A 144,179-nucleotide genomic window follows, 5' to 3' on the forward strand; every position below is an offset into this window, starting at 1 on the left:
ACGAATAGTTACACACGTGTACTTGTGTCGTTGTCAGTACCATGGACTTGTTCAGACTGAGCAACCGCATGAGACCACGTGGTTAGTATGATGTGCTTCGTAAGACTGAGTCAGCGTATTCAAAGTAAGGCTAAATTGCTCCATAACATGACTCCCGAATAATACTGTAAATACAACAGATTGACGAATCATACATAATGTTTAATGAACATGTTCGTCTACCACTTGCGGGTTATGACTACATGCTGTTAGTTAGTAACTGCCTGGGCAGTCTCTAATCATAACGAGATAATCGGCTCGTTCTCAACAAATGGTCAATTAAATAACGGATAATAAATGTTTAAACGAGTGGTGTCGAGATTGGAACCTTTGAATTAAGACAATACAATTGACCAGAAACTGGTTTAATGTGTTAACATGATAGTTTGTTCCAGACATTTACATGCTTAAGTTATGTATTTTATGTTGTGTGCATGGAATCGACTATTGTTTGTTTTATCCTTATTTGATTTAATACTTAATTCTAGTTCGATTTGGGTCGTTTTTTTAAATTGTTGCAAATTAGTTTCAACTATCTAGAACGATTTTTGTGATAACTACTTCTTGTAAATACCGAGCACAGTGTGTTCTATACATAGTTCATTTTGAGTAAAAACTATAAATAACAAGAACATAAACGTTTCAAGATGCATTTTCTTTCATATAAATGTCGTATTAAGATATCAATTAGAGCCAAAATAATGTATATATTAAATAATTGTGAACAAAGGCTATGACTTTGTAAATACTTGATATACGATTTGTATAAATATCATCACTTTTTGCCAACCAGTGGACGGAATTTAAACTGTGCAGGTGTGCGCGACGTCACGCGTCAACTCGTGTGAAGGATAAAGTCCGAAGAAAGAACACGTTTGTGTTATGTCGATTTGATTGTCCTCAATCAAGAACTAAGTACATTTGTATAAAACACACACACACATAATATATCAGTAGTGAAAGCTTGTACAAAAATATTACTTAAGTGTCCATCCGAGTTATTTACGCCTGCCTATGGGTTTGTGGCCAAATCAGTAAATAGTTTTCAATACTGCTTTTATAGCCAAAGAAAATACTCCGCGATTTCAAATGTACATAAACATGCAACTTTCATTGAGATGCATATTTCTTTGCTTAAGTTAACCAGATCGGGTAATGGGAAAGCCTGGAATAATTCAGTTTTGTCTACTCTCTTATTTTTATGCCAATACGATAATTAAACATATAAAATAGCGGAAATATGTATACAATAATTTATTTAATTGCACCGGGTATTAACATGCAAATTATCCCGAGTCACACTAGTCCCCAATTACATAAACCGCGTCCGTTATACCAGACGAAATATTGCATAATATAGGACAATCAGATTATTCCGGGTTAAGGTGGCTATAAACCGGTATAAGTATGTCACAACGTTATGTTCACGGAACATAAAATATTTTATCTGATTATCTATTTCTGAATTCGGTATGCTAATAACATATTTCACCAAAAGGATGGAACCCTCCCAACCCCATAGTTATGAAAGAGGAAAGGAACATAGTGCATATAGTCACTTGAAAAAACAATCAATTTCATAGTACGAATGCTTCATATTTTTTCGATTTCGTTATAAATAACAAGCTACTGGGGAATGTGAGCATTTTTTTTCCAAAAGGGTCGCATGTTGATTTCCTGGGAACCGTATCTCAAGCGAAACCATTCAATACTGGAACATAATCAAGCTTGAAACATAGGCTCTGGATATTAAACGAACGCATTTAATACATATGTAGATACAAAATAGATACATGTTTTTCAGCATATTTTTAAGAAAACAAATATTCATATCGTGTGTGCAAATGTTTGTTACTTAAATTGTAGCTGGTTCTAATGTGAAAATGATTTCTCAATTCGTATCATATAATACATGAATGGTAACTTAACTGCGTTACGACCATGATGATACAGCACTTAACACACCACCATTTGGAGTCAGTATGAGTCCGACGTAAAGAAGTCAGGGGAGGAATTAAATTGTGTAATAACTCGCATTATAATCACAGTATATTGAATTCAAGTGATGTGGGTTTCTTTATTTATTTAATATTGGTCTCAACCTTAAACATACAATTAATGCAATGTATACAACGATTAATATTGTTGATTCTACATTCACTGTCGGTTTAATCGAGCAGGATCAATTCAATTGTGAGTCGAAGTTGTGTTTGTAAAAACAACCAAAATTGTGTCAGACGGGGTGGCGAAGACAGGGTTTAAAAACCCATGATAAAATGAATATACTGAAATCAAAGTTATACATTTCTTCTGCAAATTGCCCCCGTTAAATAGGATCGATAATTTTGTGGATGTGCCTCTGGGTATAATATTGATATTATTTAAAGAAAATATATACTTTTGTTTTCCCGTCCAAAAGCACGTCTTAGCATTTAAAATAGAAATATAATGATTCGCTTGAAATGGGCGGAGTTACTTTATGTATTGTCAAATATGAAGTTCAAATACTCGCTGCATGATATGGACACTCATTGTTTATATGCTGAATAGGAATCAGAATAAATATCAATTGCCATAGTTACCTAGTAAGGATTGGTCGCAATATTGTTCTTTTCAAACGGTTTGCTTTTTGAACCGCAAAATGCAACATCTCATCGTCAATGAAGACATACATTAATATTTATTCAGACTACAAGGTTAGAGATTTTGCCTTAATTTAGCTTAATAAACTTCAGCAAACATGTTTTTAAGTACTGAATATACCTGCTTGACGCAAAAAATGTAACAAAACGACGTACGTTGTGGAAGCCAGAAAAAAGCCATAATATTCTACGTTAAAAATCAAATTTACATTTTATATATTAAGTAAGTACACGGATGTAAGCAGATATAAGAATGCACTGACCGGAAATTAGCACCTAGCTAAGTGATGTCTAATTTGTACGAAACCTTATTGAGCGCATGTGCAGAAAAACAGATTTTGGCATGTATCGTCCATCAACATTTTTGACAGAGTAAATAAAATCATTTAATTTCAAGATCCCAGTTCAATCTTTTGTATCACTTTGGTAACGTATAAGCATTTAAAAAAGAAGACACGAATTCACGCTCTGAAAAGAACCGTTAAATACCTTTTTAAGAATATCAGGAGTTTTATTAATTCAAAATAAGTCAGTTCGTCTATAAATAATAAGAACTTATATGTATAACTTCTATTATGCGCACATTTTATTACATAGATGTTGATTTTAAATAAGAATGGAAATGTACATGCTCCTTGCACTTCTTGGCACTTGTTCTTCACCCTGTCAACCAAATGGGACCGCTTAAGATAGTCCTAATCGCGACGAAAATCTTTATTAATGAACTGTTTATTTTATCTAAGTATTAAATTTCCCTAGTTTACACAATTCACTTTATTTTCTAACGGAATTCAGTCCAGACACCAGATACTGAGAAATGAATCTGAATAGAAACATATAAACGTGTCACCGTTAATTGAAGCGCACTGGTTTGTAGACTAAGTTGTGACTTACTTTATTGGCTATAAATGATGGAATACTTACAAAAGTAGTCCATCACATAAAACGTGGTATGTAGTTTACATAATACGACCGACATTAATTTTAAACTCGTAATATATACAACACATTTGAAACATGTGTTTTGGTTGATTTAAAAATTCCCATGTAAAAGTCAATAATTTAATTAAGAAAAGTGATCTGTAAAAAATATTATGCAAAAGTGAACAACTAGGATGCTATCAGCGCTTTGATTTGCCTCATTACAACGATGTCAGTTACTTCCTGTCAAATATTACATCGGTTTAATTAAATTTTACTCTTGCAGTCAGTTTGCTTCCATTTAATGAGAAATACGCTAAGACCGCAAATAGAACACCGTGTTTACTGTTTACACGACACGACCTATGAACGTAAGAGCGTCGCAATAATGGATACCTGTAGAGCATGTGCCACTATTGAATATTGGGGTGTGTTAAACTTTGTTTCTAAAGTCGTGGAACACCACCTGAAAAACAAAAATGATCATATTAAATAAATAATTCTTACTTTTTTAGCGTACACGTCACGTCATGATTACGTCTCCATTATGTTTTCATAACGTCGCTTTTAATTTTATAAGATTTGGTATTCGGTATTTTAAATGATAACCACTGCTCAGGGCGATGTCCAGCTCAAACAACAGAACGACCTCCGATCCTTGCAGTCTGCAACTCAACAATTGCAAACCAAATACCGTGAGTGGAAACGACAAGAAAACAGTATACCTAAGTCATTTCAAAATAGGAATATGTGCTGAGATTTACCACGGAATAGATTCCGGAAACCTAGATAGAATCATAGGCGCAATGATATTCTCAGGTATAATAATAACCAAAGTTCATATACAAACGAATATCATAAAAATAGATGTGAAAAGGGTAATAAAGTAAAGACATCTAGTTTCAATGGGTCCGGCTTTTTAATAGCATAAAAAAATCGACGGGTATCATGCAAACTGCCTGAAAGACACAGGGGCTACACATTCGTTGACGTTAACATAGACTGTAGTTTGAACCGAGATAAGTGTTCCGACCTTAAAGCTTTTGAAGCAACTTTATCGTGGCATCTTGCTCGTCGCTTAATTTCAAAGGTCAAACCACGGTAGACACACGCATACATGAAAAAACATTATCTGATAACGACGGTAGTGGCGGACATTGCTGAAGACATCGTATAAGGTCTGCTCTTTGCAAGCAGTATCAGTGTCATATTGACTTGGCGACACAACAAACACGTATTAATGGGAACATGTGTTCTGAAATAAGCAAAGTGGCTTTATGTGGCTCGGATAGAAACCTAACATCGTATGACTTCAATATAGAGCACATACAGGGTCGATTGCATGAAAATGCGGATGCTCTCAGCATGAGGAAATGTACACAATGTGGTGCAAATTGTTCTGATACGAGAGAGGTGAAACATGTAGTGAATATTAATGAACAGATGGAACCACAAAAAACTGAAATACCGGAAATAACATATTTTCTCCGATCAGAACGATGACGCAGATGTTTCCCGTCTGACACAGTAGATCATTAATAACCTACGATCTAATTATACTGACGTTGCATTATGAAGCCATTTTCTGAAAATACTACTTAACTTGGAGCGTCTCAAAGTCAGAGATGACTTTGAAATTGTGAATTGACAGATCATTATCCAATTGAAACAAAGGCAAGTAGTGTTGAAACACACGCATGATGTCAATACATCAATACATCTTGGTATTAAAAAAACCTTACCAAACATAATACAGCGGTATTACTGGCCTGGATTAAACAATGATGTTAAGATCTATTTGAACGTATGCAAGGTTTGTGATTAACGTGAGTTTTATACTAATATCATATTTTGTTTTGTTTTCAATCTTTTTTTATATTTCTGGTGTCAAACTTAAAAACCCGAAGCTCTAACGACCGACACGTTGCACATTGTAATCGAATAGTATCCTTAATCGTGGGTTAATGTGGTGATACTATCAGATTTTATAAAGTTATGTAACATATCGTTACTTTAAATAGTAACAAATTGACGTCACGATCGCGCCGTTATTGTGTATTAATATTTGATCCGGACCGATCTTTTATATCAGAAAATAATCGAATCGCGAATTCAACTGAGAAAAATGGCGAGCGGTGATTACAATGATTCCTGAAATTAAATAAAATCAATCGGATACTATAAATTAATTATCGTCGAATCACCGTCATTCGTTACTACCCTCTATTCGCGAATTTAATTGTGTGGCGAGATTGTTTCAACGCATGTCCGATTGTGGAAAAATATAAATGGACGTTTACTCAATGTGAACGCCTCAAGACTTTTGAACACTAATGCGTTTTAGATAGTAAAAAAATTGGTTTCAAATCGAGAATCATAAAAACTATACTTTCCTTTCACCGATTATAACCGTTATTGGAGTTTAATATTTTTTTGAAAATCAGATATCATGTTTTTTGTTGTCGTCCTAGTTTTCAGCAATACTTACACATATTGTACTTGTTTACAGCTTCGACAACGAACAAAGCCAAACACAGTTTTAGTGTGTGTCACCAGTCATTGTTTTTCAGTCGTTTCGAGGTAGTTAGCAATAGATGGCCTGAAATGAGAAAAATAAACCTAGGTCTTTAGAGTTGGCCAGAGCAAAAAGGAAGAAAGTTTCTGAGGTTATGGATTTCGTTCTCTTGAGAAATATTTAGTCAAGCCTTCAAAACACAACCTTCTTGATAAAGCCAATTTAGTGTTCAACGTTGATGAGAAAGGTTTAACTTTCAGCAAAAACCTCGTTGTATTATTTCCAGAGTGGACCTTGTCCATCTGTAATGACCTCAGGTAAAAGCCAAATTGTGACACTCATTTTTGTATTCGTACTGGGGCCATGCTTTACCATAATATTGTCTTTTCCCTGTAAAATGCCTTCTATCTGAGTTGTTGGTTGGTTCTTCATCTGATATCACTGCTGTGATGACATAAATGTTAAGTCTAAGGGATGATGTTTAGGGACATTTGGGGACTCCCTTTTAATAAATAGTACCTAGTGGACACCGCTCTCTTATATCAGTGGGTCAAATGTACTGAGCAAGATCTTACAACAGTGTGCGTTTCATTCTTCACACTTAAACAAGTCATATACTGAAGCCCATCGATTTGTCTTGGCATGTTCATTTCCAGCGTATGTATAAAATACTGCATGTCACAAAGTAATGCGCCAAATTGCTGCTGCAATAACAAGATCCACCATTTTTGGACTGGTCTGAAAGCTTTAATGGCATTACATTCTCCACACAGGGTTCAGACGAGCTGCAATTTACCACATAAACAGGGACACAATATCAACAGAGTATTTCATTTCTGCTGGACTATATTGGACAGTTACTCAGTTGCCATCATTGAAGGTGGGGTATGCACAATGTCTGAAAGATATGACATGTTGCAAAGAAAGATAGTTGCAAACCTACAAAGCAGAATCTTAAAGTAAGAAAACGAAAAGATGAAACATAAGTACAATTATTGCAACTAGGATATCACCTACTCAGTAATATATGACTTGCTATGAAATGAGCAATCAAAGTCTTATGAATCAAGTTAAAAAAGATAACAACTGCTCGAAAGAAAAGGTATGAAGTCGTATCTGAACTGGAGATCAGACCGTGTCAAATTATGACAACGGTAATTGATGCAGTCGTGTACACATCGAAACCTAGCGTAAAGAAGTGTATCATTATGTATGGACATGTATCACATCATTTCAAAGACTATAGCGTCACAGAACGGCTCCAGTTTATGAAGTGTGAAAAATCACTGAAAAAATACAATCAGAAATGTGTGGCAAATGTATGTGGATCGTAATAAAATTGGAACCTAGCAAACATAAGATGAGAAAAAAACACCACGTTCTGTTATGGCGTGTTGCTATCTCAGAAGTAAATGTCGACGGTAATTCAAGTCAAAGAAGATACTTCAGAAAGCACGCACGCGCCAAAGACTGCGGATATATGTGTTCTTTTAAATTCTATAAGAGTTGTAAAGCGAGTTTTATGTTACAAATGTGATTTTGACCTAAAGGAAAAGAGTGCAACGTCATAAAGATCATGTCCCCTCCTTAATGACATTTCAAGTAACTAATTATGGTTTCACTTTTCAGATGTAAACTGTGAAACTATTGAAATAAAACAACGACATCAGTAAATAAGTCGTCATACAAACTTTGAAAAATTACAAAAAAATGAAAAAATATATAGTTAGCGACAAAATGTGCTGTATCCGATTGCAACTGATTGAAAAAAGCTTATTATTGAAAAGAAAAATATTGAAAGAAGTAATTCGTTATTATATTAAATAAATAGAAAACTATTTATTTTATTATTTATTACCCTTACAGAAATGAAAATGTTGCCGCTATGTAGCAGCGATGTTGCGGCTACAAAGAAGCTACCATTTTTTGTAGCCACAACTACTAAGCAGAAAGTAGCCAATATTAGCCGCTAGCGGCTACCTTGTGGCAATCTTAAAGCTATTAGTGGCCGCTAGCGGCTCTTATAGGCACTAGCGGCTCATAGTAGCCGCTAGTGGCTCATAGAAGCCAGAAGATGGCCAGAACATATTCTTGTATGAAAAAAGGTGCAATTTTGAGCCAGATGGTAGCCACAACCAATACTTTAATATTAATCTTGAAAACACAACGGGCTTATAGTAGCCACTAGTGGCTCTTAGTAGCCAGAAGGTGGCCAGATCATTTTCTTCGTCAATAGAATGGCACTCGTGAGCCAAAAGGTAGCCACAATTGTAGAATTACATCTTATTTTGCATGATGTCATGACATCACTGATGATGTCATCAGACAAAAAAACAAAATGGCTGAAGAATCTGACAATCAAAAAGAAGTTACTGGGGAAGAGTTAAAGTCATTGTAAGTAAGCTGTGGTGATTAATTCGGTTTCAATTGGTGTATAATAATGAAAAAGCATTGTTTCGGAAAACCTGCATTATTGAAATATTAAATTTGATTTTTCATACCCAAAAAAGGACATCGGTTTCAAGTTTTAACACTGATATTTTTTCTTTGACATTTGATTTGGCTAAAAGCAAAGGTTTTGAATAAAAATCATGTTTTTATTCATGTGTTGAAGGCTTGTATCTATCCATATATATTCTTTCTAAGAGGGTTTCTGGTAAAAAAATAAATCATGTTGAAGTGTTTCAGAGTTGCCTCACTTTCCTCGACACATGTGTCCTTAATGGTCAAATGTTTTCCCTGTTTGTCCTTAATCATGAAAAAACTTTCAGACAGTTTTGTTATTGTAAAGTTTATTAAAAAAAAAGTCAAAACTAAATCCAATAGCATTTTACTTTAAATAATACTTAACTTTAGACTTAGGAGAGTTTTTTAGTAGAATATGCATTGGTTTGCAATTTATAATATGGTATTGTAGGTTCATATATGTTCTTGGCTGTCAAGGATTTCAATCATTTCACTCGGGAACAGCAGCCGATTTATTTTATAAATCATGCGGAGCTATCCCAGAACTAGTAGCGGCATCGTAGCCGCAACATGTAGAGGCAACATAGCCGCAATTAGTAGCGGCATCATAGTTGCAGAGCCAGACCTAGTAGCGGCAACATAGCCAGAACTAGTAGCCGCAACCTAGCCGCAACTAGTAGCCAGAAAGCACATTTGCATTCGAACAACCACCTTGCCGCAACGTAGCGGCAACTAGTAGCGGCAACTTAGCCGCAACATTGCCGCAACTTAGCCGCTACTAGTAGCCACAGGGCCTTAATTTTCGCAAGGGTAACCATCAAACATTTATTCTTTACATAATTTATTTTCTAAATTGTGTCATATTTGAAGGTTTGTTTAACCTACAACTTTCGACTGAATAATGCTTTAAAAATGATTTTGTTTTATATGAATTTAAATAGCTTGAAGAACCGTTATAATCTTTCAGCGGAGACACAAGCTCTACATGTTTCCAGTATATGCGTGACCTACTTGGGCCCAGTTATATAATTAATTAGATAAGATAAGGCGTTATCGACTTGCCCGTCACGATAGCATATATAATTGGATCTACTCGTCGAAAATTAATTAAAATTCGGGTTATGGGAGAATATTCCGAGCAGTTTTAATAGAGGCACATACAAACAGATAAACTAACGTACATGTAGACGTAAACATGTGGATTCTATTTAGTGCGATGCTTTTAGCACTTTCTGTTGCAGGTAAACAAAACGTGCATGTTGTCTTATTTTTTAAACACGACTACTAATTTTCCCGTCAAGTAAGATATCGTCGTTTGGTTCAGTTTAAGTGAATTAAAAGCACGTCATTGCTCTAGTTAAAATAATTGACGCGTTTCCTCAGACTCACGGATGTTGTTTACACAAAAATATGTCGTTTGATGCGCTTCTCTATTACCTGTGTACGTCCTAGTGCAAGGCGTCTGTCCGGCTGGATTTGAGTCTCTGGAACAGAGCTGCTACGTCATCCTGAAAGTAGTGGGAACATATGACGAGGCACAGGTAAAAGACAGATGCTTATTTTTATATTTAATATCAAAATGAAACAATTACGATTTACTACATCAATATAAGTGTCGGTTTAAACTGTAACGCAGTGAATAACTTTGCAGACGTATTGCGAGATGGTGGGCGCCTCACTTGCTGTGATCCGAAGCCGTGAAGAGGAGAATCTAATAGATAGCTACATCCACCGACACATGAGTGAGTTATGGTCCTTTGTATTGTGTGCTGGTTAGTTTGGAAAACGCGTTTGAGAACTTGTGTTTTCTGCTTACAATAATGCTATGTATTTTTGGCATGGTCGCATTGACATGTCAGCTTATTCACTGCAGGTCAAATACAGGAGGACCAAATCTGGATCGGCGGCACAGACCTCCTCCAAGAAGGGATGTTCCTAGCCCCTAGGAACCAAGAGGTGCTGACATACTTCAACTGGGCCACTGGTCAGCCCGACAACTACGGAAAGGGCGAACACTGTCTCGCCATTTTCCGGGATGACGCGCAGCTACGGTGGAACGACCAATTTTGTAATACGGATAAAGTCCCACTTTGCAAAAGGTAGATCACTTACGCACAGTAATTGTCTTCGACGATCGTCTTTGTTGAGTTTGTTTCTGCGATCGCTTGAAGGAAAACCTCACTCATAAGTCTCTTTGTCGATCCTCGTTTATAGCGACCCAGTCCATACGTGCCTTTACGTTCGGTAATTGATGTGTTATAAATCGATGCAATAACACGCATTGTCCTTGATGATTTGAACATAGGCTTCCCGCTTTTATTTGTAAAGCGTATCGAAGCGGAGCTTTGTAATGCAATGTCATATGCTGTCAAATGTTACTACTTTGTAACAAAAGCGCAATTAAAACTAAACGTTTCAATGTATAGAGAGCAGTAACTAAGTAACGCTACAGCTGCAATATCGCAGTGACAATCTAACCCAACCGTAAACGTGGTGCAATAACAAATTAAAACAGGTGTTGTGAGGGATAATAACATCACGTTGTCGAAGAGGTTGCGTAGTTACATTGTGGCAATGGCGTCTTTAATAATGCTTCCGTAGAGATGGTACAATCACAACGTAACGCTAAATAAGAGATATTGCAATAACAAAGTAACACTACAGTAGAGATAGGGCAGTAACAGCATAACGGTTCTGTAGAGATAGCACGGTAAGGCCGTTATTGTACCTTGGTAATATCGCAGTAACAAAGTAACACCAACGAAGAGATATCTCAGAAACAATGAAATGCAACCGTGGATGGACCGTAATTGCTACATAACGCCGCCGTAGCGCAAGCGCAGCAACTCCGTTACATAACGCTGAAAAAGCAGATACAACGTTACGCTACCCTACTGATAAACATTTAACAACGTTGCGCTGCCGTTTATAACGATGCCGTTGCAGATTATACAACATTACGATACAGACGCGCTAGCGCAGAAACAACGTAATGCGATCGTTTAATTATCGTAGTATCAAAGTTATGTATTGTATGAATAGCGCAGAAATTCAATTAAGCTTCCGAAGCGAAAGCGCAGTAATAAAACAAGAGCTGTCAGAAGACAGCGCGCTCGACTTTTCGAGTGCTTGACAGTATAATGGGGAAATTGTTCATATTCAATAAGGTCAAGGATATATAGTCCTATTCTAATTAATTGAAACATATTGATCGCTTATGTTTTAAAGAAGTGGTACATTATAGACGATTCTGAGTGCAGGTATATTTTCCACAATATATTGAACATTTGTAAAGACATAAAACAAACTACACTTCAACACCGTTATTTTGAACATCGATAATCCGAAGTCACCGTTATTTCGAAGTATTTTTCAGGTCCCGATTTTGGTTCTCCTTTGTTTAATGTAAAATTTCATTGTTAATCCGAACGTCGTTAAACCGAAGAAATCGTTAATTCGAAGTGATTCAGTTGGTCCCAACACTATAATTCGCACCTAATTATCAATCTTTAATCCGAAGTCAAAACTGCAAAATACGGTGCGTAATTTCACACCTTTGTCGTGGCGCGTCAAAAGCCGATCATTTCACCTTTGTCGTCTGCGCGAACGCCGTTGTTCAGAGATACATCGCGTATTAGTTAAAAAATGTTTCATTTCCGAAAATGTATTCATATGTATGTATGTCTGATAATTTGTGTTATTCTTTATATTTTATATGTTCTGTAATGAGACTAAAAAATAAAAACAAGAAAAAGAATCGTTTTATTCCCCCGTTTGTTACAAGTGGAAATCTATTTGCTATCTGACTAGTTTACGCTTTTAAGTAAGCGTGTAACAAAACCATGCGAATTCCACAACGTTTTATTTTTACAGAATCAAAGAAGTCTTCTGTCAAATGTTTATTTCGAATTATCGTTAATCCGAAGTTTTTTTAACGGTCCCGACGACTTCGAAATAACGGTGTTGAAGTGTAATAAGATTATATTTCAAGTTTGATAGCAATAACTTGGATGTGGTGGTTGGACGGTCTTTCAAAAATAAAATAATAAAAATAAATATTTGTGTGTTTTTTAACATGTTTGAAAATAAAATATTTTTGTGTTTGTGGGGGTGGAGAGGGGGAATAATATGTGTGTGTGGTCATTTATTAGATGATTTTTCAAAAATAAAAAGAAACCAAAAGGATTCTGGGTAGGGGCATTGCGGGATGGTTTGGGTGGAGTTCATTGTGGTATGTCAGGTAAGTGTTGTAAGTGTTGTAATACTGTTTTAGTGACACAATGCCCCCTACTGCGCCGCTTTGAACCCATATATTTGACCTTCGACCTTGAAGGATGACCCTGACCTTGACATTTAACCACTCAAAATGTGCAGCTCCATAATAACGCATGCATGCCAAATATCGAGTTGCTATCTTAAATATTGCAAAATTTGACCTTTGACCTTGAAAGATGACCTTGACCTTTCACCACTCGAAATGTGCAGCCCAATGAGATACGCATGCATGCCAAATATCAAGTTGCTTTCTTCAATATCGTAAAATTTGACCTTTGACCTTGAAGGATGACCTTGACCTTTCACCACTCAAAATGTGCAGCTCCATGAGATACGCATGCATGCCAAATATCGAGTTGCTATATTCAATATTACAAAATTTGACCTTTGACCTTGACCTTTGACCTTGAAGGATGACCTTTCACCTCTCCAAAAGTGCAGCTCCATGAGATACGCATGCATGCCAAATATCAAGTTGCTATCTTCAATATTGCAAAATTTGACCTTTTACCTTGACCTTTGACATTGAAGGATGATATTGCCCTAACTTTTCACCACTCAAAATGTGCAGCTGCATGAGATACACACGCATGCCAAATATCAAGTTGCTATCTTCAATTTTTCAAAATTTGACCTTTGACCTTTTCGTTTGACCTTGAAGGATAACATTGACCTTAACCTTTCACCACTCAAAATGTGCAGCTGCATGAGATACACATGCATGCCAAATATCAAGTTGCTATCTTCAATATTGCAAAATTAGACCTTTGACCTTAAAGGATGACCTTGACTTTTCACCACTCAAAATGTGCAGCTCCGTGGGATACGCATGTTTGCCAAATATCGAGTTGCTATTTGCAATGTTAAAATTTTCGGACGGACGGATAGACGCCATATATTTGACCTTTGACCTTGAAGGACGACCTTGACCTTGACGTTCTACCACTTAAAATGTGCAGCTCCATGAGATACACATACATGCCAAATATCAAGTTGCTATCTGCAATATTGCAAAAGATATGGCTAATTTTAAAGTTTTCGGACGAACGCACAGACCGACGGACAGTTCAACAGCTACTGGGGGCACAAAAAAAGGAAAAACACAATTTATATTTTTTTCGGGGGAGGGATTCTTGGGTGAGACCTGGGGGATGGTTTGGGCGGAGTCCATTGTGGTATGTCAGGTAAACATTGTTTTGTGAAAGTATGAAACAAATCTGATCATAAATAAAGAAGTTATGGCAATTTATGCAATTTTTTTATTTGACTTTGAGATTCACGGTCATTCAAAGGTCATGGTCAGATTCAACTTGCCAGGTTCAGTACCCTCATGATAGTAAGAAAAAAGTTTGAATGCAATAGTCTTGATACTTTAGAAGTAGAGTGCATCTTAACACAAATTTAACAAAATATTCAAAGTTACTTAGTAAAAAAGAACCATAATTCCGTCAAAATGCCACCCAGAGTTATGTAACTTGCCCTATACAGTCCCCTTATGATAGTTAGCGAGTGTTCCAAGTCTGAAAGCAATAGCTATGATACTTTAGGAGTAAAATGGACAAAAACACAAAACTTACCCAAATTTTCAATTTTAGAGTATAAAAGGGGCTATAATTCTGTAAAAATCCAGTCAGAGTTACATAACTTTACATGCATGATAGTTAGTAAGTGTTGCAAGTATAAAACCTATAGATTCGATACTTTAGGAATAAAGTGGACCTAAACACAAAACTTAACCAATTTTTCAATTTTCTAAGTATAAAAAGGGGCAAAACTTTACAAATAATGCTGACAGAGTTATGCAACTTGACATACACAAGTGTCTTGTTGCCATAAAGAAGTATTCCAAATTTGAGTTAATTATCTTTGATAGTGTTAACGTTATTTGACTTAATAAAAAACTTTAACCAACGGCGACGCCGACGGCGACGACGCCGGGCGAGTAGTATAGCTCTAATTTTTCTTCGAACAGTCGAGCTACAAACTTTAACAAACGGCCGGGGCGAGTAGTATAGCTCTCATTTTTCTTTGAAAAGTCGAGCTAAAAAAGGAAAAAAAAGATAGTGTTAAAGTTATTTGAGTAAATAAAAAAAACTTTCACCAACACCGACGCCGACGCCGGGGCGAGTAGTATAGCTCTCATTTTTCTTTGAAAAGTCGAGCTAATGATCCTACCTTAGCGCTAGCGTTTAAACCATGTTACGGTATCGTAGTGATAACGCAATGATACTTAAATGCTACGGAGGCGCTGGCACAATAGCAGGGTAACAGGGTAACAGTATCGTGGAAATAACGCATTTAGAATGCTTAAATACCGTGAAATAGAGAACCAACAACGTAACGCTTCCATAGCAATAGCACAGTAACCATATCACGCTATAGTACATTCAATAAAGCTTAAATTTAACGCTACCGTAGTGATAGCGCGGTAAAATACAACGATATTGTAGCTATAGCTCAGTTACTACGTAAATGTAAGCCACAAAGCAAAGAAAACAATCGAAGATAATCGTAAATAAACGTCGCATACAATAACATATATATTGCTCACATTATTTTAACTATAACAGGAGTCATCTACAATTAAGTAAACGAAACTCTCACGTTATTGACAACTTTGATCCGATGCAGTTACAACGATATTTAGTTTTATTTTCTGTTCCATTTATCTAAATTTATTTCAAACAATACTATTTTTGCCGATTCGGTAAACGTTTGTATCGAAAGCTAACCATTCAAAACAAAAATACTATTTACGAAATCGAATTACTGGTTGGAGCGATTTATTTTGTTCATATCGAAGTTTTCAATTATGCATGAGTCTAGCTTACACTGATGTGTTTCGTCACAGAGATGATGATCACACGAGCTACTTCATAAAATACCTAATGGATTAAGTGAAATACAAATTACGGAAAGCTGGTTCTATCATAAAATAAAGTGAATACATATTTTAAAATGATACGTAATATAAATTATAACGCACGGCAGAGCATGGACAACCGTCCTTAATCGGCCCAAGCCGCATTATTGTCCTCGGGGCGTTATGTTGGTAGCGGCCCGATACACTACTGTTACGATAGCACAGTGGCAACATAACACTGCCCTGACGATACCCTGGTAACATAACCGTGTAGATACCGTGTAGATAGCACAACAAACTTTACGCTACAACTAATTACGTAATACTACCGTAGTGTAGTAACCAAGTTGTAACATCGAAGCTCAGCGTAGTACACGTTGATGACCAGTTGTCGTTAGGACGCGAGTCACTTAAACATATAACAACAAAGCGTACTAAGCTAACATTACGGCATCATTTCATATTACATTACGTACTAATTTGTGCATGGAATTTTAAACGTTTTAAAACACAAATTGAATTTAATTGTGTTGATCGTTTCGTTGAATTGTCTTTTTGAAATACCTTATTTATTGTTTTGAGACAGAATTCCATCGTTGGCTTTGTCAGTGCTTCTTTCTAGTTCATTAACCGTTTTGTTTCATGGTCTAGCATTTGTCAGCCTTACCCATATTTGTACTTGTATAATAACAGGGAGCAGATGGGCCCTTCGATTATTGTTGGATAGACCTCGACTGCATTTTCATGTTGAGAAATAAATCAAAACATATAACCTTGTTTTGGTTATATATATGTCGGATCCAGATTTACATATGTAGAACATAACCGGTCCGAGGCCATGTTTTCCTATATTGCCACATAACGTAGAACCTGCGCTAAAGCTCATGTGTAGTAACCTAAATGACTCCAAGACGTAACCCGTTTCCTGAAATATAGAACATAGCATTTAAATACGTATTTAGTTGACGAGTAAATTAAACAAGGGACATTCTCCTTCCAAAAAATTAAAGGACTTGAACAATTAAACGAAAGCCTTTCAAACAGTATTCGGCATAATATTTAAACAACTCAGACAGACATAAAATAGCATTAAATGATGAGTATGAGTTGATAAAGATTAAGATGTTGATGACGAATACAACGACGATGCAGACGACGATCATGATGATGAAGATGAAATAACGGAGCCACCCTTACGTTGTAGGTCTGTATGTATTCTACATTATATGTCATGTTTCGAAATTAGCTGATTACAGACCGACGGACAGACAAACAGTTGTATTTAGACAATTACAACATAATCTTGTCTTCATGCTTAATTATACACATGATTTTTCTGTCACTTGAAAAGTTGCATAACATCATAAGAATATAACATACACTAGTAATTTAAGAATATGACTACAAAACTGACAAATGCAATTAAAGCAGGAGCATGTACGTTTTATCGATGCGTTAAGTACAGTTAGTAATCAATATTAATTAATATCGCATTTCGTATTTCAAATGCTTCTTTGATGTATTTACATACATACTAAATTAATGATTTTGTCACATGAAACTAACTAAGTATGGTGTTTATATACATATAGGTTAGTATGAAATATACGGGTAATATTTTTTATAAATCCGTGTAAAAGATGCATACATATGAAATAGTATTCGTCCTCTAAATCATTGTCATTACAACATAGACAATAACGCTCATTTCGTGGACATTGATAATACATCAAGGGATTTTGTCAAAACTTGGAGTACTAACACATACATAATTGTGAAAAAATGTATGAAGTAAATTCGAATCTATACATATTAAATCAATTACAATTAAACGTGCAATATCACTCTGATATATTAAGTCACGAAACATTTCAATAATTGAAAGCCACGTGAGAAAATATGTGCATTAATCTTAAAAATATAGGAAGCCAAAGTTTTGAAGATTCGCTATCAAATTAACTGAAGCAATCTTCGGCATTATCCGTTCTTTCTACTAGAGGAAAAATTCACCAACAAAGTCATTTGGTTTTGGTATAAAGGTCAAAACCTGGGTTAGACAACTACAATTTATAAGCAATATAAGGCAAGCGTACAGATAATGTTATCAGCAGAATATCTATGTGAATCTAGCACATGATCAAAATATGTTAAAGTCCATGACAGTAGTAATTAATGCCAAAATTAGATGGATAAAATATCAATGTATACGTTTAAACAGACAAAATGTACGTGCACTATCTATGCTTTTAAAGAAACCGTCACAAACCATAAGGCGTTTTTGAAAATGTGCTTCATAGTCGTAGTCATCATCACCATCGATGTTCTGATAATTGGACACCATTAAAATCAGCAGCAAAATCATCAAAATTCACCATCATCATATCAAATCCGATTCGCCATTCTCAACACTGTCATAATTAACACCAGCGTAATCAGCAGCATATTCACATAAACAGATTATTAATATTGAAATAATCGCTCAATACCCATTCGCTTTGACATAGGAATATCATGAATACTCATGTATGTTTATTGAATGCTTATTTTGAAACTTTTGATTAATACACTCATAATATGAATGTTTATATCGTGCACAATATATATTGATGATTGCGATAACATGAACATTTTATGATGTCAGTTCCAATTAAAACGAAGATACAATCTTGTGATGACGATAGCGATTAGTATACTGGCGGTGAGGTAGTATGGTGCTGTTGTTGATGATGAGGATTAAGGAACATGATGATGAGGGAGGCGTTCACGTTGTTGTTGCTGCTGTGTATGAAAATGGTGATGTTCTGCGGTTAATGACTGTGATGGTGATGAATATTAGTATTTATAAGGATAAAACGGGAGATGATGAATACGAATGCTAACGACGCACTCCAGTTATTTTATGATCACTAACAAAACACTTAAGGCAGGGTGTTCTTTGCCAAAGACTGGTTGATAACAATGTACGTTCCAAAGGTAGCGCCCTTTGGAGTTGAACCTAACATATAATTTGACAAAAAATCGTGGTTAAACAGGACGCATTTAAGTGTTTTTTTTAAATAATAACAATACTCATAAAATACACCCAAATTGTTTTGAAAGGTTTGTTGAAACAATTAATGTTAAATGGAATTAGATCAGCGTGTATTCAATACATAATTAACTAAATATTAATAAGTCTCATTTCGACTCGGCTTTATTCTTACTATTTATCGTTACATGTATCTTAAAGTGTACATAATATTTCTAACGAGGCTTCGCCCATAATCGTTCACGTGGCTGTTCAATGCTATGAAGAAATATAGAGGGGACCAATTTATTGAATTGCTTTAACCACTTTATATGTAATAATCGATTAAATCAAGTAAAGTTATTATATTATAATTGTCTACATATACCTCTTTATCGTTGTTACATCGCTAGGATGCTATGTTTGCTGAACAAGGAACATACGTGCTCTACATTAAGGTTTAAAGCACAATGATTTTTTTGTATTTGCACTTGACATTTAATTAAGAAAAGCTTTCTGAATGCAATGTTATGCAAAATCGTACAGCTGCTGTACCCTCAGCGCTTTGATTTACCCCGTTTTATTTTCTTTATACCGAATATTATTTTGATTGATTAATTTTTACTCCTCCAAACAGTACGCTTCCTTAGAAGGAGAACTAAGTCCTTGTGCACTGTCTTCAATGACAGATGTACTTTATAAAAGGTGACATGGGCATTTCATTATGTCTTGTTGAATCTTTGAAGACGTACTGATAACCGATTGATTTACATGATGTATTGCCAATGTGAATACATATAATGCTATTTGGTCTCAACAATTTTCATTGTGTTCGTCTAGGACAGTCGAGGCTTTCTACAGACTGTGATATGCTTTAAGAATGCTTTTGTGTTAAATAATTACAAAAACAACTTTCAAAACATGTGTGTTTTCGCCACACTGTTGGACGTTATAATTAGTTGAAAATGATTTTGTATTAAATACATGCAAGACGTTTAAACAATTGTTATAAACTGACCATTCAGTCGTGTAAAAAGCGAGCGCTACATGTATCCAGTTTTCTTGTGAAATATGTGGGTCACTACGATGTTTGTAATTAGATAAGTCAATTCGTAAACGACGTGGGTGACGTTCGCCTTAATCATCGACAATTTTCAATTACAATTCAGTAGCAACTGTTTCATAAACAAGGCGGTTGATTAACGTGAAAGTAAACATGTAGATTCTATGTTCTGCGACGCGTTTAGCACTTTCCGTTGCAGGTAAACAAAACGTGCCGTTATCTTGTGTTATTGTGTTTTTTTTACAACGCAGTTTCTTATTGTCCCAGTAAGTATGATGGCAACGTTTGGTTCAGTTTCATTGAAGTAGAAAAAACATCATCGCTCGAGAAAATATTATAATTTACGCATCCTCCAAATTTTAAGCAACTTCGTAACACATAAATATATCGTCTGGTGCGGACATGTAATGCCTATGTACGTCTTCAGTACGCGGAGACTGCCCGGCTGGATTTGAGTCCCTTGGGATGAGCTGCTTCGTGGTCCTGAACGTGAAGGGTTCTTATGCTGCAGGACAGGTAAGAGAACGAATATGACTTCGAAGAAACGAACAATGATATTAAATATCAAAACAAAATTCAACAGTATACTTCAGCAAAATATGTGTTTTATAAAACTGTAATACAGTAAATAACTTTGCAGAAGTATTGTGAGATGGTGGGCGCTTCCCTTGCTGTGATCCGGAGTCAAGACGAGGAGGCGCTCATAGATGGCTACCTCCGCCGAAACATAAGTGAATTATTGTCATGTATTGTATGTTGTTTATTGCTAAGTCTGATACAAAAGTTGTGAGAACTTGTGGTGTTTGTTTAAAATGAGTTGTTGTTCACGGTCGCATAAAAATGTCAGTTTATTCCCTGCAGGTCAAATCCAAGAGGACCAGATCTGGATCGGCGGCACGGACCTCCTCCAAGAAGGGACGTTTCTGGTCCCTGGAACCCAAGAGGTGCTGACCTACTTCAATTGGGCCCCGGGTCAGCCCGACAACTACGGAAGGGGCGAACACTGTCTCGACATTTTCCGGGATGACGCGCAGCTACGCTGGAACGACCAATTGTGTAATACGGATAGAGTCCCACTTTGCCAAAGGTATATTACTCACGCACAACAATTGTCTTGACGAGGCGGTTTCTTCGATCGCTTGTCGGAGTACCCTTAATTGTTTTCTCCTTTACAAAAACGCTTGAAGAGGCGGTTTATTCGATCGCCTGTCGGGGTACCCTTAATTGATTCTTGCTTTACAGCTACGAAGTTGTTACGCGCCTTAACCTACGGTTACTGTTGTTTTATACAACGATACAACACCAAGCATGTTTCTCGATAATGTAAATCTAAAACTTTATTCACAAAGATTGGAGTATCGATTCTACGTATTGCATTGTCATATGATGTCATATGCAAAAATTACCGAAAACGACAATTTTTACATAATGTTTTCAAAAATATATGACGTATTAACAGCGTTACGATACCGTGTCGTTATCGCAGAAACAATACAATCGTACCATCACGATATCGCTCTAATAACGTCACGATACAGTAACGTGCTAAGAAACAATATAACGACACCGTATCGATAGGCCAGTTTCAAAGCTACGCTACCGTAGGGCTAGCGCAGAAAAAAAAATCGCTTCGTATTGTTATAACATTATCAAAGAAATGCATGAAACTTTCGTAGCGTAAGCGCAGTAAAATATTATGCTACCTAAGCGACAGGGAATTAACCACGTTACGGTAACATAGTGATGACGCAGTAACAATGTGACGCTACTTTAGCGCTGGCTCAATAACAAGCTAACAATATTATTAGCAATTACAACGTAACGCTACCACAGAGATAGCGCACTTACTCTATCATGTTACTGTAAAGTCAGTTAAACTAAAATTTACGTAGCGATACCGCAGTAACAACATAACGCTACCGCAGCGAAAGCTCTGTAATAACGCAATGCTATCTTATAGACAATGTTATGCTACAACGTAAAGTTGCCAATAAATAGCGCAGTAAAAACGTAGCGGTACCGTACATATAGCTCAGTACCAACTTTAGGCTACCGCATAGATAACGCTGTAACTTCGTGCGGCTACTGTACAGAGAGCCGAATAGCAACGTTAGGATAGCGTACAGATGACGCGGTAACAACTTGAAGCTACGATAGTGATAGCACAGTATAAACATAATGCCACCGTAGCGATAGCGCAGTAACAACGCAACGTTACGTAGAAATACTAAAAAAAAGATTACGCTACCGTTTCTATTGCACAGAATAAACGTTACACTGAAGTCACGATGACTCTGCTACAACGTAACGCTTAAGTCGCCATGTAGTAGTCTCAGCGAAACGCTACAGTCGCGATGACAACGTAACAACATAACGTTACTGTAGCTATTGCATATTAAACAAGAAATATCTTTAAAGGGGAGGCGGAAAACTACAACGGGCGAGGCATGGTATGGTATTGCGCAAGGGGGGGGGGGTTAGAGGGTTAGGGTTAGGGTTTGGGTTAGTGTTAGGGGTCGGGTTAGGGTTTGGGTTAGCCTAAACCCAACCCTAACCCTAACCCGACCCTGAACCCTAACCCTTACCCTTACCCTTTTTTGGGGTTATCACCCCTGACCATGCCTCGCCCGTTGTAGTTTTCCGCCTCCCTCTTTAAAGCGATATACGGCGTTGATTTTGCTTGGCGTTGATGAAAGATGATCAGTAATAGCAATACGATCAAAGATAGCAAAGGCCCCATTGTTCGCAGTTCTAAGCTGCACCACACCCAAATAAATAACGAGGAGGAGCCCTAATGGCGTGGCGTATTTCACATTATTATATAGTATTGGTCATTTATCTATAAATGAATAAAAACATAAAAATCAACCTGCCATGCGCCAATCATCATGCCATATTTGAAATATTAGTACGCGCGTTATTTTAGCAGACCAGTTTAGCTGTTTCCCGTATATTGTTATTGATTCGATTATTATAGGATCGGGAACCATTTCGCTCATGCTAAATAACTTGGTCAATATGATACAATAATTCTGATAACATATCGGGATAGAGAACAACATCACTTACATGATATACAAAATTCTAGTGCACTTACTGTAATATGGCAGTAATTATTAAATATAAGAACTTTAAGTATAGACGCTCTGTCGCTTACACTCTACTAAAAAAAAGGCGCACACAGAAAAACTGTCGAGAGTTGAGTGTAAAACTGTTCCCGTTCGCCTTTTTATTAGAGATAAAATTGCTTCACGATGAACACGCAGTAAACATCGTTGCAAAACGCACTGATGTATCCCTTTTTATAAAAGCCCACTGAAAATTGGAATAGGGTTTACCTTTTACTTCACAAAATAGAAAGTCAATTGAATAAACCTATTAATGTAAATGGGATAGATGTTTTTGTAGAGTACACGCTTTCTATTTTGAACAGGTTTGGTATATTCTTTACAAATACGAACATTCCATGCATTCAAGCGGTCCACTTTTGGGGAATTGTAATCAAATTATATATTAGGCTTACACAAATCAGCTAAGATGAAAAGCTTCGCTTTGCAGCTACGCAGAAAATGAAACGCAACCTAAGAATAAGCGTAGTAACATCGTAATCCCATCGGTTGCAATGGCCCATTAAGTATTGTTGGCGATATTGTAGCGATTGCGCATTAACAACGTAATGCTACTGTAGAGATACGGCTGTAAATACGAAGCGCTTCCTTGGTGATAGCATACACTTACATATCGTTACTATAAATAGTAACACATTGACGTCGTGGGCAAATATGATCATATCGGGCCGATTTTTCATTTCTGAAAAGAATTGGATCGCGCGGCTTCAACAGAAAAGGGATTAGAAATTGAATTTGAGCCAACTGGGTTACATACAATCAATCCACAATTCCACGAAAGAATCGAACATAATGATTATTATGGGATTATTAAATTAGCGATTGCAACTGAAACTGTGCAGTAGATTAAATTAATAACAATTCTTGAGCTATAACAGGAGTCATAATAAAGTAACGACACACTTACCTCAATGTAAACTTTAATGCATATAACAATAACATTACAACGATATGCAATTCAATTTTCTGTTTTTATATTTCGTTAGCTACATTTATTTAAAACCCCACTATATATTCAAACCAAAAGCAAGAAATCACATAACTGACTGGAGCGAACTGTACTTCTGTATCGATGTTTCCCATTATGCCTGTCAAACATACAATTCACAATACTTTTAGATTCATTTTATGATTTGCTTAAATACTTCACTGATAAATAAACCACCACGTCCGAATTGTTTTCTCTTAAATCTATTTAGTCTAGCTTAAACTGGTGTGTTTCGTCACAGAAATGACGTCACACGATAACGTCATGAATTGCGTTATCAATTGAATGAAATAAAAAGGACGGAAAGCTGGTTCTGTGATCAATTTTAGTAAAAGAACAATATTCAATGATATGTAACAGCAGAGATTGGCTGGAGTCTGTAATCGGCCATAGCCGAATTATGGCCCTCGGGCCGTCATGTCGGAAACGGGCCGATTACGTCCGTCCGTCAAAACTTTGCCGTGTGTAATTGTCTAAGTAGACGAGTAACTTTCCCGTAGCGATAGCGAAGTATTAGCAAAACACTTCCTAGGCGATAGCGTAGTAACAACTTATAATACCGAATAGATAGCGCAGAAATAACGTTACGCTATAACTAAAAACATAACGCTATCGTAACGTGGTAACAATGTAATATGATCGAGGCTCTGCGTATTGCACGTTGATGAAAAGTTTTCGTTAGAAAGTGATCGACTTGTACATTATAACAACGATGCGTTCTGACGTTACATTACGGTGGCATTATTAATGGTATTACGTACAGATTTGTAATGGACTCAAAATTAACGTTAAGAATAAAAAACAATTGAATTAATTTGTATTGATCGTTTTATTCCAATGTCTTACGGAAATACAACAACACTTTAATGCATAGGGAGAAGATCCCATCGTTCGCATTACTTTTGCTTCTTTCTATTTAATTAACCGTTTTATGTAAATGTACTAGCCTTTTATGAGTCTTACACATATTTTTTATTTGTATAATTACAGGGAGCAGATTGAGCCTCCTATTATTGTTGGATAGATCAACTGTGTTTTCTTGTTAAGAAATAAATCGAAACATATAACATTGTGTTGATTATATATGTGGCGTAAGCACTGGTGGATCTCTTTTAATTTAAGTTGAACATAACCCGGCCGGGATCTTCGATTTTGTACACGGCCACATAACGTACGACCGGCGGTAACGCCTAGAAATAGTCATATAAGTGACTGCAAGACATTATGTATTTCCTGAAATATAGATCATTGTATATTTAGTATTAAAGTGACAGGTACATAAAACAACGGTTATTCTTTATCCCAACCATCAAAGGACATACACAATGGAACAAATGTTTTTTAAACAACTATATGGTATCAGATGATCATGATGAAGCGGGTGACGACGACTACGACGATGATGAAGATTATGCAATCATTATAATGCATTAACGCGATTTGCAGTCATTTGGCAGGCTAGCATATTTTTACCTAAGAGCCTCTACAAAATTAAAGTTATATCAGCATATTGAGAGTTAAAAGCATTCTTATCCGAATAGTGATATGCAAGCATTTGCTATGTGCGTAACAACAGATGTGAATTATTTCAAACCGAATATGCCCTGCGACTATACTTAATTTTCATGTTTGTAAAGTTTGAAAAGTTGAAAAGGTGTTTGTGATTTTGTTATTAGGAAATCATAGTGGACGACTGAAACAAGGAAAAACCTCCAATTTGTTTGGCTGTTGATAAAGGTCAAACCCGGGTTAGACAGCTACACCGAAAATAGCGATATAAGGCAAAAGCATTATCAATTTTATCAAGAGAACAGTTATGTGAAACTAACACGTGTTCAAAATACGTTAAAGTCAATCACACTTATAGTAATGTAATAGCAAATTTAGTTGGGCAACAATATCAATTTATACCTTTACGGTTTTAGACCTGTAATGAACTGCGCATAATATCACCTTATTTCGTTTTGCTGTTACCCTCATTTAACCTTTATCCAAATAGCATAAAGTTGTGGATATAAACACTTAAAGGGATCTTTTCACGCTTTGGTAAATTGACAAAATTGAAAAAAGTTGTTTCAGATTCGCACATTTTCGTTTAACTTAAAATATTTGTGAGGAAACAGTAATACTGAATATTTACCATGGTCTAATATAGCCATTATATGCATCTTTTGACGATTTTAAAACCTAAAAATTATAAAGCGTTGCAACGCGAAACGATTGAATAATTTGGAGAGTTCTGTTTTTGTCGTTAAATTTTGTGAAACTACGAAGATTGCTTATATAAGGTATAAAATACGTCTAGTATTTATACTCGGCGGAATAGCTCAGTAGGCTAAAGCGTTTTTACTTCAGGACTCTGGCAGGACTCCAGTAGTCACTGGTTCGAAACCTGCTCCGGGCAATGTTCTTTTCCTTTTTTAAATATTATTCTTGATTTTTTACTGGAGCTTTTACGATCCAATGTTTACATTTATCAATATAAAGCATTTAATGAATAAGTTAAAAAATGCCAAAATCTGTGAAAAGGCCCCTTTAAAGGGATCTTTTCACGGTTTGGTAAATTGACAAAATTAAAAAAAGTTGTTTCAGATTCGCAAATTTTCGGTTTTGTTATGATATTTGTGAGGAAACAGTATTACTGAACATTTGTCATGGTCTAATATAGCCATTATATGCATCTTTTGACGATTTAAAAACCTTAAAATTATAAAGCGTTGCAACGCGAAACGATTGAATAATTTTGAGAGTTCTGTTGTTGTCGTTTAAATTTGTTAAACTACGAAGAATGCTTATATAACGTATAAAATACGCAACTTATGTATGCTTGGCAGGATAGCTCAGTTGGTTAATGCGGTTTTACTTCAGGATTCTGCGGGCTACTTTTTTCATTTTTTAAATTTTATTTTATATTTTTTACTGGAGCTTTTAAAATTTAATGTTTACATTTATCAATATAAAGCATTTAATGACAAACTTCAAAACATGCCAAAATCTGTGAAAAGGCCCCTTTAATGACATAAACAAAATCAAAACAAGCCATCGCCCAAGTCAACATTCCACCCGCCCTCTACATTATGGAAAACTTGTTAATAATTTAACGGATTTTGGTAAGTAATTCCTGCCTGATCTATGTAGCTAGTATGTAAAATAATTGTTTGTTACGGTACGAGTTGATTATTAACTTTCCGTCATTTCCTCATATTTAAACACACGTTAGCACAATTGAACTATTTAATATGGAAACAATGATATTCTGTATATCAATTCGTAGATAAGCAATATGATAATGTAGAGGGTATTTTTTCAAGTTTTCTAAGGGGAAATAATAACACGTGTGTGGTATCATTTTCAACTTGTTACACTTAATTTGTCACAATGTTTGCATACATAATGCGTTTATGTATAAAAAAATATGCTAAATAAGTGATGCCTCAATAATATTTCAGTTAATTAGAGTGAATTTCGTAAACGGTAAAATATGTGGAAAACATTTTTACGGTTTGCCACTTAGAATGGTTAAGAATATGTGATTATTTGGTAATTCTTTTGAACGTTTATTTATGATGCAAAATATGCGAGAAAAGAACAGACAATCGAAATGTCGTTTTACAATTCTAAAATCATAAATAAATTAATGTATACGGTTCGTGCTTTTAAAGGTACATGCTCGCAGACCATTTGAGTGCAAATATGTTTCACATAATATCAAAGATGCTAAAAAGGCTATATCATATGAACAAGCGAAATAATAATAGAGACAAAAATATGTTCTGAAACGCTTTTTATTACTACTCTTTGGTTAAAAAAGAAAAAAAGTAAAGAACATCTGTAACGCAAAATGAAAGAATAATTTGATATCCTCATATCACTGTTGTTTACATCAATAGTTCTCACAACACACGAATCGCTTACTGAGGGAAACCAATAACGCAGGAATGACGTAATGGTTTAGCCGTTAGTTGTTTATCCAGAGAAATCAACACATATATATTTTAAGTATGAGACATATATTGTTCGTCAAGCGAATAGTAATATATGCATGTTTTTTTTATGTACCCAAGCCGCATATGACACTAAGATATGAGGTCGAACCACCTTCTGCACGATAGAATGAAAAACAAACTATATATCTCGTTATATCGACTTTCTAAAGCTCGTCATAACGTCTTTGTATCTTGAAATAACGAGTTATGTTAATAACGTGTATTATTTGTATATATTTATTAAATGTGTACACCGGCAGACCGGACGCTTCCTTATCATGCGACTATTCTGTGTTCTTTAATAGAACACCTCTGTTGAAACACACATAGATAACAAGACAAGAAAGTGTGTTGTACTAATCAATTCTTCAAGTAATTCGACCATAACTCTCAATTACACTATAATTAGGTATACTAATGTGCATGTAAGCATGTGGGTTATTTTGTATGCGACTATTTCAGCGCTTGCCGTTGCAGGTAAAAAACAATATGTCACTGTTAAAAATTTGTTGAAACTATTCATATGTTTTTATATGACCGCTCTATTTAGATGGTACCGTTTAGTATTTGTGGAGCACTAAATTGAATATTCAAACAACAAAGCACCTTAAATCAAGCTTAGTTATCAACATTTTTTTATGTTGTTTGCTTTAGAGTACGAAAATGTTTTAAAATCATTGTTTAATCACACGCCTTATCATGATTGTTTTTTAACCGGTATAAGTTGTAAAACTAGTGCATTGAAAAAATTAATGATGACGGAGAATAAACTCAATTCCATTAATAATAATAATAATAATAATAATAATAACAATAATAATAATAATAATAATAATAATATTATTATTATTATTATTATAATTATTACTATTTTTATTATTATAATAATTATAATTATTGTTATTATACTCATTAAAATGTTATTATTATTCGTTTTATTAGTCATGCGTCGTAATTATAAGTAACGAGTGGTCAAAGCATTTTTCAGTATTATCTGAACATCAATGTATGTTATAATACTCGCCCGGCTCTCTGTCTATGTTCGCAGTGCACGGCTACTGCCCGGCCGGGTTCGAGGCTCTGGGAGACCACTGCTACGTCATCTTGAAGGTGATGGGATCCTATGCCGAGGGAAAGGTAGGAGTAAAAACCGCTTTGAAATCTCAGCAATTAACAACGATATGAAATATTGAAAACTTAAACAATAGCATATATAACAAATAACTATAAATGACGTTGCAGACGTATTGCGAAGACGCGGGCGCTTCTCTTGCCGTGATCCGTAGTCGAGAAGAGGAGGTTCTGATAGATAGCTACATCCATCGACACATGAGTAAGTGACATACTGGTCCACAAACACATACGGAAGTGACACAACCCCCATTTACTGACACATCAGAAAGTGACACACATTCATCCAGAAACATATGACTCCGCTTACACATTAGCAAGTGACACATAACCATCTACTGACACATGAGTAAATAACACGCAACAATCCACTGACACATATGTAAGTGACACACAACCATCAACAGACGCATGATTAAGCGACACACATCCATCAACAGAAACATTAAAAAGTGACTCACAACCATCCACTGATACAAGAGTAAGTTAAATTCAGCGCCAACAGACGCATTACAATTCAACGTCAGCTGACAAGTGACAAACTGACACATATTGAAATGAAAAGCAACCATCCTCTGCTACATGAAAAGGTGAAATACTACTATCCACTCACACATTATGTGACACACTAACAACTACTGAAAAATAATTACCTGAAAAGATAAAACGGAGTGTGTTGGTTTACAATTACTTTAAATCTTCATATGAAAAGCTGTGGTAGACTGTATAGCTTTCTTTGAGACAAAATATGTTTGAAATTCACGGATTTGTTTATTAAGACTTGTTTAATTCACAATAAGGGAATTGTTTTTGTCCGGACCATACCTGAAAATGTATCTCATTAATTGCAGGTCAAATCCAGACCACCCAGATCTGGATCGGCGGTTCCGACCTCCTTCAGGAAGGGACCTTCCTGGCCCCTGGGAGCCAGGAGGTGTTGACCTACCTCAACTGGGCCCCGGGGCAGCCCGACAACATCGGCACGGGCCAACACTGTCTAAACATTTTCCGAGATGACGCACAATTGCGATGGGATGACGACAATTGTGAATTGGATAGATTCCCGTTGTGTCAAAGGTAGATAACTAGCATATCTCGCGTAAAACAATTATATTTATATTGAGATACGGTGTTATACCGTTGTAAGACAACTTAAATTGTTAGAAGAACGTAAAACATGTAAAATGAGTTCAGCATTGAAACTAGTTTAACGTCCGGCTTCGTAAAAGTAAATGTGGTGATCGGTCTTTCTTAATGGTCTTTCTGGAAAAAATAAGTACTTCATTGTATTGAGAGAGGATAATAAATAGCTTTACCGATGCGTTGCGCGGTTTTGTTTTTAATGTGTTCTTCTAATTTGAGTGTTAGAAATATCTGGTTCCTTACAATTTCAGGGAACAAGTGGATCAGCCGGTTGTTGGATAGATCAGCCGATTGTTGGATACATCAGCCGATTGTTGGATACATCAGCCGATTGTTGGATACATCAGCCGATTGTTGGATAGATAACGATTGTGTTATAACATAGAGAAATAAAGCATAAGTGAAACCTTTCAAGTTGTGTTGATTAAACGTTTAATGATATATGCGCTTGCTTTTTAAGATATCCACTGAATTTATAGCCGAGACGCTCAATTAAGTTCACCGAATCCAGTTAAATTAATATCTTATTTAAGTATGAGGAAATGATAATAATAATAGTGTTAATATTAATGAATGTGTGTTTAAAATATTGCACATGCTATTTTTATTTGGAGTCGACCGACCGTTTTCCAGATGAAAACATAACATCAAAACATGAATAAAACAACTCTATATAAAGTAATTTAGACAATAACACACGGCAGATCTGGGCCGGACGTCTATAATCGACCCGTTGCCAACGCCAATTTGTTCATTATAATATAAAGAAGTGAAATATAAGCCGTGCGATCCCATTCTTTTCTGATATGAAAAATCGGCCGGCTAAGCGGTCTGATATAATTTATATTGGCCCGCTTGATACGAATAACGGCCCGCTCGCGACGTCATTTTGTTACTATTTATAGTAACGATATGTGATATGACTATTTAACACTCTAGGCAGTTGGATTCTTTTGTTTGCAACTTTCTCAGTGCTCACCGTTGAAGGTAAAAAATAATGTTTACAATTTGTTGAACACGCATTAAACTGTTCAATATCATTAGCTGTCTGGTCTATTAAGATAGTATTTTGCAATTGGAGCACTCGATTGAAAAAAAGGTTTAGTTATTGATCAACTTAATCAGCAACCAGAGGGCCAGATAAAAAGCGTATTTGCGTAAAATACGCATGAACAAAAAGAAAATACACATGACTTAAAATTGTGTTGAGTAAAAAAACACCTGGCTAAATTCGGGTAACGCATCGTGTGCAATTTCAATGCGTATTAGCCTTGTATACATGCATATAAATTTATGTAAATATGACTGGTTCCCGTCATTGTGTCCACACCGGTAAAAACGTAGTGACAACACTATTTATGTATAGAATGTGATTCCCGACCTAATTTACTCCTCTGTCAGAACGGTATCATTTCATTTTGGCTCACGATAAAGACCGATGTTGACACAACGGGCTCCCCGCTACATTGTTGAGAATCGATATACGCTTATGGTGAAAACATCACATGCGATAAAACCCGAATCGCATAACTTCAAGCTTATATTTTTTGCTATCCGTTCATCTCTTGTGTGGCACTGACCGGCAGTCTCTGTCCCGAAAGCGCTTTTCTTTTTGTGACGTATGCCACAGCGTCTGCATGTGTTTTTGTTTAATTGCCAAATCAAGACGGAAAAAGAGATCAATGGCTGCTTATAAGCCAGGGCAAAAAAAACAACACCAGAAAACCTGTTGAATAAAACAAACGTGATTGCTTTATGGTGTACAAGACTGCTTGTTATAGCGAGTTAAAACTCCATGTACAATTTATTATAAATTCTGATCCTTTAAACATAAATACTCCTTAACATTATCGGATTTTGATTTTTACTTAAAAAATTAATGAGTGAAATAGCCCTCAGCTGAAAAAATTATCTGGAGCTCTGGCAGCATCATGAGAAAAAGGGTATGATGCCGCATGAGTGCATTCTGGTTAGGCGCTACGCTGTCCGCTGTAGATTCACGTGGGGTTTCGGTGGATAAGCGGAGAAAATATCCCGTAATCCGACAACGCAACGGAAGACCCAATTTCGCATGACTCTGGTCGTTTATGAAAATATTGTTTGCCAAAAAGTGCGTAAATGATTTAACATAATGGTAAAGCTCATGTCTTTTTGCGCTAAAATATTATATAACGGATCAAATTTTGCAATAAGTGTTTCGAAACAGTGCATTATTATGGTACGAAAATTCAATACAATTATTGTCTTAATACTTTCAATTAGGAACACGTTTATTTTAATTCAGATTTATTATTATTACTTTTAGACGAAATTGCCGCCCATTCAAGTAAGAGTCACAAAACAAAGATGAAAAATGTACACGTTTTTTAATTAAAAGAGTGGTTTAAGCAAGTGTAGAATTATCCGAACATAAATATATATTATCTGACGCGCCCGTCCCTCTGTGTACGTTCCCATTGCATGGCTACTGCCCGGCCGGGTTCGAGGCCCTCGGAGATCATTGCTACACCATTCTGAATGTGATGGGATCTTATGCCGAGGGAAAGGTAAGGTATAAATCCGCTTTCAAAACAAAGAAGAAGCCTATGAATTATCGAAAGTAAAACAACAACATACATAGCAGATAACAGCCTCCCTTGCTGTGATCCGGACTCGTGCAGAAGAGAACCTCATAGATAGCTACATCCACCGACACATGAGTACGTGACACACAACTATCTATTGGCACATAAATAAAAGACACGCATACATCCACACACACACATGAGTGACACATCACAATCCATCGAAAAAGAAACACACAACCATCCCAGAACGCATATAAAGTTAGTTATAAACCGACATAAACTCAAACATGTGTAGATCTAATTGAGACAAACGACAATCAACAGTAACCTGAGTACATGACATGAAACGCATTTACTGATGTTAAATAATGTTATCCACACACGCATGATGAGGTAACACACGAACATCTACTGACTTGAATGTACCTGAAAAAGGACTCAAAACAAAAATCCACAGACAAGATCAAACGAAGTGTGTTGGATTAACTTAACTGCTGATATACATATTAAAAGCTATTGTAGTTTTTAAAGCTTTAGTATGGAACGACAGATGGTTGAACTTTTCGATTTTTTTTTTTAATGAATGTTGGTTGAACTTTTCGAATTTGTTTTTTAACGAATGTTGGTTTCACAGTCAGTGATTTATTGCAGTCTGCGGCAGCATTCAAATGTCAGCTCATTCATCGAAGTTCAAATCCAGTCGACCCAGATCTGGATCGGTGGGTCCGACACCCAAGGTACGTTCCTTGCCCCTGTTACCCAGGAGGTACTGACCTACTTTAACTGGGCCCGATAACGCTGGTCCGGGCCAACATTGTCTTAACATTTTCCGAGATGACTAGAAATTGCGATGGGATGACGACAATTGTAAATTCGATAGCTTCCTGCTGTGTCAAATGTAGAAAATCGAGAATTTCGCGTAAAACCATTGTACTCACATTTAGGCACAGTGCATTTCCGTTGTATGACAGATGAAATTGTAATTAGAACGTCAAACATGTAAAATCAGTTAAGCATGGCAAATTTGTATTGCATTGAGATATAATTAGTGTTGTTGAAATTAAATTTTTAATTTGAGTGTAAGAACTTTTTTGTTCTTTACAATTGCAGGGAGCAAGAGGATCAGCCGGTTGTTGGTTAGATCAGCCGATTGCTGGATAGATCAGTCAATGGCTGGATAAATAACGATTGTGCAAAACCTTCAACGTTGTGTTAATTAAATGTTTAATGATTCTGACACAAGCTGGTCCAAATATTCACTCGATATTTAAACAAGACGCTCAATAAAACACGCAAAACTCATTACTAGCCTGATGTGACGGCAGATAAAGTGAAGTATAGTAAAGTATCTTCTTCTTGAAAACCTTCACGCCACCAAAAGTACCTCTGGGTGAAGGTTAAACTAATGGTCTTATTAAAAGAGTTCCTATTATTGATGGGCCACTTCCTGAATTGGATTTTGAAATTTCTTTTGTACTGGTTTATTGTAACTGTGTCACCAGACAGCCGAAGACTATTACTTTGCCCAAACAAATCAATTCAGAATCGGTTATGTGATATTTCCTCTTGCAGATTCGCTCCACTAAATCGTTTGCTAAATTCCAGTTGGGCAGTGGAATCTTAGATAGTTAGTCGTTCACTTGACAGTATGTTATCAAGAATCACCGTAACAGGGACCAATATGTTTTACAACTTGCGACGGTATATTGCTATTCTAAATATGCAAGCACTTGCCTGACTCAAAATACGATGACTCTCGGTCGGGAGATAATTCTCCAATTTCAGACAAGTATTCGACTACCTCCACAGTATGATGATCGCATGAATCGGCAAACATACGATCCGTATGCTAAGTCCATTTAAGAGGAGCTTGGGATAATAAACTCAAAGGCACGTTCAGTACATCACAATATGTCACAGTACCAGATGTGACATAATGGTCTTTTAGCCAGAAAGAGTGTGTTTTCAGTTGGTGACAGCGTTTGGATTCTTGACTCAAACAACCGCACTGGGGGGGGGGGGTGTTCCACACTTTCTTTACAGCCGTAAGAACCTTGTCCTGTGACAAGAAAGATTGATAATCTTGTTTACCGTGTTAACAGGTCTCGTAAAGCTCCGTCCAATACAATTCACATTGGTGGTTTATTCGAAACAGTGGCTCGTAAGTATTTCCGCATAGTATTTCCTGCTGAATAAAACAAATATGTTTAAATGTATAATATGCATGTGTAAATCGAATAAATTTTTACATTTTTATTGCAATCATCGGCCAATAACCATTCGTTTTGAAATGGAAATATGAGGAATATGCATGTCTGGTACAGAATAAATATTTTTAAAATGTGTGTTAAATACTCTCATAATAATTTTGTATACATCGTGTATTAAATATTGACAATTGTAATAGCATTATAATAATATGATGATGGTTAAAATTATGACTTTAACATAAAAAGGCGAAGACGTTGGAGACAACGACGATAAATGTCATGTATTGCTGTTGCTGTTGATGATAAGAAAAGAACGTGATGGTGTGGGGTTTGTTTTCGTTGTTGTTGCTGCTATTTAAAATGACGTTGATGTTTTGTGGCTGATAATAATAAAGGTGAAGATACGAATAAACAGGAAGATGGTGATTATGGTTTTTTACCTCGCCAGTCCCCTTTTATTGTATGACCACTGACAAAAACATAGAACACAAATATCGATGTTCAGTGTCCCAGTCTTATTGACAACAAAGTGCGTTTGTAATGTAATTAACCGTGGAATAAATAAAAACAACACATAAAAAATAAAACAAGTCTTAATGCACAAAAATTAAAATTTTCAGTGACCATTGTGCTTTCAGTATTATTTCATATGTATGTTTCGTTTTGTGATTATTAGCTTACAGTTATAAAAATTGTGTGTTATAAAATGGCGCCTAAAATGTTTATTATATCGATCTACCGGTAAAATGGTTAAAACGGAAATGAGCTTTTTGCATTAAATCTTGTTTTATTCCATGGGGCTAAAGAGTGTTGCTTCGCCTTATCCAGAATGTTTCTCGAAGTTTTCGTGTTTCGTCTGACCATTTTTCATTAGCTTCAATACAACAAACGACGATGTTATCAAACGTGTTATAAGGTTCGCAAAAATGTGCTGCACCGGGTGATCTGTAAAATGTACGTGTTTGCCAATCAGACCTATGCAATTGTATGCGCTTGCTTAAAGTCATGTTCGTCTTACAAACATATTGTTTTTTACACACATTACACGCAATGAGGTACACTGCATTTGCTGTATTGCAGCTGTAGTAGTAGTAGTAGTAGTAGTAGTAGTAGTAGTAGTTGTTGTTGTTGTTGTTGTCAGAAAAAAAGAAGGCCGTGGGGGATATTAAGCAACTTGGAATATCCTTAAAACAATTTCATCAACCGTGCTTAAGGACTTTGTGAGTTATCACATGATCCATATTTTTGGGATGGGCTTTACTTATTAATGTAACCGAAGCAATTTAAGATTCTCAGATATTCCAAGTTGCCAACCCTTAATTACTCCCCCCGCGGCCTTATTTGTTGTGAACCATTCATTCATTCACAAATTTCTCTCTTACGAATAAATATATTGATTAAGTAAAACATGTTTGTTTGGAATTTATACACACGTAAATTCCATATGCATTTATGATACCAAATTAAGTGGAAAAGTGGAATACAGAAAATGTAAGCACACACGCGTTGTTTTCTGTCTCAGGACAACAGGACGACATACCAATCACTCGTCATTAGTCATTTTAAACAAGCGGGGAAAGAAAACTTTGAACCTTAAAATCTTCTATTAAGTAGTCTTGATTGAACAATGAAAAACGATTTGAGTTTCACCGCACATATTTAAGATCTAGATTCTCTTGAAGGGTAACCTACGTTTACCACAAATTAATATACCATAAGCATGTTGCAGTTGAATAATTTAGATGTGGCATAAATTTATGAAATATATCTTATTTCATGTATAGCTCACCTAAGCAATCATACCTGTAATATATATCTATTACAAAATACCCATTTAAGCGGTTATCCAATGTCACGTAATGGGTCTCTTTGTTATTAAGTGTAATATTATATGTGAGTGAGTTCTCAATTTCATGTCGAATGCTACCGGGTTGTGATCAGAAATCGTGTAAATTTTGTATGCAAAAACCATTACATTATCAAAGTGTTGACAACTGATTTAGCGCGTCTTTTTGATATGTGCGAACTGTCATGAAATAATGTAACCTTGTGTAGAACAGGTACATATACCATCAACCTTTTCATATAATTATTGTTGGAAGTATGTTCTCTCCCCCAGTGTGCATTCATCCATGCAGGCTGGTGCAATAGTTGTCAAATGAAACTCACGAATTGCTCCGATGCATGATTCTCATTAGTCACCACTTAAAACCCTTTGTTACAGATTGCAATTTACTGATTTCGTCAACGCACAACACTAATCGTGGTCGACTTATTTTCTGGCCCAGTGAGTTATCATAGTGTTCATATTGATAGAATCTTAAATTGTATTGCATTAAGAAAAGTGGTTTAATTAATTTGATATTAATTTCAACCATATTTATTAATATCATGCGTTTTTCTTTAACTGTTCGTTTGACGCACATGTTACTAACTGGCATATACAAATCAACCCTCTACTGCCGGATGCTCTACTCGCCATAGTTTTGAAAGGATTAAAATCGCCATGTTTGTTTTCGTGTTGTTTGTTTACTTCTATGATTAGTTGAAAATCTACACACGGAATACATTATACATTTGTTCATCACCATCCTCCTTTTCTCAATTGTAAAACAGGTTATGTAAGCAGGCGATTTTTTTGTGTATATACATTAGTTGATCAAAAGAACGACCTAGTCATCATGAGAATTACCATTAAATTCTACGTCAATTTCCGTCGAAAATAATAATGCAACGCAATAACAATATTTAACACTCTTTTAAGTCACTGACACTGTTCTCAATCTGCAAATTGTTCACAAAAACACTTTATTTAAAACATCGCGTTATTTGACTACATTATTAAATAAATGTGTATTGCAATCTTACCGGTTTTATTCAAGCCATATAGTCCAATACTTTCATTTTGATTTTAATTAAATAGTTTATCCTTAAAGCATAAATACGTCATCTTTTAATGCAAGTTCGTTTTAAAAATGCCCAGACAATCGCGCCATTGAACTGTATGAATGATTCAATCCGGTAACGTAATGTCAGTAGGCAAGCGCATGCGGTTTTTCGATCGTTTAGCATTTGGTAATAATCGTAGAAAGATATGTATATATTGAAATTTAAGTACAAATAAATGAGGATGATGATACATTTAAACGGGTAAAATCGTATACAAGTCTTAACTGCATTTTACTTTTAACCGTAGTTGAAAGTCAAAAGAGTAATCCGCTATGTACATCTAGTATAAGTGTAAAGGCTAGTAGGCATCTAAAGCACGTGACTACACGCCACCCAGAGCCTTCTATAAAATCATATAGCTGTAATATAAAGGTATTTCCGTCATGTTACTATATTGGTCGACGTAAAAAAATGGATAATACACGTATATGGACGTTGTATGCCATATGACCCCACCCTACAACCACTACACATGTAAATCTTTGTCACTGTTTTTGCAAGTTCACGTCTCACTTAAAGATTAAATATCGAACTGATTTAAATGGTTTGTTAAATCACGTTTTGCCATTTGTTGCTGCCTTCAATGTTGAATGCTATGAATCGTATGCCACTCTCACCTCCACCCTTGCGGTTCCATTGTTTAATGGTTGTTTTTGTATAGTCTCTTATTTGTGTGCAGTTTGTCGCCGTTGATGATGCTAGCATCATTCTGCTGTTCCTGTGCCTCAAGCACGATGGGAATGAGGCGCTTCTGGATTTCTATCGTTTCCGGCGGATATTGCTTGCTCACTTCTTATGGTATTTCTATTGTTTTTCTAGTGCACTAGTTGTGGCATTTTCCTTGTATGGAAATGTTTTTTGCAATAATTAGTATCTTCATGTGATGATTACAACATGTACATGATGGTCATATTGGTCTATCCTATGTGCTACGTGTACTTTGCTCGTTTACTTTACTCCCTCTATTTTCATTTCTGTTTCAATAATATGCAATACCTCATCTAAACAGACCGACTTCATTTATCTGTTTTCACAATCTCAAACATCTGAGGTACCTAATATAAACAAACAAACACATTTTCCCTCATACTTCTTATTGTGATATTTGTAATATCGCCATTGACTTATGTGTTATTCGTTCTTTGTTGTTTTTCATTTTGCTTTAGGGTCATTGTCATAAATCCCAAATCTGCATACGTTTACATCATTCCTTCATTCTTTGGCATTCTTTCTACTATGTTTAATGTCAATGTCTTTACATTTTTGGTCAATTGGTATAGTTGCACTGTTATTTTATGCACAGATGCATATATCTTATCAAGTTGACGCAGTTTACTGTCAATTTTATCTGATTACTGCGTAAGTGGTGAGAAGTGGTCACTTGTCGCAAACCGCGTTGATTCTAACGCTACTTGTGTCTGTGTTATGGTTTCCGAGGGCGATTTATTCATCATGGGGGTGTAATTATACATTGAGCAATTATTAAATTTCTTATTATGATTGTGTTTCCATAAAGGTGAATATCAAAGTCAAGTTTGCTTGTGTCACCATGTATGTGTATTTTGATTTGACGTTTGTGTGCATCTTGTTACTTTCTTTGTTTTAAGGAGAACCATAGCTCTTGTAAGGTGTTCTGTTACCATTATTGCCTCCCATGTACTTTTCACGTGCACCTTATTTTCAGAATAATTTCTACAATAACGTAATAATCCGTCATAATAGTAACTAACACTTTTTAAATAAATGTTCTAACATTTATTTTCATGGACATAATTTCGCCGCAATAACCACACATGCGTTTCTACTTGGTGATTAATGGCATATGGTTAATAGTTATAACATTGCAAACTTCTTTTAACAGTAAAGTTAAGTATGATAAAGTAACACCGTGTGTTGCAACAATATAAGAAACGGTAGGCCTAAGCGGGCTATATTTAAGTTGGACATTGAATGGATATCTGGACCCGCTAATGCATACATTATTTGGCGGGTAATCAGCCTTTCCTAATTTCAGAATTTGCAAACCTGGTTTCAATTTGACGATGATTATGACATCCTCCGACTAAAACAGATTATCTAGGTTATTTTAAAAAAATCCCATACCACATTAAACGCACCTCAAAACTTTCCCTTTTCATTGTAGCCTTCAATGAACTGTATTAAAAAAAGATTTAAGATACATACCCAGGATAAAAAAATATTATGAAAAGGCACAATATCGATTGATAAATTGCTTATATACCATCAGAAACGAAGAACTCTTCAGGAATAGGCATTGACCACGGAGGTTAAGACGCTTAATTATTGAAATGACAATATCTATCGGATATTTTTGTATTTAATATCTAAAAAAACAATTGATATTAAGACCGATAAACATGAGAGACTTAGGTCAAGAAATCTAGGCAATGAGTAGTACGTTGCAACGTTTTGAACTTATAATTCAATATATGTCATTTGCTCACACAAACCCAAATCTAGCCAATATCGATCAATTCCCACATTGAATTGTTGAAAGAACTCACAATAGACAACAGTCAAGTACAGTATTTATTTTTAACATGAGTTATCCCACAACAATCATGTTCTCAAGCGGCTCCCTGAAAATAGAATTTTGATTTTGCCTCAGAAATCCAGCTGCCTTTAGGTAGATTCTTAGTAGTATTATTTGTTAATATTTATGCAATCATTTTGCTCAATGCCTTTATAATAATCATTGCAATTACGTTATAAAAACAATATTTTGTTTTTAAACGGGAGTATCCATCCTAAACGAAACGCGTATTGTGCAAAATGGTGCGTGTTACAAAACGACAAAAATCATTTGAATGCAAATAATTGGCGAAGATATCATTTGATTACTGTTCAGTCTTTTAAACAGACGTGTATGAGATTACATGTACATGTTATTTATAAATGAGCGGTTTGATTGTCATTAAACAGGATTCATTACCCTTTTTTGCGGATCGCTCAGTGTAAATCAATTTTGACCAGCGTCTTACCAAAGTGGGTCATATGCAGACAGCGTAGATGCGCAGATTTGCCAGCAGCTACGCTGTCTGCTATTATGTCACACAAGGTTACACGCACTCATTAGCGTACAGGTTGGCTCATGACCAGATTGCGCGGGTGCTGGCCGCATGTTGATTTTAACCCATTCTTAAACATGAATTCTGAAATAATAACGTTAACACACAAATGCTAAGATATATTGAAGCCACTCTCGTCCATTGTCTTCTATGAAAAAGGTACCAGTTGTTATCCGTTCATTGATAGTTAATATCTCTGACTCAATGATGTAATATGTTTGGAGAAGGCAGCTTAAATATATCTACAAACATCTTGAACATTAAAACAGCACACTCAACCATTTAAGAGCCCTTTTGATGGAAAAATTCGCAGAGCAATACTTGGTGACGTTCACAACCTTTTTTTATGACAACTGTACGGAGAGGTATACGCACCTTTGACAGAGAGGCCAGTTTTTAACATCGCAGTTGTTGTCATCCCATCTCAACATAGCGTCGTCCTTGAAAATGGACACACAGTGTTGCCCCGTACCGATGTTGTCCGGCTGGCCAGGGGCCCAGTTGAAGTAGGTCAAGGTTTCTAGGGAATTAGGGGCCAGGAATATCCCCTCCTGAAGAAGATCTGTACCCCCAATCCAGAGCTGACCGGTGCGGATGAGGTCTGAAAGGAAATAGCGGAAAATATATTTTTCATTTACACACATAAACATTATGTCAGTATTTTAGCCTCGAATTGTAGAATGAGTTGTCATACCTAATAACAATTAAACTAATTATTCCATTGCCGCTTGCAGTCAAAATGGCAGTAATGATCCGTTCTATGAACTTCAAATGAACGTGTTCTAGTCAAGAAATACAAGTTTAAATGACTTAAGAAATGACATATTTTGATAATGTATATAATGTCACGCACTCTTACCGTTACTATCAACCCATTTATTTTAGTTATTGAGACAATTGAGTCCGTTTCCTTGGTATAACCAGTATCTTGAGTTATAGGAGACGGTCTCGAAAATACCGCAAAGTGGGGATCGAATCAAGACCATTATGGCCGCTATGTGGACACCTCATCCTTGATGACTCTGCAACCTACCATGTTGACGATGGATGTATTCATCTATCAGCGCCTCTTCCTGTTTGTTCCGAATGACGGCTAGTGAGGCTCCCATTGCTTGGCAGTAATGCTGGAATATAGGAAACGATAGTTGACAGCAAACAAAACAACTGAACAAACGGAACACATTACTTAATTATGTAATCCTAGTATACATTTTTTTCTGTCCGAAATATTTAAATACACGTATATGGAATATCAATATTAAAATAATGAGTTTTTTTTCCGGAATTCTTTCATGTAAATATTTACCTAAATATTTCTGTATTCATCGATAGGTATGGCAAGCGAAATGCACATTAATTCCTTAAACCACGGTTTAAAAGTTAACTATATAGTAAAGAGACTTTGAACACGGGTTGAAAATGCCGTTTGCACATAAATTCCTTAAACCCGGGTTCAAGACTTTGAACCGCGGTTCAAAGTCTCTTAACTATATAGTTAAGAAACGACCAATGAAATATTGACATTAGCCGTCTAATTATGGTTTAAGCTCCGCTGATTGGTTGTCTCTGAACTATGCAGATAATAGATTTGTATCTATTTGTAGACACACTTTGAACCGCGGTTCAAACTCTTGAACTAGGGTTTAAGGAATAAATGTGAAAACGGCACTTTGAACTCGGGTTCAAAGTCTCTTAACCCTATAATTAACTGTTAAATAATTAATGTACATTCCGCGCGTCTTAACCCCAGTTTAAGACTTTGAACCGCAGTTTAAGACTTTGACCGCAGTTTAAGACTTTGAACCGCAGTTCACAGTCTCTTAACCATATAGTTAAGCGAGTACCAATGAGGAATTAATGTGCAAACGACACTTTGAACTCGGGTTCAAAGTTTCTTAACTATATAATTAACTGTTGAATAATTAATGTGCATTCCGCGCCTCTTTATCACAGTTTAAGACTTTGGACCGCAGTTCAAAGTCTCTTTACCCTATAGTTAAGAGATGACCAATGAAGTCGCGGCATTTACCTTCTTATTGTGGTTTAAGCTCCGCTGATTGGTTGTCTCAGATAACAGATTTGTATCTATTTTAAGACACACTTTGAAACGCGGTTCAAAGTCCTGAACCCGGGTTTAAGGAATTAATGTGCAAACGGCACTTTGAACCCGGGTTCAAAGTCTCTTAACTATATAGTTAACTGTTAAAACGTGGTTTAAGACATTAATGTGCACTTCGCTTGCCATAGATAGGTATAGTGTTCCTAAATATTGGTATTGATAATTTTTATATCTACTAAGCGTCTTTGTATGAACCGTTAAATGAGAACTACGTGTACTTGCGCCATTCTATTGATTTGTCTGCACTCAAACACTGTGTTATTAAACTGATGCTTTATGAGCTGCGTAATGCGAAAATGGATCTTAGTCTCTAAGCAGCAATCATAGTATCAGACCAGCCTGCCTATGTACTCATGTCGTAACGCATATGCTTGTGTTGCATGTTTCCCACTCTACTGGCCCGATACTTTTATGATATTGTCGTTATGTTGGTCACGTGTACTACATACCAACCCCCCCCCTCTGAGACCTGTATAATACTGACTATATGTAATTCACGTGCTCTACTTACCAAAGCCTCTCCCCACGAGGCCGGCACTTGCAGTATGACGTAACAGTTCTCTCCCAGGGACTCGAACCCGGGCTGACACGCTCCGTGCGCTGGGGAGAGACACACATTAAGATTTGTAGATCACTTCAATAGTGCATTGAAACTTCCAGGGGAACATATGTTGTCAGCTATTATAACGAAACAACCGCTACAGAAACACTCCCAAATGTGAGCATTAAATATGTGTATAACCTTTAAATATAACTTTCAACAACAAGGTTTTCAATCAAAAACCATTTTTTTCAGTTAGTATCCTTGTCAATCAGATTTGTATTAATCAATCACAAAATGACCCACTCCGACCAGTAAACTGTGAGCTTCATGCGAACACTTAGAAGTAACATATAAGCGCGTGTCGATTTCGCGGTGCAAATATCATTGTGGAGTCTTTCATCGGTGTTTGGAAGGGAAGCAGTTTTTTTGGTTGAACTACGCGTGAAAAAAAAATTCATTGCAAGTATAATAACAAAATATTGGGTGAAACACACGGAAACAAATAAAACTTACCTTGGAAAACCAGGGCTGAAAGCAAGACGATAATTTGACTCTTCATTTCGGCCAAGATTATGTAGTCTGATTGTTCCGTTTAGGTGTTTAAGATAACATTATGCTTCTCTCTGATACACATTTCTTATCTGTAGATACTGTACAAGTACTGTGCCTTTTCTTTATTCGAAAGATAATATTTGTTTTACACTCGCTTTGTGAAATAATGCTCTTTATTCGAATGCTTCGTTTATTTTTTCTGCTACGGACATTTAGTTTCTGAAAACATAATTTAAATATTTAGAATTACCATGTTTCCGATCGATTCCATTGAGTTTTAGTACGCAAAAACTATTATATCATACTACAATTACCAACTTTAGACATTAAGTTAGACAAAAGATGTACACGAAAAATACGTCGCGGGCGCGAGACCTTGCGATCGGCAAGAACTTGTCCGGAGTTACCACGAGTTGACTGCAGACTGCGGCACTTCCCATCAACATACCGAGTTTTATTAAACTTTGTATAAAGGCAACTGCTGAATGAATACCCTCGAGTGTTCCAATAAAAGAAAAATATCATCGCTAAAGTACTATGTGAGTTATCGCTGGATCAATAGTTTTCGAACAGGTTTCACTAATTAAATTAAGATCCTTTGAAATTCCAAGCTGCCAACCCTAAATTGTGATTTGTCCCAGGGGCACTGTCCAAGTACAAGCCGGTGCCAGAATAGGTGGAGTGCAGTTTCCTGACTAATGAAATTGCGTCACCATAAGTAGTTCGCATCGAAAATGTTAATCTTAAGTTTTGTGCGCAAAATATGAAAAACACTGAAAATTGTATCAATATATATGTCGCAAATGATGTGTGGAAAGTGCCGCATCTGGTTTGTGGTAAGGCTGTTTTGCGAGGTAATTAACATTTGGTTGGTGAAGCCCATGAGTTTGTTTGTAATATCGTAAATCCCCCAGGTATTGTCGGAGTTACACAGACCGTCAGCAATAGGCATATATTATGTTTTATACCTTATAATAATTCTTAATTATTTGTAAGATAAGAAAATCTTTAGACTGGACAAATTAAAAAAAAAGAAATTAAAAAACGTCTTTAATGTCGTATTATAAGCATATTTATTGATTAAAGTAATATTAATACATTCAAAACATTTGCAATATGCATCACTTGAATTTGAACATGTAGAATGCGACATGCATTACCCATGCATAACCAATGCATAAAAAACAATTGTAATTTATAAACTAACGTTCACATGTCACTAATGAAATCATAATTCAAAAGCATAATACATGTATGTACAATTCTATTCGTGCCATATACACATTTTAAAGACCGACAACACCGAATGTCATGTTCATAACTTTTTTTTTATATAGAATCCTTATTTGCATTAAATATGGGAGAATGACCGTGCAAGCATCATGTTCCTCTATGACACTGTGGCTTGTTATACGGGATGTTTATTCGTTCCTTTCTTCATTTCACTGTGTTGAATGACCTTGTATATAAACCTCTAATCTGCACCGTGCTCGACATTTCCACATTGTTCCAGCAACCAGTAAAATCTCAACGATTGTAGTAAACAGCTCAAATTAACATTTATCGGCAAATACTACACCTAAGGAAATATCGAACCGACTCGAATAAAAATGAATACAACACGCTGTCACTAAGTTAAAGAAAGGACCTATATCTCAGCCATTTCATACGATCAAACAATCCAGTTCGAGCGTTATAAATGTAATCATCACCTTTTGTTTCAATGGTCCTTTTAACATGTTCATGTATGTTTTCCCTATTTGCTTCCGTGATATTTTCATGCAGCTTCCAGTACACATGTATGCTTATATCTGTACCTCTAACTGTATACTTAACTCTCTCCTTTACGTAAATTATGTCACCGGGTAATATGATCTCTTAAACGGAATATGTTATTTAAAAAAAGTTCTCTCCATACGATGTAGTTTTGCTAATAGACTCTTCAGTGTGAATTAATTGGCTTCTTCGAAAGCTTCGTAAAACGCCAATTCCTTAAAGGAATATGTTACCTCAGTGGATTTCTGAGAACGTTGTATGTCATCGGCATCACAACAGTCCATATATGGTACACTAAACAACTAACGTAACATCTCTTGTACAATATTGTTTCAAAATATATTGCAAGATCAACTGCATTTAAGACACTGACTTAGAAATTATTTACCTTGCTGAAAAAAATGACCTAAACAGATCTCTTCACCAATCTTTGTTAAACAGTTCGTCAGGAAATCTGACTCATTCTGCAAATAATTTTTGAAGTGTGTAACTTTGAAATGGTCAAGTTTTTTAAGAACATTACTTCTTTGTTTGCGAGAAATTTTGTTCAATAAAAGATTTCTTTCTGGCATAATATCGTTCTGAAGATTGTTTTTCTGCAAACACTCCAGAGCTTTTCTGAAACACATGGCTAAAGTGTCTGGCCGAAAATTGTTGAATGGCGTTGATTCGGCCTGCAAAAGCAATACGTTTTTCATAACGAACGAGGATATTTCAGGTCACACAGCTCGCAATTCGTACTATGCTAAAAAGCTCAATATCACGTAACTTTCATTTGTATTGTTGAGCGTACATAGCAGATACATCTCCCCTAGGGTGAAGCATAGTCTCCACTGAAGACCGGTTTGCGCTGTGCCTTGTTGTGCCACTGGAACCACAAATGCTGGTAGATCCACAACGTATTGCATAGTTTCTTTGGATGGTCATTCGCCATTCCGTTCTCTACCATTTAGTTAAAGAGGTGCTGCAAATGCAAGGTAAATCACGTACATAATCGATATTGTCATTTACCGTTATAGGCAAAAGACTTGCCATATAACGCGTTTCAAAAGTGTTGACCGTCTTTGGCCAGGAGGGACCCTGTCTGTGCGTAAAAGAACGTGTGTTTACCAAGATAATCATTAGAAGACGCAAACATGTCGTCGTTTTTAGCCATGATTTGTTTCGCGGAAAGAAATGTTTCCCCAAAGCGTTGTATCAGAAAATGCTGAATATTATCATAAAGACATTTTTTTTCAAACGCCCCATGTGCTTTCAGGAAATAATGATTTGGGTGTGTTCGTGTGCCGTCTAATTCCAACCATGTCTCCTGTCTTTTTGTCTGGTCTTCATTGCTATTGCTTTCAAAACAATAGCATGACATGTATATTTGTAGAATGTCTGTGTCATTTTTGTATTGTAAACCAATACCTTCACCTTGACTTCAAACAAAGATTTTATCAAAATATCGTCACGCTTTTTTATTTTACGTGCAGACACGGTTCGAGAAATCGTTCACTTATCAAACATACATATCCGTTCTTAAATGTCATTTTCACTGAAGCCAAACTGATCGAGTAAATTAACCAATAGAATGGACAAACTGTTGTCCGCCATTTAGTAAGCGCACTTATCCACTGCATCTGAAGAAAAGAGAAAACTGTCTATTCGACCCAAAGCTAACGTTTTTCTTTTCTTTGTAAATAAATAGTCTTTTAACAGTGACTGTGTTTATTGGATGCATATATAGTGTTTACAAAATTTAAATAGGACTGAATGTTTTGCAAAAATTTTTTAAAAATAGTTGTGCATGTTGTTTTCGTTTATGAAAATGTATGCTATTGTTGACTTTTTTTAATATACAAACGACATCATTGAATCGCAGTGTTTTCTTCGATAAAAATACTCATATTTACTCGTTACCCGTAAATTATCCAAATACACATCAAACAGAGAAAACAAATGAATAATACTAAGAAAACCCTCAATCATATTGCATGTTTATCGTTCTGGATTTTAGATTAGAAATGTCAATGTTGTTAACAAAACTTAAAAATAATCGACATTAAAATTATCAAGAACTTTACGTTTTCCCCAAATCTGAAAGCATTTTTCTGTCACTAACTTGGTTTATAAATACCTTAAATACTCGCCTTTGTTTAATTTTCAAAAACGATGTCTTGTGGAACAATAAGATGTGTTTTCAGAAATCCATAATTAATATCAGACGACTGTTAATCTAAATTACCACACTAGCAAAAGCAAAATATGTTAGAGAGCGTTGCATCAAAGAGTATTGCCAAATATCCCATAAAATGTCTATTTTTTGTCTTTATTTTTTAAATGCAATGCATACATTGTATATTTACGAAGCCTATGTTACTTGTTGCTGTGTTCGACGATTTATTGAAAACGGTCGCATAAATAGCAAGCGATAATATTACCTAAATTTAAGAAACACGATTGAAATGCATACTCACTTATGTAACAATACACATATAAACAGATACGGGTGCACAATTTGATCATTTCTGCAAGGGCTAAGTAACACTGATACTGCAAACATTTTTCAATGTTTACCTTTCTAATGCACCAACTCATGCAAATTGTATCATTAAATCAAGAACTAATTGTTTTTGCAATTACTTTGTTAAACGTTCATAAGCTCCATCTACCGTATTGGAAAACTTTCACAATGTTGTCGCTATCGGTTAGGTTGCACTACACAAATAATTTGCACATTGTTATTGGTGATGTTACCTTAGTCAATAACGATTTTCGAATATTAACACTGTTCCAAATATCGCCATAAAAGTGTCAACAAGAATAGTGTGTTGAAACATTGTAATATGTTTTTAAGAGTTGATACGAAGGATAGGTGGCCATTCAGGTAAATTCTATTAGTTATTTGAAGTTTATTCATTGGTTTCCTTAATTGGTTACGAACGACGTCTGTTTAGTAATGCGCACTAATCAGCTGCGGAGAACTGCGGTTAAGCATATGAAGGGATGCATATGGACTTCCAGAGCGGTTATAACACAAATTATCAAAGGTTATAAGGAGTCCGTTTATATGTACAACCTCAATCTTTGAAATAACAAACACTGCATTACCATATAGACATACATAACTGTCAATGACATATTCTGTAATTGAAAACACTATATTTTAGAATTAAGTTTTTTCGAATACGATGTTACGGATTTATAAATTGTGCATTTCAACTTTAAGTAATACTAGCTGGTTTTTGTGTTTAATTTGGAAACATTGATCGTAATAAAAAAGCACTTAGCGTGTTGCAAAGTAAAGCTCCAACTATCAAGTGGAAAAATATTTCAGTGGAACCTGTCTGACTTGCAGTTTTGTTTAGACATTTACTCAAGGTCTAGAAAAATTAAATGTTTTTTAACGGGAAGGAATTTCATTTTATCTCGGTGGACTGTCTGACCTCACCACTGACTAATCGGCTGAAGAATGCCAAAGGTGGAGAAGTGTATTCATCAAGCTCGTTTGCACTGTGACCAGGATGTTATTTCTTTAATCATTTCGAAGTTGTTAACTGCACATATTATTGTTTCCTAATCTTAACGAAACGTCTTCAGAACATTTATCACAATTCATAAACAAATTCAGAACACTGGTGCCCGATAATTCCTCGGCCAAGATCAAAACTTGGTCAAATGGGGTCAGAAATGGGTCTTAATGTCAAATACAGAAAAAAAGTTGAGCATTCTAGATTGCCCATTTCTTGTTTAAGCTTCATGATATTTGTTTTAACGATTAGTCATGATAGAGTCGAACACAAACTCAAAGGTTAAATTACCAATTAACATAAAACAAAAACAATACATAAAAAACTTATAAAATATTTAAAAAGAAAGTGGACAAATGTATTTAATCTGCACATGCTTATTTATAAAAGTATATTTATTTTCATGATTCAGCAGGAAATACTCTGCGGAACTGCCTGCGAATCACGGTATCGAACAAGTCTATCAATGCGCAATACCTTTGCTGGAGCATTAAGAAATCTGTTTGAAAGGTAAACAAGATCATCACTCTTTCTTGTCACCAGACATAGATCTTACCACTGTGAAGAAAGTAGAAAGTTTTGTACATTCCTAAGGGCGCTTGGTTGAGTCGTGAACCCAAACACTACAAGCAACTGACGGTATTCGCTTTCTGGCTCGAAGGTCTGATGTTGTGGTTTTGTGGGAAAAACATTACGTGCCATTTTGTGAATTTTCTCGAGCTCGTTGTAAAGAACTTAACATATGAAGTGCATGATTTCTGATTTAATTGATCCTTTGATTACAGGGGTTTTATCATACATGTTTGTAATTGGAGAACTTTAGGAAATAATCAGCAACGATATGTGATGTAAATGTTACGAATCTGAAATTAATATTGGTCGTATTATGTAAACTACATAACACTGTTTATGTTGATGGACTATTTTTGTTAATATTTCATCATTTATAGCCAATAAAGTAAGCATCAACTCAGTCATAAAACAAATGCGCTGCAATTAACTATGACACGTTTATATGTGTATGTTCATATTCATATCTCAGTATTTGGTTTCCGGACTGAATTCCGAATGAAAATAAAGTGAAATATGTAAACTATGGGAATTCAATACTTATATAAAACAGATATCTTATTTTGGATTTTCTTCGCGATTAGGAAAGGCTAGATGAGACCTGTCGTTTTGCACATGATCAACTTAGCAAGGCAAATATTAAACAGCGGCGACACTTAACAACAGAACCAAGCGCCGGGTGTTTAAGCGTGGTGACACGGTATTAATATAGCTACCTGTCAACAAGAACACATTTGTTTTGCAGTTCCATGGAACACGGACTCAGCTATAAAATGAAAATGTGGCATAAATAAAGACATTCCATGCAAATATGTTGAATAGATATAACGAGCGAACAACTCCTCAGGTCAGTTGTGCAGAAGATAATGGTATAGTGTCGGTCGTATTGGTTGCAGTTATAGATGAAGATGAGTGGGAGGAATTCATGGAGTCTGGAGATGGTGTTATGGATGTCCAAATAGAGGTGTCCATTAGAACTAGGTAAGGTAAAGAAACTTTAAATAATGAAGCAATCTGTGATGTTTTGTCTTTTGATAAGAAGCAACTGGTTAGAAATGTGTTGGAAGGTTATGCTGATATACTCACAGATTGGCCTGGTACAACAAATAACCACAGAGACAATGAAGGCTAAGAGATATCTCTGCCTTTCCATACTCAGAAGTTGGTTGACTAAGATGAAAATAAAAAGTTAGAGCCTGATAGCATAGAACCGTCGAATGCATCGTTTTCTAGCACTATTGTGCTTATTGCCAAGACAGACAGCACTATCAGATTCTGTATTGAATTCAGAAGAGTGAATAAGGGTTTGATGGAGCCAATGCCGAAATTGTCGTTAATAAGGAAGTACAAATGCTTTTCAAAGATAAATTTGTCTACAGTTTACTGGAAAGTGCCATTGTCGGACGCTACAAAGGATATGACGTTATTAGAGATGGCATAAGGGCTGTTTCGGTTCATAAAGATGACATTCGGGTTGGTTTGTGCTCAGGCGACCTTCTGCAGATTTATAAGAAAGGTACTGATTGGGTAAAACTGTGCCGACAGTTTTAAAGATGACATTATGGTGTTTTCAGTTACTTTCAGTGATCATCAGCGCGATTTAGGAAGTGCCTTCGATCGACTGCGTTCAGCCAACATGAAAGCGAGGCTAAGCACATATAGCCTTGGATTTACCAACATCGAATGAATTGCCTCGGACACATGGTAGGAGAGTCTCTGAGGCCGATCCCATCTAGAGTTGAAGCAATACTGAAGGCCGTAAGACCGAAGACAAAGAAGCAAGCACGCTCTTTTCTTGGATGAGTAGGATTTTAAAAGCAATTTATCCCGAACTTAGCAGCAATTACAATTCCTCTCACGGATCTTACTAAGAATAAGAAACCAAACCAGGTGCACTGGAATGAAGCCCAAAACAAGGCTTTTATGACGATAAAGCAGATGTTAGCAGGTCCACCCATACTGCAATTACCAGATCTTGAGAGACCGTTTGAGCTACGTACTGACGCATCGGATATTGATTTGGGTGCAGTACTTCTTCAGGAAACTGATTGGAAGAAGCTACCAGTAGCTAATGCAAGTTTGATGCTGTTAGATAGGGAAAGAATTTATGCTGTGATAGAAGAGTGTTAAGCAGTGTTCTGTGCTGTGACAACATTTGACAAGTATTTGTTCTGGCCAGAGTTTATTTTAGAAACAGACTATCAACCATCTTAACAAGGCAAGATTTGCCAATTCTAGACTCATTCGATGGGTTCTGACGGTTCAACCCTACCTGATGCGCCTGATGGCAATACCATGAAGGGAAAATGTAGGTGCTGATTATCTATCTAGAGTAAATTTGTGGGGGAGCGTATTGTCACGATAGAACCCATTTATTTGTTATTTAATGTAAATTATGGGACATCATTTGTACGGAGTTGTGTATTTGTCAAGTTATGTAAGTTTTCAGAATTTTCCTTTTTTGTTTATAATACGGGTTTTTAGAAATTACAGTTACATAAATGCGCCTAGGGCACTGGCTGGGGAGTAAGTTTCCGAAACATACGGCATTTGGGTGATTTATTTTATTTTTCATTACTTTTTCGCAAGGCTTGAAATAAATTGTTTTATTTGAATATTGCAATTTATTATTATAGGAATAATGTAAATTGTTGTTTGTCTGAACTTAGAAATTAAAGTTTGCATTTGTACAAGTAAACGTCGAAGTCGTGTTTCATTTTTAAAATATTTGTAAAAGCGGAAATTAACATAAACCTGTGTAATTGTTTGCTATTGTACAAAATCCTAGATTGCTAGGCATGTATAATAATGACTTTGTAAATGTATGTATCATTATCTTGTGTATACATTTGATGTATCAGTTGATTGAACAAACCATTAGAGTTTGATTTAATTGAATATTATACATAACTGTGGAGTATTACATTTTGTATTCAGATGTGGTTGGTGAATTGTGTATTTTATGTGCAACTCTTTGGCACACAGTGCATTTATTATATGCATTCAAGCGAGTAGCAATAATGTATAATAAACTTGGGCATTTGGGAAGTTGACCAGTTTGTTATAGCCTTATAGGACATTGCAACATATATATTGATATTGCATGACTGTAAGTCAGTCGTTTAATGAGCAAGTATTTACCTTTACCATATATTGAAGCCATGGTGAATCGTATGGCATATTAAACGTCAGGTCGTCAACGCATCGATAGTGTTACGCAAGTGCTACATGAGCATCGTAAAGTCTATAGGGCGTCATACTTTAACAAGACCTACGACACCCGGTTATAAGTTGGCGATATTGGGAATCGTTTTGCACCGGTATAAGGCCTGTCACGTGATACGTAACCAGTACGTTCTACTTCCGGGCATAGTGTGCTCGGCTTTTGACAACATTCTACTTCCGGGCATAGTCTGCTGACGTTCGTCAGCATTCTACTTCCGGGCATAGTCTGCTCGGCGCTTGACAACGTTCTACTTCCTGGCACAGTATGCTCGGCGTTTAACAACATTCTACTTCCAGGCTTGATTTAGCTCGGGTTATCTGCAGTCTACTTCTAAGCTTGATACAGCTCGGAGGTTGCTACTTCGCAGAACACTACTTCCGGGACTAACTTCCGGCTCGGGTCATTGACGGCTAGGACATTAGTTCGGGTCGTGACTCTCACTACTACTCCACCACTACATGTACCGTTCGACCACTTCATCTACAGTTCGATTTCTTCATCTACAGACAAGGTATTACAGAAATTATAATATTTGAAATTACTTTTTAAAAGGTCATTAAGTTTAATACCTTCTTGTTTCTTTTTTTAATCGGCTAATAGTCATATCAAATTGTAATAGTTTTTTTTATTTTATTTTGTAAATACATTTATTTATTGTTCACGATTGTTTGTATCTGGTTCTGGAGTGGTTATTGCGCTGGGATGTCATGGCTTCTTCCGTCCTGACCGTTACAGACATATACCTATTACTTATACAATTCAAGTTCGATTTGATCACGTTTAAATATGCATGTTAATGTATTGAATTTAAATTAAATTAAACATTAACTCTGTCTACAGTTCTAGTTTCAGTATCATTGATGAATCATAACAAAACAATATGACAGTAAATGAATCCATATACATAAGAAATAACGCCAGATTGATAGATTAAATCCCGCTTTTATTAACGCTTTAGTGAAAGTAAAATGCAATAATTAAACATAATTGTTTTCCTATGTCTGATTTAAAGTGCAAATCTTGCAATCAAAATATATGTGTGTTGCTTTATTTTTTAACCAGAACAACATTTGATCTCTTGTTGTTGTCAGGTACGCCATTATATTGTACATTTCTGCATTTTGCTAAATCTACAAAAAAACAAATATTGCAACAAAACTACCTTCACCAACAATGTTGCAATTTAAATTTATTACATTGATCGTCACACACAGCATACATTTTATTTTAAGGCCAATTAATATTGCACTTTAAAACACTGCATCTGTTTTAATCATTTCTTTTCTTGCAAGTTTTCAGCTTGATTATCTATTTCTGTTCATGTTTGACATTATAATTTCTTGTTTAAGATTGATATAAAACGTATGTGTTTCTTTGTTATTCTGGTGACACTGCAATATGTCTTATCTAAGATTAAGTAGTAAAGCTTACTAAATCAATGATACTATTAAATCAATGCTAAATTAAACATAAAAAATAGTACACCATGCACACAAGAGAAACACTTTTATGAGACATAATTTATTTTATGATACATTCGTTGGGTTACTTGATCTAATTGAAAAGACTATACTGTCAAGGTAAGCATGTTTTAATGACATGCAAAATAATAACTATAATGATATGACATACACATTTCAAGATTGTTGTTGAGATTATAAATACATATTCAAAAAAGAAAACAAGTAATTTCTTTATATACCATCTATCTAATAACGATAATTATAGTCAGAAAGAAATGCAGATTATGGGGATGGTAACATAATATAAATGTAATTACAAATATATAGATTGGACACTTTTAAGGCACACTTTAGCAAAGAAAATGAAAACAATCAAACATCATCCTTATTGTAAACGGAGAAACGAACACATGTAAGTTAAACACACACATACTGCACATCCAACCATTATGCTATTATGATTTTTCGAAGCTGAACTCCTGGTTTCAGTTCAAGGTGCTAAAAGCTCTGTAATTTGTTTATTAGATATATATTACATAGATGGACATGATAATCGTTAAAAGCAAACGGGCCGGCTAAAGCTGCGTTGTAATGACGTTGAACGAACAGAACGAGGATTGTGGTCTACGATTCCTGACTCGGCCTTTGATCTCTTGAGGGAATTTGACTTAACAAAGGTTTACGGCCATTTATGCTCCTACCTTTGATTTTCGAAGGTTAGTTGTAAGTAACTCACGCATGCCGTCGGCATGTATACTGGTACACAAGATGAACAAGGAAAAGTGTGAGTTGTCTCACTGACCATCGCGATATACCTTTGAAAAGGGCGAAAACATATATTAAACATAACAAATGGTCTCAAATATTCCCACGACACATCCAGCCGCATGTCATGCTTACAAGTATTGCATATATAGTACAGACTCATTAACTTAATAAGGGAAAGGTATTTGTAAAAAAAAGGAGATGGCATATGTTTCATAAAAATAAATAAAATAAACGTGCAATTATGAAAGCAAGAGCAATGGTTCTTGTGCACAGAACCTCCAAGCGTTGCAATATATCTGCTCATGAAAGTTCGTGATTATTCCAATGAGTGTATACCCTGTAATAGAATCCATCACTGCTTGACGAACAAGGATTTTACATGCAGCCCGGCGTAAAAGTAAATCCAACACCGGAATTATAGGTGCAGTGTTTTTGCCAAATACAATTCACATTTTGTACATCCATACCCGCCTTGTTTTTTCGTTTATGAACAATAGCAAACTGCAAAAAGGCTTTATTCATTACAACTGTTAAGTGACCGTATTTTATAAGAAAGATTTCAATCAATTATTGAAAATGCAAAGACGAATAGAATATGATGTGCTGACATTTGACTAACAACAATTGCATAGTTTAGACCGGATTTTTTTTCAAAATAATGTTCAAGTTAAGCGATGACAATTTTTGCCATATCTAACTTTACAGTCAAAAAAGCCTTTTGTTCGACACTCAAGACATTTCTGTCAAATTATCTCCTAGAAAATGCCGGACTGTGCTTATGCATATTACAATGACCCCATACATAAGACAGTTTGTTTTTCAAAATAACTTATCGGAAAAATTACTGAATTCGGAAAAATATTTACAAATAGCCTTTGAAATTAAGAGCAATACCTAGTACATAAACACATTTATGCAGTTGATATGATAAATGCACTCAGGTCAAATGTGAACATTGTCATAAATAAATATATTTACCGAAGATAATAATAATTCTGCAAATCAGTTAAAACGTAAAAATCTATTTTGTTAACGACATTGTCGCATATATGTATAATATAATCAATCCGAGAAATTAAATTTAATTAAAAGTTCCATGTAGCCTTTGTCCCACAATTCAAGTCAAACTTATGGAATACATGGAAAAACAGTGTTATAACCCAGACACGAAAATCGTGTCAAATGAATTTAAATATGCAGTCTTATACAGGTATGTGTAATTAAGAAAAATTAATGATAATTACTTGCTCCGCCAAATATCTGTTAGTTCAATACAGGAGTTTAAATTATATGAAACAACATACATTGAACAGACAGAAACGGAAATCAATAAAAATCCAGAATAACGAAACGAATTGTGTTTGTTAACAGACAATTTGTCTAGGGCATAATTAATAGCAGAATGAGTGTTCACTTAAATGGTTGCAGATAAAAATTCCATAACAAATTTAAACAGGTATGTGCAATTAATTAAGCTTATACATGGCATATCTATTTAAAAGAACCGAATAATTCAATTGGCACAGTAGTATTGTAATTATGGTACAATTTATAATTATGAGCGTATATAGCAAGTTCCATCTCTGTTTACCGTTTACCCATCTTACTTGCTTTCAAGCGTCACTTCGATAGTCATTTTCTCATTAAGTTCCCTGTCGCAATAGACTATGTCTTAGTTTGCTGTTGTTGATTGTTAAATTGGCCGTTGTCTTCATATGTGTCTTGTGCGGTCATGTTTACTTCGCTGTTTTCCGTCATCACCTACACAACATAATATGGAGTAAATATGCTTGAAATTTTAAAACTTCAATTATATCCCGAATCTCATAATCATCATGGTATAAAAACTATTCCGAGCAATACAACTCTGGGCTCTGTTGCATGAAATAAAACTATGTGTTGCACTCGATAGTTTTCTGATTCTTATTTAAAAATTTAAGTAATGAAAAACATTTGATTATAAGATTGATACAAAGCAATGAAGATTAAATCTCTCTTCTAATGCGAAATTTTCATTTTCCTTTATTTTTTTTAAATATTCCTTTGTATAAATATTTCCTTTGAATTTTCTAAAATTTAAAACAACACAACAAGAACTGTCCCACGACACAGGGATTGACTTTTCTTCCACTTTTATAGTGTACTAGCCATTTTATTTCAGTCACCTGATTCAATGACGGTGACATTATATACGATATGAATATTCGTAAAAGTTAAATAGTTGTATGAAAAATTAACCTGAAAATGTATGTAAAAACTATTTACGTAGTAATGCCTACAAAAACCCAGGTTGTCATCGTTTTACAAAGCGACCACTTGCAAGCTAAAAATTAAAGGAGCAAGTACGCCAATACGATAACAATTTTCATATACAAATCAGATATCAATTTTTGACGCAAATTATCTGCAGCCATTTCGTATGACAACCAAAACATGTATTTTTTAATGAAAGTTTCATCAAAGATCTTGACGTTCATGCAATATGTAATCAAACGAACTATATGTGTATATTTCACAGGCTGAAATTATTTATGAGGAGATTTATATTTGCTCTAGCAACAGTCTTATTTTAATGCACATTTGCATGCATGTTAACTCTTTACCATTAAACAAGGTTACTTATTAACTCTTTTTAACACCTGCGTAATAAATATTGTTTAAACAGAGAATAATTTACATGCATAAAGGGACAAATGTATGAATCCTCCTTGAAAATTTTAGAATTAAACAGGCATGCATAATATTATGACCACCTGGTGTATATATACCACCTCATAATTGTGTCACCATGTCCAATAACTTTGGTAAATCTGAAGCGACATGTAAATGACTGCCTCTAGAAGGAGCTTGACGCTTTAAAATTTGTCCGAACTTGTGACACATATTCATCAAAGCGCTGTAGGCGCTGAAGGCCTGGGGCTATGTTTAGTGTTACGTAAAATGCATTTACGATGTTTTGTCCGAATTTCTCCCTTTGTGTCCGAATTTATACGGATTGACCCTAGCGGTTGAGTGCAGAGGTTAAGAGATTGTAAGAAAAGACAATATTTGTGTATATACTACAGTGTACATAGACGGTGGAGGACAACACGAAACTGGGTGTGGGAACGATAACCTTTTGTTCAACTCTACAGATCTGGTAGAGGTTCGTCTACATAGGCGGTGAAGATATACAACAACAACATGGCCGCAAAAAAACTGTTATTGTTGGCGTCAAATAAATACCTTTCAATAGCCTAAACTAGTTTTCTATTACATAATTAATAGATCAGGAAAACACTCATACTTCCTTTGTAATGTGTATACAAAAGAAAATGCCCACTTAAGCCCAAGTCTCACTTTTGCCGGTAGAGCCCCGGTCCATCCCGGTTTGCTAACGCCGGTCGACCGGCGAGGACCGGGATGATTCGTAGACATTTTTTAATGCAGTCACACTATTTTCCGGTGCCGCCCCAGTTGAAGCCGGTCAACAGCCCGGCAGAGTCCCGGTCAACCCGGACTGGCTACGGTTTATCCCGGTCAAGCCCCGGCAGAGCCCCGGTTGTCGCCGGTAGTGCCCCGGTGAAAGCCGGCAGCGTCCCGGCATAGCCCCGGTAGTCATCAGTAGTGCCCCGGTGAAAGCCGGCAGCGTCCCGGCAGAGCCCCGGTACACCGTAACACCGCCGGCACTCACCGTGTCTATACCGGCATCAGACCCCGGAAGAGCTACGGCAACGCCCCGGTTACACCCCGGTCGTCGCCAGTAATGCCCCGGCGGAGCCCCGGTGAATGCCGGTGGCATTCCGGCAGAGCGCCGGTTTTCTTATGTACCGTAGCTATACCGGGACTCTAACGGCATTCATTAAAATGAATGCTGCGTTTACACTGTTATCGGCGACCACGGCAATCACGTATCGGACCACCGTGGAGGAAACGGCATGAACGTGAGGCAACGTAGGGGAACGGGATAGCCAAACGTGACACAACGGGGTTGCCGTGGTTGCCGTGCCAAAATGTTAAACTGTAAAAAAATTTGACACGGCAGCCACGGCGGAAATGAGAAACGTGATAGAACTTGTAAACGCAACACAACTTAACAGTACGTAGCAGGTCGTAACAGAACCCGAAAAGGGTCCGTACTCTGACGGGAATCCTATTTTTCCCCGACATGTTAAGTTTCAATCAAGTTGTGTTATGTTGTGCTACGTTTTGTCAAGATTACCACGGCAAGCTAGGATAATTGACAGTCGTTTTACTACATGTTTATTCCGACCCGTTACGGTGTGTTGCGTTTTGCAGACAGATGCGTTACGGCCAGTTGAGTTGTTGTACGGTCTGACACGATTCGCGCGGTCTGAAGATGAGTACATCAAAGCCGTGTTATTAAAAAACATCGTCAACTACAATGAAGTATGGAATGTCCTGACTCTGGTCATCGTTCAGAAGAGGGCATGTTGGCGGGAACCCTAGTCCAGACTGTTCAAGAAGTTCACAAAGTTCGGAGTCATTATAGATTTGGGCATCAGACATATGTCCAACTCCACCGACTTCAATCCATATGAAACGATACTGGGCATCTACTGATGCAAGGAGATGGATACTGTAAAATCCCTTATACCGGGGTAGTTGTGGTACAGGGAACCTGTGTTAGGTGGCTTGTTGATAGCAACATGCTTCCCGTCTAGAGCAACAACTGCATGTGGCAAATTCCACTGTCTTCAAATTCCTGGGAGATAGACCACCCCTCATCGGGTGTCACAGGAACGGTGATCACTTCGTCATTGTAGGCCTGGACAATAGCGCTGCATACTTCAGGAACCAGATGACAAATTGCTGCCTTACTGCACCGAAACGCATAGGAGATTGACGAGTAATTGTTCCCTGTAGCCAAATGCATCAGTCAGTGCCAGTTTCAATCCAGGTGTAGGGGCAGAGCGAATCTTCGTATCTTGTCTTGAGATGACTTGAGATATCCTTTCAAGGATCTCGTCGAATAGTTTTGGGGGCATCGTCAGATAATTCTGAAAGGTTTTGATATCTTCGTTACGGAGTTACCTGGTAAGAAATGCATCAAAGCGGCTTGCTGCTGCCTTTTAGCTTCTGATAGCTATGGACGAACCCACATGGACCTTGGCCTCCTTCTTCGTCTTTCCCCGGACTTTTATGCTTCTTTCAGCTCTTTACAAAGCAAAGATTTTATTAATGTTGCAAATAAGCAGGCAAACACAAAATCATCCTCGTCGTTCACATGCATTTCACTGGAATGTTTTTGTTATAATAAATGCTGTTGCTTGAGAGTTTTCTTTTATATCGGGAGCACAATCGTGCCCGAAACCTCTCGGATGTTCACGTTTTATCCGCACGGTACCTTGACAGAACGTGACAAATGAATGACAAACGTGTACAACGTGTTAGACCCTTATGACATACGCAAACAACTTGCGGGAACTTAACAGAACGCATCGTACCTTGAAGCAACATTTATACATCCGTGACAGACCGTGGAAGAAAACTCAGCGCACCGTCGAATGGCCGCGTTTTCGCTTCGACGGCACGTCACAGATACCTTAATAAACCGTGAGGAAACTTAGCACAACCTAGCAAACCTTGGATTAAAGGTCAAAAATTGCAAAAGTCACACGGCGCGATACGTTTCGGACTAACGGGACTGCCGTGGCTGCCCGGAACGTAATGTAAACGCAGCAGAAAGAAAAGAAAATTGTATGAAAAAGTTAACGCTTTCTGCGCAGATTGAGGGTGTTGACATGTTGATTTTCTCTTCTTTCTTCGCATATTTCTAAGTATTGTGGTATTCTGCATTGATCATTAAAGTTTAAATACAATTCACCGTACAATAAATAATTTTTGACAGTTTCTGTTTTGAACCCCCCCCAAATTTTTTGTTCTCCATTGTTTGTGAACCATTTATTTACAAAATTCGCTCTCATTCATCCAAATGTTGAACAAACAACACTTTTTTAGTATGTATTAATAGATAAATGCTTAATATATACAAATATTATAGTTTATAACATGTGACAAAAGGAATAAAGAAAAAAATAACAAACAAGTGATGTCATCATCCTTCGAAAACGAGAAAAATTGCAATCTCTAGTCACGAGTCTTTTTTTAAATAAATTGTCAAAAAATACATGGCAAAAGGAAATTACAATCTTCGAACATAGAAATCATCTACAATGTATGCTTGAATGAAAACTAAAGAAACAAGAGCTGTCAGAGGACATTATGAGGGTACTGTACCTGGCAAGTTAAATTTGACCTCGACTATTCGAGTTCTTGACAGTATAACATACGCAATCATGGGGAAATTGTTCAAATTATTCAATATGGTCAAGGTAATGGTTCAGGTATATTTTCAACAATCTATTGAACATTTGTAAAGACATAGCATACTAATAAGATTTTTTTCAAGTTTGATAGCAATAGCTTGGGTGGGATGTTTGGACGGTCCTTCAAAAATAAAGTAAATAAATATTTGTTGTATTTTTTTAACCACGATTGAAAGAAAAAAAAAATCTTTTTTGGGTTGGGTAGCGGGGGGGGGGGGTATTAGCGGGGGTATAATGTGGAGTGTGGTCATTAGACAATCATTCAAAAATAAAAAAGGAAAAAAAAAATTATTTTTTGGGGGGGCGCGGGGGGGGGGGGGGTGCAGGGATTGTGGGTTGGGGCGTGGGGTATTGTTTTGTTTAGGTGGAGTCCATTGTGGTATTCAGGTAAGTGTTGTATTGTCAAATAATTAATAAAATCTTATCATACATAATGAAGTTATGGCAATTTAACTAAAATTTATTCTTGTGACCTCGAGAGTCAAGGTCATTCAAAGGTCAAGGTCAAATTTAACCTGCCAGGTACAGTACCCTCATGGTAGTAAGAAAATATTTGAAGTTTGAAAGCAATAGCTTTGATACTTTAGAAGTCAAGTGGATCTAAACACAAAATTTAAGAAAATATTCAGTTACTTAGACAAAAAAGGGTCATAATTCTTACAAAATTCTTGATACAGTTGTCTGCTCTTGTTTATAGATTGGGGTCATGTTGGTAGAAACGTTTGCAAAATATGAAAGCAATATGTCAAGAGATATTGAAAATATTTGAGGTGGTACGCAAACTTTTACATAGATTTATCAATAATATGCATATCCTAAATGGAAAAAGGGCCATAATTCTTACAAAATGCTTGATACAGTTGTCTGCTCTTGTTTATAGATTAGGGTCATGTTGGTAAAGAAGTTCGCAAAATATGAAAGCAATACGTCAAAGGACATTGAAAATACTTCAGGTGGTACGCAAACTTTAACATAGATTTATCAATAATATGCATATTCTAAGTGGAAAAAGGGCCATAATTCTTATAAAATGCTTGATACAGTTGTCTGCTCTTGTTTAAAGGTTGGGGTCATGTTGGTGAAGAAGTATGCAAAATATTAAAGCAATATGTCAAGGGACATAGGAAATATTTGGGGTGGGACGCAAACTTTAACATTAATAATATGCATATTCTAAGTGAAAAAATTCATACAAAATGCTTGATACAGTTGTCTGCTCTTGTTTAAAGGTTGGGGTCATGTTGGTAAAGAAGTATGCAATATGTCAAGGAACATAGGAAATATTTGGGGTGGTACGCAAACTTTAACATTAATACCCTTGTCAAAAAAATAACCCACTTTCATACCAAAACACACTTAAACCAACATAAAACTGTGTTTTTTCTGAGTTTTTCTCAGCGGAAGTTGGTTTTTGCTATTAAAAGCGAGTTTTATGTGCGCTTAACTGTGCTTTACTGAGTTTAAAGTTGGTTATTTTAAGAAGAAGTGTGTTTAAGCGAGTTTTTTTCTGTTAGGAGTCGGGTTTTTTGTGTGTCAAAGGTGAGCCTTTTTTATTTATGAGTTGGTTTATATGTGTTTAAGTGTGTCTTTTTGTTATATAAGCGAGTCTTTTACATCAGAAGTTGGTCTTTTTTTAAACAAAAGTGGGTTTAAGCGAGTTTAAATTGGTTTTTTTGTAAATAATTTGAGAACTGAAACCAGGCTAAAAAACTCACTTTAACACACTTTTCAATAAGTTGGTCTTTTGTTTATAAATAATACTCATCAATAAAACAATAATTCTTCAACTAGGTCTTTGTTTCATGTTTATAGCCATATAAAATACAAGTCAATTGTAAAGGGGCTTTTTTACAGCTTGTTTGCCATTGTCCCTATTGTACATGTGTGTGCTCCCCATAATTTTTTAGTGAATATTGGATGAAAATGGCTCTTTCAGAACATCACAGGTTCACAGATGGACAACAAGTATCACTGCCAAAAAACTATAATAATGATCAAACTTAGTTTTATACCTGAAAATGAAAGAGTTTGTGTTGCACTTTGATTTTTTTCTTTATATTTGTTTTTATTATAAACAGTATCTTATGATTGTTTTATGTCTAAAAATTATTTTATTTTTTTAAATCTTAAAACAATCTTATATGATTGTTTATATTTGTTTAAAACAGTATTTACTTGTTAAATCTGCATATTTTAATAATTATGGTATTGGAAACATTATTTTGGAAATAATCTATCTATTTGTGTAAAGTATGCAAGATTTTGATATTTTCATATGATACCATCATATCCATTTTCTTAATTTGCAATAAAATAATAAGATGCCAAACATGACCTGTGTTACATAAAAAGTCAACAAGATAACAAGACAATACCTAAAAACACCCCTTTTCACACCACTTACAATAAACAGATAACAATCTGTCAGGCATTCAGAGCTAAACAGGGTACTGATTATCTAGGGGTAGATAAGGCTACTGATAGGGTTTCCCCAGACATAAGGCTGGAATTAGGTATATGACTTTTGATTGGTCCAAATTTTTGCACAGGAAATTATTTGAAAACAACAACTTTTGAAAAACAAGCTGGTTTCAGCAATTGAATATTGAGCTAAATTAAATTAACATTAAGACTTATAATTGTTCTGTAAAATGTTTTGAAATACTGTCAGCATGAAGTATTGTGTGATGAAAACAATGTGTTTTTTATTACAATTTGGAAATCAACAATAAGTTTTTTGGAAAAAAAGGTTCAACTGTTGTTTTTTTTGGAACACTGAAGAACAGTTTTAACAGGTTTGTATTGCAATTTCTTCATCCTTTTTTTAATTAAGTTTATTGAATTAATTATGATCATTATTATATTTATGTATTGTCACTGGGAAATGTAAATTGATAAGTTTATGTATTGCAATTTAAAATAAAAACAACACAATTTGAAGCAAAAAAAAGAAAAACATACACATGACAAAGTGTAAATGTTGTGTACAGTGAATTATTGTGGTTGTGTTTTATGATTATTGTCATCTTTATTGTTATTGATAGATATTTCTGGTTATTACTAAACAGATTTCTTTCCCTCATATTTAATGAGAACTTTTATATTTTATTTTTGAAGGTTAAACTCTTGCCCCAAGAGCAAAAGGGGTAATCATACTACCTGATGTATGGACTTTTACACCAGGCTTTTACCCTGCATGAGCTGGCCAACTTGAGGGGAACTGAAGTGGGCAAACCTCGCCCTGTCCTTGAACAAGAAAGCTGGATTTGTTGAGAGGTAAAACTATACAGGTTATTGCATTTTAAAAGCGTCACAATTCTGACCAATGTGACAAATATTTTTAGAGTTTGAAATGTGATGAAAGTAAATTACAAGCTTTGGAAAATTACCAATTGTAAATATTTTGTCAAAACTCTTTTTCTTATTTTGGTTACAGAGTATCATTAAAGCTGAAATCCAGCATGAAACCAGGGAGGTGAAGGCCATTGCACAGGCCATGTGCCGTTTTTTCACTCCCCACCAGCTTGTGACTTGCTCCATGAAGGGAGCAACAACTACAACGGGGTCACCAAGACCAAGCCTCCCCGCTGCTGAGAGAAATGCAATCATTGGTACTTTTTCTTCATCAAAAAAATTTGAAGTACCAGTTATCCGTATAGAAATTCAATACACAACCTACAAATATTTTTCAGATCACTTACTGTTTACAGTCGCATAAATGATCATTATATTACATCATTTGTGAAAAGGGGGAGTTTTTATTATCCAAGTGACAGTTAACAATAGTGTTTTTTTAATTCATGAAGACAGGGATTGAATAACTTTGTCCGTGTCTCTAGTCACTGTCTCCAGGACAATCAGTTCTAAACTCATTTGTGTTGACTTCCTTAATATGCAAATGTTTAACCTCTTTTTCTGGCTAGAGTATTTTCTATTTAAAAACAGATTTTGTTTTTTGGCATGTTTTTAAATGAAAAGTCTATTATATTTTTTCAGATGTCATAGCCAAAACCTTTGACAAGCCTCTGGTTGATGTTGAAGAAAAGATGAGAGGTTGTTTAAGGCGTCTGCGGCTGATGCACAAGTAGACTGAAGTCTTTGTAAATAAAATGTGCTGTTAAAATTATTATTTAACCATTGTTTTCACTTTGATATATAGATTTGCACCTGTTGCAAGAACATTAACGCATTTTATGCCTCCGGTAGGGTCTCATATAGCAGTTGAACTGTCCGTATGTCTGTCAATCCATCCGAAAACTTTAGCATTGGTCATTACTTTTGCAATATTGAAGAAAACAACTTGATATTTAGCATGCATGTGTATCTCATTGAGCTGCACATTTTGAGTGGTGCAAGGTCAAGGTCATCATTCAAGGTCAGAGGTCAAAATCCAGTGGAAGTAATAAGCTTTAAAGAGAGATAATTTCTACACCTGCCAAATGATAAATAGAAATTTTATTTCAAAGCGGCGCAGTAGGGGGCATTGTGTTTCTGACAAACACATCTCTTGTTTGTATTTATTCCATACAATCTTACTTTTTTATTCAGTTCTTTCTTTGTGTTCAATGTTATGTTATAACACTATTATATTTTATTATAACAATGCCATGTCTGTTAAAATAGTTTTATCATGCTGTGTATATGGATATATATGTAAAATTGTATGTTTTATCGTTTAAAAAAGTAAATAGAATTTAATTTATGATATTTTTGTTCTTATCATAAAAAAGTTTTTCAGTTTTCAAGTGGGTGAAAAGTGGGTTTTTACTGAGCATTTAACAGGTTTTAAAGCTAGTTTTAACTGCGTTTAATCTGTGAAAAGCACACATTTAGCTCACGTAATGCTCAAACAAAAACCCACTTTTAACTCGCTTAAGGAGAGGAAAAACCGACTTGATGTGTAGAAGCGGGTGTAATTGCCAACATAAAGAAGGAAAACACACTTACTTTTAACCAACTTAAGTTGGAAAAACGCGGTTTTAAAGCGTGTTTTAACTGCGTTTAATCTGAGAAAAGCACACATTTAGCTAACTTAACACTCAAACAAAAACCCACTTTTAACTCGCTTAAGAACAGGAAAAACCGACTTGATATGAAGAAGCGGGTTTAAAAGCCAACATAAAGAAGGAAAACACACTCACTTTAACCAACTTAAGTTGGTTTAAGTTGGTATTAGACGGTTTTCAAGTAAGTTTAAACTGCCTTTAGTCCGTGAAAAGCACACATTTAGCTCACTTAACGCTCAAACAAAAACCCACTTTTAACTCGCTTAAGAACAGGAAAAACCGACTTGATGTGTAGAAGCGGGTTAAAAGCCAACATAAAGAAGGAAAACACACTCACTTTTAACCCACTTAAGTTGGTTTACGTTAGTTTTAGTTGGTTTAAGTTGGTATAAGAAGGTATAAGAAGGTATAAGCGTGTTGGTTTATGGGAGTGAAATCCAGGTTTTACCTACAAAAAAAACAAGTCTTTAAGCAAAAAGTGTGTTTAAAAGACACGCTTTAACCCGGTGCCAATACCGCAGGGTTTAACACGGTTTTAACACGGATTAAAACCGGGGTTTTTCCACTTTTTTGACAAGGGTAATATGCATATTCTAAGTGAACAAAGGACCATAATTCTTACAAAATGCTTGATACAGTTGTCTGCTCTTGTTTATAGGTTGGGGTCATGGTGGTAAAGAAGTATGCAAAATATTTAAGCAATATGTCAAGGCACATAGACAATATTTGGGGTTGTACGCAAACTTTAACATTTGCACGCTCACGCCGGGGTGAGTAGGATAGCTCCACTATATATATTTCATATATAGTAGTCGAGCTAAAAATGGGGGTCACCAGTGAAAATGAAAAGTTCCCGCTTTACAATCAAGGTTACCCCCCTTTTCCAGAACCGCCATACTGAATTTGAGATCCTTATATGTGAGCATAAAGATGAGCTAAATGTTCAAAAATTATAAATAGATAAAAAGAGGAAAAGACTATAATAAACTCATAAACATATAAACATACATACATCTCATATATCATGTGTGAGATGGAACCTACTCAGTGCAGTAAGATTTGCTAACCTAGTTTGAAATTGCACGTGAAATGCGTTCTTCTATAAATAAGACTTGAAAATGTTACAGGGAAATGAGAACATTAATAATTAAGTAACGAGGCACATTTTATCATTCAATCAAACACGTTTAAAGGAAAATAGATTTATCAATTTATCAATGACTAGTGATACTAGTGATATTTAACATTAAACTTATTATGACAAACAAAACAAATACATGATTGTCATGGTAGTTCTTTGAAGAACTTCGACAGGTTGGAATAAGTGTCTCCAAAAGACGCTTGGCATTGGTGACCCTGGGCTGACCGTCAGAGTTATTCATTATGATAATGTTCTTGAGACCATCGCGTTCAAAGATCATTTTAAGATGCATAAGGTTGAGTCCAGAGCCAGCTATAATATTTATGTTGTTGCAGCATTGAACACATGACTGTAAACAAGAACACTCAGTCACTGCAAGTTCCTAGCTTTTTTCTGGGTTGAATTTGAGTCCATAATCTGTCTGGTTTCATTTTTTCCTCCTGCACAGGTAATCAGCATACAATGTATCACTGAAAAGATATCACCATTGTTATTTTGAAGTTGATATTTGACTAGTACATGTAGTTATATTCAGACAGGTTCATAAGAACTTCAATAAGTTTCAGTCGAAGAAAATTATGCATAATTGCAAATTGTGTATGAATTATTTTTTACCATTTGTATTTATTAAAATAAAAATATTTGGTCTTTTCTTATTTATTTGGCTTCAATAGGCCTTCTCAAAGTTGTTTCTATAAATTGACAACATTTTTCTTCATGTTATTTAACAAAACAATCATATACAGATGTCAAATACACAAGCACTTGTATAGGAGTAAGAACTGACATTAGTGTTTCATGAGAAGTGTGACATAATCCATTATGATATGCGTCATCGTTTTTATTTATTCAGACATTCACGACATAGCATGTTATTACTAGTATTTTATATGATACACCCTTTAAAACTGGATTAATAAGTAAGTGTAAACACCACAAATATACATTTTTAATTCAAATGTAAATACCAAATACATGTATTATCCCTACTGGATATGAAACTGACTATTAACGTTACATTTTATTTATTACTTAAAACATTGGTTCTACATTAACAATCACATAAATCAGTGAAATACCTACTTCGTGTCCATCTTATAAGCCTGTCTGCTATAAAGGAGATAGTTGAAACTTGATGAATGGTCCTTTCCGCATGTATTTCCATTTTCTTTAAGTTCAATTGATCATTGGAACATACAGTGTTGACAAAAAGTAATTAACCGTTCCTGGACCACCAATGTTGTTGATCATTGCTGAAAAGATAATAAATATGCAGCATTTTAATTTGGATAACCATAATACATAATTTAGGTGATCACAAAAGTAGCAGTCATTGACGAATGTCACCCTTTATGTACCAGTCCTCTTATGTACCACCCCTTTATGTGCCACTATCTAACCCTTTATGTACCATATATATAATATATTGAGATAAATAATATATGATTTAATATGAATGTGTGTTATAAATGAAATGTATTTTGTGACATATTATTTATGAATTTAGACTAATATATTGCCATAGATTATATTTTATGCCAACTTGTGTGTCAGTTACTGTCTTAGTATAATTTATTAGCCACAGTAGTAATAAATGATTCATATTCTTACCTTAAATTGAAGTAAATTATAAAAATCCATTTGTCACTATCTTATCCTGACTAAGTCTAACTAAAATGTTTGTATTTCCTATTGTATAATTGAAATGTGATACTTTGAAGAGAAGAGAGAATGACCTTCATTTTCAAACTGTAAAAAATCAAAGTATTTCCTTCTTTAATCATGTTTAGAGAATGACTTTAATTTTCAAACTGTGAACAATCAAAAAATTTCCTTCTTTAATCATGTTTACAAAAAATTAACTGGTGGTGTCTTCAAAGGATGTCTATTTGTGGTATAAATAAAGTTATAAGGTACCTATGTAATTATAAAATTATCACGTTCATTCAAAGAAAAAATCAAAGGGAGGATAAAGAGAAAGTTTTCACGGGTTATCAAGTAACTAAGGTAAGTGTTGTTGCTCAATTGTTAAAGTGTGTATATATGCTGGTGATATTCAATATGCAAAATCATAATTCACATTTTTTTATTTGCTACATTTTTTATTAAAAATTAGATTCAAATTTTTGGTTCTTAACATTATTTTATGAATTGCAATATTAAAATAGATATAACATGATATAATTAAGCAATATTTTACTTAGTAAGAACTGAGTAACTAAGTTACTCCGTTTTATTGAACTTTTTTCCAAATTGTTAAAACTTTTCTGATAGCAAGAAATAAATGATTCAGTACAATGAATTGCAATGTTTTAGTAGACAATATTTGATTAACTCAAATTTGACTCAATCAACACTTGTGTTTGCACAGGTAATGAATGCCCATTCATACTGCTATGAATGAATGGACAACACTTACATAATATATAGGTGGTACATAAAGTCTCAAAGTGGTACATAAAAGGACTGGTACATAAAGGGACTGGTACATAAGGGGTCACAACCGTCATTGGCATATAATTTTCAGAATAGTAATTTTAGTATTTGGGACATAATATACTTTTTTGTTGTTTGTTTGAGGAAAACATCATTACTAGGTCATACAATTTAAATATGCTGTCCTTGATTTCCATGCATTTACAACACAACTTTTTCCTTACATGGCATATTTTCTTTTTCAAAATGAAAGCAAATATGAGCCTGATATGTGGTAAAATTACTGACAGGGTGCACTTTTCCTACAAAATCTACTTTACTCCAATTATGAATAACGAAATTGTTATACTTGAAAATAATATTGCATTATCCATGTACCTTCCTGTTTCGAGCTTTGTGTTGATAGCAAAACAAGGCATTCCTTTCTTGAAAAGTTGAAGACTCTTCTTTACGTGATGGGTTTTGCCGTACGATAACCCGTTCACATGGCTACAGTCATCACACAAGCATAAATCCACTTTATCCCCTTTTACTGCTTACCAACAATATTAAATTTTGTAAGTGACACGGGTTCTAACGTTATTCTTCACAGTGGTCAAAATTTTCAAGCGTTTGACATTCGTATTTCAGAAATCGTTTTTTTCATAAATATCAACACTGCCATGCATTAGTTGACGCTTATCATTAACTCCAGTCACATTAATATGAACAATAATAACACTTTTATTAATCTTTCTCTTTCAATATAGAAAATTGCTTTTTCTTCAAACGACCCAATCTGTCAGGTACAATGTCGGCCATATTTGTTGTCATTTTATTTAGCTTGCGGGTCCTACATTTAGTATTTCATAGCGTATTTATAGAATATTCGTAGTTTTCCGCACATTCCCGGATAACGTTCGGAGTGACGGATATGAACGAAAGAAGGCGATATTGCATGAAGTTCATTCGAGTGCTTATACCTTAAAAAAATGTATCAGAAAATATTCTTCTTACTGTCTCCGTAGACACTCGTATATTTTCGGCATAGGCCGTCAAGTGAGGATTCTCGCATGAATATGCACACAATAATAAAAACTATGTCGTACCCAATGCTTAGCAATTTTGCTTCAATAATATTTTTTTACACGTTTTATGACACTGTCATGTTATATTGTGATGTTCTGTATTTACAATGCGGGTTATTGAGATCTGCGAAAAACTTCTTTGCAGGGACCTATTTGTTTGTATAGGTCCCTCTTCTTTGATTGCAAATGAACGACCGCCAAGTGGTAAATCGGACTTTTGGGAATTCATTCATTCGTAAATGTTTTGGCAGCCAGCCAATTCTGACTGTCTCAGAAATTTGTATCATTACTATGGCCTTAGGGCTTCGCCCCAGGCCAAAAAACAAAACAATGAAAAAGCAGAATTGAAACAAAAACATTTCTGACAAATACTAAACATTCCGTTTTATTTATTTAAAAATCTTTTGAGTAACAAAAATCGTTGATTGTGATTTTTCTAAACTACTGTATATCCATGTATGATGATTTAACACTGTTATATAATTATGTTGAAGCTTATCTGTAAATATTATGTGAAATGTTGTATGTGGTTACTTAAGTAGAGGTTACCTTACACCTTATAATGTCTTATGCCTATATTCAGGAAAGTATGGTTGCCGAAAATGCACAAAAGATGTAATCTTAGTCAGAATGTGCATTTTAAGTCCAATTTTTTACACTTGTGACATTAACATAAACAGTGTTCATTTAACTATTATTCTCTTGAAGCAACATTGCAATAAATTAAGGTAGGTTACGTGTGCTTAGGTTATTTAATTAATTGTAATTTAAATAATATGCAAAAGCAAGCAAGGTCTGTATATAAAATATCTTCTCATAATTTTGCAACGCAAAAGCTTCATCAAACCTCCTTTATGATGGGAAACTGTTTTTCTATTTAAAATAACAGTGACCATCACATTGACCTGTACGCGTCTTATGCATCCCATAATTTTGCAACGCAAAACCTTCATCAAACCTCCTTTATGATAGGAAACTGTTTTTCTATATAAAATAACAGTGACCATCACATTGACCTGTAGGCGTCTTATGCATTCCACTAGCCCATTCTGCATATATGCAAGCTACACCCTAAACGTCAGCATTTAAGCACATTATCTCCAAGCAAAGTCAGGTTATTTAGTGTAAACTTTTCTTTAATATTTGGAAACAGTTATCTTGATCAATATACAGCGGTATTGAAAACACATTTTATTAACTTAGTTTATGTATATCGATCAATCTATTTTGAAGATAATTTTTGATATGTCAATTGTTATGTTTTGTAGCATGGTAACATTTTGTTCCAAACTGCTTTGGGTCAAATGCTTTATTTTCAATTGCATACGCCAAACTCTAAGTGCTAAAGGTGATATCTTTGAACTGAAATTATTCCGAAACTAAAGCCACATTTGTTAACTGAAATTATTCCTTACCAAAGAGTACAAGCTCTAATTAGAAGTTACATTTACGGTATCTTAATTAAATTACATGCATCTATTAATTTATTGCAGTCATCGCTGATTTCATGATTCTGTTTTATGTTCAGAAGGCCTCAGCTCTTACAACTAATCGAACAACAGAAGTATGCGACTACTTTTTAAAGTCAGGTCGCATATTGATGCTGTTTGAGTTGCATACTGTATTAACAGTACTATAAATGTTACGCCTCATCATCGATGGCAACCAGTTAATGAGTTTATTTACACTATATGTTGCAATTGTTCCCATGACTCGTAGAAACGTTTTCGAAAGTCTTGGGACCCAATAAGTAGGTCTTGGAAAGAAAGTAAGTACTGGGAACGAACAAGTACATGAGGGCACGTCATTGCTAGCGATAGTTGGTAGGAAGGTAAACGCTGGAATGAGATAAGTAACTCGCTCTAGCAACATAAAAACACAAACAAACTGGCTGCTACAAGGGAGGCTAACATACTTGTGGACGATATCAAGCGGACAGATTTGCGCCTGTAATGCCTTTCAAATTGTGCGCTTTCGTATTAGTGGATTTTGTACTAACCACAAGTTTATTATCTCTTTCCCACCAGTAACATAGTCGTTCGAGAAACGTTATCGTTTCTGCGCGTTACTCAGTTGTACCCACGAGTAATTCACTTGATCCTACGACTAAATAAATCGTTTGCACGACTTTTTAAGAATAAATTACTAAAGTAACGTTATAAATACAAACATGCACACGTGTCTCGCGTAAGGGTATCACGTTTACAGATTGTTCTAAACGTTTAAACGAAATGAAATAAACGAAACGATACCGTTTAAACGGTATCCATACGTCCGTTTTAAAAGCATCAGTGCCATCACATTTCCAAACTGAAAGTAGTGATTATTTCCGGAAGTTATATTTAGTTCATAACCCATTCGCAAAATGACGTCATATTAAAACCAACTGTTCTCGTCGTTGTCTAACCATTGGGTTACGCGTTTTCTTCTTACATGTCGTTATATTTTGTAACAAAGATGAATTTATATTTAACCCACATTTCTTCAATAAGAGAACACCGGTGTTAATTTTTTTTTTGGTTTTACTTAACAAGATGTACATCAAAACGAGTATTTGTTCATTAAATTAAAAATGGATGCCGATGAATAAACGGCGGGAAATTATCCCCATGCACTTCATGCCGACGCGCGTTGAATGTTGAAGACGATTAGGGGCATGATCATGCAAGAAATAGCGGGAAACCTTTCCCGAGCACTTCGCATACCCGTAGCCAGGGGTGGTGCGTTGGGTGCGTTCGCACCCAATCTTTTTGGACGAGTAAAAAAGTGTACTATAAGTTGCACCCAACTTTATTGGACGCCAAAACGGTTATTAATTTTTTCCAGGATCCCAGTGAGTCTTCGTATTTAAGCGTTAAAATAATGTTGTATTCAATATGCAACCGACAGGTCATAATATTTCTCGATCATGTCATTTCCAAGATAGCGCGTGATTTTTATTTACAAGTTTTAACCGTAGAATAGTTGAAATCAACAGAAGTTGTGACAGCAACATTTGAAAAGATCTAAGAAGCCGGTCCCCGCAAATTTGAATCTGAATTTTCTTACAAATAGATATTTGTTTTCTGTATAGTGCAAAATTATGAACCTGGCAATCTAATCCGTATAAAATCGATACTTATTTATAGATAATTTGATACTAAATGATTGTTTTGTAACTTTTGTCATCGCTATTAATGTCTATAACTGTAATAGAAACCATAACAAAATGTTGAAGCCTACTTATTGCGAGTTGAAATCCCAGTCCAATAACCTTTTTCGACAATTATCTAAATGGCTGGAAAAATAATTTGATTAACTTAAATAAATATATAATCTTTAAAAAAGAAAATAAATTTTAGATGATAATTAACGGAATGTTATGTCAGCTTCAAAAAATGGCGGAAATAAAAGGACACCCTTCGACTATTGCCGAAGACTTATGAGCCACTGGCTAATAACTTTGCATTAATACCACGATTTATAACAAGAACACATTGTTCACAGCATTCGACAAACTGAGTTGTCTTTTTGTTATATCCCCGTACAACAATTTTCGGCTCCCCTAAAGGGTTTTCCAGCAAAAAAATATCAGCTATGCTCAAGTTATGATAATTTTTTTTGTTGAATGACAAGAAAACAAATCATTGTTACAGAGCAATGTAGCTTTTTTGTAGTTTACCAACACTTAATGGCATCTGTTCTGCTCCACATACATAACTTTCCACAATGTTTTAATTATGATAAACTTGACACTAGGAATGTCCTATTCTTAAACAGTTGTTATAATGAATTTAAAACGTTATAACATATGATCAGATGGACGTAAACGTTTAATGTTCATCAACTGTGACGGACCTTGAGCATATAATGGGCAAATAAGTTCATCTTTTTGCTTCAACATCCTGGTATACATAGTTAAGGACTTTGATACCATAGGGCCAATAGTTTTTGGTAAAAGGGTCTAAATGATGCCTAAAGCGTTATATGTTTCTGAAATTTGTTTAGAAAAAGTTAGCTAATTTGTTAAAAATAGTTAAAAGATAAATAAAGTAACCAGTTAAACCATTTTGATTTCTTTTTAGTATTGATGCACATAAGAGAAGACCCCGTTTTGTTAATCAGTGTTTGTTGAACAAATACACTATAAGCATGTTTAGAGCAAAGCTAGAGTGTTTTGATATTTTATACCCTTGTTATTGTTGATTTTACATTCTATAAATGTGTTGTTACATATGGAAACAAAGTGTGTGCGCGCATACTAGGGTCGCGTTAAACACCGTATAAAATGATGTATAACCTTGACTGATCGAAAAAGGTGGTTATTGAAAAACGTTTAGGGGAATACATGTATGTTATATCATATTCATGTCGATCAGTAACTGAGTATGGTCAATGAAAGTGAAATTTCATATAAAAATGCTCTATAACTTCAGTCTCTTAATACAGTTAAAAGTGACCAGAATGCAGGAGTTTACGTTTCATGTTCAAAATTCTCTAGGGGGAGGACCTCCAAAGCCATCGATTGCAGGAGGAACATCCCCTCTCGCACATACTCCCTTTGCCACTTCGTTGCTCAATAACAATCGTCGATGGCAAAAATTCGCACCCCCCTTTTCAAAACCCTGGCTTCGGGCCTGCTTCGTGCCGATGCGGGTTAAATATTCAAGACGTCTAGGTCGTACAGGTGTATTGTTATGTCTACGGTACTGTGAATAAGGGCAATCTGGCACACGTGATACAAATACGAGTCTTTTTCAGCAGCTTTAAATGAGTTTTGCAACATCGTTATGTAATGAACTAAAATGGATTCTGTTGACATTGACTGTCGCTTAAACGTTTACTGTTTTTGTAAACGTTTTTGAGCAAAACACGAAACGCCATCGTTTAAACGTTTAAACGTGATACCCTTAGTCTCGCGTCACCGTACATACGTGTGTGTAGTAGATTGTTATCGATTCATGTTCCCATATTTCAATCGCATCATAAAGATAGAAGCGTTACGAGGAAGTTTCCAGATAAGAAAACGTTCTGTTCTAGAGATGAAACTACCCGTATTCCGTTGTAGTGCCCGGTCTGAATCAACTGTGAGATTGCATGTCGGTTCAAAAATTTAATTACCTGCGAAAGACGAGTTAATAAGTTAGGGTTGAGCATGGTATCGAAACTATTACCCATGTGCGCTGGCTCAAGAATGTTACAACTAGACAAGGATCAGCTCACGACCTAACAGACAAACATATACGGGACCCTGGGGTTATATTAAGTATAATTCTTCCAACCCCAGCCAACTACATGTTATGTCATCATGTAATTTTAAAAGCAAACGTCAGTAAATCACTGCCGAGATTTATTACATTAAGTATTTCATTACGGCATCGAACATGAAAATGCGTATATAAGTGTTTTTGTATTGACATAAATGTATAAATCAAATATAATTACCTCCCAAACGCAATGTTAAACACCGTTTGTGTTGAACAGCCAACGATTTCCTTAGAATCTTAGCCTATGACCGTAGTAACTACATCGTGTATGAAAAAATAGTCGCGTATACATGATGTTATACAAAAACTAAACACATAATTACAAGCACCCCCATTAAGCTCCTTCAAATACAATCGCATACTGATATGTGAAAGAGTCACATTTTTTATCCAGCTTGTTTTCTTACGGCTCCAACGGCGACCTCACTCTAGCGTGCCATGGAGCCAAGTATTGAAGTGAAGCTTGCCTGGGGATGTGTCCACACCAAGAAGGTTTTAATCGTTTGACGGTCGCCAGAAGGGGCTGTTGTGGACCAAAAAGTGTTGCTGTCATGTTCCGGACGTACTCGTTGGTATTGTGCTCCATGAAATAAGCGGGGGTCGTCGAAGATAATTATGTCCAAAATCCTGTGTCGGCCTGAAGCGCCAATGTCGCGCAGCCGTAAAGTAGAATGAAGACTTTGATGGACTAGTAGAGCCTGTACTAGGTTGGAAAGCTGATGGAGCTGCTTTTTCACAACCTATGTCCCACCATCACTGCAATCGTCATTTCTATTTGGACCTCATGGGTACTGGTCCTTGGACAGCGTTGCTCCAAGGTACTTGAAGTTGGTAACCTCTTCGAGCTTTTCGCCTTTCATGGTAATGTCGGCACTTGTGTTGTCCGTGAGCCTTACTATGGTCTTCGACTTTTCCGTGCTTGACTCAATCCCGTATCCTCCTGCTCTTTCAGAGATTATGTTGGTGATGTCTTAAAGTTCACCGCTGGTGGTGACACGCATGCGGTCAATGGCATCAGCAAATCGCTAGAGAGAGATTTGTCTACCAACGATGGATATGTGAGTGTGGTGGTCTTGGATGGTCTCCTGCATTATCTTCTCAATTAAAAAGTTAAACAAGACGGGGATAGAGGACATCACCGACGGAGCCCACTTACATCCTAAGGAAGTCACTAATATGTCGTTTGAGAAGTTGTGCGCTGCAGGCACTTCAGTAGATTTCTTGCTGCAGGTGGTCAAAATCTTTCGTAAAGTCGCTAAAGTTGTTGAGAATGTCACGTTGATGTTGCAGGTGTTTCTCCATGTTGACTTTGTAGTTGAAGATCGATTCCTCTGTGATCTGCCCATCTCTTAATTCAGCCTGCTATTTCGCAAGTTGTTTATCGACCTTAATCTTCTCAATCGGTGGAATATACGATTTTGCTGGGATGGCTGATTAGGCTGATTTTGCGGTATTACTGTCATAGATTGATGGGTTTTTCGGTAGTGGGATAACAGAGACTGGATCCACTTCTTGGGCGAATTCTTTTCCTACCAGATTGTATAAAATAGTGCAATCGTTGCTGCAGTCTTGCCTCTCCTCCGTTTCAATCAGCTCATGAGGGAATGTAAGTTATCCACTTCCCTTCCTTTAGACTGGACACTGCTACCTCCACCTCTGCATGGAGTATGGACGGACTTTTGTTGCGGGCTTCTGGTCTGGGATTGGTCTGAAGACAAATTAAGGACTACGAAAATCTCTGTAAGGAGATTCACGTTAACGTCTGCTATGACACTGGCCTTAGGCTGACTGGTCTTTATTAGGTTCTTGCGGATCGAGTAAGCCTTCTGTATGCTGTATGTGGTCATCTCTTTGTCAATATTACAGTGTTCCCCAGTCCACTCAAATAGGATTCTTTCATCTTCTTCTACACTTTCCTGTTCGCTTTCTTTGTTTTCTGCCCTAGTGTTAAGACCGCTCTCCACCCTCAGTGTTATTTTTTGTCGCCAGGTCCATGGTCTTAGCCATCAACCATCTATTGCTCTTGGTCCCCTGTCTCGCAAGAACTTCTCCGGCCGATGACAGCAGTACGTCGATGTTTTTTTTCCGGTTATTTTTTCGAAGGCGAAGTCGAGAATGTTCGTGGCTGCAAACATGCCTGCAATAGTGTCGATAAATATCAAACTGAAATTTCTTGAAGAGAGCGAAGACTCAAAAGATCGACAAAGTCAACGTGCAGCCATCTCGTATCTCGACGACAATTGTTCGACACCACACACTGACATCATATCATTCTTACAAACACTTACAACGAATAAATAAATAGTGTTTTGTAATATTCCTGTGATGTGTATAAAGCATGTTTTTTGCTGCTTTTACACGTACCAATAAACTTCTTAATAACAAGCTGATTTAATAAACTTGTATATTATGATATGTGTTTGATGTATATTTGATCGTTTTAAAATATTTAGTAATAACATTATTAATCAGATATTCGGTTCTAATTAATTTATAAGCAGAAAGTGGTACGGAGTTTAGGCAGTATGAATTCCGTTTCCACTGGAGCTGCGAATGTGTTGTAGACTCATATACATAATACATCATATTAGAAATTGTTTGGCTGGAGTTTTAGATGATTCGAACTGTTCTTGTCGGTCCCCGCGAGTTCTGACCGTCGGGTTTCGACTGTATCCCTGGATATTTCAATTCATCCAAGTTAAATCTAATGTTATTGTTCTTGGTGATGCACTTGCTATTTTAAGTTAGCGTATTGGTGGTTAGCACTTAGTTATGGTCAATGCTGATGTATGCGTCAGGAAACACTTTATATTCGCCTAATTTATGCTGGGCTTGATCCGTTGGTCGGCATTATGACATCGGCCGTGAACTTGCCTTTATGGAGAGCGTCAGGTCACTGTTCTGGGCGGTTTGTGTGGGTGAAGCGTGTTTCCTGGGGTAATTGTGTAGCTTATAGCGAACACAAGATGTCTCAATCCTCTTTAGTTGGAAAATGAACTTACTGCATCTGAAATCAAAAAGTCTCTGCCTTCTGTAGTTAGTTTATCCTATGCCAAATCTACGACTGTCCCTGACCAATCGTGTTAGCTGTCTAGTTCAACCTTGGCAATCCAGTCGTCTTTAACGATGACGAAGTCGTTTTTGAGACCATGTCGATCACGCGCTCGACCTCTTCATTAAACTGTTCAATCTCCAGGTCTGCTTTGTCTGACGTTGATGTTGGTTTTGTTGTGACGTTTGCTGTATACGGATTGAGATGAGACATCTGGAGAGAGGAGTTCAACTGATGATGATATTGACTGGTTCCTTCATAACGATGAAAACAATCACGTGCCGTTGTTAAGCATCTTCTCCGCTGAAACATATCCTGTGCCCTTCGTCTGATGATATTTCTCCAAAGTCTATGCACCTGACTACGGCTTGTCCGATGATGACCATTGTGCGTCAGTGTGTGGATGTTGCGTCACGCTTTGAGTGTACTTAGGTGCCATGTCAATGAGAGTTTTCCCTTTGTTAATTATTGTTTCGATACCTTAGCTTCTTGTCGCATTCACGCCCAAGGCTCTTATTGAAATGCTCATTCGTTGTGATTCTTAAATCCGACCGATCTGCCTTCGTATTATGTTGCTTTTTTGCCCTCATCATGTCCTTTAAGTAGATTTGGACCAAATCTTTAAGACCTTGTAGTAAGTCGTACGAAATTTGCCAGCTTCCTCACTTCGTTTCATCCGCCAGCAGAAGCGGTAACCAGGATGTGGTTAGGCTAAGATCCCGGATCCAGAAGTGAGAGTTGAGTGTCAGGTGAGAGACGCTGTGCTCGTCTTACCGAGGGAGTTGTTGACAAGCGACAAAGTAATGTCTCTACGCTGAACACTCCATGCATCATTTTAAATTAGAAGTACTTTTATAGAAGAATTTACTATATTAAAATGATTTTTATGTACACATTAACAAAAGAAGACTTAAGAGAACACTATCAAATCAGTTGAATAATGACAATAATTTTAAAACTTATGCCGCAGCATAGGCCCAGTGGTCCCATAATGAAAAATTCACCGGCTACTTCTTCATAAACGCTATCTTCACACAAAATTACATTAACATATCTCAATTCAAACATAAGTTATTGGCCTTGACCTTAAAATAACAGTGACCTTGATGCAACTTGCCTCAAAGGCAATCGCACACTAGATCAGCTTGCCAGCTACAACATGAAAAATTTCATCAAATATCGCCATGCTAACTGAAGTTATTAAAGGAAACGCATTATCTTTATTTAACTACAGTGACATCGTCCCTTAATGCTGGATATCCATTAAGACTTCCAATATATAACATTCCATCAGAGTTGGTAATGAAGATAAAGTAATTCTTAAGTTAACAAAAGACTTAAACAGTTCGAAAGGTTGTTTAATCTCCTAATTTGCTGGTCAGAGGTGTGACCCTTAGTTATCGAGCATATATAATGATCTAGTAGACATAAATATATAAATATATATATATATATATATATATATATTTATTTATATATATATATATATATATATATATATATATATATATATATATATATATATATATATATATATATATATATTTTACTTAATATAAAGCAGATATAAAACACATTTGAGTTTTTAGGCGCAAACGTTAACTTGAAGTGTATAACTACAAAAAAGGGCAAAATTGAAGATCAAAGTTGAAACCTTGATCAGTGACCTCGCGTTAAGATGCCAAAGACACGTGTGGCGTTTCAATTGAATATTGATAGTTGTTAGATAAATATGCATTTGTTGCATGCACAGTTGCAATGTTCGGTCAATAAATTTCATTAAGACTCTGACCACATGGTTAAAGTTGTATGTCAATGTTTGCAGTAGATAGAGGCGCATGTAGTAGTTGCACACACACGTTAACCTTACATGTCTTAAAACAAAAAGCGGCATAATTCTTCAAAAGTGCATGCCAGAGTTTTGGAACTTTGTCATTGACTTCACATGATGAACGCGAACACATGTATGAAGTATTACGTCAATGCTTGGATAAGAAACAGGGGTTTTCAGATGTTGTTTGTTTACTTTTCGGTCAATAGTCAAGCTAGAAAACGAGCAATGCGATTCTTGAATAAAAATAAGACCATTTCAAAATACGGACATTCAGGAAAATACTTAATTAGTTAAACGCATTTTTACTGGCAGAAAATAAGTTGGGTTGATTAATATACTGAGGAATTTTCATCCACTGTCCAAGTTCCTGATCGACACGCCTTCTTGCTTTTCGTGTTCAACACCAAATCGCCAATATGTCTCAAGTGTTTCATATTTTATGCTTACTCTCCTTGAAACGTGCTGGTTTCAGAGTACTACATTTGATGCACACATGGTATCTGCTGGTGTTCAAATACACAGCTGCCTACACGAACAACCTGCCAAAAATGTTCTAACTTTTCGCACAAACATGCAAACAATTAAAAATCCAGCTAATAATAAAACTACATATCCATCGCCAAATGTGATATCCACAATTAGCGAATGAATAGCAATCGCAAATATCAATTTGAATGTGCACCAAGATGAAACGACACCCACACTAGTCCTGAAGTACTAGAGCTTCATGGGGGAGTCTTTTAATACAATTGTGATGTCAACTGATCTTGTAAATCGATAGAATATTTAAGCGACATATTGCATATGCTTGTATTGAGATTTATTAAATCTCTTTACCTAAGTATGTTTAACTCTATTTTACTCTATACAATCGCGAATAAACATTTTATTTATACAGCGCATGACAATTAAAGCTGGTGTTTTAAAGCTGATATAACGTCGTCATTGAAAATGTCATAAAATTAAATGATGTGTGGTCTTACCGATGTTACTGATGTTACTGATGTGCTCCTAGATTTGAGGACATTTCTACTCGCGGTCGACAACCTTTGTTGTTTTGTGTAATATGCCTTCCAAATCTACAATATTTGAAACCTTTACTGTTATTTGTTACATTTAGCAAATTCTCTTTCTTATAGTAACAGAAAAACAAAAGAATTATACGGAATTGTATAGATATTATTTTATTAACGATAGCATCATTTCAGCGTTTAAGTGAATATTTACCTTTTTGTCAAAGGCACACCTGAACAAGAAAATCACCAAACCCTATAAAAATAAGGCAAATCAATTTCAAATTACAATAAATATATCACTTTGTATAATATAACTCATTTAACTAGTCTGAAAATCGTATACAAACACACAAGTATTGAAGCATAAAACGATATTACTTCCAAATAGCATTCTTACAACGATCAAATTAGATAAGGTTGATTTTTAATATTATTTTTACTAGTAAAATTTGCAATATCTGTGTACATTAAAAAAGTATTTTCATACATGAACTTTAAAAATGCAACGTGTCGGACTAATTATATATTCTAATAATGTAATGTAATGTCGAATATACCGGGGCAGCACAAACACAAATCTTTAAATTTATTTCGATCCAATAACGTGATTACATACAGCTCGATATTTCATATTGCTGATGATTATCATTTTCATTTAGTACCTGCAGACTGTTGCAGACAGCGAATGCATACTGCACCCAGACCATGCTTTCATCCAGATAGAAAACGCCCAGAACCCAAGTTGTCCCCATCAATGGCAGTAGGACTAATAAACACCGTATTGCAGACCTTGATGGGTAATAGTGTTTATGTTTAATATGGTATAAAAGCAACTACTTAATTTAAATGCATTTTCTTAATAAAATAAAATAATTATCATTTAAATGCTAATTAATTAAACTGCCGCTATTGTATTACAAAAGACTAGTGTACATGTAACGCTAGGTTTACATTTGTCATCTTTTAATCAGATCTTTGTCACAAAAAAAGTTTTAATGCTTGGCTGCATTCGTGTATTTCTTCATATATCTATATGAACTGAACATTTGTCTGTGCATGTTCATGAAATGACTTTTGTCACTTGTTTGTTAACAGATACACTTTGTTGCTTTTTATGAATTCATCATGTTTGTTTTGAACATGCTTCATTGAGTGGATGTAATGATATTATTACAGATAAAATGAGCAATTGTTAAATTATCAAAAGGTTTTACTTATTGATTAATTGATATTTCCATATAACTGTATGCATCGTTACTAATGTCGACAAAGCTAATTCTTGAGCATGCATTGTAGCCTGCTAGATTCGAAGAGAGTGTGAAGTAGAAGATGTGTTACTGCGAAAAATATAAGTGTAAATACAAGAGTGCGTTACTTTGATCTTTCAACGGTTGACTTCCTGGCAATGGCATATAATCCAAGAGTTGTCCTTATCGCAATCACAATGGTGACACAGTTTACCTACAACACAACAAAAACATGAAGTGGAAAAACCAAGATTTTTGTTTGCGAATAGTACCTGAGCCATTGAGATAAATAAGCGATTACATGTTATGAATATTTAATGTGAATGAACAAAACATACCAAAATGACAAGCAGTGCTGGTCCAACAAAGGCCCAGATAACACCTCCTTTTATTGTCAACCAGCAGCTAAAGTGCACAATGAAATAAATTTATATGTATATATTTCTTTTCAAAGTACTAGTAACATTCCGAACGAAAATTCACCATTTGACGATCACAATGTTGAGGACCACTTACGATTGCTCATTTCCATAACCTTGTGTCTTGGTAACACCTAGAGTTATTCCGACGATCACAGCAGGGGCAACTGCACGTGCAAGGTATAAAGAAATACTTTGTATATATTAAATAAGGTTTTACGCTTATAGATGTCAAACATGTTTTTTTAGTAAATGTTATATTTGCTTGGTGTTTTTATATAGATAAAAAAAAGAAAATAATTTAAGATGCATTTACATTAGCCTTAATTTCATGATTCAAAATAAAACAAAATAAAATATATTACGTTTAGCATCAAATGTTTTATAGTATGTTATAATATAATTAATTGAATTTTACCCCAAGCTGCGGTCAGCATCCGTTTTAGTTTCAATCTATTTTTGAAGACATTTAATACAGACACGGCGAGGTCGATACCTTCCACCAACATAAGGGAGAAAACAACAAGGTAGATGTAATGCAATAGAGACGCCAACGCTTTACATAATATCTGAAAATTTAACACAAATAATCGACATAGAATACCATCATGAAAACCATACAATGAGATAAAATGAGTTTACTATAATTATTTGTTAACTATATAACAAAGTATTAATTCGTACGCTAACAAGAGAGTAACTGAGATAACACTAGTTTAATTATTTGAAGTCTTGCCTTGTTTTCCGTTTTGTCGATGCCTCCGATAAACATAACGTAAGAAATGATAAGAGCAACAGACAAGTTCAACAAGACAGCAGCACGCCGTTTGCTTATATACCTGAAATGAATATTTTAAGTTATCAGAAATACTGTGATGTGCGTTTAGGTTCAATCTATGAGTTAACTTCTAACAATTGCGAACAAATGTGCATTGTTTCAATGATTTTCGGCGAACTAATTACTTTAACTTACTTCCATAGACATACATGGCAAATAGCCGTCAACATCAAACCGGCCAACGATATCGAACAGCCAACTATAGAAATTATGTCGAGCTCTTTAGTATTAACGTTACTCTGAAAATTGAAAATTCGGTTTGTAAGAGAGATGCAATACAATAATTGATATTTTAGTCGTATTACAATTAAGTATGCAGAATAAGAAAACAATAAACAATATATCATCATGACAAATTAATACCTGAATAACTGGGCTCATGAGGATTGCAAAGTTCGTAAGGTGCGTGCAACGACATGTTGCGCTTGAATGGTTGGAGGAAAGGACCCGACATCCGATGGTGTCCCAGGCAAAACTAGTATGTTTGTTGAAAAAAAATATGCATTGATATATTTCAAATAAATCGTTAACATTATATACAACAAACTATTTTTATTTTCAAATAAGGAAGCTTGTGATATGCGGTATGGTATCAAAAACATAAATCTAATTTTAATGTCCATACAGACATGTAAAAGAAACATGAAACAATTTGAACCATTTTATAGTTGCTAAAATCAACTTCACAATGTACATGATTGGTGATATTGTTTGCGTGTTAGACAAAGGCGTTTCGGCGTTGCGCAATACATACATGGTTTCATTCCAAAAACTACAAATGGGGGCTGAACGGAGGTCCTGAAATACAATGGAAACCCTTTGTAAAATTATTCTGGGACATACATACACACCTTCAAAACACAAATATAAATTATTTGACAGTAAGGTATCTTAGTACCTGAGCGTACTCCAGTGTTATGTCTACGACAAAATCCGCATTCTTCTCCCAATTATCTACGGTTACAGTAACAACCTCTGAATTGATGGTGGTGTCACTAGAACGCAAAAAGAAGTGTATTTATGTTTCATAGTTACATTAGTTGTTCCAGAAATTATGGATATCCACTCATTTTGTCTTTTTGTTTAAATAGTTAGCTTGCTTTTAAAATACCATTTTACATAACTGGTCAGTAGTTAATGAAATTGTTAGCATACACAACTAACGACTTTATACTTAAACTATATATTTGTCACTGTAAACAAATGTTAGGATGAGTACATCGAAAATTGTTTTTTCTTTTTGTCCAGGTTTTTTTATCTGTGGGTAACTTTACCTTTTTCTTTTTTTCTTGCTTTTGTCTCCTTTTTGTCAAAAAATGAATATGAGGCATACACAAATATGACAACAAATTGTACCTTTGTTCATGTTACGCTATATACAATTGTGGTATATATTGTATTGGTACTTTTATGATATGTTCATAAATAGTATGTATGTGTATGTTTATATGAATTTGTGAATAAAAGCTTCAACAACAACAACAAAAAATAAAATTTTTTACATACCTGTAATTTTTCAATTTTGATGATACGAGTCCTGTCAAACTTTTGTACACAACTGCTGAGATGGATTTTGATCCTAGAATGTAAGTTTTTAAAGGCATAGGATTATTAAAAATCGTCAATTAGGAGACAAACGAAATACAAAATAGAATACTTAAAGTAGAGGTAATATAACTTCAGCTGCAGAAATTGATTCACAGTATAAATAGCATCAGTAATAATAATAATACAAACACAACGATTAAAACATTGCTATTTATGTTTATCTAAACACTCTGCAGATATGATCTTAATGTGATTGAATAACTATTATTTATTTCAAAATGTGAAAAAAATGTTACACCAACATAACTTTGTACCAACCATTCAATGAAGATTTCGGCAGAATTATTGAACTTGAAATTTCGAGCGGCTCTTCTGGAAATTTCAAATCGGCTGCTGTTACGTTTACTTTTTCGACATGTACGACTAGAAAATGGTAAGAATAAGTAAACACAAGCACGTCGACAACGTTGCAAAAATCATGTAAACTTATTTCAAATGCTCATAACTATAAGGAAAAACAATGTTACCTAAATTATCCGATTGTATAGTTTTACTGCTCTCATGTTTGTTTTCTAGGGAACTCAATAAAACTTCTGTGTACTTGTTAACCACATTTACAACTTTCATTGCACCGAAACTACCCGTACTCTGCAAAAGTAATTTTGTTTATATATTATGTTAACATAACATAATATAAACTATTATACCATAGCCGCATCACCATAAAGGATGCAACAAACGTGTAGCCGATTATTAAAAAGGTCTCAATAAAATTGAGAAAGATAAATTGGTTTAAGTTGTACGTCCTTTATTATTGCAGGTTACTATGACTTATAAAGAATGTGAATAATTTTAAATAACTTTATGTAAGAATAGTTGTTTGTAACTACTAAAAATCATGCGAAATGTAGAAAACCCAATGTTATGAATTTTACGGAAGTTACATCGAGTTTACAAATGTATAAGGTTCAAATTGTCGTGTTTTATTTTTAAAAGGAAAGTGATAATTTTATGACTTTTACTCGCTGGGTTAATACTTTGGTATGTGTCTTCTCTTGTTTAACATATGCTGAGACATAAGAGACACACCAAATCAGAGCACGTTGCAGGATTGTAGAAGCCATAACGGACGTGCAACTATTTGCTTTTAGGTAAATTATTGGGAACAATTATTGACATAAGATATGGCGACACATGCACAAATCATTTTCTGAAAATCGGGGAAATAAAATTGTGTGAATATAAACTAAGCTTCTATTGTGTCAAAATCATCAATGAACTTATATTTTGATTCGTCACTGTGTGTGTAAGGGTGTATTTTGATATATTATGCTATGTTTATTGACCTTTCGCCTGTGAATAGACTCAGGTTATTACATACTTAGGGCTTAATTTAGTCATACAACAAAGACAAAGTAGGCGTTTAAACAATACCTAAGTGTTAACAGTGCGTCTAATAAATAATAAAATTGTCAAGATTATGATTCTCTGATAATGTTTGCTCCCTAGAATTCGATGATATATTGGCACATCAAACAACACTAACTGCTTTCGTTAAATGTGATCGGAAAATGCGAATGTTCTGTATTTTGTTTACATAAACTTATCTTCGAAAGTATACATTTGTGCGGTAAATTATTTAAATTATTATTTAATATCAATTCGGATGTCTCCACTTGTATTTTCTCTTTTATAGTAGCATTATGATGCTTTTGATGAAAATAAAAATCGATTCAAAGCATATAATAAAATCTAATACAAAATCTTCCTCTTGACAAAATTTCTCATTTCACATGTCTTATCTCATAAATGCATGTGTCAGATGCAAAACGATGACCAATCACATTAAAAAAGGCCACATCGTATTATGAAAATAATAACCCAATAAACAACATAATATACAAGGCATGTTTTGGGTTCACAATTAATCGGAGGAACAAAGTATACCATGCCTTATTATTGTATTGCACTATTGTTTTGAACAGACAATTATCTTATTCAATCAGGGTTTACGTGCTAGATTCATAAGACGCAGAAACAATAACGGGGAGAACTATTCTGATTGCAATCGCTACTTCAAACAAAGCACAGCTGAGTGTGTGTATTTATTTATTAATTTACTGTAAACAGCCTTTACATAAACATAATTTTATTGCATATAATGCAAAAAATAAAGTGATATTTGTATGTAGGCATAATTTATTGTATTTTTATATTCAGTCTTATACGATTCTAAAACAATTGATACTATTTATAATAAAACAAACTCACTAATTATATTTATTGAATGTTTGTATAGGCAAAAAATCAAAAGTCATCTGAATTTTACATGAAGACAACGTTTACATTATTATAAGTTGAATTTTAAAACGATGAATTAGCGATTAGTGTCGTTTCAGACAATCAGCCATACTCAACCAAATCCTATCAAATAGTGTTTTGATTTATCAATATTAACATAACTTGTAATTGTATTGTATATTGATATAATTTCTCATATTGTCTCTTTTTAGTTCCTGAAAACAACAATAAAAAACAATAATTCCAATATTTAAACGTCCTCCAACTGTCTGTTTGTTAAAATTGTCCTGTTTGTGCCATTATTATTAATCCCTATATAACACTATCGAACATGTAATATAAAATGTAAAAATGCATTTGGTGTTTCATCGGATAAACACAATTCGGTAGAATGTATGTCCAAAAAACTTTAAGTTATTTTTGTTATTGGTTTTGAAAACATAATTGTGAACTATACTATTCAAATTACTATGAATATTCAATTGCAATCCAAATGTTAATACATATTTCGACGTACAGAAGGACATGTGAATTGATTAGATATAGTTGAAAAGCGCTCTCCACGTTTTCTGCACAATGCAACTTTGTTAGAGACGTCACATCAAAGGGTAATTCAAACAGCTATTCACTAGACGGCGCGTTATGCGAACTTTGAACGAATAATGTATTGCATAACGCGAAGGGTTATACACTTACAAACTTGTCTATTTACTGTTAAAACAATATAGTGTAATAATAAGACTTACTATTTGTTTTACTATTTAATAACGGGTGACTGTTGCATGACGATGATTGCGGTTAAATCACATATGTTCAAGTTGTCTAATGATACAACAGCTTACATATTTTCAGGTAACGCATCTTACCGCTTTATTTCCGTCTAGAGACCCGTTGTTTCCCAAGTTGCTGCCATCTGATTGCCATGAGTCGGTGTTATCAGTGTCAATTAAGTTACTGGTTGCGGCAAAGAATGACTATAAACACAGAAACGACAATTAATGTTGTGCATACGTATTGCGGTTGCTTTTAGCCATTTAGGAATTAAATATTTATCTAATATTTATCTTAAAATGTTCAGGTAGTTATAACACTTTATTATTCATAAATAAATGGTTATTTATATATATAAAAGTAGGAAGATATAATAAACTAGTACTTTATTTGAAAATGATATATTATTAAATGAACTACTTTGATCACATGGGGTGATATCTTACATTAGCTTGCTTATCCGTAACCTCATTGACGTTACTGATGCTTGCTAAAGTTTCTAACATGTCAGTAATAGCGTTAAGTTCGCCGATGTAAGATGATCCGTTCGCAGGTTTTGTAACATTAACCAGCTGCTCTAGACTTTCCCCTATTTTCTCAGCAGACGGTGATTGTTTGATACCCTCAACCTTTTAATGTATTAAAAAAGACAACGTAGAGCACGTTAGTCATTTAATATATATTTTTATTTTTGTTCGTCATAACGGGAATCACAATACTTGGCATAAATGGTCATTACGTAAAAACAAAACATAAGCAGGGGAACCAAACTCAAAATTTAGAGATGTTCGCAAAATTCAAGCAGGCCACAAAACATTTTTTGTCATTTTTCCTATAAAAAGTGAACATAAAGATTTACATAAAAAAAATATAAAAAAAGATAAAAACAATCCCGGTCGTAATTGTTCTTATAATATGCAACCTATTTGCATGACAATTTTGAAAAATATTTTTATTTTAATTTCCGGTGGTCTTTTATATAAATAAGGCAGTAAACACAACGAAAAATCTAAATTTGTGAAATTACGTTCAAATTATTGCCAACTAAACAATTATAAATTAGATTTAATAGTATATTAGTGTTTGATGTAGATACGATACACATTCTTCTTTTATTTAATCAATCACTCCGTTAAAGTTGTTTCCCTTGAGTATACATGTGATAAGCACTTTCTGTGAATGATAATAAATTGTTATTATAAGTGAATACAAATTTGAAGATATTTAGACAAATTGTTAAAAAATAAGTTTGACCCACGGAGTAGAAAAATTAATAATAACTATAAAATTAAAACAACTGCCAGAAGCCACCAAAAATATAAAAACACTCGATAGAAATAGTCAAACACTGGCCTCGAACTGAACAACTGTTATAACTGAAACTGCAAACTTTTGTATTTAAAACCTAACGATGGCGGCTGAAGCGTTTGCACAGATTTGACACTAGCTTGACACTAAGTATTTTGTAAGAGTTCAGTTCGGTCGGCCAGTAAACTCTTATTCGACAGAATAATTTGAATAAGAAGAAAGACGAATCTACTGCCGAAATTAATTATTATTATCATATTACTATTTTGTCGGGTATCATATGAGGTCACGGTCAAGGCGGCTACGAGGCGCAATTGCTTAAAAGTGTATTAACAAATACATGTGCATTACAATAACTATGGACATAAGCTTGTTATATAGTTATTTAAGCTGAACTTAAGAAACAAATAGAAATGACATATATCATAACTTTTATCTTGTTGACTTATGCTCTCTTTCAGACAAGTGAAACATTAACTCGTGTATCAGACTCCTTCCTTAACACGTGACATGTGAGAACTTGCATAGAAAACACAACACGGTCCGCTTGTCGCAAACGTTTTTCTCTCGAAAAGTCACTAATACAAATATCTAGTTAACGTATTGTTCCATGAAAGTACCGTGAAACCGCAACGTCTGAAACTGTTTTGCAATTTACGTTAGGAAATTACCATGACACATATTGTATCTTGGCTTGAAAATTCATGCTTAAGTCAAACGCGATCGTTCTAAATGTAAAAATAATGTAATGTACAATATCTGAGGACAGTATTGAAAAAGCATGACTAGGAAAGGGTTTGGTTAACACGCAACATCTACATATGTATTACTTAATTAAACATTTAGTACTCCAATGAAGGTATCACATGAAACAAACTTTAAATATGAATTCAACTCAAACGTTTAGCCCAAATACGTTATCTCGGTCTGTACCAAGATATATGTAATCCTTACGAAGTTCCAAGAACCTAACGAAGTCCCAACTTATGACGGTATGACCTTGTTGCATTTATTTTATGTATAACGGACTTTTATGTTTTTGCATACGAGATCAATATTTGTGCTGAATGACTATAATGGATTAATAAACTTTTAAATGCAGGCTAGTTTGCTTGTCAATGAATTGCTATTCCTTTTGACGAAGAACAATGCCCCAATCGTTGCATAATACGATGTCCCAGTGAACATATTGATATTAAATCTACACAAAAAAAGAAAACAAAAACGAGCGCTCAACAAAGGGATGAAACTAGACTGGAAGAATATGTAAGCACTATATGACGTTAATCAGTGTTGTTGTTTATTTATTTCAATCAGTTGAAATGCTATGCAATAAGATAATACAGACGTGATGAAAAATCCTAAAACAACAGCTGGTTGCGAACTTCGCCTTTTTGGGAAGGAACTATGTTAGGATTATCTAGGTACAGACTGTGGACATTAATAATATAACGTGTTCACTTACCGTCGCAATTAATTCTGCAACGATTTTTGATATGCAGTTGTAGAAAGGGTTGAGCCAGTTGCCTTCCTCGCTGCATTGCCGACTTACCAACCCGGAATATCCTTCATAAGTGTTTTATATTTTAACAATGCATTGAATATGTTGCATTTGTAAAATTCCACAATATTGAAAAAAAGATCATTATTGTATTATTTACAATGTTCCAAACCTGTATTGTAACAAAAGTATAGCAAATGCAACAAAAACGAAACAGATAATCAAACGTTTAACTTGATTTGTATCTAAGACTTGTTTATTGTAAGCAACAGTTCAGATTAATAGCAGTATGTATTGGAATATAGGTGATAATTGAGTACATTGTTTTACCAATTGGACAATCTTCCACAGCTATCGCCCCAGGTTGAGTTTCATTCCAAGTTCTGTGTTTCGTATCCACATTGATCGAACAGTGTTTTGCAGTCGTTTGCACTAACCAAAAAGAAAGTACACTGATTGCATTTTTCTTGTTTATACTTTGATCTTAACACTGTTATTACGTTTTCAAATAGCATATTTTACTAAATAAAATAAATGCATAAATGTTAACAATTTTATACGAAACAGGACACACTATATAAACAGATTAAAGAAGTAAAACTATAACATGTTACATAAAAGATATAAATGCACATTGCTAAGGTCAAGCATACATTTTCATACTTTATGTTCTGTTTGTTTTCAATACAAATCTACATAACATCATATACTTACATTATTGCATATACATGATTTAAAACAACATAAAATATTCATCGGGAACATGATAACGATATGTTTCAGTTTTACGATCTTTAAACAGCGAACAACATCAGAATATTTGTTAAACTATCGCTTACATGCAATACATTTTGGCTCTGGTCCAGTCCATTTGCCATCTGGCATGCATTTGATTAATGTGTAACCAATCAACGTTGTTCCCGTTGAACAAGAAAACCTTGCCGTCGTGTTGACAATTACCGTTGACGTATTTGGCGCCAATTCGATAGTAAGATTGCCGAAATGAGTTAATGCTCGGCATTCTAAATACACGCATACACATGCGGCATTAATACATTTTTCCCAATTTATGAACATTACCTTGTTGACATGTTTTCAATCGATAATTAACTGACTGAGTTAATAGGGAACACGCACACAATTCATGTTAATTGTACTTTAAAACAAAATAAAACATTTCCGTGCGATATTATTCAAAACAGAGCCTCGTTATGCCCAACTGTGTAACTTCTTACATTCAATCATGTGCTATACCTGGGGGTAAATTGGGCTGAGTCACTTGTGGTGTCGGCGCGGGGGTGGTTGGTTGAGGTGTGGTTGGAGTTGTGGTTGTCTGCACTTTGGTTGTCATCATCACGGTGGTTGTTGGCGTTGTTGACGCAGTGGTTGTCGGGGTGGTTGCGGTTGTGGTCTGTTTTTTAGAGACATGAAATACAAATAAATATCGTTATCGTTTTATTTACACACCATAACTATGATTTTAAACAACGAGAACACTATTACGCATACGCACTGTGCTATTCATTGGCTGCGTCGTCAATGTGGTCGTCGTCGGAACGGCGCACATGTAGCTGACCTGCAGGTACTTGGGGACGCCCGTGCAGGGGTCGGGACCTAGCTGCTGCCAGTCGTTCTGCACTAAGCACGTGGGCTGCCCCTCGCATAGCTTCTGTACGTATTGGAGCGCCGTCGGGCCGCCCTTACAGTTCGCGCCAACGACGCTCGTGTTGAACGGGTTGCACAGCGTTGATGGCGCCGGTGGAAGGCGGCCCCAGAGCACGTTCGTGATGTAGAGCACCTGGCCCGTAGGGCACGAGAAGGTGTGGTCCTTCATTTCGCAAATGGTTTCTTGTGCTGTTTAAAAATATAGCAAAATTTTGTTGTGTTTTGATGATTAATACATGTGCACGCGTATTTAATTAGATAAGTGACATTTTTATGTAATCATTTAAATTTCATCTACATCATCAGTCAAGTATTTAGGGGTTACAATTGATCAAAATTTGTCTTTTACTTCTATGGCAGAGTCAGTCATCAAGAAGGCCAATGCAAAGTTAAAGTTTTTATATCGAAAAAAGGAATTTTTATCCACATATACTAGAAGATACTAGAAGGCTTCTAGTCATGTCTTTAATTCAGTGCCACTTTGACTTCAGTTGCTCTGTTTGGTACACTGGTTTAACTCAAATGTTAAAAAACAAGTTACAGGTCACCCAAAATAAACTTATCAGGTTCATATTAAATTTACATCCTAGGTCTCACATTGGTAAAGAACAAATTTCGACTTTACGGTATGAAAAGAAATATAGTCGATAAAGAAATAGCTTTTTTAAAAAAATGTTGATTTTCATTAAACATTTTTAACATTTCATAATGTGCACTTAGTTCAAAACTAAACGCGCGGGAAATATATGGCCAACACAGGGTTTCAATAATTTTGAAATAATTTAGCTCGCAAATACACGTCGCCGCAAATGTTTTAACAAACGCGTGTATTCATTTTAAGCTGTACTTTTACTGAAGGCAAAATATAAGAGATCTATTTATCATTCACTAATTTGTAGAGTGACATTATTTATATAACGTATTTCCTAAAATATTTCCAGTAAAACCCTTTTACACTAAAAAAATGTTGTTGTTTTTCAAACGGTGGAAACGCATAATAGAAATATAATATGTGTTTGTTCGGTAGATTGTCGATAACCACTTACGATAATATAATATAAATAGCTTCGAAAATAATGAAAGTATCAATTTCACTGAAATCTATTGCATGAGACAAATGCCAAAATAATTATAATACTATGAATATTTATTTGATTATTATTCGTTATTCAATATATTTAGCTTTATTACTGTTGTTTTTTTGCGTTGTTATTATATCGTGCACTTGTTTGCAAATGAATGTTTTATGGATATAACGTCATTTTATTAGAATCGTATTCTTTGATTTGCATTAGTTGTTCGGAAACAAGCGTGGCTGTTATTTGGGGTTACATGTTGACGTATCTTACATCTTCAATTGATTCTGGAAATACGTATATCGCACAGAAAGCGCGTGCAATAAAGAATTAATACAAACTTTACCCGACTTAACTAATGCTTTCCATATTCTGGAGAAAATGTATGAAATATATATAAGGCAACCTGTTGGGTACATCAAAATGGAATTACCGGTGCTGTCTTTTGTATCACTTCCACACTTTAAAAAATATAATTTTGTAAATAGAAGATGCTTCTAAACAAAGCCTATACTGACGTGTTTTATTGCAACAAGAAAGCGTCATAATTAATTTTTGTTAAACATGTAATTGGTTATAAACATATCATTTTTATATTGATAAGACAATTCTCTCAGATCAACGGTGTATATTTCTCCATTCGTCTCTTAAACTACCTTTGATCAACTGTGATTTTCGGGTGCCCAAAACGCAACACGTAAATGTAAAAATTTCATTTCAGCGAGTATACGCGTGAATTATATACAAATTCTCTTTGATACGGAAAGTAAAGTTCTTTAAAAGCACGTGAACTTTGATGTTTTAATATTGCCTAAGCGTATATTTAACTTTATTTTCCATGTAAAGTAGTGAACATTAAATTCATCATATTGATACCAGTTCGATGCATTCACTGTCTCAGAGAACTGAATCATATGATAACAGAACTTAACACATACATGTACACAATAAAATATCATAATGCCTTACCAAGACAAACTATTAAAGTCCCTGCCATTCTAACAATTGTTACGTAACCCTGTCGTGTCTTACGGGTGGAATCCTTTTCAGTCCTTAAGTATGAATATAGAGCGTTTTATATGATCACTAAATAGACTGGTCCCTTCATTTGATATGTCCACGCTTCCGCATATGCTTAATATTTTGCGTTAATTACATTGTCAAAGAACATCAACAGTAAACGTAAAGTCTAAAATCCGATTGAATTAACGTATGAATTAGTATACAATCATTTAAAGCTAAGGATTATACGAAGAGTTGTTATCCGATGCATTAGACTAAATTAATAGGGGACAAATAATGTCATGTTAAATAAAACATCATATTTTTAAATGGTTTATCATATTCTGAATATAATACACGCATTCAAATTGTTTGGTTCTATTCACAAACAAATAACCGACATGGAAATTGTAGCAATCTCGCGTGTGCGTTTTCTCATTGAGACACCCAGTACATGGGACAGTCTTGAGAATTCACTAGCAAAAACAAACACGCAACACACACAGTTGCCTTTGATACAATAAATAGTAACATATAGCGGTAAAAAAACAAGAATTCGTATTGTGGTTGATTTTGCCGTCGTTAGTAAACGTTACTAAATTGAATCATAACACATAATGACACCCTTTTGTTCTTTTTTTTCCATAAGCTATTTGAATCAACTAGGTGATAATGGCCAAACAACAAGTATTTCTTTTTTATATAGACAATTCCTGGTTTATTTTTAGAAGAAATTTCCAAAATAGTGATTTACTAATAGTTCAAATTTATGGGCACTATTATGATATTGAACTATTGATAAACATACAGCCGTAATGTTGTTGTTGTTGTTGTGTTTGGGACCTTTTGTGTTTAATTGCTTTTTACTTTGTTTTCAAATACAATGTTTTTCATATCAGATTGAATCTTTTTGAAACTCGTATAAAATGTGTTGAGTAATGCAGTGTATGCTGCTGCTAACGTACATCCTCAGCCGAGTTCTCTAAAGTGATCACGTGCTTTGTTCTTTATCTTGAGACACCCTCTTGATAGCGTTGCCAATAAGTGTTATTAACGCTTTGTTTGTTTGCAGTTGCTTTCAGTTTGGCTCGATATGACAACGAGCCGACTGGACGCTTTTTTTATTCAGTGATAAGAGCCTGGATTGAAGTTATCATGGCATTACCTTCGATGCCGGGCGCTGCTAGTGCTTTTCGTGCAGGGAAGCAACTTCATGCCGCTATAAACAAGGGCAATTCAGACGCAGTACCCATTCTCCTAGCTTATATCTTTCCAGATCACGGTACTTTGACATTTTCCTTGCATGTGATTGTTCTGGACGGTCTTACCAAATGGCCGTAAGTTTCCATAATACCATCTCATTGGGGCTGTTGAAAAGATGACAACTTCTGGAGGTGAGTCTTGTTTAAATCACGTCTGGGAAGTTTTTTCGACATTGGGCTTTTTTCCTATTGTTCTTGCATCATGCAGTATGTTTTCAGTCTTGCTATACATGTATTGGCTTTATGTCGGTCCAATACAAAGATTATAATCTCTTGTCCTAGTTATTTGTGATAATGCTCTCCCCTTACTCTTTCTTTAGTATGTCACTTAACAATCTCTAGCGTCCTTGAGTAACCGCACTGCGCCGTGGACAGCCCGGATCTTCACAAATCTTTCAATATGACACATACTTATCTCAACACGAAGTGTAAATGGAGAGGTTGGTACTGCAGTATCGAATGCCAGCTAAATTTTCTATCCGGAAGATCTTTTGTGCTCCAGGCTCTTTGCTGATCCATTGGATGCTATTGCTTATCGGGATATCGGGAAGTACTTCAAAATATCTGACCTCCTGCAGGAACAGTGTGCGACTTTCCTGACTACTTGTTTTTTTTCATCAAGACTGCTCCCTAATGCCCTTTAACTGGGGCGTATCATGAGTTATAATTTTAAACAATAACATTGCGATATGTGTCCCCATACAAATTGTAACAATACCAATGACATCGTCTAAACGCGCGGTAAATATTCCGTTGTCACTATATCATTGTTAATACATTGTTGGAACCCAAATTATACAATCCAATGTCACTTAATTATATGAAGTGCATAAAGTGCAGAAATAGCTGCCAAAATGTCGTTTAAATATGAGCAAACCCACAATGAATTTAAATTACCAGATTCGTCCTAGAGGTTATGAATATCAACGAGTTAACTGGTATTATCAATCTGTTTCATGGGTAACAGTATTAATGTTTTCAAATACGTACATCATATGTACAGTAACCCAACTTGTATTTCTTCTGTATCTTCTGTATGAAAACATGTATTCATTGCACAAGGTGACTAGGTTATTTAGAGTAAGAAGACGTTAATTGATACAACACATACATATGTGTGTGTTTAAATGGATGTTACCTACACTTCTGAACTCATATTCATTTGACATACTCGTTATTGACATTGGGTAAACATGTCCTACTACATTTATGGTACTTAATATACTATCGCCAATAAATGCTCTGCTTGAGTTATATGGGGGTGGGGAAAGAGCCGACATTTCCAAGAGTTAACTTGCGAACTCAGAGTGGCAGTCTTTTTGCTTTACCCATTTGTATATGTAAATAACGTGACGAAACAATGACATACCATCATCTTACCGATACTAGTTCAGTACATCCGACCTTTAGAAGATGTTTAAAAGTACTGCGTAACTGTCAGTGAATACTCAATCCGTTGAACATGTCTCAACAATTATAAACGATACAAAAGATGTAGAAGCCATTGAGTTGCAAGATAAAAGCGTAGCTATCGATTATCACCTACCCGACAGACACAAGTCAGATAACAGTTACGCTTGCACTTTGTTATCTGCTGAAAAATCTCAGATCAGTGCAGCAATACTCCGCCAAGGACGGTCCCAAGCCCGCGCTGAAAAAGGAGGAGGGTTGGGCGTAGGGCTAGCTACCCTACCCTGTTGAAACCTTATTGCTACAGAAACGCCAAACAGAATAACAACAGACATCACGGACCTGGGAGAAGGTCGACCTCCAGCTGGAGGACGTATGACGCCGGACGGTGAAAGCCAGTGTCAACTGGAAGCCATCAGGCCGAAGACCATCATCTCCACCAGGACCACTACCACCACCGGTACATGGAATGTCCGAACCATGTATGAGACCGGGAAGACAGCACAGGTGGCCGCAGAGATGAGGAAGTTCAACCTCACCATCCTAGGGATCAGTGAATCAACATGGACTGGTTCTGGGCAGAAGCGACTGACTTCCGGTGAGTTACTGTTGTTCTCGGGGCATGAGCAGGAGGATGCAGCACACACCCAGGGAGTAGCCCTTATGCTTTCCAAGTCGGCACAGAGAGCGCTCATCGGGTGGGAGGCACACGGACCTCGGATGATGACGGTCTCTTTCCTTACAAAGAAGAAGAGGATCAACATGGACATAATCCAGTGCTACGCCCCAACAAACGACAGTACAGAGGATGAGAAGGACAACTTCTACAATAGACTGTCAACCATCATACAAGACAGACCAAAGAGAAACATCATTATTCTAAGGATATGAAGAGATCATGGGAAAGCAAGGGTTAGGCGAGATGAACGACAACGGGGAGAGATTCGCCGACCTGTGCGCCACAAGTAACCTGGTCGTCGGAGGAAGTGTTTTCCAACACAGAAGGATACACAAGGAAACTTGGATGTCACCAGACCTGTCAACGGAGAACCAGATTGACCACTTGTGCATCGCAAGGAGTTTTCGTCGATCTCTTCAGGATGTACGTGTCAAGCGTGGAGCAGACGTGGCTTCGGACCATCATCTCATTGTCGCCCGATTGAAACTAAAGCTGAAGAAGAGTTGGACAGGGGGGCCCAACCAACGCCAACGGTACAACACTGCCACTCTGAAAGACACATGGAAGCAGGAGAGTTCAAGGTCACTCTATCCAACAAGTTCCAGGTCCTAGAGGAGCTGCTTGAAGAAGGGACGATAGAGCAGAAGTGGCAGAACGTGAAAGAAGCAGTGACTTCAACATGCCAAGAAGTACTGGGCCCCAAGTCTTAAACCCACAAGGAGTGGATGAAAGCAAAGACGCTTTAGAAAGTTGAGGAAAGACGCGAAAAGAAGGCACGTGTAAACAACAGCAGAACACGCGCCGCAAAAGTGAAAGCACAAGAAGAGTACACCGAAGCAAATAGGAGCGTCAAGCGAAGTATCAGAGAAGACAAGAGGAACTACCTAGAGACGCTTGCAACAAAGGCGGAAGAGGCAGCCTATCAAAACAGAACTAAAGATCTGTACTCCATCACTAAGAGATTAGCAGGAAAGTTTGCCAAGCAGCCAGAGAGGCCAGTAAAGGACAAAAATGGAGGAGTAATACCAGATGATGAAGGGCAGAAGAAGAGGTGGATTGAGCACTTCCAGGAGCTACTCAACAGGCCTGCCCCTGTTAACCCACTGGAGATTCTGCCAGCTACAAGCGATCTGCCAATCAAATGCTGCACTCCCACAAAGGAAGAGATCAGGAGCACCATCAAACAATTGAAGAACGGCAAATCTGCAGGACCTGACAGCATACCGGCAGAAGCGCTTAAGGCTGACGTGGAGACCAGTATGGAAATACTACACCCGCTCTTCAGCAAGATATGGGAAGAAGAAGAAATCCCAACAGAGTGGAAAGAGGGTTACCTCACCAAGCTTCCCAAGAAAAGCGACCTCAGTTCCTGCTCCAACTACCGAGAAATCACGCTGTTGTCCATCCCAGGAAAGGTGTTTACTCGCATCCTACTAAACCGAATGAAAGACGCAGTAGACCCGCATCTCCGTGACCAACAAGCAGACTTCCGAAAGGAGAGATCGTGCACGGATCAGATCGCAATCCTGCGCATCATTCTGGAACAATCCCTGGAGTGGAATTCGCCGTTGTATGTCAACTTTATTGACTATGAAAAGGCGTTCGACAGCGTTGACCGGGAGTCCCTCTGGAGACTTCTGAGACACTACGGAGTGCCAGGAAAGATCACCAACATCATCAGGAAGTCTTATGAGGGAATGACCTGCAGAATTGTTCACGGCAGACAGCTCACGGATGCCTTTGAGGTGAGAACTGGTGTGAGGCAAGGCTGTTTACTCTCACCTTTCCTGTTCCTGCTGGCCATAGGCTGGGTAATGAAGACATCAACGGAGCAGAAGCGGAATGGAATTCAGTGGACACTCTGGGAACAGTTGGGAGACCTTGACTTTGCCGATGATTGGGCTCTTCTCTCCCACACCCAATAACAGATGCAGGAAAAGACAAATATGGTAGCGGACAACTCAGCTAGACTGGGCCTCACCATCAACAAAGCGAAAAGCAAGGTGTTCAGGACCAACGCATCAAACAACACACCCATCACAGTCCAAGGCGAGGCGCTGGAGGGGGTGGACAGCTTCACCTATCTCAGCAGCATTGTGGACAACCAGGGAGGAACGGATGCAGAAGTCAGAAACCGCATCGGTAAAGCACGAGCAGCCTTCCATCAGCTGAAGAACATCTGGGGATCCAGCGTTATTGGCATCACTACCAAGATTAGGCTCTTCAATACCATCGTGAAGCCGCTACTCCTCTATGGAGCAGAGACCTGGAGAACCACTGTCACCACCATAAAGAAAATACAGGTCTTCATCAACACCTGCCTCAGGAAGATCCTCAAGATCCGCTTGCCAGACAAGATCTCCGACGAAGAATTATGGAGAAGAACAAACCAGCAGCCAGTTGAAGAAGACATCCTTCAGAGAAGTTGGAGGTGGATAGGCCACACCTTTCGCAAGCTTGCATCCAATACGACAAGGCAATCACTCACATGGGACCCCCAAGGGAAAAGGAAGAGAGGGCGGCCTAGAAACACCTGGCGCCGTGACCTGGATGCAGATGCTAAGCAGATGGGCCAAAAATGGGGGCAGCTTGAGAGACTCGCCCAGATCCGAGACGCCTGGAGGAAGCTGGTTGGCGGCCTATGTCCCAGATGGGACCACAGGCGAAGATGAGATGAGATGATGAGTGCATCAATAAGTGCATCAATCAGTGCAGCAATCATAAATCGTAAGGATAACATGAGGTGTAATGATTTAACCAACATTTATTTGCATTGTGTTAACCCATTTATGCCTAGCGTCTAGAAAAAAAGGCCTTGGCAAACAGCGTAGACCTAGATGATACACCGCATGATGCGGCGTCTCATCAGGGTCTGCGCTGTTTGATTGAAGGAATTTCAAAAAGAAAATAAACTAAATATAGAAATTAATATACTAGACATCCCTAATTTTGGAAATAAATTGATCCAATTTAGAAGGATGGGAGAGTCAACAAGGCATAAATGGGTTCAGCAGTTGCAAAGATAATCTATATACTAAGCCAATATTTCTTTTTTATTTTTGTTTCGACCATGTTTACTTAAAACAAATTTATAATTTTTTCTCAAACAAACAGTGAACTGCATGTGTTACCAAAATGTCATGTGCACAATTGTTTTAATGTTCGTGAATATGATGTATATTGTGCATAAAAGAGATGTCCAGCACGTAATGTTTCAAGGCTGTATAGCTCTCCGGGATTAAACAGATACTTCTTTGTTGATCAATCTGATTGAGCACTTATTTTGTAACGCCACGCATTAACTTAATATATATGCATACGCTATTCATTGAACGTAAATATTAGCCGAAGTACATTACCAGCATGAATAAATTGTGTATAGTTTGAAATATGCCATTTAGTATTTAATATAATCGATGACGTTTCCGAATTTAGAACGCACTAATTTAGTTAAGAAACTGCATACAAACTTAGAAGCGCTAGGTGTATACATTCAACATGTACATATATAAATTGAATGACAGTATTTAACAAGCAATATTTAATTGGAGAATCGTAAACTTAAAGGGGCCTTTTCACGTTTTGGAAAGAAAACATTGTTTCCGATTCTCAAATTTTCGTTGTAATCATGATATTTGTGAGGAAACAGTAATACGGAACATTTACCATGCTCTACAACATCCATGATATGCATCTTTTGACAATTTAAAAATCTGAAATTATAAAGCGTTGGAACGCGAAACGATTTAATAATTTGGAGACCTCTGTTGTTGTCGTTATATTTTGTGATACTACGAGGATGGCTTATATAAAATATAAAATACATCACCGATTGTATGAGCAAGGATGGACGAGTGCTCTAATCGATAGACTTTTACTCCAGTGCTCCAAGGGTCAGTGGTTCGAGCCCAGTTGAGGGTTACTTTCTTTTTCTTTCTTTAATTTTATTCTAGTTTTTTTTTACTGGAGCTTTTGAGATCCATGTTAACATTTATCAATATAAAGCATTTAAGGGCGTATGCTGCAGTTTTAATGAAAATTTGTTATACGTAGAATTTGATAATTTTTGGTATTTAGCTAGAACCATCTGTTATGGATAGAAAAGTAAAATAAAAATGATGGGTTACCAGTGTTGTTAATTTTTTATTCTTACTTGAACAACAAGCCTAATTCAGCATAGGCAATTTTACAAATATGATAATAACATAAACACTTAAGTAAATTAAAGAGAAAACTGATGAAAACAACCTCTATTACTCTCAAAACATCTCATACTGATGTAATTTGGCAATGTCATTTAAAAAACAACATGAATCGACTGGGTCGTTTTTAATATTAATTAAAAAAACAACAACAGAATTTCACATATAAATATTAATAAAATGAACACGATTTTTTTATCTTTACATGCCTTCACATACCTAGATTTTGTCCAAATGTAATCAAATGTTTTATGAGGTATAACTTAATAAAAATATCAAAAGAAAAAAAGGCCACCGGGGTAGTATGTTCACAACTTCAGTTTTACTGGATGTAGTAAACTACTATAAAAAAAAACTTCAGGTCAAAACGCTTACTAGAACATTTATTGCTGTATTCCAATGAAAACTTATATTAAAATGTAAATGAAACCACACATTATGTGAAGAAAGAACAGTAAAAGTAGGTTAATAGGGGCATATCGGCGTGTCAACGTTATTTAATTGTAATTCTTGGCAATGACTTAATCATATTGCTGTTTGCCAATGCAAATATAGTTTTAAATCTTAATGAAAACACACATTATTAATAATGTCTATCGAGATAATTAAAGCTAGGTTAATTATGTATCCAACTTAAAAAAAGACGGACACAATACACTTAAAGGAGCATGTCAACGGTATTAGTTGTAGTTCTTGACAAGACTTGGCCAATTCACGGCATTCCATTTGTATGCATAAATATATTTATGAGCAGTAATAGATTATTGAAATTGCTATGAACATATGTATGCAAAACATGTTTATGTTTACAGTTCGTGTACGATAAAAACATTATTCAACACAAGTATTGCATTTTTTATGAAAACGTTTACATACTACAAAAATGTTTGCATATTTCAGAAGGAAATTATGACGTACATGTTAAACACTCATTCGCAACCTACATGAACTTCGTTATCTATAATAAGTTTTTGAAATTATAATGATCTATAAGACTTTGACTGTAATGTAATAATACTGATACTAATATTGATGTTTTAATCTACATTGACTCGCGTTTTGTAAAGCACTGAAAACATTTGAAGGACGTGCGCGGAAGTTTACATTATATGTTTGACACATAAAATATGTTTGATAGTCTGTTAGTTTGTTAGAATCATCTTTTGCTGATATAAAAATTAAATAAAATCGTTGGTAAATGGTGTTTTTTTAATTATCGGGCCTTAAATAATACGAATATTTCAACGTGCAGGTTCACCTCACAAATATGCCTTAAAGGAATAAATTGAGCACAAAAGTGAGCAAAATGATGCAAATAACGTAATTCTCTGTGTATCTATTATGACTATGATAAACATTTGATTCCAACCATCAAATGGATATCAATAACTGATACGTTTTCGCCTTTGAATACCTTTCCGCAAATAGATTTTATCAAAACATGCACAAATGCATTGGTTATCAAAAAATAAGAAAACAGCGAGAACAAACTTGGCACTAGGTTCGTTTGTTCACAAATACAATTCAAAATAAAACTCGCAATCAAACAATAAATGCTTAGTTCCAACACAGTTAATCACAGCTGAAAATGCACTTTATGGTGTTGTCAATTCCAAAATACGGGCCTTTATATCAATATCCCGTACGCTACACGTGGTTGCATGTCGCGTCTTAAGAAGTTCAACGTGTCACAAAAATTGAAAGAAGCATTTAACAGTATCAATGTTTCTTTTAATCAGTTGCTAACCAAAAGTAAACAAAATGTTTTTTTCTAATCATATTGGTCAAAGAGAAAACATATGCGAACAGAAATCAATAATATTCGCATATACATTTGCACGTGTGGTAAGATGCAACCCCACCCGCACATGGTCCTGACGTCGTAAATAAACGATTTTTATTTATCAGGTATTCTATGTATCTCAAACAACACTTAACGGAAGTGGATATCTTAAGCCATGGTCTGAAAAATTCAAATGATTAAAGTGCTTCGATTTATTTTTTAGGCATATCATTAAATGTATATAAATCTTTTGACTATAATTTATATGTTATAAAATATATTTTGATGACATGTTTCAAACATATGATGATTCAATACCAATTTACTTAATTCTAAGGAAAACTATCCGTTTTAAACAAGTATTACTTGCGACGCAAAGATTTTAAACTGTAAATTTGTATCGATTTTTTTCCGTAACTAGGTTCATGATCGCCGTTAAAATTGCGCGATAAAAAGGTCTGTGTTGTTTAGGAATGATGGTTGATTCGTATTTTGTAGCTTAGGGGCTACATATTGTTTATCAATTGTTATTGCTTCATAATACTTTATTTCTTGATAGTATTCCCTTATTTTACATACATCCCGTTTTTAAACGACTATCCGAAAAATCATAAACATATTGCGCAAGCGGTGTTACAATAAAAACAAATTTGAGTGAAACTAAACTGCCGCGTACGTCCTTAAAGGGGCTGTCAACCAGATTGAAAAAAAACAAAAGTTCTTAAATACCGTATTTTTTTACCATTATTAGTTTATATTGAGTAAAATATCACGACTGGTATATTACATTACTTGAAAAAAGTTGTTAAGTTTTCATATTTTCAGAATATTCGGTAATACATTTTCACGATGTGAAATCGAAAGTACATCGCGAAAATATTTGGCATAACGATATACACACTATAAATTACGCAAGTAGATTGATCATTTTATATATAAAATATATACAATTCACTACGCATGCGCAATTTGCATTCCTGAGTTTACCACTTGACGATTATGACCAATCTACTTGCGTTATTTATAGTTAACTGTAGTTACCTGGTAGACATTCTCAGTAAAATTTTATAACCGAATACACTGAAAATATGAGAACTTAACAACTTTTTTTTCAAGTAATGTGATAAACCAGTCGTGATATTTTAATCAATAGTAACTAATAATTGTTAAAAAAATACGGTATTTTAGAACTTTTCTTTTTTCGTCAATCTGGTTGACAGCACCTTTAATTTCAAACTTCAATACATGCCACAATTTGTGAAAGGATTGTTAAATTGTTACATAAACTATACTTGTGTTTGTAATATATTAATTTTAAAAATAGTTTGATAAAATGAAATAAATGTAGCAATTACCATAAACATCACTAAAAATGAATTCAAAATGTATCCTTAAAAATATTTATTATATTAGATAAACTTTTAAAAATCAAATAGATAATTAAATATTTAATTTCAGTGAACATAAATAATGTCAGTAATTGTATGTGCTTGTAAATAACATAATAATATGGTCTCTTAAAATTATAATTTTTAAATAAAGTATGATCCCCAAAGTTGATCTTCTATACATTTAGTCATAGACAGTCTATGGTACACAGCAACCATCTCTGTAAGTATTATAGTTTCAATTACAACATGAAACCCTTATAGGCATATGAGGTTTTACTGTATCTTAAACTACGAAAGTGTTCAATAACATATTGAAAACAATCCTGCTTATACATACATGTACATATAGTTGTTATATACATGAACACATCGTTACAAATAGGAGTTGAAATAATTTGAAATTCAAAAATGATAAAGCTTTTAAACGCTTAAAGATACTTTAATTTGGATAGCTACTTGTGTTAACGCTTAAATTTAGATTGGGTAATCCATATGAAGTTAAGTCAAAGAAACTAATAAAAAATAGTGGCGTCACACTGTGACTGTAAATGCAGTGTGAATTCAGATCATCGTTATAAAAGACATGTTACACATTAGAACTCACCTGTAGCTGCCACAAGGCAGATGACATATGTTAAACTTGCTACGAGATTAGTCTTCATTGTTTAAGTATTATATTGCACTTAAACTTGTCTAATAGTGTTTACGTCCTTTCGTTGATTCAATTTATAACGATATACATCCAGTCTCATGCGTTTGACATTTTAATTTTACAAGGAATTGGATGCTTTTGCAATCATCAAACCTTCGTAACACTCCCCCAAAATTATCAATATGACAATAACTATTATTCAATATTTTTCAATTCGGACTCATCTCCCTTGCACTTATTTATTCAATTTAAAGAGACACAAATCCGATTATTTATCAATGTCCTCAACTCTAGCACGATAACGTTATCTACAGATTTCTGATCAAAGCTAATTCAGGTTTACATGCTGCATGTTCGTACCGTTACACTGATAACCCTTTTACGTTTGTCATTTCGATATGACACCAGACATACCGAACTCGAAATCTTCAAAGCTTAATTTAACCTTGTAATGGCGCAATTAAGTTTTATATCGGATGGAGAAAAAAAAATTATAGACTGATATGAAATGTGACTATTTGGGAACAGGCTATCTATTTATCGGAGTAGTAATATATAATGAAGCTCGCCGAATTTCATTAAGACGATCTTTAAACTCCTTGTAAACGATGCAGGCAGGAGTCCCGAAACTAAGCAGAAGTTTAATATTATGTTTGTTCACATTGATTTGTGCTATGATATCTCTTTTTCGAATACGGAAATGTGTTTTTTTTATGTTTACTTAAGCAAGACGTTTTTTTATTATTATAATGTTTCACAATACACGAATCGCCGGTTTGCACCTCAACCATATTTGCTCTACCGCAATTAAACCGATGACCAGTGATGTAGGTCTAGCGTTGATTTCGTCAACCTGTACACAATTGCGTGCGTGAGTTACGACTCCAACTAGTTGCCCAAATCGCAATTGAACCATATGTGTTTCACAAAATTACAACAACTAGTATACGAATTGTTCATAACTTAACCGTGTATATCATTACGGTCACAAGGCAATTTGTGACACTTACATAAACACATATAAAGTATTTTTTAATTGACTACGACCGGTCGAAGGGAATATTTACTCTTGTTGTTGTAAAATGTTTTCAGGCTAACATGGCTAAACACCATATGAGAACGTGTTACAGATACGTGCTGATCGCAGTATTTCATCAAGATGTATTACACGTATGTCCTGAAATAATCCTACAGTCTATGACATTATATGAATGATTTAAATGTTTTGTGTATTGTATCAAAAACACTTTTTTCTCCCTTCTGTGTACGTTAATATATTCCTTTGAATTATACATAGAATATGTTGATTTGTAGAAATACATGATCATGCAAGGCAGCCGTCTTCTACCATACGTATATACGTACAATTCATAAAAAACCTGGATTGGACAATGATGCCGAATATTTTAGAACTCATAAAAATACAATGTTGCACATTTAATCATTAAACTTTCACCGCGTTACCCTTTGTTTTCTTATCAATTTCCTCGTACTCTGATATTTATGTAAATTATACAGTGAAAATGAAACTTCTTGCGGAGAGACGACATGCTATATATAAGTATACATAAACATATTACAATTATTATATTATATTATTGCAAAATGTTAATGAGTGCCCTTGTCAGCATCTGTTTATATAACACACACCAAACGTCATTAATATACAGAAAAAAATCATAAATAATACATGATTGCATTAACGATTGCGTTCACAAACAACACGCATACATATCTCAGTTTGCAATTGTATAAGTTTGCGTACATTGAATTTCATTTTTGAGTTCATTTGTTATTATGTAAAAAAATATAACGTCCGTCGTCATATCGAATTAGCCAGTACTACCACCAGCCGTTACTACCATAGTAAATACAATAGTTGAATAGTTTGTCATCATCTACTCTACCGAAGTATAAGAGCCATATAGATATCAAACAGTACAGATAGTCAAGAACAGTATCACAGTCAGAGAAAACTTGGTAATTGTTGCCATAATAGTAAACGACTGAATTCCGCCGGCGTTACACCTGTCGGTGTAACATTAACACGTGGACCCAATCGTGCATACCGCTTTCATATAGGTCATGAGGCTGCAACCCCGACTGATTCCTGCAACAGTTGACAAATGAAAGATACCTCGTCAAAATTTAGACCTGTAAATAATCATACAATTAACTTTGAAGGCAAATAGATGAAGGAGACCTTGTTAAAGTTAAGGCCTTTAAACAATTATACAATAAATTTGAAGGCAAATATATGAAAGAGACCTTGTCAAAGTTTAGACCTGTAAACCATAATAAAATTAACTTTGAAGGGAAAAATAGATGAAAGGGACCTTGTCAACGTTTATACCTGTAAACAATTATATAATTAAGTTTTAAGGTAAAAACATGAAAAGACATTGTCAAAGTTTAGACATGTAAGCAATTAAACAATTAAGTTTGAAGGCAACAAGATGGAAGAGACCTTGTCAAAGTTAAGACTTGTAAACAAGTACACAATTAAAGTTGTAAATTGAAATTAATAAAAAAAATAATTAATTTAGCTCGATTGTATCTAAAACCTTAGGTATATTGAGATACTTTCGAGTTTGTTTACTTAGATGAACCAGTACTTAATTGGTGTCATTGGAGGAAATATTGAGAACGCTCCAAAAGTGGTGGTCGAGCCCAAAACACCATGATAACTAGGCGGCCAATATATAAACAACGCAACGTAATTGTTTTTACCTGAACACAAAAGCAAAAAATGCGAGTCTTAGCATTACGTTATTCGCGGATCGCTTTATCGGACCGGTCATACTATAGGACCATGGGCCGACAGCCATGTCGCTGTATAAGACAAAATACAAGAATCTATTGATGGCAACATAGAGGGATAGCTGTTTGGGAGCTGAAATAGGGGTCCCTTTTTGAGACCAAAACAGTTTTAAAAAGACCTGATTCAGGGATAGCTTTTGATATAAGTATAGGGATTACTTTTCGATAGCTATTACCGTGGTCGCTAAATGGAAACTAAATGGAAGCATATTTCAATCACATATTCATTGCGGAAATAGCCCCAATATGATTTGGATATAAACATTGAAATAAAAGGTAATTTCAATAACGAAAAAAATAATACCGAAACGAGTTGTCATTATGCGACACAAATATAAGTGGACACATTTAGATGGCGTTTATTTGTTCCGTATTTTCCCTGTTTCATTTAAATATCGATATTTTAAGCGAAAGGAAGTGTGAACAAAAAGTATTTATTTAGCAAGTTGATAAAAGAGCAATACTTGTTTAAAACAACTTTTTTCGTTTAATCGACCTTCTGAGTAATTTTGTTTTTTAAGCACCACCATGAGTAATACTTTACTGGCGTGAGCTTGTTCTTGCTGTCATTGCAGACGCTGCCGACGGCGCTTCTGTCACAGACGTATCAGTGTACGTCCGCTGCCGGTCGATGCGTTATGGTCGGCGACGGGGTCTGGACCAGAGCTACATTTGGAAATAGAATTAAGAGAGAGCGCAATGCAAAGATTGTTCAACTGATCTAATGCAGTTGTTTTGTGTGTGTTGTTTTTTTGTATTTGTCGGTCGTGTCCAGTAAATTGCAATGACATATATGAAGGACCACATGATAAACATACTTCTCTCTTACTGGCGCAGATAATGTTTCTTATTGTTTATATTATGATAATCGTAGTTTTTTGTGTTTAATTGTATTTACCTGCAAACAAAATATTATATTTACTACCAACGCAATTTAATTGAAGGGGGATATAACTACTTGTATTCTCAGCTAAGTATTAATATAATTAATTAATTGACAGCAAGTTGACTATCATTCAAATGCTTTGCTTAAAAGAGTGTAAAGAAGTGATTATTTAACATATCGGATGTTTCAGTCTACTAACAATATACTTGTCTATAAGAGGGAAGAAACTCAATGCGAAATGCAAATAATATTTTGTTTGGCGATTTTTCGAATTCCAAATCATAAGTACATTATAACTGTCAATATCCGTAGTCATGTTTCAAAGCAACAATATGAATTCTAATAATAACATATAATACTACGAAAATCGCTGTGTTAAACAGTGCTTATAAACGCCTATTTGTTCAAATAACAATATGAGTTGTAATGATAACATATAATCCTACGACAGTAATTGTATAAAACATTGTTTATTAACGTGTTTTTTTAATTAACAAAGACAACATTCGTGCAAGTACGTATGAAATTTATTGAAAGAAAATAAGTATGTTGATGAAATAAATGAAATTATTCTCGGTTTGATAAAAACGGTATAGTATGGTTTATTACGTGTTATTTAGAAGAAAGATTATGGTAATGGTTTAGCGCGAATAATGCACGGGTTTTGTGTGCATGTTTTAGCGCGAAAGCGCACGAGTTTTTCGTTTTGGGGTATATATGATTTGCACATCTATTGAGTCGCCATTCGAGGGTGTATTTGACAGGCAAACGTTATGGAACAAGAAAACGAAAGAGTGATAATGTAGTTTAGGCGTTCATTTGCGAAATACATGGTATTCGGAAGGAGATTTTCCATGAGAGGACTGATTCTCTGCTAGAAGCGGAATGGTGAGCTGCAACTTCGAACAAAGGTCAGACTTGTTGGTTCTGTTTATTGTTATAACACTGGCAACAACATTCCGATTGAAATTAACACAGGTTGTGTTCCTTGTTAACTTTTATGATAAGTATATTCAATAACATGCTCCATATCTTTATTTGTGCTGTTGTTTTTGTTTAGTTCCAACTATTCAGATACATCAATTGATTTGATTATTGGGTAAAAATGAAACTATTTAAGTTCAAAAAGAGGTCGCAAATGTAATGGTCTGGTAGGATTATATATAGGTAAGGCCACATAGGGTGTCACTCCAGGTTGTTTTGATAGCAGAGTTAGATCACTCTCCCTCATGTTTTTACGAACACCTTGCTTTATTTTTATTGTTTTTAAGATATAAAACCTTATATGGTAATACATGTGTTACAAGTTTGTGAATTAGTTCCAAACGTATAATTCAACAAACGATTAATAACAATTAACTGCCGTTTTCCTTATAATTCAGCACGATGGTTGTGTGCGATATATGACGTGGTATGATAATGAGCGGATGAAAATGTATGCGAACATATCTTTAAACTATTCAGGTATTCCAATTGTGAATTAAGAATGTAACATCAAAAATCGATACATTACGGAAATATATATTCTATTCATCTATGAAACAGCTATAGAGACTTGTCTTGTAAACTTTTTTCGAAACATGTTTTTGTTTTGCATATATTACATCTCGTTCGCTGGATATTGAATAAACAGTTTATATGTTATTGTTGTATACAATTAAAACATTTCTCTAAATTGAATTAAAACATTAAGAGTTATTATATTTTTCATAATAATTTAAGACGTTAAGTTTTCCCTGCAAGGTTGGTGTCAATAATGGTGCATGCATATGTGCTAATTAATTAACGATATTTTGGATAAACTGTGGTATAAATTTGGTTTGAAAAGAGCGTTGACAATAAGACTGTTGTTTTAAACTTAGATGAAAGGCATTTATCGGTTTTGTTAAATTTAGTTTCGTCATAGTTAAATGCATTTTTAAAGATTAGGTACTGTAATGATAACAAAAGTAGACCGGATTTATTTGCAATATAAGTCATTTTGTTTTCGTGATAGTTTTTGTTCTTGTTTGGTGGCTTTTTGGCTTGATGTGTAGACATTTTGCTTTTATGGTGTTTGGCCGTTTTTTGAATGCCAGTTAACATGTGTAATTTGCTTATCGTTTTGGTGAAAGCCAGTTGACCAGATGTGGATAAACCCAGTTAGCGCGTGTAGTTTGTTAACCAAACTTGTTAAAAAGTGCGTTTACATTTACATTTTTGTTTGTATTTAATGTTAAGATTGTACTGTTCGAAGGATATTATATATATTGGAGAACATTAAATGTATGTTATTAAGGGCCAGATTGGCTTATGTAAATTAACCCGTTGGCTCGGGTTGTCCGTTGACAGTTTGTTGAAAGCAGATTTTTTCAGATGCGTATTAGCCAGTTTGCTTGCGTGTCAGTTCACTAAAATGTCTCAAAACACATGTTGAAATTGCATTTACACATGTTTGCGAAGTTTATTTTTTCAGAAGCTGGACAGTTCGAAGAATAAATAATGAATAGTGTAACATTATAGTAAGAGGGCAGCTTGAAAGGTATAATTTGTTTTTTTGTGTAATTATGTGTTAGAAAATAACTTGTTAAGATTAATAATGGTGATTTTATTGATGATGATGTTATAAATGTTGATGATGATGCTAACGTTATTGATGAGGAGGAGGAATAGTTGACAGTATTTTGTGAATGGATAATACTACATTAACGAATTTTGAGTGAATGAAATTATTTTAGGTTTGATAAATACCGAATGATGTTGGTCTATACATATTATTTAGAAGAGAAAGAGAGTATGGTTATGGTTAAGCACGTAAAAATGAATGAGTTTCTAGGTTTTGCGTTTAATTGAACAAAAACAAGTAACGGTTCAGCAACAGGGATTATTCTCAGATGGTACATGCATTCCTTTTAGAGTCCGAAAATTCAACTTTGCATCAATACCGGTTTTCTTTGAGATTTGTTTGATGGGTTAAAATTCCAAAAATTGACGAGTTTTGCAGACGACCAAGTACCTATAGCTTTATATTTGAGTGTGTTAAGCATTTTGTTGTTTTCAAATTAGTAAATCAAAATTAATACGGTGTTCTAGTATATCAATTGAGCTTATGCTATTGCCATGGAAATTTGAGCCAGGGTTCGATCAGTAGCTTAAAGTATGTCTGTGTTGGTGAATTGAACCTTAAAACAAATGTCAAGTCGGTAGTTTTAATTTTAAGAGCAGAACATACGTATTGATTGTGAGAACATTAGTAAAATGTGTTTGGTATGTGTGCATGTCTCTTGTGGTCATTGGACCAAGTTGTTTAAGGCCAATTGGCCTGATTTTGAAAGCCAGTTGGCTTGTATGGTCAGTTGACCGTTTTTAAAGCCAGTCTATATGATGTGTGAAAGCCTGTTGGCTTGTGTTGTCAGGTTACCGAACTTTCTTAGAACGAAAGTCTCATAGAATTAACAATATTTGCAAGTTTATTGTTTGCAATGCAGTAACTGGACAGTTCGAATAGTATATTAAGTATTGAAGAACATAAAGGTATGGTTTATGTAGTATGTTGTTATTATTACTAGGATTATTATGATGTATTTTATTTGGGTGCATTCGGAGAATTGCAAAGCCGGTAGTTAAAAAAGAGCCTATTACATTAGATATATTACAGAAATTGTATCACACTTTTGTTTCTGAGAGCGATTGTTCTTTGGGGTATTTAAGAGACGTTACAATCTTTTTCTTATCTTATGCTGGTTTTTTAGGATAAGTGAAATTTTGTATGTTAAAAGATCAGATGTTGTATTTTTAGATACGCATTGTGATTAAAGTTGAAAAGTCAAAAACGGACATTTTAAGAGAGGGTAATACTGTTCTGATTGCAAAAAGTAATACAGACACATGTCCTGTGAAATTGTTTGAAAAGTATTTGTGTGTTGCAGATACTGCATGTTCATCTACTGATTATGTGTTTAGACCAGTTTATTTGTGTAATGTTAAACACTGTTTCAAATTGATTTCTAATAATAAGCATATTAGTTATTCTACTATAAATGATAGTTTTAAGAAGAAGTTCAGTCTATTGGGTTATGTTTCTTCTAAATATGGACTTCATTCTTTTCGTGCTGGTGGAGCATCTATAAGTGCCAATAATAAGACTGTGGATAGACTTTGGCAAGGACATGGTAGATGAAAAAGTGTTTCCACTAAGGACGGATATGTTAAAGATTCTTTGAAAGACAGATTATCGGTGTCGCTAAATTTAGATTTGTGAAAAGTCATTATTAATGTATGTGTGATTTGAAATGTATGATGTGTTGTTCGTAGCACATTTAAAGACACTATACTACATTATTATATAAATGGTTTGGAAATGCTTTTGAGTATTATTAAGTTCTGTGTTTGTGTTGTGAGTATGTTCCTTGTGGTCATTGGACCAATTTGTTTACGGCCATTTGGCCTCATTTGGTAAGCCAGTTGGCTTGTATGGTCAGTTGACCGTTTTTTAAAGCAAGTTGATCTGATGTGTGTTCACATGGAATTAACAATCTTTGCAAGTTTATTTTTTGCAGTGCAGTAACTGGACAGTACGAATGGTATATTAAGTATTGGAGAACATAAAGGTATGGTTTATGTAGTATGTTATTATTATTATAAGGATTATGATTATGATATTTTTTATTTCCGTTTTAATGTTTATCATTAATTTTGTAAATATTGTTTTATTATATCTGTTTAATTCTCTTGTGCATTATTCGATTGGTCATTTGACCGTTTGTGAAGGCCAGAGTGTGCCTGATGTTGATTAGCCGTTTGGCTTGTGTGGTCATTTGACCGTTTGTGAAGGCCAGAGTGTGCCTGATGTTGATTAGCCAGTTGGCTTGTGTGGTCATTTGACCGTTTGTAAAGGCCAGAGTGTGCCTGATGTTGATAAGCCAGTTGGCTTGTGTGGTCAGTTGACCGTTGTTGAAGGCCATAGTGTGCCTATTTTGATTGAATTATTGTTATTAATTTTAAAAATGTTTGTAATTGTATCTTTTCAGTTAAAACACAGTTCGAGAGGTATATAACGTGGTGGAGAATATTTGGGTATTCATTTTATGTTTCATATTATTTGTATTCTCTCTTTGTTTTATTCGAAAGTCCTGTCAAATACAAGCACTCACTCCTATTTTGTCTTTGGTTTATTATTTGTATGATAATGATAATGATGATGATATGGGTTATAAAGATGATGAGATTTTAAAAGTATTTTGAGAATAGAGAATACTAAATTTACTCATAACTATGAGTAAATGAAATTATTCTCGGCTTGATAAATACGGTATAGTATGGTTTATTACGTGTTATTTAGAAGAGAGATTATGGTAATGGTTTAGCGCGAATAATGCACGGGTTTTGTGTGCATGTTTTAGCGCGAAAGCGCACGAGTTTTTCGTTTTGTGGTATATATGATTTGCACATCTATTGAGTCGCCATTCGAGGGTGTATTTGACAGGCAAACGTTATGGAACAAGAAAACGAAAGGGTGATAACCCCGCCCGCCCGCCCTTAATGAGCAAATGTATGGTTAAATAATTGGTTACATTGCTTTTATGTTTATAATTTTGCAATTATAAAGTCTATTTTTAGTATATTTTCAGTTCGGTTTTTAGTCCATGTGAGATGGGATCTTAACACAAACCGATTCCTTTACTGGGAAAGACGATGGGTGTATTTTCATTTAAGTCTGAAGCAGCTAAGTTTTCTTGATTATTTTGACTCATTTTTTACTTAATATTGTGTTTGAATGAGGTTTTTTAAGTTATGGGTGTCATGTTTTTCGAGACTCTCACTTCCTGGAGATAGTACCTCCAGCATATTTATTGAAATATTGGTATGTTTAAATTTCAGTGTTATTATTTTTTGTTGTCTTTCGTAATGAACGTTTAATTTTAAAGACATTCTTATTGTACGATTACTTAATATTTTCATTTTGGTGTGACTGGTTAGATGTTGAAGTCGGTTTAATATAGCTGTTCGTCATATGCATTTATATATTTCTCGGAATACTTATGATTTATCAACATTCTTTTTAGGTGCTTTATGGATTTTATGGTTTGAGTGAGTTGTTTGTTTTTATGTTGATGTCTGGGGTGTGTGAGGGATGCTTTTGATGTTTGTTTGTTATGTTAATTTGCGCAATGAAATTGATAATGTTTTCATTACATTTTTTACTAAATAATACTTAATGCTTACAGTATAATAATAGCTGCTTATTTGTAGATTTTTCAAAAATTAGAGGTTTCGGGAGGTGATGAAGGCACCTAGACACCGGTCTCGAGCCATGGATCCTCATACGTCCTCCTGCCATTAAAAGAAAAAATAAGAAAACAAAAATGGCAGTAGGGTTGCGTATCCCGCTCGCGGTTTTACCTGAATCGTTTATTACTACTGATTATTGTATGGGGTGTACGTGAAGTCATGTACACTTCTCTTGATTGGTGGTGATGGATGAATCTTGCAGCTTCTTTGAACAAATAAATGTTTCACAATTGTTAATTTATAATATTTAAGCAAGTTAGCGTGATTGATGGGCATTGGGGGCGTCCTGGGTGCACTTTGGGCATCGGCCGGGATCAGTTTATTCAAACAGTAACTCTTTATTTGAGATATATACATGACGTCTAATTGTTATGAATAAATTTGCATTTTTTCACATGACACACATGTGCATGTGAAGAATTCATAATTACATGCCCTACAGCATTTACATAGTATCGTTTCAGTTCTTTATACACCTGAACAAAGATGTTACACAGTTTACAGTCGTCTCGAGGCTCATCAATTGAGCGGTGCCGTTGAGGTCTATATCCATTGCACATACAACACATACGGGAGTCAGAAGAATTGTTTTTTGCATTTATATGTTGAAAGTCCTGTCAAATACAAGCACTCACTCCTATTTTGTCTTTGGTTTATTATTTGTATGATAATGATAATGATGATGATATGGGTTATAAAGATGATGAGATTTTAAAAGTATTTTGAGAATAGAGAATAATAAATTTACTCATAACTATGAGTAAAACATTTTGCATGCTAGATACGCCGGGTGGGGTTAGTGGTATAAGCTGTAGGTTTTACCGTAAAGTATAATCCGTTTATTATAATACCCAATGTTTAACCAATAAAGGACGCTTAAGTAATACAATGAATTCAGGTAAGCGGACACTGTCATCGACAACAAGCGAAACCTCCACATACACAGGCGTGTTGGAAACATCCGTATTTGAAAACAAACTACCAAAAGTAACAATTTATCTAAAACAACAACGAAAAAAAATCAAAGCCGGACCAAAAAAAACAGAAAAAATGACAACATTTGTCACCAACTCGCTAAATGAAAATCGCGACTTAAGTGGTTTGTCAATTAAAAAACGCCTCGAGGAAATAAGCAAAAACTTATAAAACGTTCTAACCAAAGACAACTCAGAATTCATGAAAGAAATAATAAGAGAAACGGTGGAACAATTAAACAGATAAACTTCTTGGCAATGTCATCTGCCGAATCGAAATCCTCGAAAATGATGTTTTGGACCAAAGACGAAATTGAATTGCTGAAAAAGGAAAATGAAACTAAAAGCAAACTAATCGAGGAATTAAAATTAAAAAAAAATGCGTGCTTAGAACACAAGAAGGCCGACCAATCAATAAGCCATGATGAGTTTGCAATCAATTCAAACCCATACAGCAGACGGAATAACCTCAAAAAAGCCGGTATTTCCGAGGACCTGGACCGTCAATCATGTGAATAAACATCTAGGAACCGTGATTGAACCTAACGGCATAGACATAGCCCATAGACCAGGAAAATTCAAACCCAACATTAATCGGCGTGTGATTGTGAGATTTGTGAGACGGGAAACAAAGATTTACATCATGCGGAAAGCAACATTAGTCAAAGGGTCAGGTATTTTTGTTAAGGAGGACCTAACAAAACTGAATGTAGAAGTACTGGCGTCTTTGCGCCTGAAGAGACGAAGTGTCGTCGAAAGGTCATGGTCCTTTGAAGGGAAAATATGCGCGTTATTCAAAGGGAACCAACAAACTACGCACATCAAATACTCTGAGTACAAACTCTGGCTAGAAAAGCCGTGGCCTAAAAAGTCGTATTCTGAGAGTGTTGAGACCCCAGTCAATACAGAAAACATAGTGCGCGCTCAAAAGTCATGAATATTAGAATTTGTGTACCGAAGTTGTATCACCATTACTTCTATGTATCAAGTGTTCGTTTTTTATGAAGTGTGCTACCGTGCAGCCTATCAAGTCTTTCATAATTCATAGCAGCCTAAATTACATTCTATTATAAAAACAGTCATGTACGTTAAACAATGTCTAAATAAATTGATCGTTTAAAATTGTCTCTTTTTATTATCTACTTTTCAACTTAATGAGTAATATGTGTAAAGAAATTGTTATATAGAAAATACCTCAAATGATATGTAATATGGAAAATACCTGAAATATGCAGCATTTCCATTATTGAAAAAACATTGGTAGAAAAACATAACCTAAAGAATATTTATATTTCACTAGTGTTGGGTCGGGGATCGGTGAGGTTTTGAGCAAAGAACAGCAAAGTTGCGAGCGATTTATTGCCTAAGCGAGCAGGGGGCTAAATAAAGCAGAGAAGAATTACTGCATCATTGAGAAAGAGCTTTTAGCGGCAGTATACTTCATCCAGTATTTCAGACAGTATTTGCTGAGGCGGCATTTTATCGCAAGAACAGATCACCAATCGTTGATATGGCTCTTTAGTTTAAAGGCACCGAGTGGAAAAATAGCCACATAGATTGAGATTCTGGCTGCGTATGACTTTTCCATCGAATACAGAGCAGGAAAGAAGCAAGCCCACTGCGATGCTTTATCGCGCTGTGAAAGTCCCCGGTACTGTACATGTAGCGACGTAGATACAAGCGAACCGTTAAAGTGCGACCCATGCAAAAAAATGCCGAAGGAGAGCAGAACTTATGCTTTTGAAACCAAACGAAAAAAAAGAGCAAGGTGAAATGAATGTCGGGTCACCTGAAGACGAATGCGCAACGCCAGTCGTTTCCACGGAAATCGCACCTGTGATCCACAGTGTTACAAGTAACGAGTGTGAGGCGCCAAAGCCATGTCCATCAGACGACAGGGGAGTACTAACCTTTACGCATGGGCAACTGAATTCAAAAGCGTTGAAATGGCAGACATGCAGATTGAAGATCCGTATATCTAAAATTTACCGTATGATGCGCGATGGTACGAGAGCGCCGGTTGATGAAATGGTATCGTTGAGTCCAAAGACACGTCATTACTGGATGATATGGGACCCACTAGTACTAGTAGACTATGTGCTTTATAGAAAGTTTCAAAGGTTAAATAAAACACACGATTGCCTTCAGCTGGTTTTCTCGTAAGTACTTCGAAAGTTGGTATTGAGTAGAATGCATGACAGTGTGACATCTGGTCATTTAGGGGTCAAGCGAACTAAGGCAATATTAGTGCTAGGTTATTACTGGTTCAGTATTAAGGCTGATGTGCGTGTTTATGTTGCCATTTGTTCCGTTTGCGGTGTTGTTAAAAAGCCACACAACCATCTTAGGCGCATATGGGTCATTTCAGGTCTGGCGCAACCTGAGATGTTCTGGCGATTTTACAGGGCCATTTCCAGTCACTCAACGCGGTAACCGGTACATCCATGTGTTAACGGACAAGTTTTCAAATACGTCGAGATCATCCAAGTGCCAAACCAAACAGCCAAAGAGTGCGCATCAAGGGTCCTAATTGACGTCATAGCGAGATCGGGTACCTAGTTGGCGATACATTCCGACCAGGGCGCAGCGTTTTAGAGCAAGGTCTTCAAGGAGTTGTGCAAGTATTTAGAGGTCATAATGTCCAGAACTAGCGCCCGCCATCCGGCAGCCAATGGACAAGTAAAAAGATTCAACAGAATGATGTTGAGCATGGTCAGAGCGTATATTGTTGGCGAACAAAAAGAATGGAATCAGCTCTCGGCCTGTCTAGCTGCAGCATACCGGTCGACCCCACATAGAAGCACCAAATGTTCCTCCAATCTGCTAGCTTTAGGAAGGGAAGTACCCTGACGAGTATGTCTTACGGCTGCAGGAAAGGATGTTGAAAGCCCACTAAGTGGTCAGGAAAAACATCGGAAAGGTGGCTCAACGCAGCAAAAAAATTACGACGCCAAGCTGTCCTTTCATCGGTATCAAATCGGCGACGTGGTGTGATGGCTGTTGGAAAAGGCTTACGATGGTCCCTATCTTATAACAGCGAAACTCTCCGAGATCAACTTTACCATGCAGCTGAGCAAAGAAGTTCAAACCAGTGTTTTACATCACAACAAGCTCAAGCCCTTCAACAGGAGTGTACTACCGAGATGGGTGTCATCCACACGGAGGAAGATTTTGAAGATATAGGAACCATAGACCAACTTATCATCAGTGAACATTTTGTTTGATACCATGAACATTTGTGACAGTGGCTGGATAGGGCTCCAGTAGGAAGTGAACATGAAATTATAACTTTATCTACATTTCCATGTAACATTTTCAAAGATGATTTTTTGTTGTTTTACTATTTTTAAGTGTATTTTGTTGTTGTTGTGAATTTATCTTTAACCATTACGTCATTACGTGTTTCATTTTAAATAAGATATTTATCAGTAAACTGTTTTAGTATTTCATTGTTCAAATTACAAGTTGAGTGTGGCAATAGGAGTTTTGCCAAAAAGACAAGGGGGTGTTGATATGCCCTGCATATACGAACATTAAAAGATCTGTAATTTGGCTGTGAATGAAACTTTACTTACCTGTTTCTTTACAACTCATTAATTCGCTATATAAGCAGCCATGATTTCATTCGCATGCGAACTTTTTAATTTCACAGAACATCATACGACCAAGACATTTAAAAAACATTCCAACCATTAACAGCAAATTCCACTTTCGTTGTTGTTGTTGTTCTTATTGTGTTTTGACTTCAATTTCATGTTACGATATCTAAGTTTGTGCACATTGTACGCTTTTATAACGTTTAGTGACTATACCTGTTCATCTTCGATGCATGTCTATTTTAATATGCATACATCTTTCGTATGTTATCGTCAGATCACTGACTTTTCTGATCTAGTCGCAGCCATTTTGTCGCGTCGGATTGTGGACAAAGTTTAGTTATTTCTGGAAGCAACTCAACTAAGCATGAAGCAGGTTATTTTTAGATATGCTGAAATCTCTGTATTATTTTCGTTTAAAGTGGTGAATCCATTTTTCTAAGCGTCCATACTTTGTTTTACATAAATTTCTGTTCAACATTCAAATATGGCGGTTTATTTTTGCATGATGTTATTTTGATCGTTCATGACCATTTTTATGGTCGATTGACGTCACGATGACCAATTTTGGGGCCACCGACCATTTATTTTCGGGCAATCGACCACAAATTATTGGTCGGGCCATGTAAAATTGGTCAGTGACCAACTTTTTGGTCACTTAAGTATAAAAAGGCCCAGAAATTGTGTTAAGTAATTCAGTCAGGCCATAACATCAAGGGCGTTAACACCGATTTCAAAATGTTAAAAAAACTTGTAAGAAATACTAAATAAACTGAATTCACATAGATAGTATAACAATACAATAGTCTTAAGACCTAACAAATTAAGTGATCTGCTTCGTAAATATATTTAAATATGTTATCATTCTTAAAAACTTATACTATTGTTGCGAATGAGTGTTAGATTGTTGGGCGAGAGTTTCATTGTGATAGCAGGACTTATTTTCTGAGAGTAACCAGGTTATTTATTAATTCAAGAAAATTGCACTGTTTATGTTGTAACATTATATCTATATCGATTTTACGTTAAAGAATAAAGCTACGCGAAGCTTTAAATGACTTGTTTGAGCATTTTACAATCCCGACAAGAAGACAGAGCAGCCGGCGCGCAACAATACATGAAGACGAACAAGTCCCTTACAGCAAGCGAGGCTTGATTTTTCCTTTTATCACCGCTTTTATCTAAAGTAATACTCGATGTTAACATTTTACCTAGCTTTCAATCTGACCACTCGATTGTTATGATGTCTTTACAATTTACTAATTTCAACGATGGCAAAGGTCTATGGAAGCATAATAATAGTCTCTTAGGGGACATCGAATACTTAAAAACTGTTAATAAAACGAAAAACGAAATAACACAGCAAAACATGGTTACGGTTTAGATATTTGATAAACAAGATAAACAATTTGTAATTGACGATCAAATTTTTTCTCGATACTATATTAATGAAAATAAGCGTAAAAGCAATATCTTACAGCTCCTATAAAAAAAGAAATCTACTAACACTCGTGAACAACAATTAAAACCTGAAATAGAAAATCTAGACATTTAAAAAGAAACCGTCTTATTTCATGAAAAATTATACCAGTCTTAAAATGCAAACGTGTATGAAGAAGATTTAAATAGTTATATTAATGATATAGAAATTCCCAAACTCTCAACTTCACAATTAAATAGTATAGAAGCACAAATCACATTAAAAGAGGCTTTCATTGTTTTAAAACACATGGCGAATAATGAAATTCCACGTTCTTCTGTTTTACTATTGATTGTTTAAGACATTGTGGCTAAAAATTGCGCATCTTTGTTTGAAGAGCGTCAGTTACTCAAACACAAGGTATAATAACCTGCATTCCAAAAGGTGATAAACCTTGACAATTTGTGCAAAACTGGCGGCAAATAACATTATTTAATACCGTATATAAAATTGGTTCTGGTTGCATCATAAACAGGTTGAAACTTTATATAGATAAATTAATAAGCAATGACCAAATTGGTTTCATTAAGGGTAGGTTCATAGACGAAAACACCAGACTACGATATACTTTATAATTATACAGATGAAAATGACATTCCTGGACTGCTTTTGCTAATAGATTTTGAAAAGGCCTTTCATTCCTTGTCATGCATTTGTAAATCGGACCCTATCATGGTTTAATTTTGGTCCTGACATTATAAAATGGTTTAATGTATTGTATAAAGACGAAGTATCGGCGGTCACGCAATGTGGGTTTTTATCTCACTTTTTCCCTATACAACGTGGTTGCAGACAAGGGGACCCTCTCAGTTGCTACATTTTTATTCTTTGCGCCGAAATATTGTCTATTAAATTATGGTTAATTCCTAAAATTAAAGGAACAAGAATTAATGACATAGAATACAAATTGTTACAATTTGCTGACGACACCTCTTTACTCCTGGATGGCTCTGCAGCATCTCTCATTTAAACCTAGATGTATTGTCAAACCTAACACAGTACTCAGGCTTAAAAATTAAATTCGATAAAAAATGTTGCCTGGAAAGGTAAAAATTGGTTTATCTCCGAAAGCATAAAAACTAGAAATTAAATTGGAATCAACAAACATTTGACATGCTTGGCTGAATTTTTCATATTGATCTTTAAAAAAATGTAGAATTAAACTTTGTTGACAAAATATTCAAAATAAAAGCCTTATTAAAAAACTGGTCTAGAAGGATTTTAACTCCGATAGGAAGAATTCAAGTAATTAATTATCTAGCATTACCAATGTTAAATCATCTTTTTTTGTTTCCTTGCCTAATCCACCACATAAATTGTTAGCTAAGATAAATGAATTATTTTTTTAATTTTGTATGGAATGGCAAAGCACGATTAAGTAAAAATATTATAATAAAAGAATACACAGAAGGAGGATCAAAAATGATAATTTTTCTTTTGTCAGTTCTCTGAAGTGCTCATGGATCCGTTGAATTGTCGCAGGAAATGGAAAATGGATAAATATTGCTAATGCAATGATTGACTTTAATAAATAATACTACTGTGGAAGCCACAATCCCGAAATTTAATTAACAGGATACAAAATGAATTTTGGAAAGATACATTGAAGTCATTTGTTGAACTTTGTAAAATAAGAACCATTTAAAAATCGCCTTCTGCTATCATATCATCTATTCTATAATCCAGACATAACAATTGGTAACAAAATTGTATTTTTTAGAATCATGGTTGGAAAAGGGCGTTCATTTTATTGGGGACCTAATGCAAACTATTGAAACTTTTACCGTTTACAGTTACGATGAGTTTTGTTAAGTATATGACTTCAATACAAATTACCTTCTTTTCCTTGGTATTACTAACGCAGTGGCAAGGTACATGAAAGCCAGATGACCCAATGGCACTAGATCATTTCATCCCGACTAGTATACGGTCCATCTTAGTAAAAACAAAGGGTACGAAACCTATGTTCGATAGAATTTCAAAAAACCAGTCCTCGCCAGTGTGCATAGCGAAATGGTAAAATAATTTTAATAATATTGAAACAAATGAATGGCGCCATATTTTTGATATGCCTTTCCGTATTACACGGGATACAAATTTACAGTGGTTTCAATATAGAATTATACATAGAATCTTAGGTACAAACTCCTTTCTATTTAAAATTGGTTACGCCACTACAGCCAACTGCAACTTTTGTGAAACTGAATGTGAAACTATTCAACATATATTTTGGGAATGTAATCATGTCAATCAGTTAACCAAATAATTGATTTCTGGATGTAATCACTTTTCGAACTTTCTTGATATGCATTACTTAATATTGGGACATGCAAATACAAGTGTACCTTTAAATTTATTTTTTGTTTTTATAAAAATGTTAATTTACCATTGTACAATGAACAAAATTAGACCCACTCTTACAGCAGCAAAATCGTACCTGTCCTTTCATTGTCATGTACTAAGCGAAACAAATTACTTTATAACAGGTGGTCGAAAATAGAACGCGTACAATTCGGTAACCATACATTGATTAATCTCATATAATGATATGATAAGCTTTCTGAGGGCTCCTTTTCTCCTGACATGTATACCTTTAAAGTTGTGCTTGAAAAGTTCGTATTTACTATATTATTATTACGTAGTGAAAAGGATTTACAGTGATATAAACATAATATATCTCACCTCCTACAAAATTGACCTAATCCGATTTTCTTAGAGCGGCCACGTGCCCATGGAGTATTTTCCATACACCTCGAGTAATTTCCATACTACCCGAGTAATCGAGTAGTCGGTTGAGATATAATCGTAACACCGTTAGTTACTAACGGAGTATGGGATATACACCCTCAGTAATGTTATACCATACTCGAGCCTCGCTCTCGTTTGGTATGAAATTACTGGGGGTGTATATCCCATACACCGTCAGTTACTAACGGTGTAACTAATAGTTGTTTGCTACATAAAATAATTTATACACACATTTAATCTTACTTTTCGTCTTATTCGCTTTCGCTCAATTACACTGTTCTAAAATGTTTTTGGTGATGTATATTTTATTTGCCGAATTCCCTTGACTAGAGTATCGGTATTTAATAATATGAAACAAAGGTATTTCGATGTGTATGGCTTTGGACTACTGCTGGTCCGTAAGAAGCTCTTGAACATTGCGTTGAAATGCTCAAGTGTAGATATTTTAGGAAGCCCTTAAATGCAAGCTTTATATGTCGCTCAGCATGGCTGCCTATTTCAATTAAACAATATTGAGCAGTTCTGTATTATTTATTAACAAAAGTTATATCTGGTAAATGTACATTAAAAATATCAGCAATTATATATGTTAAATGTCCCATGCACATTAAACATACTGGAAAATCGTATGTCGGTACAACATAAAAAAATGTAAATAAAACACCGAGCAAAAAAGGTTCATAACATATATAACATCTCAAAACTTAAAGACTGGGACTTTCCTTTGCATTTTTTTCAAACAGTTTACACGCCTATATTAACCACTAAACACAAAACGTGACGTGTACATTAACGTTGTGTGAAAAAAGTGTTAACACAATTAAGGCTGCAGCGATGAATGTTTTGGCTGAATGATCCAGGTTTGTTTCCGATTTACTTGGATGCTGAAAACAGGTCTGCAATAATTGGGCAAGTTAATTAGTACCGTGATGGCTTTTTTATCGTCTTAATATGCTTGACTCATTCTTATTAAAGCGGGTATATACGATTTAGTCAAATATTTATGAATTTATATAAACTGTGTAAAAAACTTATTATATATATATTTCAATATAAATTAAAATAAAAGTTAAGAAGAACATGTGTCGAAAAATGCGAAATAAGCCAGATATTTAATTCTGAAATTGAAAACGGCTGTACAGCCGAATTCGCCAGCATGTATACCATACATGTACGATGTGCATCTAAACTTAGTTTAACGGTTTATTTGAAATTCTTCAACGATATCTATTCATACGACACACGAACACTATCTCCGATCCTAATACAAAGACGAATGCTTCGGTTATTGTAGGAAAATATGTACGTCACTATCGGCTCGGGGCGCTAATTTGTCTTTGCTGCATTTTATGAAATTCGGCTTTAATGTATAATTTTTCTGGCCTATTTTGTGTTATTGTAACATATTTTATCAATATATTACAATTAAACACATATAAAAAATCGTATATACCCGCTTTAAGTATTCCGAACATTTCATTACAATAAATCAGATGTATAATATGATATATACAATTACTGAAAACGATAGTTCTCTTTGCGGACATAGATAAATTTTGGTAATTAAGTGAATTGCATTAGGTCAAGAAAGTGACTCTGAAAACACGTTCAAATTCAAATGCATGGAAAAGACAATACAACACAATCTCTTCAAAATTCAATATGATGTTCGTCACTTTTATTAAATACCTTACATGTGTAATTTACCAGCTGGTCATTTTACTATTTACATTATCCACATATAAACAATAACGAAAAGTTTCATTATGCATAAAAATTGTGTATGTTAGTTTAAATGGAAAGGGCGTCAAATAATGATGTTAACAGCAGAAAGTACACATTAGAATGCACAGAATTTATCCGCCTATCATGACACTTCTATCGTCTAACATTACAATTTTCGATCATTTATATAAGAAATACCGAATAAAATTGCAACTTTCTTTTCATTATATTTTTTGTAATCGTTCATAAATTATATGATGAAAGAATGTCATCCGGTAATAAAAACAATATCTTTAAATAGCAACACGCTATGCAATGGTCGATCCGGTCATTTGACTATTTAAGAACGAACATACACGCGGTATTGTTCATTGGCTTAAGCGAGGCTTAATGCATAATTTAAATAACAGAAATTAGTTAACTAAAAAACAACTGTGTTTGTTGCTTATTTGGAATTTCAAGTACTGTGCTGTATTCAAACAGGAATACTTGTGCTATTGGTGTTAGCGTCTTGGTATGTATTTTTTCCTATATCTTTTGGCCATTTTTGAACACGGACTTGGATTTGTTCAGCAATGATAAAGGAAAAGGACATGCATGCATCCATGCAAATTTTACAATTTTCAAGGAGTGTCATGAAACTGCAAACACAATCAAAGTTGCCGAAAAAATAATCTGTTATCAACCTGCCACTGTCAATAATTCAGTGCACAAAACCAGAGATTTTAGGTAATGTAAAGATTTGATGAGTGGTATGATTTTGTTTGTTGAATTGATTTCTTCCTTTAATGTGATACCTTTAAATTTTGTATAATGCCTTTTTGTATCATTATTAAATATAACCTATTTATGTCGTAACTTTTCTGATTACTGTTTTCGATTATTCTATAAATGAGAACTTGAAAATCTCTCAAGTGAAAAACATGTATATAAATATGACGCACACATTAGAAATGATGCGCGAATAAGAAAGTATCCCTTAACTGACACATGTGAATTTAAGATAGAATATTTGTGGCGGTACGTGGGGCTAACATTGTCATAATCATTCTGGCCTGCCTGCACGTGTTTATATTGAAAGTCCGGGTAGAAATTAGACCAAACATAGAAGACATGACTCTCATTCAGCACGCAGCATTCGGTTGCCTCATTGGTAAGAGTTTTGATTAAGTTCAAATCCATGCTTTAAAGTGCTTTTAAAAACCTTGCCACTTATAGAGAAGCTATCCGATTAATTGCTTTGGTTAGAAATGTTGCTGGTTTTAAACAGTTGACTATTTCCACGTATAAGGAGACACCATATCTACCTCACCTAAGCATCTGTGTACTCTAATTATTTCATTCATGCATTTCCTGCCCCAAACGTAAAATAATATCAAGGTTGTATTAATGTTATACTTTACCCGTCAGTGCTATATTTTAATATTTACCATACCTCGCTATTGGCAATTAAACATGATATCATGAGGAGAAGAAGCTTAATTTGCTTGAAAAATTTATCTTTATAGTTTATAATCATTGCGTATGACTATTTTAACCAGATTTTTCTACACATATTAATACCCATTACGTAATTATCATTTCCGAGATTTTAATGTTTCTTTGCAACATAATGTTTGCAACGAGGGTTGACCGAACTGTAGGTTTGTCCGCAACCAAACTAACGCGTACTTCTATGTCATGGCCTTCTTTACCGGGTGTGCCTTAAAATTGAAGTTATACATATTCTTCATCTCTGGTTAATTGAGCTATGCTATTCTATAATAAAAAGAAATTTGATTTAAATAAAAAAAATGATTTTGATATCGTTTGATAATGATTTTCCTACGCTAATTTTAAGCACATTACACTTAATGATAATATCGCAGCCCTGACGCATGAAAGAGAATTAATGATATAAAATGTAGAAGTTAATAAACAAATAAAAACTTACCCGAAGGCTTAACGTTATTTAATTGTCTTATTTTGTGTTTTAGTGAAGAATTGGCAGTGGAGTAAAACAGACGCCGATGCTGATAAGTTAATAATTGCGTAATAATAGGACGCTCATCATTATTTGTTTAAACGTCTTGAATATTACGCACATATCTTTTAAAAACTGTTTTTATGTTCAGCAGTAATTATTACGGTTGCTTAAGTATCAGTGTTACATGACTATTGCACATTTCAATAATTTTTTTATTAGTTCCGTAATAATAAGAAATGCAGAAGCAAGAATCATATTTGAAGTTATATAAGTATGTATGTCAGTGTTAATTCATTAGCCGGTCGCGTCCCTCAAAGTGGATGTTAAATGGTGTTTTATCATATCAATGTTATTATATGTAATGCAAACCATTTTAATTCATCAAAAGGTAAATCAAATCGAAAAGCCAATACTTTATACTCCCTTAAACATTAAAATGAAGGTTCTTCATTTGTTAACATTTCACACATATATTGACAGGTCTTTTCGAATGATTTTTTACGGCACATGGGCAACGACCCGCAGTTTGCAAAATATTTGTTATTTCTTTCTCATTTTACATGTGCAATAAATAACTTCTACATAACTTTATAGCCGAAACCAGGACAAATTCAGACACAGGGGAACCCTTATGTTTAAAGGATTATAGAAAGGCCTGAAAGATGTTCGGCGAAAATCAATATAATACCATTTAGAACACTAAATATTACGTCATTTTAATATTTACATGTGTAAGGAAAAGATATAAAAACAGAGATATACGTTCATCTTACATACAGAAACTTATCTTTTTTGACGATTGTTTTATATGAAATATTCTATTAACATGAACATTTGCTTTTTAAAATGTATTATTTTGTATATAATCAAGTGGAAGTGGTCCTGACAAGGGGTATTTTTTAAAATATGATATCGCTTTTTGTGTTCATGCTTTTTACATTCTGTTTGTAATAGAACATTCGTTTAAAGCCACACTCCTTATACGTCCATCTATTTCGACAAACGCGATTATTTTTAAGTTTTAAGCGCAAAAAATACGGATTTCTACCTTGTAACCACCATATATATTCTAATTGGCATATATAAAATTAAATCTATAGCCTAGTTAGCAAGTAATTTATTATTTTTCAAACGGTACCGCTTTTAAAACCGAAAGTAGGAATTCTAGACGTCCATTTCGACAAACGCGATTATTTTTTAAGTTTTAAAGCGCAAAAAAGACGGATTTTTACCTTGTAACGACCAGATATATTCTAATTGGCATAGATAAAATATGTTTCTTATTTATACTTAAATTTACTATGCCAAATAAGGTGTGTGGCTTTAAGTGTCGAGTGAAATATAGCGACATATTTCTATGAATTTTTAAATCATTTACGGCATGAGAAAACTCTTACAATATGTGAAAATTAATAGAAAAAATCTTTTAAAAAGGAAGACAATAAAAATACGTGTCTTGAATGTCTAGAATGAGCATAGTGTATTGATAATAGTAAGATTTATAGATTACAAATACATTTAAATAATTCATCACTTGGATCTGAATATCGGCATGTTGAAGGCGACCTGCACAACCATTGCATAACTCATGCACAAACAAGACAAATGTCAGCATAACTCCTGGTCATCTGAAAGTTGATGTAATGAAATAAATCGTGAATGAAATCATAATTCAAAAGCATATTGTATACAATTTACCTCGTGTAATATATAAATAATAAAGGCCGCAAATACCGAATTTAAATGGCCTCTGATTGTTTATGCAATTTCATAAGCATCATATGGTTTTGAAGAAATGATTATCTCATTAAATTGGAGATATTCCCTTAGTGATCATCATGCAATGTTCCTCTATGTCACTGTAGCTTGTTATACAGGACATCTGGTCATGCCTTTTTCAGATTCTTAAGTGTGGAATGACCATGTATATGATCATCTAACCTGCACAATGATCGGCATTTCCACATTGTGATAGCAGTCAGTATATACTCAAACATGGTTGCTAACAGCTTAACATAACATTCATCGGCACATGATGCAGCTAAATGAATCTCGAGCCGATTCGAATACAGATTGATTTTTAAACCTTTCGGTAACATTAGTACAAAGAACGACACTATCTACCGGTGTAGTACGAACAACACACACCAATGCAAGCGTTATTTGATCCCACAATACCATAACTGCAATGATCACCTTGAATTTCAGTTGCTTTTTTTAACCTTTTTTTCCGTGATTTTTTTTCATGAAGCTTTTAGAATAAATGTATACTTATATGTATACTTATTTCGCTCTTCTACTGGAATGATGTCACCAGGTAATAACATCTCTTGACCGGAAACCGGTAATTCTATTAGGTTCTCTCCATTCAATAAAATTTTATGGAGAGACCGTTAAGTATTAATAAATTGACTTTGACCTGCTGACCAAATGCCCTTAATAGATCTATTCACCAATCTTTAGTAAACAATACTTAACTCAACTCAATATTTTCTCTGTTGGCGAGAAATCTTGTTCAGTAGACGATTTTGCTCTAGTATCAAATAGAAGGGAAGGTTTTTTCTCTGCAAGCACTCTTTGAGATATTCCAGAGCTTTTCGTATACACATGACCAGAGTGTCTGGCCAAATATAGTTGAATTGCGTTGATTCGGGCTGCTAGAACAACACGTATTGCTTAAAACTTCAATACCACGTACACTTAAATGTGTGTATTGTTGAGCGTACGTAGCAGATACATCTTCCCTAAGGTAAAGCATAGCATCCACTGAAGATCAGCGTGAAATGTGCCTGTTTGTACTGCTGGAACCACAAATGCTGGTGGATCTACAACGTATTGCATAGTTTCCGTGGATGGCCAATCGAAATTTCGTTCTCTACAATACCATTAAGTTAAAGAAGTGCTGCACATGCACGGTAAAGCACGCACATAATCTATATTGTCGTTTATAGTTATAGGCGAAATACTTGCAAGAGTACGCTTTTCAAAAGTGTTGACCGTCTTTGACCAGGATGGACCCTGTCTTTGCATATACACTGTGTGTTTACCATGATAACCGTTTGAAGAAGCATACACGTCGTCGTTTTTGCCATGAATTGTTTCGCGGAAAGAAATTTTTCTCCAAAGCGTTGTATGAGAAAATGCTGAATATCACCATAAAGGCATATGTTTTCAAACGCCCCATTGGCTTTCAGGAAATAATGACCTGGGTGTGTTTGTGTGCCGTCTTATTCCAACCATGCCTCTGGTCGTGTTTTCTGGTCTTTAAGGCTATTGCTTTCAAAATAATAGCATTCCTTGTATGTCTGTAGAACGTCTGCGTCATGTATGTACTGTAAACCAACACCTTCACGTTGACTTCCCACAAACATTCTATCAGTATCGTCACACTTTTGTAATTTTCGTGCTGATAACGTTCGAGCAATGGTAAGCTTATCAAACATATCGATTTTAAAGGCCTTTTCACTGAACCCCAACTGATCGAGAAACTGGTCCAGTAGATTGGACTCACTGCTGTCATCCATTTAGTAAGGGCACTGATCAACTGCATCTGAAGAAAAAGAAAACTGTCTATTTAACCGACCACTAACGTTTTATTTTTTTGGTTGAATACATTGTCGTTTAAACAGTAAATATCATTATTGGATGGATATAAAGTGTTTATATAATAAAAATATGGCTGAATGTAAACTATACAGTTTTTAATGGTTTTTTTTGTAAATGAAAACAATCGATATTTTTTAGTTTTGTTTTTAAAATGTTTAATGACATTATTACAACATATGATGCCAACAATAATCATATTAACTCATTACTCGTTATATTTCGGATACAAATCGAACAGAGCAAACAAAGATCTAATACGAAGAAAAACATTTTGCATGTTAATCGTTCAGGATTTTATAATAAAAGTGAGGATGGTGTAAACAAAACTTGAAAAAAAAATCGAAATTGTATTAACACGGGTGCTAATGTTTAACTAAATACGAAAGCATTTGACAAACTTACAAATTTAATTCAGTAAGTGGTATATAAATACTTTTAATACTCACCTATATTTAATTTCCGAAAACGATCCCTCGTTGAACTGTTAATCATGTTTTCAGAAATCCATAATAATATCTTTCACCTTCTTTACATCAAAAAGAACAGGTCATTTAATACTTCCGTGTAGGTTAAATTGTTTGAAACACGTGTGTCGCTTTTTGCAGATACTTTTGTGAATGATTATAATTTTTATGTCTGGATTGGCTATTATAAGCTATTTCGTACTTTTATACTGTAATAAGACATTTCGATTTTATGTTCATTCTTTGAATTATCCCTTTTGTAATTGTATTGTTTGAATATCAATATCCCCCCTTATTCTGAACAATTCATTTACAAATGTGACTTTTCCGACATAAATATTGATAAAGAAGACATTTCGTTTGGGTTTTTATTTATACATTTAATCATTACATATGCATTTTTGATAGTAAATACAGTGGAATAATAAATAACTAAGCACACAAGTGTTGTAATTGTCCTCGGAAAATGCTTCATATTTCATGTACAGCTGTCAAAAACTAATTACAACTATGAATACAATGCATATAATATTTTTTAAACGAAAAGAATCAGGTCTACACATTAAACTCATTTCGCTCAATTCATATTCCTCACCTAATCAATAATAATCAGACTTACTTAGTTTCCACATAAACATTTTCCTGCGATGATATCCATTACAAAATGTCCATTATAAAGGCAATCCCATTTCACGTAATAGCCGACTTTTTATTAAGTGTTAAATGTGACTTAGTTCTCAATTTTATGTCGATTGTTAGCGGGGCGTGATCTGAGAATTGTGTTAAAGCATGATATTATCAAAGTTATTTTACATGGTTAATAAGTAAATCACAGCGCTGTAGCCATTATGTGCTAAACACGTACATTTGCCTTTACAAACTAAGTTTACACCTCTAACGATATCAGTTTAAATATAAATCTTAATCAACTGCTGTTACGTTTAGCGGATATATTTTGATATAAGGAATAATAAACGAAATAATTTATAATCTTATGAAGTACAGGTCAATTTATTATATCCATTTTCATAATATATACATCTAATGTTTTGGGGAATTCTGTTCTTTCTCCAATGCGCATCCACTCATGCTGTCTGATAATTCAGATCAAAATCAGAAAGTGCTTTTATTTGTCATCACTCAAAACAATAGCTAGAGACTTCATATTTACTGATCAACCTTGTTTTGCCAAGACTTTATTGTGGACGGAACTCGATTGATCGTGGTCGAGTCATATGTATGCGTTAAATAGTGTTCATATAAATTGAATATTGAATTGTATTTATTATAAAATGTGTGTTAATACGTTTTTTATTGATTCATTTAAAATTTCAAAGTATCACATGTTTTGTTCTGTTTGTAATAATTGTTCTTGTCTTTGTATAGGTATTTCCGTCATGGGACTATATAAGTCGAAGTCATTGAATGGATATTATACGTCGTGGTCTTTAAATGTCATATGGTTCTACATCACTCACACTACACGTGTAATTCTGTGTCTTTGTTTTCACAAATCAACACATCACCACTTTAATATAAAAGATAAGTATTGATGCAAAGCATCAAAGGGCGTCGGGAATTTCAGTGTAAAAGGCACTCTATGAAGTTACATGGAACGATTTTATTTCTACTGTACATATTAATATATTGGCCGATTATTTTAAACAAAATAGAAAAAGATACTGGTATAACCATTATCTATGATTTTGTGTTATAACTCCCAAATAACCATTTTCTATCATTTTGTGTTGTAACCCCCAAATATTTCATAGTTCATTTTATTTACATTGGTTTCCTTTTTTTACTGGCATTCGTGTGCAGTTTTCATTAATGGAACAGAACTGTGTAGGTTTTAAAAAATCTTCTTCATCTTGTAAGCGTAATTTCATATTTTTCTCAACTTCAAGGGGAGATGATTCTGAACTTATTCTTACGTTGTTCATTTATTATAGGGGTTGAGTACTCGTTGATATGAAAACACTGTAAACGTTTAAATGTGTTTACGACCCCCCCACCCTCTCACACATATATTTCATGGGCATAATAAAAACAAAAAATGGTTACAATAAAACAGCATATTATGTCTACATCAAAACAAAAAGTTAACATAGAACACAAATAAAATAATTTGATTCTACTGGGGCTCGAACCTTGGGCCTCTCACATGTGAAGCGAGCGTGTAACCACTACACCACGGAACCGCTTGAAAAATCACCTTCTACCTAATATATTAATAAGCTATCAATAGTCGGTTTAAATGTAAACCCGGAAGTTCAAACGCTGGCTAGTGAGCGTGGTTAAAGGTCCATACCAAAGGGTCCTTACCAAAGGGTCCATACCACTGGCAAGATACGGGTCTGGCCTGCGGCCTTCTATATGTGGATCTTAAAAAACGTGTAGGAGGACTTGATATTAATGAGACTGGGGTGCTGTGATGGTGCTCCTCATTGATAAGCGGCTGCTTCCTTTATCAAGACTCATTATTACAAATGATAATACGTGTCGCGCTTCGCGCTCTATAGCGCATTTATTAGTAACTAGGTGGTTGCTAGGATAGTGGAACAAAAAAGGTTTTAATGTGTTTACGAACCCCCCCCCCCCCACACACACCCTCTCAGACATATATTTCATGGGCATTATAAAAACAAAAAATGGTAACAATAAAACAGTATATTTATTTTAACTAAAATGTCTACATCAAAACAAAAAGTTAGCGTAGAACACAAATAAAATAATTTGATTCTACTGGGGCTCGAACCATGGACCTCACACATGTGAAGCGAGCATGTAACCACTACACTACGGAACCGCTTGAAAAGTCACGATAGTGGGAGCATAATGGGTACTTTTCCAGAAACACTCTTTGTTATTGTTTCCACATAGTAAATTGTATATCACAACTAATGGCAAATTTTAAAACTTTTTACCAGCCGGTTAACTTTTTATACTTGGTTGAATACACATACCCCTTGACTCGGTTGGGCGTTTTCTATGGATTTACCCTATATCCAAAATATATAGTTTTTTGTAATGGGATATACATATATTTTGACAATTAACTTAATAAACGTACTCGACTGGATTTTGTTAGTAGATACAGAAGGAAACAAGGGCTGTTTGTAAAACATGCATGCCCTCCATATGGGCTGTCAGTTGTAGTGGCAGCCATTGTGTGGATACGTTTTGTGTCACTGTGATCTTGGCCTTTGACTTAGTGACCTGAAAATCAATAGGGGTCATCTGCCAGTCAAGATCAATGTAACTATGAAGTTTCATGATCCTAGGCCTTATTATTCTTGAGTTATCATCAGGAAACCATTTTACTGTTTCGAGTCACTGTGAACTTGACCTTTGACCTAGTGACCTGAAAATTAATAGGGGTCATCTGCAAGTCATGATCAATGTACCTATGAAGTTTCATGATCCTAGCCATAAGCATTCTTGCGTTATCATCCGGAAACCATTTTACTATTTCGAGTCCATGTGACCTTGACCTTTGACCTAGTGACCTCACAATCAATATGGGTCATCTGCCTGTCATGATCAATGTTTCTGTGAAGTTTCATGATCCTAGGCGTAAGCAATCTTGAGTTATCATCCGGAAACAATTTTACTATTTCGAGTCACTCTGACCTTGACCTTTCACCTAGTGACCTGAAAATCAATAGGGGTCATTTGCCGGTCATGATCAATGTACCTATGAAGTTTCATGATCATAGGCGTAAGCATTCTTGAGTTATCATCTGGAAACCATTTTATTATTTCGAGTCACTGTGACCTTGACCTTTGACCTAGTGACCTGAAAATCAAGAGGGGTCATCTGCCAGTTATTGTCAATGTACCTATGAAGTTTCATGATCCTAGGCCTAAGCGCTCTTGAGTTATCATCCGAAAACCATCTGGTGGACGGACTGACCGACCGACCGACCGACGGACCGACCGACTTGTGCAAAACAATATACCCCCTCTTTTTCGAAGTGGGGCATAAAAGTGTCATTAAAGCGAATTGTGCCTTTGATGTCCAATAGTATATGCACTTATCTGGATAAAATGGCAAAAACGACAACAAATGGTTCTGTGACAAGAAACTTTAATTACGTTTTATGTCACTTGTAGTGTGATGAAATGCATCTATTGTACATATTTGTTAAACACAACGTATTTTCTACACACTGAATAAATTTCAGGAAGTTTTACCGTTCCTATCTCAAGAAATTTTACTTTGAGTATGCCTACCCCAATTCATTTTCACGCAATGAATTTAAGTATAAATTTGTATATCACTTCTTTTTGGGGGTTTTCTAGTTACTTATTAAAAGCTACAATTACAAAGCATGACATGTGAAGAAATTTAGCAATTTTTGAATTAATATGGATATTATAATACATTAATAATACAATCTTAAGGTCACCTAAAGTCAAAAGGCAACATATGAAAACAGGCGCAGTTCACCACAAAATGTCAAAGTTGTCCCAATATTACGTAGCATAAAGATGTATATGTTATCATCTTTCTTTAAACATGTAGCACAATAATATACAACTTATATTTTAATAAAAACAGCCAGATTAATGACAACTAGATGTACATAATTAAGTATCAGTATAAAGCCATTGCGTGATTTTGACTGGTCATTTGAAAGCCATATTATCTTGTTCCGTCACTTTTCGTTATTGAAAAACTGACCGATTTTAGGGACCACTTCAGATAAAATATTTCTCTGCGTTTTTGACTTTTGGTAGTCCCTCATTGTTTTTAGCATTGAAAATATCCCTAAAGTCATCCTCTCTGGAACTAGAAAATATGGCTTTCAAATGACACAAGGCCAGTCCATATCCCGCAATGTTTTCAGCTGTTGGTCGCTTTAGAGTTCCTCTATGCAACAGCACGTCTAACAATCTAATGTTCTTTGTCTTTTAGTCTTTTCATGACTTAAACAAACTGAATTATGAATTGCAGTAACAGTAAAGATGTGGGCCATATTGTCAGTAATTGTTTTAAGCAAAGATCACGGTGCTTCATCAGGAGCACTGTGGGCGTTGCAGGTTGCCTGGAGAACACGTTCACTAGATCTTCCTGTTTGTGTGACTGTCTAGGATACGATTTTTGAGAACCGGCAGTCAACAAAACTGATTACACAATTACAAAACGTTTCAAAACAGTGTGTGTTCAGCAAAGCACTTACCAAAACCGGAAAATCAAACCTGCGCCTATCATGAGCAACCAAAATGGCTCTGGGAAACTTTGCAAGCCACATCATACAATCATGTAGAGAAGTTTTAATTGATACACTATCAACACTTCCACCATGTACACGCATTATGCCATGATCATCAACAGAGATGCCAATCACTTTCAGAGCTTCGGAAGGAATTGGCACTTGTGTTCTCGCATATGTCGAGAACTTAAAACCCGTCTTCAAATGCACAGCAGCAATCTGAGTAATATCAGGCATTACTGTACCTCGAACTAAAATACAAAATTAAATTCACACAATGTTTATTTCATGAATTTTATAATTCCCATTTAAGTTTCATGTCTGACGCTTTTTATATGATCGTTGGTTATGAGAAAAATCAATTTTCAGCACAACAAGCACATTACATATTGACAAGTCGTTGAACTCAAATTATCGCTTGTGAAAAGAATTCACGATTTATATGAATAGCTCAGAATTTTAATATACATATGCTCCTTCATAAGATTTATTACTAAAAGTAATGCATTTATTTAAAAAAAAATACTAGTAATATTTTGAATAGCTTTTAATATTTAAAATAACAATCACAATTTTTGTTTTAAATAATGTGCCTGCCCTGGGGTTCTAACCAAAATCTTTTAAGCAAGAGCTGTCACCATAGGATGACATATGCCCCCTATTAACGCTTTCATAGAAGTTATGAGCATGTTTCGAAACCAAAACGCGGACCCTAAGTTCAACATCAAGGTCACCGGGGTCAAAGTTGTTGTGCCTATGGAAAGGCCTTGTCCATATACACATGCATACCAAATATGAAGGTTATATCTCAAGGGACATAGAAGTTATGAGCATTTTTCGAAGCCTAAACGCTGATTTCGAAACCTAAACGCGAACCCTAAGTTAAAGGTCAAGGTCACAGGGGTCAACATTTTTTGGCGTATGGAAAAGTCTTGTCGATATACACATGCATACCAAATATTAAAGGGGCCTTTTCACAGATTTTGGCCTTTTTTAACTTATTCATTAAATGCTTTATATCGATAAATGTAAACATTGGATCGTAAAAGCTCCAGTAAGAAATCAAGAATAAAATTAAAAAAAGGAAAAGAACATTGCCCGGACCAGGTTTCGAACCAGTGACCCCTGGAGTCCTGCCAGAGTCCTGAAGTAAAAACGCTGAAGCCTACTGAGCTATTCCGCCGAGTACATATACTTGAAGTATTTTATACCTTATATAAGCAATTTTCGTAGTTTCACAAAATTTAACGACAAAAACAGAACTCTCCAAATTATTCCATCGTTTCGCGTTGCAACGCTTTATAATTTTTTAGGTTTTAAAATCGTCAAAAGATGCATATAATGGCTATATTAGACCATGGTAAATGTTCAGTATAACTGTTTCCTCACAAATATCATAAATAAAACGAAAATTTGCGAATCTGAAACAACTTTTTTCAATTTTGTCAATTTACCAAAGCGTGAAAAGATCCCTTTAAGGTTATATCTCAATGTACATAGAAGTAATGAGCACTTTTCGAAACCTAAACGCAGATTTCGAAACCTAAACGCCGACCCTAAGTTCAACGTCAAGGTCACAGGGGTCAAAATTTGTGTGCGTATTGAAAGGCCTTGTCCATATACACATGCATACCGAATATGAAGGTTATATCTCAAGGGACATAGAAGTTATGAGCATTTTTTGAAACCTAAACACAGATTTCGAAACCTAAACGCAAACCCTAAGTTCAACGTCAAGGTCACAGGGGTCAAACTTTGTGTGCGTATGGAAAGGCCTTGTCAATATACACATGCATACCAAATATGAAGGTTATATCTCAAGGGACATAAAAAGTTATGAGCATTTTTCAAAACCTAAACGCTGATTTCGAAACCTAAACGCGGACCCTAAGTTAAAGGTCAAGGTCACAGGGGTCAAAATGTTTTGGCGTATGGAAAAGTCTTGTCCATATTCACATGCATACTAAATATTAAGGTTATATCTCAAGGTACATAGAAGTAATGAGTACTTTTCGAAACCTAAACACAGATTTCGAAACCTAAACGCGGACCCCAAGTTCAACTTCAAGGTCACAGGGGTCAAACTTTGTGTGCGTATGGAAAGGCCTTGTCCATATACACATGCATACCAAATATGAAGGTTACATCTCAAGGGACATAGAAGTAATGAGCATTTTTCAAAACTTAAACGCAAAGTGTGACGGAAAAAGGGACATACGGACAGACAGACAGACGGACAGTCCGATCACTATATTCCCTCCTTCAGGGGCATAAAAATGTAATTTTACCATACTATGAACACAGTTCCTTTCATAAAACAATTATTATTAATATGTTTCATGTCCATCTGGAATAGGAAATAAGAAGTCAGTTAATGAGAAAAAACACTAAAATTTGGCACAAGAATAGTCAATAACATTGTATTAAAAGTTAGTCTTTACACTTACTCCATTTCTTTCTCATAAGCATGAATGGCAGCCTTCTTAGACGACGCAGTTGAGATTTTCTTGATGGCCTCCCCAGCAAGAGCCTCCATCTTCTTAAGATTTCTATTTGCAATAAGCGTTATGTTTAGAGTGGTTAGGAAGTTATTTACCTTCATCGGTCTGTCCAAACTGACTTTCATTGATGTAAAGAGAATTGAAAATGAGTTACTTAATAAAGACGTCACAATTTTTTTCATAGAATCCATTCGTATCATCATTACATTATTAAATAACATGAATGAGCAATCAATTGGATTTAGCAACACAAATGCGAAACTAAATTTGAAAACTGAATATGATGGACACCGGAATGTTTCCTTATATATACACGATAAACAAATATTCACTGGGAATGACACTTGGAATTTTAAGGGGTCTGAAAATGTGTAACAAGTCCAAAGATCAATGGCAATTGTACAATGATTAAACATTGATAGAAATGGCAGGTTGAAAAATGAAAACATGCATACCTGGTCCAAGCTTGGTATTTACGTCAAAGCATGGCATTCCCCTGATATTGAGATGGTGCTGCTTTCCATAAGCAACACGGTTGACTTCTCTACAGTCAGGGTTTTCACAAACAACGTAAAAATAACCACTGAAGCCATTTTGTAGTTCGCAAACAATGTTAAATAGTGTCAAAGGAATGGGACACAGATTACAAAACTGACCATACTGTAATTTGTTTAGCAAAACCTCCCGCTCAACGAGTCAATCAATCTTCTTCCATCCCCCACCCACTTCTGCTTACTCTTTTCACGCCATTGAGCACATGCGAATCGCTTGTACGTGAGTCATTTTCACACAAATCGCCATCGCAGAGCTCGGTAAATGAATACTTGTTATCGAACACAACGTCGTCGATCGGTGTTTGTTTTTTTTCGATTTTGCAAATCGCTCGCTTTTATTTCGCACTTTCATTTTGCTAAGAAAATGTCAATAACCGTGACGTCATGAACACAAACATTTTATGAAACGAATTAATTTAACTTATATTTGTATTGTATAGTTATTAAATCTTAAAGAGATAAGCAAATATAAATCTAATACAAATTTGTTTCGTGTATTTAGTATAATTTCCGAACTTTACCGTATATATCGCTTATAGCCGAAACGCTTTCCGAATACGGCGATATCGACCGGCTATTCCCGATCTCATTAGGCACCTACTGCCTTAATAAGTGGCTGTAGTGTTACGGTTATCAATAAAGCAATAAACCGTGTAATCGCTTGTAAAATTGAAGATAATACGCGTTAACCAAAACTCGAACAGCAAAAGTATGCGCTATTGTTAGAAAAAACACAAAATAAATATATTTTGATTATGTTTTGTTATAATACAAAACCAGAAAGTTTCACTGGTTCGCGTATTTGCCCAGTCCCTGTGATCTTTTATTATTGCCCAGTCCCTGTGATCAGTAATTAATTAAAAGAATTAGCTTTGCATTTTTGGCAATAAATGTTGTAGTAAATATAATAGGCACAAATGCAGTACTTATTTACACTAATTAACACAAAAAATCACCACTATGCAAGATATTCTTAAAACAAAAATATATACATTGATCCGTACAATAACTTCTCCTCCCATAAGCGAAAACAAAAACGTATTACATACTAGTCGCCGCACTTCAGTGCGACGCCAATAATATCGAACTGGTTTAGATGGTTTATAAAATCGCTATTGGCCATTCAGATGCCTTAGTCCCTCAATGTTCCAATCTATGCATCGTATGCCACTCTCACTTCCGCCCGAGAAGTTCCATGCTTTAATTAGTGATAAAGTTTCGCGTTTATGTGCATGTTGTCGCCATTGATGTAAGCATTCTTTCGTTGTGTCCGTACCTCAAGCATGATCGGAATGAGGCGTTTCTGGATTTCCAGCGTTTCCGGCGGATACTGCTGAATCACTCAATATTGTTTTGTTAACTGTTTTGCACTATATCTGGCCTTGAATGGAGAAACAGCAGTCTTGACTACAATTAGTATCGTTTTGTGATGATAACATGATGATAATATTGGTTTATTCTATGTGCTATGTGTTATTAATTGTTTGCCTTCCTCCTTCTATTTCCATTTCTGAATAAATAAGATGCAATACTTCATCGAACCAGTCCAAATTCATTTATATTTTCCATATATTAAACATCTGTGATAAAAAAACAAAAACACACAATTTGTCCCTCGTTTTCCTAATTCTGATATATGTAATATTGCCATTGACGTATGTGTTATTCGCTCTTTT

General features: G+C 35.2%; 5 protein-coding genes and 1 long non-coding RNA gene across 15 annotated transcripts in view; 4 read left to right on the forward strand and 2 right to left on the reverse strand.

Annotated features, from left to right (window-relative positions):
• The window catches only part of LOC127859505 (amiloride-sensitive amine oxidase [copper-containing]-like), a 25,352-nt gene extending 24,583 nt beyond the window's left edge, over positions 1 to 769 (forward strand). For both annotated transcript variants that reach the window (XM_052396998.1, XM_052396997.1), the window contains exon 4: positions 1 to 769. This exon is cut by the window's left edge and continues 2,135 nt beyond it. The gene's annotated coding sequence lies outside the window, so the exon portion shown is untranslated.
• The window catches only part of LOC127859506 (perlucin-like), a 32,212-nt gene extending 7,238 nt beyond the window's left edge, over positions 1 to 24,974 (forward strand). The window contains exons 1-8 of one of the 6 annotated variants that reach the window (XM_052396999.1): positions 9,640 to 9,824; positions 10,036 to 10,124; positions 10,235 to 10,325; positions 10,457 to 10,682; positions 20,219 to 20,307; positions 20,432 to 20,522; positions 20,653 to 20,878; positions 24,898 to 24,974. In XM_052396999.1, coding sequence (XP_052252959.1) covers positions 10,619 to 10,682; positions 20,219 to 20,307; positions 20,432 to 20,522; positions 20,653 to 20,878; positions 24,898 to 24,931 — 504 coding nt within the window. In that variant the 5' untranslated portion in view covers positions 9,640 to 9,824; positions 10,036 to 10,124; positions 10,235 to 10,325; positions 10,457 to 10,618 and the 3' untranslated portion in view covers positions 24,932 to 24,974. Of the gene's footprint in view, positions 1 to 9,625; positions 9,825 to 10,035; positions 10,125 to 10,234; positions 10,326 to 10,456; positions 10,683 to 13,979; positions 14,043 to 16,414; positions 16,494 to 19,575; positions 19,991 to 20,218; positions 20,308 to 20,431; positions 20,523 to 20,652; positions 20,879 to 24,897 lie in introns of those variants that run through there. The other 5 variants (XM_052397003.1, XM_052397000.1, XM_052397001.1 and 2 more) reach the window with 5 other exon arrangements.
• A 3,228-nt stretch (positions 24,975 to 28,202) lies between these two features.
• LOC127859510 (perlucin-like) lies at positions 28,203 to 30,574 on the forward strand. Its single transcript, XM_052397008.1, has 5 exons — positions 28,203 to 28,370; positions 28,942 to 29,030; positions 29,136 to 29,226; positions 29,876 to 30,101; positions 30,419 to 30,574. Exons 1-5 carry the CDS (start codon positions 28,325 to 28,327, stop codon positions 30,447 to 30,449), a joined length of 483 nt encoding a protein of 160 aa, XP_052252968.1. The 5' UTR covers positions 28,203 to 28,324; the 3' UTR covers positions 30,450 to 30,574.
• Positions 30,575 to 40,429: 9,855 nt separating this feature from the next.
• LOC127859509 (perlucin-like) lies at positions 40,430 to 44,293 on the reverse strand. The gene is made up of 5 exons (XM_052397007.1): positions 44,159 to 44,293; positions 43,613 to 43,701; positions 42,016 to 42,106; positions 41,358 to 41,583; positions 40,430 to 40,493 (listed from the first exon to the last, which is right to left on the reverse strand). Exons 1-5 carry the CDS (start codon positions 44,202 to 44,204, stop codon positions 40,460 to 40,462), a joined length of 486 nt encoding a protein of 161 aa, XP_052252967.1. The 5' UTR covers positions 44,205 to 44,293; the 3' UTR covers positions 40,430 to 40,459.
• Positions 44,294 to 54,802: 10,509 nt separating this feature from the next.
• LOC127859504 (adhesion G protein-coupled receptor L1-like) lies at positions 54,803 to 107,900 on the reverse strand. Of its 4 annotated transcripts, none has more exons than XM_052396994.1 (24): positions 107,647 to 107,900; positions 94,086 to 94,426; positions 93,827 to 93,983; positions 93,412 to 93,594; positions 92,903 to 93,004; positions 92,537 to 92,637; positions 90,210 to 90,392; positions 89,859 to 89,966; positions 87,219 to 87,339; positions 87,010 to 87,114; positions 86,650 to 86,722; positions 86,042 to 86,138; positions 85,898 to 85,941; positions 85,507 to 85,618; positions 85,279 to 85,382; positions 85,042 to 85,144; positions 84,724 to 84,874; positions 84,403 to 84,472; positions 84,225 to 84,291; positions 84,015 to 84,100; positions 83,302 to 83,428; positions 82,851 to 82,892; positions 82,616 to 82,702; positions 54,803 to 57,273 (listed from the first exon to the last, which is right to left on the reverse strand). In XM_052396994.1, exons 1-24 carry the CDS (start codon positions 107,702 to 107,704, stop codon positions 57,178 to 57,180), a joined length of 2,718 nt encoding a protein of 905 aa, XP_052252954.1. In that variant the 5' UTR covers positions 107,705 to 107,900; the 3' UTR covers positions 54,803 to 57,177. The 4 variants fall into 4 exon arrangements, with proteins under 4 accessions (XP_052252954.1, XP_052252953.1, XP_052252956.1 ...); XM_052396993.1 differs by having other exon boundaries at positions 54,807 to 57,273; positions 82,607 to 82,702; positions 107,647 to 107,898; XM_052396995.1 differs by lacking the exon at positions 54,803 to 57,273 and adding an exon at positions 81,374 to 82,162 and having other exon boundaries at positions 82,607 to 82,702.
• Positions 107,901 to 115,326: 7,426 nt separating this feature from the next.
• LOC127859511 (uncharacterized) lies at positions 115,327 to 116,537 on the forward strand. The gene is made up of 2 exons (XR_008039420.1): positions 115,327 to 115,989; positions 116,410 to 116,537. It is a non-coding gene; the product is annotated as an uncharacterized LOC127859511 (long non-coding RNA).
• Positions 116,538 to 144,179: the final 27,642 nt, after the last annotated feature.

The sequence above is a fragment of the Dreissena polymorpha genome, chromosome 15, assembly GCF_020536995.1.
Source record: "Dreissena polymorpha isolate Duluth1 chromosome 15, UMN_Dpol_1.0, whole genome shotgun sequence".
NCBI classification, from domain to species: domain Eukaryota; kingdom Metazoa; phylum Mollusca; class Bivalvia; order Myida; family Dreissenidae; genus Dreissena; species Dreissena polymorpha.

Bases quoted from the DNA above. Each gene is read 5' to 3' on its own strand.
- LOC127859510 (XM_052397008.1), top strand. From the start codon at position 28,325: ATGTGGGTTATTTTGTATGCGACTATTTCAGCGCTTGCCGTTGCAG. The intron at 28,371-28,941 runs GTAAAAAACAAT...CTATGTTCGCAG, and splicing joins TTCAGCGCTTGCCGTTGCAG to TGCACGGCTACTGCCCGGCC. The intron at 29,227-29,875 runs GTAAGTGACATA...CATTAATTGCAG, and splicing joins CTACATCCATCGACACATGA to GTCAAATCCAGACCACCCAG.
- LOC127859509 (XM_052397007.1), bottom strand. From the start codon at position 44,204: ATGAAGAGTCAAATTATCGTCTTGCTTTCAGCCCTGGTTTTCCAAG. The intron at 42,107-43,612 runs GTAAGTAGAGCA...CCTATATTCCAG, and splicing joins CCTCGTGGGGAGAGGCTTTG to CATTACTGCCAAGCAATGGG. The intron at 40,494-41,357 runs GTGCGTATACCT...TTCTATTTTCAG, and splicing joins AACTGGCCTCTCTGTCAAAG to GGAGCCGCTTGAGAACATGA.
- LOC127859504 (XM_052396993.1), bottom strand. From the start codon at position 107,704: ATGAAGACTAATCTCGTAGCAAGTTTAACATATGTCATCTGCCTTGTG. The intron at 85,383-85,506 runs GTATTAATTTGT...TTCAATTTTCAG, and splicing joins TCATGAGCCCAGTTATTCAG to AGTAACGTTAATACTAAAGA. The intron at 84,473-84,723 runs GTAAAATTCAAT...TTGCACGTGCAG, and splicing joins GATGCTGACCGCAGCTTGGG to TTGCCCCTGCTGTGATCGTC.